Source organism: Gadus chalcogrammus, chromosome 20 (assembly GCF_026213295.1).
Source record: "Gadus chalcogrammus isolate NIFS_2021 chromosome 20, NIFS_Gcha_1.0, whole genome shotgun sequence".
In the NCBI taxonomy this organism is placed as follows: Eukaryota; Metazoa; Chordata; class Actinopteri; order Gadiformes; family Gadidae; genus Gadus; species Gadus chalcogrammus.
The window spans coordinates 6,752,049-6,896,227 of NC_079431.1; the positions used below are offsets into that span (position 1 = coordinate 6,752,049).

Here is a 144,179-nt window from a genome sequence, read left to right on the forward strand (position 1 = left end):
CCGTGTCAAAGAGAACAGTTGTCACTCCCGAAATGTCCTTTGAAGCGATCTGAGCTATCAGGTTGTGAGGGTTTGGCAGAAGCTTTTGCTTTTTCTAAAGAAAGGTTAGGTTAGTGAGTTGATGCTTTTTGAGAAACTATTCGAGGTACGGTTGAATGCTTCTCGTAATGTGCCGGAAAAACTCGTATAGATGCCATTGGTTGTTGCTAAGCAACCACTGTGGCGTCCTCCTTACATGAAGGTTGATGAACAGGAATGTTATAAAATGAATGTCTTGCTGTTGGATTGAGTTTAGAAACACATTCAAATTAGCAGTGTAACCTCCTTGTTATGTTTCCTAGATATGTAGCATAGAACGCACCACAGGCCGCGTCATTGTGAGCTAGTCTAGCTAGTCGGTAGTCGGCCTGAAACCTTCACATATCGGCCGCAAGCAGCTCTGGTCCACCATGAATAAGACACTTGCTTTTTATCCACCATTCGCTCAAAGAGTTGCCTTGTGCGTCCGTCCGCTCCTTACCGGCTGCTCTCTCGACGACTGAGGGACGAGGACGGGGGGGAAATCTCTGTAATGGCTCTCTGCCTTTGACCTGAGCCGTAGTCTCCCCGGCTTCACACAGAGACCGCCTTGTTACAAAACCCTCATCCCCCTCCGGCTAAGATGCTTTCTGTCTTGTTCTTTTGGCACGCTCAATACTCAATCCCGTCTTTTTTCTCTCCATCCCAAATGGAAACCATCTTTTGCATGAAAAACGGAAGACAGTTGTGTAGTCATTTCTGTTTAAGGGATCAGATCTGGGAGCCAGCACGCAGACCCGAGGCTGAGTTACGGTTGAGTTAAGGCGTATAATCACAGTGGAGGAGACGTAGACTGGGCCAAAATGTGAGTCAGGTGATATCCCAAAAAAAAATCGTCTTGGTCCGTCCAAAAGTCTGCCAGTCTCACTGAAAATATCCTAGCGCTCAGCACCTTTCATACCATTCAATGGTAAAGGGTTAGACCTGATACTTTGTCAATGTGCTGTGGAGGGAAGGTGCTGATAGTAATTGCGATTGGCGATCGAGATTTTTTCTAGATTTCATCATCGATAGTCAATCTTTACAGCCGTTGGTGATTCAGCAACCGCTTAGCTGGTCATAAATTCATGCAGATTGTGTATTCATTCAAGTCAAGTCAAGTCAAGTCAAGTCAGTTGTATTTGTGTAGCCCTAAATCACAGTAACGGTCTCTAATGGCTCCACTGGCCATGTACTTATTAATATTAGTTATTCAAACGACATCATTCACTTTATGCCATCCTGTCACACACACACACACACACACACACACACACACACACACACACACACACACACACACACACACACACACACACACACACACACACACACACACACACACACACACACACAAACGCACTCTCACAAACACACAAACAAGCACGTAGGCACGCACGCAGACACACACACACACAAACAATCAAAGAAAAACCCAAACACATGTGTGCACTCACAATAGCACAGACGCAGGCACACACACACACACACACACACACACACACACACACACACACACACACACACACACACACGCACACACACACACACACACACACACACACACACACACACACACACACACACACACACACACACACACACACCCAAACTCATACCAATTCATAAATGCACCACCCAAAAACGCCACACAATACCAAGTCTCAAAAGATAATTGTTGTGCAATTACTTGTGTCTGTTATTATGCAATAATAACAGATAAAACGGATCTCTGACTTAGTTTCTTAGCAGAATGGGCAGTGTTGCCCAACTCCTGCTACGGCCGTGCACTGGTTTGTTGGGTGGAGGATGTATAAAAACATGTTGTTAGAAAACTATTACTGTTACCATTGTGGTCTCAATTAAAAGATAACCTCCTCAATAACAATGTGATGCAACGTTAATTTGTAACCTGGTTTTGACCCTTTGTCAAGTGTTTAGGGATATGCGGGTCCGAAACAATAAACCCATAATAATCGACAAAATATAGAACACAGGGGGACTTAACACAGTCTATAGTCTATGCTCCCTGGCTCCTACCAGTCATTTACACCACTGCCTAAGCGTAAAGCGGCCTCAAGTAGCTACACCAATGAATATGAGTTTCCTGTTCCATGACATCTGGAGCTATGCTGAGTCCATGCAATGTCAAGACCCTGCTATGTCTGGACCCTGCAAGGACTAGAGACTGTGCATTATCTAGACGCTACAAGGCCTAGACCATGCAATATCTTAGACCCTGCAAGGCCCCCTCAAGATCTACACCCTGCAATATCTAGACCCTGAAAGGCCTAGACACTCTAAGGACTTCATCCGCATATTTTGGCCCTCATGAGTTCCCCACACATACCTCGAATACTCTCAATACTCGATAACTGATGAGTATTTGCTGCATGTGTCATGTGTGAGACCATGACTCTTTCTTATGCTTCTCAACCAGTAACGGTTTCACATTGTTTGTCTGCGTGAGTGTGTGTGTGTGTGCGTGCGTTTGTGTGCATGCGTGCATGCGTGCGTGTGCGTGCATGCGTGTGTGCGTGTGTGTGTGTGTGTGTGTGTGTTTGTGCATGTGTGTGTGAATGTTTGCATGTGACTGTGTGTGTGTGTGTGTGCGTGTGTGTGAGTGTTTGTGTGTGCGCGTGTGTGTCGGTGTATGTGTATGGGTGTGTGTCTGTGTGACTAGGGAGAACGTTCGGAGAAGACCGGGTTTCTTTTACACACAGAGCTGTGATCTGTGGTGGTCAGACAGTTATTTTATGAAAGACAGAGAGGAAGACAGACAGACAGAAAGACAGACAAACAGACAGACAGGCAGGCAGGCAGATGTGGACAGATAGGCAAACAGAGGAATGGACTGGCAGACATGCTGAAAGAACAGCCATACAGAAAGACAGACTGGCAGAGACAGAGTCTGACAGAGAGACAGAGGTATCGAACCGCATATCATGTTTGTGGTATTAGGCGGTCCAAAATGAAGACAGCTTTTGTTTGCTCCAGCTGAACTGGCTCTGCCACTGGGCCCAGTGTCATTCTGCCTCCTGGTGCCAAAATACCAGCCCCTCCCTGGGTACATAGACAGAGCTCTCTCCCTCTCTCCTTCTCCTTCTCTCTCTCTCTCTCTCTCTCTCTCTCTCTCTCTCTCTCTCTCTCTCTCTCTCTCTCTCTCTCTCTCTCTCTCTCTCTCTCTCTCTCACTCTCTCTCTCAAGGATGATTGTGGACAAACACTTGGGGATCGAACCCAGATCCTTTCTTCTGGGAAAACCCGAACCACTTTACTATCCGGATAACACCGCTGCTAAAACGACCAAAAACCTTAAGCTTGAGGGACAATCAACCTGGACTCTGTTTTATCACGGTGGACTCATACATACCAGTCCGGATTAAAACTCTTTAGGATTTCAAATGTGACCGAACTTGCCTCAATACAATGTGGTCAGACAGAACCGTAGCCAGGATGTGTATGGAAGAAGCCTAGCCCTATGACTAATCTGAAATGCTGAGAGGGATCGCTGCTGTGGGAACAGAACAAAGAAAGGGTTCAACATCAGTCTGTGATGACACATCGATTAATACTTGGTGTTAGATGATACCAGTATAATTCCATTAGCAGATGGAAGCATCTAAAACTTGTATTTAAAGTTGGCTTGTGGAGGAAAAAACTATTTTTCTGTCCGAATCAGTCTTCAGAATCTCTGTATTAAACAAGATAAAATGTATTACGGTTTACTCATTTAGCGGATGCTTTTATCCAATGCAACTTACAAGTGAGTCTTAGACAGCTCAGAGCAAACAATCAATATTGCAGGAAAAAAAAAAGATTCCAAGTGCTGCACAACCTAGTGGATAAAAGACAACTTGGATAGAGTCCAGAGGGCGCAAACGCAAAGTTAGTATTATGGTTTCCTTGCATATATTAAATTGTATATTCAGTCTGACCTCTTCTGTTTAAAGTCAAATGTTAGCAGCTAAGCAGATACATTGTATCTCGGGGTTACGGGTCTGTTCAGGGAAGGCCTGACGCGTGTGTATTCGACCCCTCATAGAGAACAGCACCAGCAGCAACATGGTAGTAATACAGTAATACATCAATGTCAATATCGTAAGCCCTTGATCACAGCTCAAGGGGCTTCACGGCACCGCTATACATCCACTAACCAAAGCCCTCTAAAGGGCAAGAAAACCCCCTGATCAGTGAAAAGCCTTTGGCAGAAACACAGAGGAAGGATCCCTCATTTCAGGGATGGTTAGGGGTGTGATGGGTGCAGTAACGGACAGGCTTAGTAACATAACGACAAACGTAGAGGGGGGGGGGGGTCTTCTGATGAAGAAGTGCTTTTTAACAACAGTGCTATAGTGTGTTGTTGATGTGTTGGCTGATTGGCCAATGTCGGTGTCAGCTGGGCAGTCAGCTGGTTGTCAATTGGTAAACATGGGTTTGGATGGATCCGATAACAGGATCCCCGCAAAAATGTGACTGGTTTTCGTTGTCATTAAATGGGTGAATTACACACTTTGTTGTGTACCGTAGTAGTCTAGTGGAATTGTTCAACAAGACCCCGAGGTGATGTTGATAACGTCTGCGGTTGTTGATCTGTTGGGCTGCCCGCCTTTATCGGCTACCTCCCGACCCTTTGAACCTACTGAAATATATTCTTCCGTCCAAATCCTTCCAAAGGTCAGAAGAAAACGGTGTGATGACTCAATGTGTGTCTGGGGCTGGGTTTGTGTGTGTGTGTGTCTGTCTGTCTGTCTGTCTGCCTTTGGCGGTGATGTGTGTGTGTATGTGTATGTGTGTGTCTGTTTGCCTGTGGGGGCATTTGAGTGTGTGTGTGTTTGTGTGTGTGCGTGTCTGTCGGTCTGTGACGGCGTTGTGTGTGTGTGTGTGTGTGTTTAATTTAATCCAATAAATCTCTTTGTCCCATTCTTCCCCCGGTTTCTACAAAGCACTTTGTTAAAAATGACGGTTCTTGGGCTGAAAGGCTAATAAACCTGAAGTGATTGTAAACAAATCAATAGCACTGGCGAACCAGGGGCCTGGGCTGGAGGGGCCCGGGGCCCGGGGCCCAGAGACAGCCAGGCTCCATCTTATCTGAGGGGGGCCCCGGACTGGCCCTATGTACAGGAATCTCTTTCATGTGGCAGCGGCCAATGACTGGTTAGTGTTCAAACAAGACCATACAAATACAGCACACCATGCCATGCTACTTCATATCATAACGTAACATAGCATGACATCACTTCTTGAATACATTTTGGTTGGTGACAGTTGAAGAAACGAATAGGACTCAAAGCACCTTCGTTTTATGTTGGATACTATATCGTCGTTCATTTCCTTTTAGTCTGTTTATATGCTTGCAGAATGGTTCAAAATAAGGAAACCAAATGCATTGGTAAAAACAAATGGCATAACGAAGACTGTTTGTTGTCCGTGTGAACCGTGTGTGTTTCGGTATACCTGATGCGTGCCTTCAAACCGCTCAACTGATAACACGTACCTGACGTCTCTCAGCAACTCCCAGTACTTCTCATGGAATGTCACAAGCATCGTTAAACGCGCGCACTTTACCTTGATAAACCGCCTTAAAGGGCCATACCGGTCTGGTGGATCAAGCCAATGTAACCGTCTCTCCTGGCTCACAAAAAATCTGTTACCAATATAAACTGTCAAAATGACTTCCTCCTAACCGATTCTGCGGTGAATGCACCTAATGTAAACAGTAGGAATATCCCCCTTCGATCTTTGAGATAAGACATATTGTAAAGAACGGAAGTTCGTAGTTCATTATCTTTCTTCCAAAGGTCTTCATGCGAATCATGAATCAAGTGACTTTCTATTCCAACACTTGGCGTGTTGGAATAGAAAGGTATTCGATTTGGTTCATTTACCCTGACTCATGCACACATCCATACAGACACAAACACGGCCACACACACCGCACCCATATGCAAACACATACACACACACAAATACAAACACACACACACACACACGCAACAAAGTTCAAATACACCCAAAGAGGAAAGGAATACCCATAAAAAGTCAACGCGCTACGTGTTCCAAGGAACTCCGCACTGCCTGCAAACATTGATTCCAAATGAGGAGAGTGTATTGGGCGTCACCAGATCACACAGGTGCAACATGCACCTTGTTATCTCTGCATGGCTGCTGACAGGTGGAGATGCAACAGCCGCAACCACACACCAAAAATAGGGGTCTTTCACCTCTTATCCAATGAGAATACAGGATGAGGGGGTCGCCGGGGTTAACCGGGCCAACACACATTGACAGCACTGTCCGTCTGTTGCAGGTTGACTGGTTGTCCTGGTCAGTGAATTCCACTTTACGTTGAGGTCGGTGCAGAGGTGAAAGCCGAGAACGATTAAGGGCATTCTTATCTGGCTCCTATCGGGCCTAAAACAAGACCTGACGTAGCATAAAGATAAGTTAATAACACTCGTCCTTCAAGTTGGGGTTCAATGTTGTGCCTGCCGGGCTGTGCTTTGCTTTGGTTAGTAAATTAAGATAAACTATGCCCTATCATATAACATATTTTTGTTACGATAGGCATGCCTTACCTTTTTCTTTGTATTATTATAAAGGTTGTGTTTATTTATGATTCTTTTTTTTTTTTTTTTACAAATGCGTGACTAAAAAGAGTTTCCATTGCAAGGGGTTTCAGGCTTTTATCTGTTCAAATTTGTGATATAACTTAAATATCCATATCAAATGGAAAAACACAACACTCAAAACACACACAAACACACACACACACACACACACACACACACACACACACACACACACACACACACACACACACACACACACACACACACACACACACACACACACACACACGCTCACATGCAGACACACGCACACACAAACACCAACATACACACACAGACTTCCCAGTGTTTGAAACGTGATCACGTCAAATGAACCAGAGTTCAACGTGCCTTTCTGTGTTGACCCCTGACCTCAGAGTGTTGTTCCGGATGCCAGCACTGACTGACTGATTAACATGACAAAAGTTAGTGTGTTTGTGTGTGTGTATTTGTGTATTTGCCTCTAAATGAGTAAAATTACCAGTGGTTAGGGCTGAATTAAGGCATTGCACCTTGGAAAAGTGTGTGTGTGCCATGTGTTTGTGTCATTTGTGTGCAGGAAGGGTTTTTTTTTTTTTTGGGGTTTTGGTTTTTGTGTGTAATGTATACATTCCCTATGCTGACGCATATACTGCCTTACCTGTCATGACATGACACGTTATTTACATACATGTACTTACAGTAATATACGCATGCACAACTGTTATTCTGTATGTATGTATGTATGTATGTATGTATGTATGTATGTATGTATGTATGTATGTATGTATGTGTGTGTGTGTGTGTGTGTGTGTGTGTGTGTGTGTGTGTGTGTGTGTGTGTGTGTGTGTGTGTGTGTGTGTGTGTGTGTGTGTGTGTGTGCGTGTATGCATGTATGTATGTGTTTATATATGTATGTGTGTATGTTCGGGTTCCTATGTGTGTGTGTGTATGTGTCTGTGTATGTATGTATGCATTTTTGTATGTGGCAATGTGTGTATGTACAGCATACTTCCATACATACATTCACACATACAAACACAAATACATACATATGATATAATCCAACCTCTACTGGCCAGCAATGTCACGCTCCTTAACTGTAAATGTTCCCTACAACCAACCCATTTCGGTGACACTTTGACGGGATAAAACCTCAATGAACTATTCGGTGCAATCCTCTCGGGTGATGTGCAAACACATACATCAAGGCTTCTATATTGGCCAATGAATGTTCATTAATATTATAAACATTCTGGCATCAACAACCCGCACAGGAGGAGGAGGAGGAGGAGGAGGAGGAGGAGGAGGAAGAGGAGGAGGAGGAGGAGGAGGAGGAGGAGGAGGAGGAGGAGGAGGAGGAGGAGGAGGAGGAGGAGGAGGAGGAGGAGGAGGAGGAGGATGAGGAGGAAGAGGAGGAGGAGGAGGAGGAGGAGGAGGAGGAGGAGGAGGAGGAGGAGGAGGAGGAGGAAGGATCCTCATGCGATGAAAAATGTCCCCTGCAGAGACCCATAAGTCCTGCGGCCCTCCCATGTCCTCTCGTTTGCTACGGCCACAAATCTCCCCCCTCTCCCCCCCGGCCCCTTCCCCTCCTCACTGTGCAGTGTCACACTTTGGCCTTGACGGAGCACCTCGCTCTCCCATCTCATACGCACTCGCGCTGAATCATCTACGATCCGAGCTCCAATAACTCATAACTCCAGCCCCAGCACCCTCCACCCCTCCGCACCCCCAACATGGCTGCCAAGTGGCTGATGTTTTATATTTTTATGGCTCTTCGCAGGACTGCAGTAATGCTGACATCACCAAAGCCACTGCGTCCGTGTCAAGAAGAATAAGTAGTGCATCGCACAGGAAACTCCCGACATGTTCGGAAATAAAAGAGAGTTTGGACACGCAGTTCCCTATTTTGCCATGCCGTGTGCGGGACTTGTGCGTGTTGTGTTTCGCAATGCTTTTGTTGTGTTGAACGGGTGACCTTGCTGTCAATGAGAGGGTTTGTAATGCAGAGCGTAGAAAGTCGTCCGTTTCCTGATGGGGAAAATCTTGCTGGTGTTGGCGTGTTGACGTGTTTCAAGGTCTGGTTATCAGATGCATCTGTGCCTTTGTTCATGTGACTCTATCTACCTGCATACTGACGCACATGTTCCCATTGACTCACCTTTGATTCAAATCTCAAACTCTGTGATGAAAGAGCAGGGTCTCTGGGAGAAAAGGTAGACTGGGAGGAGAGCTTATTCCAGAACAGTGAGGTTTGAGCACTTTGGAATCACTGCCACTCTGAAGCATTGATAAAGTTGTCGTGAATAGTTATAAATGAGTTTAGTCTTTTGTGTGAGCTTATCTAAAGTGAGAACTATCTATTCCTCACTAAGCATTTTTAAATGACATGTTAAAACTGGATTGCTCAAGTCTGGAAGTTAGAAAGCAGTAGTGTGAGCTCATCTGAGGGGAGGAAAGATATAGTTCATACTTTGGATAAGCTTACACCACGTGATGACCCAATGCTTTCTAGCAACCTAAACTAATCGTGAATTGCAACGAATTGCAGCCAGTTGCATTAACTGTTTATACAGCATCATAAACACATTGTGAATAGTTTGTAAATAATCAACTTCTCTATTATTTATTAGTGAATTATAATAACATTCCTGTAGGAACAATGCTTTAAGAATGATGAATTCACAATATTCTCCAACTTTATTTATGCCTCAAAATTGCATTTTTTCTTTAGGGCTGACTAAGTTGGATTTTCGTTGTCTCTTGACAGGGTTGAGTGAACGGTTGGGAAATCTCCGGTCCAGATGCTGACAGCTGTTAGTGGCCGTAGTAGAGACACACGCTGGGTGGGAGGGTGGAGAGGAGATAGGAAGCACATGTTGTTGGACTCTCTGGAAGTGAGCTGTTTTCTCACACACACTTCTCCGGTTAAGACTGCAAAGTCAACATCCAAACCCATCTGGTGTGTTTGACCATAGTAGAAATAAAAGAAACGGTCGAGTGGTCAGCCCAAAATAACATATAAGTACTACTACGATTACTGTCCTGAGAAACGATTTTCACACATTTCACATTACTGAGCACTTCAATGGGAATGATTGATGATAATCAACCCTTCACAAAGGATTGATAGTGATCAGTCCTTCACACCAACATCTTTTCCCAGTGACCTCTGGGCCTTTCTTTCCGGGCAGGACAACTGCCTTTAAAATAGGTTCTGAATGAGCTTACTGTAGCAGAAACAGCAGCTTTGGCCAGCACGAGTCTGCCTCTCTGAGCAGAGGGTAGCTTGAAGTCCCTAAGGGCCAGGGGGGCCCGCGGGGGCCGACAAGACGTCAGTGTTAATAATCACACGTTTCCTGCGCCTTCAAGTGTGTCCCCCTTTTTGTTTCATTTACGAAATGTCCCCTTTCACTCCCTGACCTGCATGAAGAACATCTTTGTCTCACTCTAGTTGTTTTGAGACATCAAAGCTCCTCACAGTTCATCAAGAGTCCTTTAATCTTGTTCCGACTTGTTTACTGGAACGGATCTATACTGTAGAACACTTTTGAGCCATAAATCGATGTTTGTGCTGCAAGCAGCTAATTGATTTGATTAGACTCCTCAGAGAAAGCCACAAACTAGTTTTTCTGGATGTAAAAAAAAAAGGCCTGCCGACATAAATAGTTTAGTTTGTTGGAGAAATAACTTTATCCAAGAAGAAATCAATACTAAACATAATCATTGAACCATTAACAGTACCAGATTTGAATACAACTTTATATCTAACATAAAGTAAATGATATACCACCTAAAATAAACAATTGGCTCACTTAGTGAAAGCAAGGTTTTTATACAACCGCTTTTAATCAAAATCTTGGCCTCAATCCCGATCACAAACTTCCCAGTTTGTCAGCGTTCATTTAAGAGGGTATTTCAGAACAAAGACAAGACAAGACAGGAAAAGACAGCAGAGATAACAGCAGAGTCTGCTGTGGCTGTGCTGCAGGTCTGGGCGGGGGTTACCATACCTGACTCTGATGACACTCATCCAGCTGTGGAAGCCCAGCCCTGCGTCCCTACCCCCGATAAGCCCCGCCCACCACCATCACCCCCACCACCACTACCACCATCTGTTCCGGGGGTAGGGGGACCCGGCAGTCTGTTACCATGGTAACGCTGCCTCGATACCCCCCGGCCCCTCCTCCTCCCCCTCCTCCTCCTCCTCCTCCCGCCCTCTCTTGCTGCGGGCGTGGGGGAGGAGAGAGAGGGGGAGGGGTCCTTTTGTGAGCTCCACGTGGAGTGTGTAAGGACTGTAACCTGAGTGAGCTCCAGACCACCTCAAGGGGAGGGGGGGGGGGGGGGGGGGGGGGTAACGTGCTGGAAGCATCAGAAAAATACAATACTGAACCTTTGTTAATTAGCAAATAGATGTGATATTTGGAATAAAGGCGAGACAAATTGATTTGTATGTGGTCAATACTGGACAATTCTTATGTGGAGACACCACCCACACGCATGCACACACACACACACTCACGCAAACACACACACACACAAACACACACACACACACACACACACACACACACACACACACACACACACACACACACACACACACACACACACACACACACACACACACACACACACACACAACAACAACAACAACTGCCAGAACCACGACCATCCCGTCAGCTCAGTATCTCCCATCCTCTGTCAGTCGGCTGGTCGGTCTGTCTTCATGTCTTTCTATACATGTGACCTATTATGTCTGTCTGACTGCATATCTTTGTGTCTCTCTGTCTCGATGTCTGCTAATATATCTATGTGTCTGTCTGCCTGTCTATATATCTCTGTCTATCTGTCTAACAGTCTTCAAGTCTCCTCCAAGGTTTCCTCCCACTCCAGCTCTGCTTTTTCTCCTGTTCCCTGTCTATTAGTATCTAGTTTAGCTTATTCTGTGGTCTTTCCTTTGCTTCATTCACCAGTTCGTTTAGGGATTAATGTGATTAAAGGCATGCTGACCTGATATGTAGAGTGACAGAGACATGGACCGCTACACAACACAGATGGGACAGATTAGTGTTGCTGGCATTAAAACTCACAGATAGAAAAGAAGCCTTCCAATGTGGGTTCACTCCTGTGCTACAGGACCGGGGCATGTCCTTGGCTGCCAGCCTAATAGCCCCACAGGTGCAGCCAAAGGCTTCTAGCAACCACCCCCAGCTGGATCATGACTCAAAATCGGTGATATATATCTGTGATTTTTGGTGAGTTGCAGATTTGTTGGCAGGCGGGGGTACCCCGCAAGCGCATCGGGTAGAGCAGGTACTATTAAGGCTCAGTCCTGATCGCAGCGACCTGGGTGCGATTCCTGGTCCTCCGCTGCAGGTCATCCTCTCTATCTCCCATACCTTCCTAACTATCTCACTCTTTAATAAATCATAAAAATGCGACAAAAAAAACAAAAACAGAAGGATATAGATTTGTTTACAGGCAGGGGGGAGCAGGGTTGCGTAAACACAGCATTAACAAAGGAAACAAACAAGGAAGGGGGAAAGAATGGATTTCCTACTCCGAAGAAACGCATGGTCATTTTTCCGTGAATCATTTGGGAATGTCGCCAGTTGAACTTTGCACACAGTTCCCCCCCCCCCACCATGTGCACCTCATGCACACCCATGGACGTTGGCAGGGCGACCGCCGCAAGTATGCATGTTAAAGGATTATATGCTGTGCCCAAAGATGAGGAGGAGGAGGAGGAGGAAGAATTCGGTCGACTGACTCAAAGACCTGAAATACCTCTGCACTGTTTAGTGTTTACAGCTTGCAGGTGCGGGCATGCTGGGAAGACATTATAGAGACAACAGGGCTAGAGGGTCGCGGCTGCCAAGATGAACGCACTGATGAAGTCAGATTTCCAGACATTATTAAAGACATTGATCAATACAAGTATATGGGAAGTTGGAATGCATGTATCACTTGGGAAGCACACTGAATCCATATACTTGTTTGTTGCCTGGTAAAGGTCTCCTAAATGTGTATTTCAAACCTTTGAAGATGATAATAGATATGATTATGTATGGCTACATATCTTCATTACTGTTTAATACAAAAGAGCAGAGGGTACTGGCTTGGATCTCCAACTTCAACCTTCCACCCGTAGCATGCATCCTTCAACAGGAAGCTAGCCTAACCCCTACTCCTTAGTGTGCCGTACGTATCTGAATTCACCGCAGGCCACGTTGCAGAAAAGACAGCTAAGTAACAGTTTATAGTACAATGCCTTGTGTCTACGTGTGACATGATCCGCATTTCGCCCACTTCCTCGAATCTCCAACAGAAACAACCGTCTCAAAGGGACTTGTTGCACAAGCATTCCGCCACAAACCAGTTGCACCACTGCTTTGTGCGATCTGTGAACTTGTGTGTGTGTGTGTGTATGTACGAGCGTGTGCGGCCGAGAGGAAGGAAATCTTAATGCGGGGGTGATTCATTATGGCTCTCTTCTGTTGAATGGAATCCCTTCCTGTCCCTAGATATGCAGCCTGTCCCAGCCCTGAAACACACCAGGGCTGTCTTTAGGAGCCAAATCACACCTCTGTCCCAGATGACAGCACAGAGGTACATCCTGGGTCCCTCCAGTGGTGCTTGAGTTGAGTGTTCTGCATTTTGATTCAGAGCGCAGTCCAGCAAAGGGCCGACATCTTCATAATCTGAGGATTGATGAGTCACACAAATGAACATTTCTAGGGAACGCCATCGACTCATCTTTAATAATAGAACCCAAAGATGTAGCAGGAGGGACAAAAGCGGACCATCGATCTCCCTGAGAGGCGCACAGACCTACGGCGCCAGCTCGATGCAGAAGCATGACTTGACCATGAGGTTCAAACCCCACTCCTGGCCAGAGGTTCAACGATGACTGCATTGATGTGTGAATTGAATGCCATGGGACCTACCTTAGGACGGAGAACAGGGTTAAGAAATAAATTAATTAGGTGAGAGAGAGTGAGAGATGGAGGGAGAGAGAGAGAGAGAGAGAGAGAGAGAGAGAGAGAGAGAGAGAGAGAGAGAGAGAGAGAGAGAGAGGTGAGGGAGAGAAGTGATGGAGGGAGGGAGAGAGAGAGAGAGACATCTGGTCTTTCACCTCTGGAAATAATAACAGTGTCAACCAGAGGGAGGAGAGGAGCTCTCTACCATATGGCACTTTGTTGACTCATCAATAAAAAGAAAACGAACTGACACACAGTCCTCCATTCACACAGATACAGACATCCAGACAAAAACACATCTTAAAGTAATCCAGACGAACACATCATACAGTCTTACACACACATCACATTCCTTTAAACAAACATAGAGTTTAACACACACACACACACCAAGTCACACAGTCTCACACACACACACACACACACACACACACACACACACACACACACATACACACACACACACACACACACACACACACACACACACACACACACACACACACACACACACACACACACACACACACACACACACACACAAACACAGGCAGGAAACTAGTGCTACTCTTCACGATTGAGAATACATGTCTACTCAAGATTAAATTCAGACACAAGTCCTTTTTGTTTAAGGCAGATGGACAGTGGACATTGGGGAACCCAGTTTCTTTCTGTGGGGAGTCAAACATCATCGCCCATATTGCGCAGCCCACAAAGTAAAAGGGAATAGTAAAGGCTGTATCCAACAGAAGTCGAATGACATTTTTCTAACATCTTTCATGAGGCGTCTGCATAATAGTGGCGGCTGGGCGGGACATAGCGTTGCAAAGAGTGTGTGTGTGTGTGTGTGGGGGGGGGGGGGGTGTCCTGGGGGCTAGCAGAGCTTCGCCTGGATATTTGAATCTTTTAAAAATCAAAGCTGTCAATCACCATGCTATGATTTACAGTTGACAATACTCAACTGTTTGTTGGAAAACCGGGGCAGGAATCTGGGATTATTATGTAACACAGCCGTATACCTGATGCAGGCACAAATAAATGTTTGGGCACAAATATAGGAAAAATACCTTAGGGGATTGTAATTTTATATTTACCCAATTCATATATTATGGTATTATAGAAATTCCAAAATAGGCAGCGCCGTTTGGAAGGGTCAAGTGCAAACTGTTGTTGGCATTCAAACATCATGGTGTGCGATCTTGTTCTCTAAAGAACGACAACACAGGCTGTCAATCAAGGCTGTAATGGATGACATATAAAGAATAGGATAGTGTAGCTGGCTATAGTGTTTGACTCCCAGACGAAACAAAAGGTAGCGGGGTTCGATCCCCATCGTCCACACCCTACCGGCAGCATAAAGCAAGATGCCCTCGCCCCTACCTTCTCCTTTTATTCCCTTTATCTGAAATCACAAGCGTCTCCTCAAATGACAAGTCATGCTCAGTAGACACAATGACGAGAACAGTACTAGAAGTTCTGTTGTCCTGCTTCTGGGTCACGGTGATGGGCTGAAGGAGGGTGGGGGCGGTTGGAGGTGGCGCTCAATGTGTGTGAGACACGGAATGTGAATAACTGGTACACCCCTGAATGGGACCATACTTGGGGTTTGGTGGGGGGGGGGGGGGGGGGTTGTGCAGCCCGCCATCACCCTCCTCCCTCCCTGACCCCTCACCGTAAGATGGGGGGGGGTAATGGTCATTGTGCATTCCTCACTTCCAGACCTCATGCTTTGCAGCAGAAGCCGATATTGCACAATAACTGTTGGGCTGGTGCCAGGGGGAGGCATTCTCTGAGAGCCCTGGTCAGAGAGCAGCAGAATGTACTAGAATAGAATGTATTTATAAACAACAACAGCAAGGTTCTGCGGCCTGGAAGTTTGTCCTTTGTCTCAGTGGCCCAACAAACAGTCATAGGAATAATAGTTTTGAGGGATATAAATGCTATTTAGATTAACCCGAACTACGTTGGTATGTAGTTTGGCCTCCTATTATTTGTGTTAGACCTTATACTGTACAATAAAGGTTAAAGTTCCCTGAGGAAGAAGCTGCATAGGCCAGCACAGGAGTTATTAAAGGGGGGGTATTTACATGAACCCTGCTGAGATTTCAACTCCCACCTTTGATTAAGTGTGGTGGTGCTTAATGTCTCGCTGCACATGCTAACGGTAAGACATTTCCCATGTAAAGACAAATAGACCATTAAATTGATGCTGGGACCTTGCTGTTAAGGAGGGCAACTGTTCTACTATTGAGTGTGGCCATTCATCACGGCCACACCGGACTGTCTTTCTAGTTCACGGGAGAGAAAGGGGGGTCGGGGAGTAAATCACGCACTTAACAAGACAGCCTCATGTCCTCCTTATGTATTTAAATTGACCTGGTCTGAGTTTGATTTTGAGTCGCAACTCGACCAGACTACTCGTTGACACAACTATCATACGAACAGCAGATGATGGAAAGTAGTATAGACCTACTTTAGATGAAATACAATCATTTAGAAGTAAGTCATATATTGAGACACTTATTGGAATAATCATATATATATATATATAAATAAATAAAAACAAATACATGCAAATATTATATAGGTATAAATAATATAAATATACATTTCTGATTCATGTGTTTTAATTCAATAGGCCTACAACCTAGCTAAACTAATATTGCTGTAAACGTTATGTTGCTTATATTGGGTAACTTCTTGTTGTTTTCAGATGGGATTATATATATGGCTGACTTTCTACAGGACGCTACAGCAGGCCTTTTGGTCCCACCACTGTAAGCGAGATAAGAGTGACAGAGGAAAGGCAGACACTTTTGCCCACACCGCTGATGCCAAATAAAGTGTGAGCAACAGCAAATCCAAGTCAGATAACCCCAGCTTCCGAACTCCTTCCCTCTGCAGGAAGACACGAGATATAAAACTGCCCCTTTAACTGGCAACTGTTGTTTTCCACATAACGACATTGAACTTAGACTGCCAATATGATGATGGGATCTGTTAAAGTATAATTATGAGGACTTTATTGATCAAACCTACTAAAACAACCAAATGCGTGTAAAAAAAATAGTGTCGCTTAGGCTTTCTCGAAATTGACCGTTTATTTTTATTATTCTTCCTCTCACGTTTTTTTTTTTTTTTTTTAATCGAAGAGGTTTAAATGCCCTTCATCCAGTCAACACGTCATTCTCATTCATTTCCCGCTGGAGCCAAACTATTATCACACTATGGCTATGATAACTATTAATGTTCTGGGACCGGGTTCACTTACGACAAACTCTACTGTGTAAAAGGAAAATAAATCCTTGAAATCCGGTGAACTGAGCAGGATTGCATCAGGAATGTTTTGGCTTTTCGTTTTCCCCCTCCTTTGCGCAGATAGGGGGTGGGGATCCCGAGCAAAACGGGGAGGAGGAGAAAAAGGGGGAACAGACCGGTGGGGAGCCTACTCTTTGTCTCACCCGCAGTACACACGGAGACTCCCAACCGATCGCACACACGCAGGACGCGCTAACCGCATGGCGCAGACAACACTGGAGATATAAAGCTATAATAAATCCTAGGAAAACTTCAGGGCTGGAAAAGGGAGACCCTCTAAACAGCTGGGGTGGACGGAGAATCCACGTTATTTTTTAAGGTAAGTCTCCTTACTAGCAGACAAAGCCTGCTAGACGCCGACCAGCATCCAGCAGGAGACGGCGCTAGCCTGTGCTAACTTCACCGGGATGAGTTGATATGTAAACTATCCGCTATAGGTGCACTGTGCATCTGTGCTAAAAAAAAGAAGCCATTTATGTTACCGGGTTTGAGTCGAATGATTAAGTGTTTTAAACCACGTACGCATGATGGGTGAAGCCCGGGATAGGGCAGTGTTTGCGCGCACCGGAGAGATTGCTGTGCTAATCCTTGCTCGTTTTATCGTTAAACCAACGATTTTCCAAGCCTCATTAGATCATAAAAAGGCTTAAAATGTATGTCGTTAATCGTGTCTAGACTGTCTAGGATTTACACTACGAATGCGTGCAGTGCTTGTTAAATATTGTCGGTTCCCCCACAATGTCCCGCTGCAGCAGTTTCGTCTATAGACGTGGACACTGGACACGCACCCGTGTGCCCGGGGAAGCTGCGTATAGTTGTATCTACTTGTATTGATGTTTTTACATAGAAAAACGCCGGCCAAGTTTCGTTTGAATCGTTATTTAATCATTATTGAAACGTTACGATCCACGGGGAGCCGACTGTTTGTTGCTCTTCCCTCGGTGGCTTCATCAGGACAACAGTTGGAAGCGTGTGCGTGGAGGAGCGCGCATCCCCCAATCAGCGACCCTGCTTGTTGTCCCGCCGCCCCGCTAATTGGATACCATCGGTGTGTGTTTGGGAATGTTGGGCTTGGATTTGGGCTTTGGGTTCCCCTACAACGGGAATTGTAACACCAAACCCTATGCCAAGGGACTATTTCAAAGGACGTCGCATGTCGCCTATATTGGCCGTTGACGGGGTTTTACGCGCCACCATTCTGTTTGTTCTTAAAATAATCACAAGTGTAAAGAACCGTGGAGGCAAGCGTCGGGACCATGGAGTTATAAGCCTAACTCCTGGTGTGGGTCGAGACTGCTACCCCGTCCATGGGCCTCACGTACAGTCTATAGATGAAGGATAAGTACTCTCCCAGATGTGGAGGTGCGGGTGTTGGGGGAGGGACACGAGATGTTGGGGCTCTTCGTGACTGCTGAAACTGGATGCCAACCTTTCATCTTGTTTTGCTGTGCTTCACTGGCTTCTTGGAAACACTCGGGGGGCCTTCTTCAAAAGATGATAGAACCGCAATCTGAATATTTTTTGTTAAGACATGGCGCTAGTTTCCATTTTAAACAACTAATTTGACTGTATTGAGTGCAACTAATACGCTTTGCGTCTTACGTTAAAGTCAGTTTGCACACGTATAGCCTGCGTATGTAACAATTTGTAACCTCTTAACACTGGGTGAAATGTCACTTTTGGCTGCATTCTTGCTTGAAGCAATCTTTGGCAATTAACCTACATTATGAAGACCTGGTTCGCACTTTCTGTCTGATAGAGAACCCGTGGTCGGGATGTTAATCTCAACGATTTAAACGGCTCCGTACATAATTTGAAGTTCTTATGTTCAAGGAACGCTTCCCAGAAGGCTGTCTTAAAGCCGTCTACGATGGGGCATGCAACTCTCTGCAATCAGACATTGGGGTTCAGTGTTGTGACAGATTCCGGAGCACTGATATAAAAGGACCCCGTTTCAGCTTCCCCTGGGCTTGTATAGGCCTAGCACATGGCTGATAAAGGTCAACCCTACTCAGTGAATTAGGCCGTGAATGCATGGGAATCTGTCTTTTTCCTTTTTACCTGCTCCTTCACCAACCCACACCATTATGCACAAAAACGCAGTCTCCTTCGTGCATTTTAATGAAGCTGTGCATTATAACACGAGGGTGCCTCATGTTTTTGGTCCAAAGCCATGCTGGCCCCCTTCTCTCCTGCATTCACTATCCCCATTAATCACAGTCTGCACAGCTTAGCCTCCATGTGGGTGCTGAGTATCCACCTCGGTAATTAGGAAAGTGATTTTCAATGTGGCGGCAATCAAATCGCTGTGAGTGCATTAAAGCTAATTGCTGCGGTTCTCTGATGGGTGATGTGGTTTCTATAGGCGGTATAGAAATGCTCTGCTTTGTCCCCCGTTGTCTTCAAGAGGACCCTCGATTCCTGTATTATGCTTGTTCTCTATGAATCGGATCACGTTTTATAGTAGCCCTGTGTAGCCTATAGGCCCCTTTGGCCTATAGTGTACCCCCTATATAGGGTAGGGGGTTGGGGTGCTCTAACTTTGTAGATGCAAATAAAACCGTAATAGTAGAGCGATTGGGTGAAACCTTGTCTCTTTATGACGTCTTATTTTATGTGACATGCGTGTTGTGTGTTATTCTTGAGTTATGTGTAGATATGTTTCAGTCTGGTGTGGTGAGTGCAGGAGGCCTAGATGTGTGTTTGAAGGGTGCAGAGTTTGGAGGAGGATTTTCCATGAAATTTTTGGGGGCCCCCCTTCAAAAGACAACCGTACCGCAATCTGAAGAGATTTTTGGAATGAGACCTGTTTATATTCAACTTAAATCATTTGACTCAACATTATGGGTTTGGCCTGAGGGCTATACCAAGCCATGGCAGAGCCCACGCTTTATGCTTTTTTTTTTTTTTCACTTTTCTACGTTTATAAAGTCTTTGAAATCAGCCATCTGACTTTTATTATAAAATTGTCTGTGATTTGAGGAAACGTGAGAATGTGAGGTTTATACTCGGACCCGTGTATCTCTGCACAAGGTCACTGGTGTCGTACACTGCTTAAACCCTCCACACGTTGGGCTAATTTACAATGAGTTAAAATATACACTATTCCCACCATTTGTGGGAAAATATGACATTTAGTAAGTTGGGTGTTGGCATATGTTGCAGAATCCTTTTTTTCCCCTCGGGGGTTAGACGCAACATCTGGTTCTTGCAGGAACACTGGCTTATTTACTTCAACACCACACTCACGATGACCGTGCATTCCTTAACAGCGTGACTACCCCTCTGCCTCTGCGTGTTGAAGCAGGATCTGGTTGAATATTGTCTGACAAATTCTTGTGCGCTTGCCAGCTTGTACTATTCCTGAAGTATACTACACTCAACATGATTGACGCCTGAAACGTCCCGCTATGGCGAATGAGCCAATGTCGCCACCTAGTGGACAAGAGTGCACATTACAACACGGGAGATTTGAAGAGGCCCGTTTTCCTTGTGAACACACATTTGATGAAGTGTTTTATCAAATGTCTAGTGTAACGTGGGCATTCTGGATACGGAAATGTGTGTATCTCTGATAAAGATGATTATTTTTGGAATTTACGCCTTTTTGGAAGATAAACATTGCGGTGTCTGTAGTGGCTTCTGTATTTCGAAATTACATAATAAGATAGTTTTTGCACTTGTTTTTGCTTTATATTTGTATTGTATTGAATTTAGTTTCGTAAACTGAGTGTTTAAAGTGTATCATAGTATAGCTAGCTTGTGTTAATACACTCAGTTTACTAGATAAATGCGATTAAACAACTAAATACAATACAAATATCAATTTAGCAACGCTAATAAATGTAATTTGTAAAATAAGTGTTATTATGTTTAATGTTATTTCGTCTCGTGGTGCTCAATGAATGAGAGCGAAGGTTCATGAACCTTCCAACGTCATCGTTTGACGCGATCGTCCATTGCCCGGCAACGTTCGCCTATGCTTGAATAATTTTGTCAATATGTCACTCATGTCTCTCTCTCCCTCCCGATTGGCTGCAGCTCCTGAGAGGCCCCTCCCCCGCGGCCCGGCGGCACCATGAGCTGGAGTTTCCTGACGCGTCTGCTCGACGAGATCTCCAACCACTCGACGTTCGTCGGCAAGATCTGGCTCACGCTGCTGATCGTGTTCCGCATCGTGCTGACGGCGGTGGGCGGCGAGTCCATCTACTACGACGAGCAGAGCAAGTTTGTGTGCAACACGCAGCAGCCCGGCTGCGAGAACGTCTGCTACGACGCCTTCGCGCCCCTCTCCCACATTCGCTTCTGGGTGTTCCAGGTGATCATGATCACCACACCCACCATCCTGTACCTGGGCTTCGCCATGCACAAGATCGCCCGCATGGACGACTCGGAGTACCAGCCGCGGCCGCGCAAGCGCATGCCGGTGGTGAGTCGGGGCGCCAACCGCGACTACGAGGAGGCGGAGGACAACGGCGAGGAGGACCCCATGATCCTGGAGGAGATCGAGCTGGAGAAGGACGCCGGCGGCGACAAGGCGCCGGAGAAGCCGTGCCGCAAGCACGACGGGCGCCGGCGCATCAAGCGCGACGGGCTCATGAAGGTGTACGTCTTCCAGCTGATGGCGCGCGCCACCTTCGAGGCGGCCTTCCTGTTCGGCCAGTACGTCCTGTACGGCCTGGAGGTGGCGCCGTCGTACGTGTGCACGCGCTCGCCCTGCCCGCACACGGTGGACTGCTTCGTGTCGCGGCCCACCGAGAAGACCATCTTCCTGCTGATCATGTACGGCGTCAGCGCCCTGTGCCTGCTCTTCACGGCGCTGGAGATCCTGCACCTGGGCGTCAGCGGCATGCGCGACTGCCTGTGCGGCGCCCGCTCGCCGCCGGCCACCCCGCGCCACGCGGCCCTCGCCGCCGAGAGGGCCGCGGCGGCCATGTGTCGCCAGCCCTCGGCCCCGCCCCCCGGCTACCACTCGATGCTGAAGAAGGTCCCCGTGGGGAAGCTCGTGTTCCGGGACAACCTGGCGGACTCGGGCCGCGAGTCGTTCGGCGACGAGGCGTCGTCCCGGGAGCTGGAGCGGCTGCGGCGGCACCTGAAGCTGGCCCAGCAGCACCTGGACCTGGCCTACCAGCACGAGGAGTGCAGCCCGCCGCGGAGCAGCAGCCCCGAGTCCAACGGCACGGCGGTGGAGCAGAACCGCCTCAACTTCGCCCAGGAGAAGGAGGGCGGCGCCTGCGAGAAAGGTGAGCGAAACCTTTAGGATTTATTTTGTATTTATAAGACGCTGCTTTTTCTCGTTGGTTATTGGTCTCGTTGGTTGTTTCTTGGGGCATGAGTTAAGAAGACTAATGGCGCCTTGACTCATGACCACCTGAGTCAAGCTACTGTAAAAGCACTCACACATAGTAGATAGAGGAATTGAAAAGGGATAAAAAAGAGAACTTGCTACTTTCTTCTCACAGCCGGCGGTGCTCTGATTTCATTGTGCTGCTCCCATACTTGTATGATTGTGCAGGCCACTCATACATCTTTGAATCTCGCCAGGGCTCTTTTCACGGTTCAGCTCAGCTGCTGTGCCCTAGGAATAAGAACCATAATCGCCCAAATCGAAATAGCCCGTTTTGTGTGCTTTCCCGATTCCTCGTGTGTCACTCTACTGCACTCATGGCTAACTCCTCCATGCTTTAGTCTGTTCTTTCTCTACGGCGCAACACGGCCATTGCACACACTGAAATGAATAATAATTACTACAAATAAATATTACTACATAGAAAGAATGGATTGCACCATGATTTGCCTTTCTCATGTTTTAAATGATGGTTCTCTCACTCTCTTCTCCAGGCTCGCGGGCTTAGATCTCCCATGTCCTCCTGGGCCTGTTGGTCCTGGATACGCACCAGGGAATACGTTGGAAACACAAGGGAAAACTGTCTGGAGAAGTTGGGCTTAGGAATCCGGACGCACTCGCAAGGCGACATGGAAAGTCTTGTGCTGTCCCACGACCCCCCCCCCCCCCCCCCCCCCCCCCCATATACCCCCCGCCCTCCCCGTATCCACGGGCGTCCCCCCGGGTAGTCGGTGGGGACCCCCAGCCCAACCGGCGATGCTCTGCAACGCACAGACACGGCACCAGGAACCTCCTACGCCCAAGGGAGGACTCGGGGGCGCACCATCAACATCTCAGGCTTGCCTTATTCCCCCCCACACTGATGTTTACACCTCACCTCTTTCCCTTTTTTTTCCTTCTCAAAATGAAACCAGTTTGACTGAAGGGCGTCGATAACGGGTCCGCCGGGTGAGGTGCAGCTTGTGAAACAATAAAACTGGAAGTCTTGTTGACGAGATGCCAGCTTGAACCGGTACTGGAAGTTCTTAGTTTTTCTTTTTCTTTTTTTTTAGACCTAAACGAAAGAGAAATCCATGCAAAGCTTTCCTTTTTTGTTGTTGTTTCTCTAGTGCTTTGTAGTTTGGCCTATATATATTTACTAGTAGTGACTGAGGAAAGACATGCTTTTATTTTATACCATCTTTTTAATGTTTTTGTACGGTACTTTAATTTTGGCACTACACCAGTGTTTTGAAGTTTATCTTGTAAACTGGAAGGTGATTGTGGTGCCTTTGTCCAAAGTAACAAAAAATACCTGGGTAATGCTTGAAATGCGTGTAAAAAAAAAAAAAGTCTGTTTTGTACTGTTTAAAAAAAACGAGCCTTCTTTGATACTTTTTGAAGCTATTTTTCTATGTTTTTGTATTCTGACATCTTTCCTGAAGCAACTGTTGCGGATTGTGCTATTGCTTTGAGAACGCTGCTCTTCTTCGATTCGACGTCTTAAATCTTTCCAAGAAGCGATCAAAGCTGTTTCCGGAAAATGATAACATAACGGTTCAGTGCAAATATCTCGCCTTGAGGTGACTAAATTGTCTTTTCTTGAGTTCTTTCTACTCTACGTTAGGCCAGTGTTGATGAACTAAAGTTTGTAGTTCATGATAGCATTACATTTCAACAGAAGTCTTTGCCGGTTGGCCGCATTAAAGACCTGCACACTGCAAGACATCCATGTTCTTTTAAGTTATTTAGATTTGGGTGATGGGGCAGAGCAAGGCCCCATGTCAGACGGTTGAGTGACGTGTCCGTTGAGTGTATTCTCCGAACAAGGAAGCTGGGGGTTTTGGTTAGAAAGATAAAACTTCCGTTCAGTTCCATGAGAGGCCAAATGCCGCCAAATGCCTTTGTTGGCGACCAAAGCTGCCACCGTTTTTTGTATTCTGAATCATCTCGTTATTTTTTTCAAACTTGCTTTTTTGGTACCCTTTTTTATACCTGTTTGTATTGATAGTATTTTACTGGTTAGTTTTTAAAATAAACTTTTTACACCAAAACTTCTTGCCTCTTGTGTCTTCAATGTTGTTTTTTGCTCTACATGTTGGGATAGAGCTCGCAGTACATCAACTTGAAGGGGTCATCTTTTCAGCGGTTCTGGTGCTGTGAAAACCTGCACCTGCATTTCTGTCGACGACATTTAAAATATACTTTTTTAATATGTATTGATTTTCTAGAGTCTCGAGGGCCAGCTATCTAACGATCCCCTAGATTGTTATGGTTTACAGTCACAGGCAAAGTTACATGAGACCTCGGTATGCTACAATTGACGGGCACCCTGCAGTCTCTTGGCGGCCCTGGCTTCAGGTGAAATTAGAGGAGCAGCTGGTCCATGGTCAGATCTCCTGTCTCCCACAAGATAGCCCCCATCCTGATGCAGAACGGACCCCCTCCCCCCAATGGCTGTTCTGCATTAAAGCTCCACTGCAGCCAGCTCTTGACAGTTTGGGAGCCAGACCTTTGTCCAGGCCAATATGTAGATACTAGCCATACCTAGAGCAAACCAGCCATACATGTAGATACTAGCCATACCTGCAGCATACAAGCCATATGTGTAGATACTAGCTATAACTGCAGAATACTAGCCCTATGTGCACATCACTCAACTGCTATCCCTAATAATCAAAGCATAAAATGAACTCCCTTTTTAGATTTTGTGATGTTTACATTTTTTCTTTGAAGGCCAAATTGTTCAAAACACCTTGATTATAAATGTTTTGAATCCCATGTTCTCACTTCAAACAATAGTTTTATGATTCTGAATAGAATAACCATTATGAAAATAATAGCACTCAGACTTAAGTCCCAGATGGACTAACTGACAATGAGAACTTTATCTTAAACCGGATGGAGGCCATCTGTCAGCTCCGTTAAACAAGCTGCTGTGAGGAGAGACAAACCTCACCAAATAGTCAATGAAATGCGAAGGAACGTTTAAGAAGATGTTTGAGGCTTTGTAAACACAAACATGGCTTGCTTGAGTTTCAAGTAAACAATTTATCTCATTTTCTGATGTATTTTTGTTTACCCACAAAAATCTAATCTCTGATGATTCTCCTGATTGTCTACAGTATTCATTTAATAAATTGTCCTTATTTGGAGCACTGGGCCTTTTACTCCGAACAAACCTAATAAAAACAAGCTTTGTTCCAACTGCTCTTTGTGTTTATTCTTTGTCCAGCACATCTTTTAAGAACTAAAAAACAAGCATACTATGATATGAAGCACCGGATGCCAATTTAAACCTGAACTATGGCTATCTTTTCTACTGCAGCTGTTAATTCCAAAATGTACCTTTAAATCATTTGGTTGTGGTGCACTTGTTGCCTGTTGACTGAAAGGATAGCTACAACTCGAGCCACTATAAGTGTTTCGATATGAGTCGAAAGGCTGTTTCCTATCAAGTATGCAAATGTATATCTCTCTTCTCCTCTCTGTCTAACGCAGCAGGAAACCAACAAAAAGTAACTTGTGTGTTGTTGAAAGCTGTGCCTGCCTGGGAGTATTGTAAAGATTACTGCCTCTCTTCAAGCTTTGAAGCACAAGCCACAGCCACTTACATGACTCATAAACCGTTTAACCAACTGAAACGTTTCATTATCATTATTTAAATTGATTGTGAATATCTTTTATTGTTATAAATAATTAATCACTTTTGTAAATTGTTGTAGGCCTATTATAAATGTATTGCCGATTCGGAGAGCGTTTGAATCTGTGTGCGTTTGTCGCCCCCTCGCGGTCGTACTCTACGGTATAATTTATACGTGGACATCACACACGAGAACCATATCGTTTACGGATGGATGTAGGTAGGAAGGTTTAGGTTTAGGTTTTTGACATAGCTAGATTCACAAATGCATTTTTTTCAACAAGGAACTCTCTGAAGCCAATCAGATGCCTCCCTCTTTTTCAGCCAATCACATGACTGCAGTTCCGACCTCTGAGTCCAGACTCCGAGCCTCCCGGTTCCCTCGGCCAAATATCAATGGGAATAACATGTATTTTTGTTTAATGATCGTACATAACAATCTCTAGGTGGCGACGAAGTAAAAGCTGCGTCACGTTTTGAACTACACACTTTTTCCATCTAGTTTCGACTGGGTTTTGGAATTATCGGTGCCGTTAAAGTAGTAAACGGCACCGACAATGTAAAAACCCAGTCACTGCAGTCAGGTGATTGGCTGAAAACGAGGTTTTCAGCCAATCAGTTACAGTTTGCACATTTATTATAATAGTAATAATTATAACTAAAAGGGATATTTTTTTCTGTGCTAGGGGGGGCAACCAATGGCCGCTAGGGGGGGCACGGCCCACAAATGCCCCACTTTGCCATCTTATATCATACGGAGGGGAGCATCGAACGCGGGACCGCCATCTTGGAGTGGTGATCCGAGTGTAATCCGTTTGACAGGAGCAATGAACGGTCAGCTCATTTTATTAATCACACAACCTCACTGAATACCACTGATTTCCACGCGTTTTTTTGTCATACGTGTAGATGATAAAGGACACATGGTTTGGCGTGTTTTGTTATTCATAGTTGGATTAACAGTAATAGAATATTATTATGCTATAAGTGACCAGACGTCCGAGATCAAAATTGGGAACATAATCCCAGAGAAGGGGGAAAAAACCGGTCAGCTATTTTTAAGTTGAAGAAACAATATATGATTAGGTTATCTATACATATATATCCTACATAAACAATGTATGAATACATTAGATATCTATATATCTTACCTTATAGCCTACTGTATCTCTGACTGTTGCTGCAGCAGCAGAGTTTATTCTGTCTTGACACTTTGTATTGATATTTTGTTTTTACTTTTATTAACAACATTCTTTCCTTAAATTATTCAATGTTTACAGTGATTGTTTTATATGTATTTTTTATGTATGTCGCTTTGGAATAAAGCGTCTGCCAAGTAATTAAACGTATATAAACACCTGAAAGTTTTTATATCAGCTAAAACAACCAATCTGTTTCACTGGATTCAGATAAAACCAAATTCCGCCTTACCCAACAATGTTAGTATTTGAATATTGTTACTTGAATGACTCCATTTATATCATGGTTACAATTATACTGTGAAGAAAGTATTGTCTTATACTTTGCCTAAAATTAGAATGCGTCATGATACAAATCTGCTGATGGAATGTTTATTTGTGGATGGATGGATAGAATGGACTGGGGTTTGCAGGTGGGAATTGATACAGGAAAATGATCAGACCAGAACGAGTGAAATTCAAAATACAATAAAAAGCAGCCAGGGTAAATGCAGACTGACCATTTACAGTGTTTCAAAAATAAGAGAATAAAATACAAAATAATTACCATGGAAAATAAATCTATCGCATTAGGCCTGATTATCATGAATTAGGAGTGAAATTCAAAATACAATAAAAAGCAATCAGGGTAAATGCAGACCGACCAATGTAGTGTATGCAAGGCAATGTGAATGTAAAAAATATCAATATATGTGTGGGATTAAAACCCTGAAAGAGGACTGTTTTGCATAGCTTATTTTTCGTGCTTCCTTTCTGAAGTTCAAGAGAGGCGAGTTTGGCAATGTGGTGCAGCCTTATCTTATGAAACACAGACACAACCAATGATAACAAGTCAGAATGGTGGTTGTCGATGCCAATCTGTGTTCCCCAAGCAGAAATACATCCTCGGTTCCAATCTTTCCTCTGACTTTATGCTGCTCCCTGGCTCCCCATCCCCACTTCAAGATGGCAGCCGCATTTCTCGCGTCTCAGCAGACAATGCTGCGTCTATGTATAGGATGTCTATGGCCGGCACTGCTTGAATTACCAAGTATTCTTCATTAGACAGTTTAACAGCAGTGCACTTTTTAACTGGACCCAAAATAAAAAATATATAATGTATTTTAGAGAAGGGAAAATACAAGATCATGAAAGTGATAACGGAGGAGATATAATCAGAAGAAAGCGGAGAGGCTGTGCTCGTCTGTCAGGTCGCTATATGGGCGCTGTCCGTGGTGCTGAAGTATTAGTGCACCGTTCTATGTTGTATAGGGGCTTCGCCTTATACGACATAGAACCCAATAGCTATCGCTATTGGGTTTTCCCGAGGCGCGAGCCGTAGCACTGAAAAAATTGTAATCCTCGCCCAGCAACAGCGTGGGCCTCAATCACGGACGTGAAAAAGAAAAGTTATTTTCTGAATTGGACTGTGGGTAACCTTTCCTGGATCAAATAAGTGAATGGAGCAGCACGAAGACAGTCTATGAGCGGGATGGTCCCCTTTCATCAATAGACAATTACCTCTCCTCCAACCCCGAGGCTATATCCTTCATGCACACATACACCTTTCGCACAGAGCCGCCAGTGCACTTCTGAATGGTACAGCAGGTCCCCGTATTCAGCTTCACTTCAGAAAGTGTGAAATTCTCTGTGGTCGAGTCCTCGTGCTCAAATTTTGTTGACCGTTTTCACAACAGTGTTCATCACTTCGCCAAGATGGTCTTGGCACAGAGTGCTTCTTGGTGGATGATGCAGTGCATTTTAACAGCCTCACCTCCACTCTCCCTCACCTTGGGGCACACCATAGGGGCCATTCCTTTGTTTTTTCCTGTCATAGCTGGAGCCCCATCCGTCGTAAATCCATACAGCTTGACCCATTCAAGTCCAATCTTGCCTCTTTCAGCCCAGTAGCTCCACCTAGTGTTACAACTAAGAAATGCAATATCGCAAAGCCAAGTTTCATGTGTCTGAGCCCCGCTGCTCTCAGCTCTGAGCCCTCAGCTCTGAGCTCTCAGAGCCCTCAGCTCTGAGCTCTCAGCCCTGAGCTCTCCGCTCTGAGCCCTCAGCCCTCAGCTCTCAGCTCTGAGCTCTCAGCTCTGAGCCCTCAGCTCTCAGCTCTGAGCCCTCAGCTCTCAGCTCTGAGCCCTCAGCTCTCAGCTCTGAGCCCTCAGCTCTGAGCTCTCAGCCCTCAGCTCTCCGCTCTGAGCCCTCAGCTCTGAGCTCTCCGCTCTGAGCCCTCAGCTCTCAGCTCTGAGCTCTCAGCTCTGAGCCCTCAGCTCTGAGCCCTCAGCTCTGAGCCCTCAGCTCTGAGCTCTCAGCCCTCAGCTCTCCGCTCTGAGCCCTCAGCTCTGAGCTCTCAGCCCTCAGCTCTCAGCTCTGAGCTCTCAGCTCTGAGCTCTCCGCTCTGAGCCCTCAGCTCTCAGCTCTGAGCCCTCAGCTCTCAGCTCTGAGCTCTCAGCTCTGAGCCCTCAGCTCTCCGCTCTGAGCCCTCAGCTCTCCGCTCTGAGCTCTCAGCTCTGAGCCCTCAGCTCTGAGCCCTCAGCTCTCAGCTCTGAGCTCTCAGCTCTGAGCCCTCAGCCCTCAGCTCTGTGCCCTCAGCTCTGAGCTCTCAGCCCCGAGCTCTCAGCTCTGAGCTCTAAGTGATTATGAGTTCTGAGCCATGGTCTTTGAGCTCTGAGTGATCATGAGTCTTAGCCTCCCAGCCCTGAGCTCTGAGCCCTAAGCTTCCTTTTCCCTTATGGATTTGTTGCACAATTGCTGCAACAAACACCGACTGCATTCCCTCCTTCCCTGAAGGGGAAGCTAATATCTGAATGAAAACACAAAAAATACACCCGTAAAGACTATGTGAAGGACTGTGTGAATTGTATGATGGCTATCTGCGTCGCCACTAAGATAATCATCCTTAACGACGTATCTCGCTTTCAAGCCACTGTTATTAGTGTTCATTATCTGTCATACGTAAACCCAGGTTCAAGCCAAGCAAGAGTAATCAAGATGTTATTTGATGCTGAAAGAATGGGGCCAGAAATTTGAGAGCATTACATGCTGACAGAATCACCCGTCGAGACAGGGATAATAGACATCACTTGGGACATTACATAAACTGTTGCCGACGCAGTCAACAACAGCAACAGTTAGATGTTTTTTTTCCCATCAATACATAATAACTAATATGATCCTTCTCATAGTGGAGACCACACTCATTTTGTACTCATTATGTGCAAATGCATACGCTCATTCTATTCCAACTTTTGTTTTGACATTGACTTGCCATTATATACAAGGGCATCAGTATACATATCAGTACCATGCAACCCATCTTTTAAGTGAATTTCATCAATTTACAACAACATTGATATGCACTATTATAATAATAATATATATAATATATATATAAAAACAAAGCGTGTGTGTGTGTGTGTGTGTGTGTGTGTGTGTGTGTGTGTGTGTGTGTGTGTGTGTGTGTGTGTGTGTGTGTGTGTGTATGTGTGTTTGCGCTTCAACAGGATCGTCTTGAAAGTTTAGTTATGATCATTTTCATTGCTCATTGACTCCAAGGCCATTGAGGTATTTAAATAAAACTACTCCATAAAATATTCCTCTTAAAATAAACCGTAACCTTATCCCAGTATTGGCAAACTAACTTGCTGGAGGGAGAAAAAATGGTTAATCTGGTTTTGAGCTCTCTCTGTGACCGTTTACATTTGAATAAATTATACATTATTACATGTGGGCCTAAAGGAACTGGGGACCGAAAAGTGCACGGCCCAGTTGGTTTCTCCTCATAGTAAAAAGAGGGCGTTTCCTCTGCGTGACGTAGGGCGCTCTCGTAACGGGAACCCTATAAATTGGGTTTTTGAGTTGAGACCAAACACCAACAGCAGCACAAGAGCAGGGAAGTGGTCATTATCAGGCAATGAGCGGGGGTTTCGGCATGACGACCATCCACACCAGTCGCTACGGGTCCTCCCCGGGAGACTGGAAACGGGATCTCTTCGCCCAGACGGATTACTCTTGTCGTCATTTTGCGAAACCTTTTTTATACTGACCTTTACTTTTAAAGAGTATCCCAATTCTTTCGTGTGTTTTTTTTTGGACATTAGCATCGTTTTTGTTTCGGTTTTAGTGAGTTGTTTCTGATGTGAGTGGTCTGTCTAAGAAGGTGTGTCGATCCATGATGCGTTTTTTATAAGTGAAGTTTGGGATTTGTATCGTTCGGAGATGAAGAACATTGTAGGATTGAGGAACCCCCTCTTGTTGATTCTCGCCAGATTATTCTTGTTTTGGACTTTGGTTGAGGCGCAGGTAGGGATTTGAACCGATCAATGTCCACTTTTGGTGTTCAGAAAACTTGGGCTTTAACTCATCTCCACAAAGCAACAAATTCACGCATTGTAAAGCATTGTATCCGTACTCATTCATATTGTTTACATTGCATGGTTATTACATATATCTATCATTATCATTAGGCAACCTCCTTTAACAGCAACTCTAGGGGGCAGACCTGCATCGGGTAACACATTCAGGGGATATGAACACGTTAGACCTATTCGAAGTACGAAGTTCAAGCACGTCCATTATTTTCTTGAACCCAATTTAACTAATACAAAATCCATCTCGCTCCAACATACCACTGACTGATTTGCATACAAATAATGGAATAACAGTCGCATGGAATCACACAATCCTTGTCCAAATGGAAAGCCTATAGCCTAAGTTCGATAATATGATACATTCTGAAAATGCCTGCAGGTTACAATCTGTTAATGTAAGAAATTACGATTTAGAGAATTATCAGCCACGTGCTTTTCACAAATACGTTATTCAAGGGAACTAATCAATGCAATTAAATAAACTGGGTAAAAATGATGTTTGATTCTGATCAATGATTAGTAATCCAACCATGTTCCTGTTCCAATTCATATTGTGGAATTCATTTCCTTCAGATCACATTATAACAATAAATAATATATGCATTAGTCATTTGCTATTAAGAGCTCTGCAGATCTCACACACCAATATGAGTATGATTTGGAAGTCAATGTTCTATGAATAGGGTTAGGGTTACTCTATTTTTTATATTTGCATCTATTTGCCTCTGGCACAAATATGTTTGAATGCCTAAGTAAAAATAAATATGTAAGGGATTGTTGAAGAGGTGAGATCATTCTATTTGAGGCATAAAGAAGAAAATAAAAAATAGGTTTATTGTTACACAACTGCTGAGTGACTAGTCCCTGTCTCTCAAAGTCAGAGCACAGTTGCTGAAAGTGATGCAAGGGTGGCGACATGGTAACGTGCTTGCAGCGACTGGTGCATTATAGCTGCAGGAGACTTCCCAGAAATATACAACACAATGACAAAAGTGGTTGTCCGCATCATCCACTTATCCCTACTAAAACACAAAGCACAGAAATAAAATACCCAGAATTCATGGCTGTGACATTTTTCTTTTTATACCGCAATTTTCGTTAATTTATTTTTTTACCTCTCATCCATTTCCTACTAAACATCATCATTCCTGTATATTTTTGTGCATAACAGCTATTCCCGTGATATTCCCAGTCCTGGCCAGAAGCCGTTTGGCAGTAGCTGATTCCCCACATGAAAGGGCCACTGAATGGACCCATTAAATCCGTCATGTTTGCGTATTTCATGCGTCTGTGTGTGTGTGTGTGTGTGTGTGTTTGTCAGTGATATGAAAATAGGCTTTTGGCATGGATGAGGTTGAATAGAGCTCTGCATGGTCACAGACATGAGAAGAAAAACAGCAAATAATTATAGAAATAGATTGAATGAATTCCATCTGAACATCAATTGTCTGGCTAGTCTATTATGATGACTCATACTCCTAGAACCATGTTGACCTTGCCCCTTCTTAACACACGTCTCACAAGTGCTTCATAACGGCAGTGTGTGTGTGTGCGTGCGTGTGTGTGAGACAATGGATAAACTCACTAGTGTGTAGAGAGAGTGGATTGCAGTCATCGCTGGAAGTGGTGCTGTTAAAGGGGGGTATGAGATGAGATATCAGGTTCCAACACCGTTTTGTCTTGTGAGTCATCCGCTGGTGAGCTGGGGAGTCGATCGGCACTGAACTGAGTTAGAAAACACCATGGGCATTTACACCCATACCGGCTACTTAGAGCTATTCGGCATTCTGTCCAGCTTTCGAAAGTTGCTTGTGCAGCACTTTTGAAGCGATCGAATTCAGATCCTATGCTTTGATTCTCCTGTGACTCACTCGTAAGCCACTTGTAGAAAAGCATCTTCAGAATGTCTGAATGACTATGCATACATTTGCATAATTCCCTGTTGTATAGTCGTGTGCATGCAAACACGCACGCACACTCACACACACACACACACACACACACACACACACACACACACACACACACACACACACACACACACACACACACACACACACACACACACACACACACACACACACACACACACACACACACACACACACACACACACACACACACACACACACCATCCAAACAGGCTTGTGTATGGAAAAATAATTCGGAGAGGACCCCTCCAGCTAAGTCAAGGTCTACACATGCCACTCCACCCACAGAAGCCTCGTGGGAGGCTCACATATAGAATAAGAGGACATGCCGAACATAAGAATCGATAGAATCAAAACCATATCACTTCCTTTAGCATCTGTTTTATAGGGAGAATTAAATATGTTCTTGAACATAAACTTGCGTTGACTGTTGGATTTTATTCGGAAGGCTTTTTTTTTAAACAGATACTTATTCTTATATGATACAGATAGGCATTTAATGTGGATTAGTAAAAGTAAAAAGTAAAAACAAGCCTCAATCAGCTTAATTATAGAATAATATGAATACTTTGATTAATTTACATTAAAATGAGAACTGATCTTACCAAGGTCAAATTAAATCATTACAGTAACACTTAAGTTCGTTGTATTCACTTTAAAGCGTCTGCTGATAACCATAAAGCACACAAACAGGAAATAACATTGGGACGCAGGAGGATGTGTACAAATAGTGTACACAGCTGTGTAGAAATGACAGAGGGGACACTGATCCCTCCATTCCGTCTTTCCTTAGTAAACACTGTATAGCACACTTTGTAGGTAACAAATAAGGCAGGGTATTGGGACCCAATTATTTACTGACCATCTATCAGTGTGGCATGTCGTGGTTGCATAAAAAAGCATTGTAAGTGTAACATGTCTTCCCTTGAAAGCTAATTAGCAAAGAACCCATTTGTGCCGACAATCTCCATTAGGTGACTATGACAATGAAAACGCTATGCATCATGGGATCTAGTGTGGACATAAGTGAAATTCTTTCTAGAGCATTATGGGAATAAAGTAGTGCAATATAGGACTAAAGGTGCCCATTTACATTCACATTTATATCGCACAACAAGCGTTGACGGTAAAAATCTCTGAAATGTCCTGTAGATGAAAGGGCATAAAAAAAAACCTTTATAAATAATTAGTTGTCAGTGCATGTTGTGTTACCAGGCCCCTTGCGGGAAGGTGCCGTCACGCTCCAGGCAATTCATAAGAGATGGTAATTTCCCAATTAGCATCTGGGGGGCCTGAGGACTAAGCAACGAAGCAGGTAATATCAACCCTCAAGGATACTGCTTACTTAGGCCCCGTCCACACAGAGCCGAAACGGGTGAAAACTTCCGGTTTCGTTTTATGCGGTTCAGGAATATCTCCGTAAAGACGGGAGTCATTGCGAAACCGCACCAAGCTGTAGAAACGCTGTACTAAATATTCAAGGCGCTGGTTCTCCACAGAAAAAAGAGGAGCGCATCAAGCTTGCGCGCATACAGCCTGCGCGCTGTTACTGTATACAAACATTCAGTCATGAGGAGATTCAACCTTTTAAATTGTGCAGAAATACTTTTTAATGTACAGTTAGTAATTCAATTTAACAAGCAGCTTTATTCAAAGCTACAAAAATAATACAAATAAAATACTAAATAAAAAATTAAACGCAACTCTGACGTCCCCCAGCTGGTGGGGGGTTAATGACGTCATCGTTTGCGTTTCAGGCGTCCACAAGAATCCTAACACGAAACCGCATAGGTCCGGATATATTTGAAACCACCTCCGAGGGTGGTTTCAGAAATATGCGGTTTCGGGCACCGGATTTGCAGGCTCCGTCTGGACGGTCGGCTGAAACGCACAAGCGGTTTTCACCAAAAAAAAACGCCTTCGTGTGGGCGGGGCCTTAGACTATTTACTTTGAAGGCGGGTAGTCTGAATGGTTTTCGAAACCATTATTTGGTCAATATATGTGGGAGGGGAATTATTAGGGCTTTTCCCTTGTTTGTCTCTTTCCTGTTGAGGTATATAAGTTAAGCAGCCTAATCTTTGGAAGAACGTGAAGTTAAAGGAAAATACGCGACGGGGCGACAGGATCCCATTCAAAGTGAACGTATAGACGCGTATCGGGCAAATTTTCCGCGAGAGAAAACCGGCGACAAGTTTTGATTTGTCGCGCCACACTTTCGCCGTGCACAAGCGAGCGCGTTCACGGGGATTTGTGACGCGACAAATTCGCTTGAGTTGAAATATTTGAACTTTGGCACGAATTTCGCGTGATGACAGCCAATCAGCGTTCAACAGCGTGGCCACTGAGTCACATGTGTAACGTAACAGCCAATCAGCGTTCAACCGTCAAACTCAGTGCAGTGCAGTCCGGGGTGAACTGCAGCATGGAGGAGAAAGTGAATGTTGCAGTTTGCGACTCCCAGAGCTCTATATATAATATAATAGTATATAATATAATATTTGTATGCATAATATCACGGCCAAAAGCTCTGTGCGCCTCCGGATGGCCGCGGGGAGCTCTCATAGGGATTGGGCTTCTCGGGGTTTGTTTACCGGCGTTGCTATGTTTCCGGTCTTGTGTGTTCCAACGGTTTATTAGGTAGGTAGGCCTATCTAATACATCTCTGTCTATTCAATACTTCATTCACTGCCTCTTCCGTGGTCATTACAATATTATGAATATACTGCGTCGGGTCCTCCGACGACTCTCCCTCTTCCACAAAAGGTAAAGACATGCAATGGTGGTTATCTTGTTGTGGCGCGACAAATTCGACAAAACTTGCACAGCGACAGATTATGATGTGTGGCGCGACCAAACTTGGGCGACAACGCGAACGGGCTAAAAATTTTCGCGTTTGGTGTGAACACACAGTGAGGCAGATTTTCTTCTAGTATCAGGCTTTATTTTGGGAGAAGCTGCAGGCTACAGGAAGACAATACCATTCGATTTTGTACACATCATCCGTCCAATTAGTGCTTTATTGAGAAATCGATGAGTTGTTTTAATGGATTACTTTTGAATGTTGGCCACAACAACGCCAAACTTGGGTTAACTTGTTTGGATGGCTGAAGCAACACACATCAAATAAGAGTTTGATTGGCACTTGATTGATTGTGAACATTAAACATTTGTACTGGCAAGCTTGTCAGGGCTTGACGATCAGTTCAAGATTTGAATAAATTCAAATCTTGAATAAACAAAATGATCTTTGAGGAAGATCAATTAGGATTGTCAGTTAGGATGTGCAGACAGAAAAACTGTCGTTCTAGATTGTAGATTTCGGTTTGGTTGTTCTTGCTGTTGTTCTGTTTTGGCACTAAAATAAATGCTCCCACACCACATGAGGAAACAAAAAGTATTGGAATGGCTGAGGTCTGTTGAATAAATAAAAGATCTGAGACAGATTCAGACATTCTGGCTCAGGTTTAGGCTGAAAACAACAAATGCAAAGGTCATAGAGGTATATCTCTACAACAAGAAAGGCTATCATATTTAATCTCGGTACCATAGAAAGGATAAAATGTGTGGGAGTGTTGCGCAATTTAAATAATCATGGGGATTCTGATGGGTCAGAGTGGATACGGCTGGAACACAGCATGGTTACATTTCCGCCTGAACTATGTCATGGTCTGGAGTGCAGAAGACCAGTGATGTATCAGCTGGCACCCATATAGGTCTTTAATGCCTTCGTACAACATCGGATGAGAACCTGGGTCAAGATTTGATGCCAAATAAGTGAAAAGACAGAGAGGATTTAGTAGAGGGAGGTTTAGGCAGAGGCTTCAAATAAATTCAACACATCCAATGCAAACCAATACAAATAGTAAACGTGAAAGAAAGTATATGAGATAGTAACAGGTGAAAACCCGTTGTTTAATTGTGATGTTTGGCCCTTTGAACGAGAGGCCGATGGCCTCTTGTTCGGGGAGGTTTGGTCAGAGATATGGTCTAGACCAGGGGTGCCCAACCAGTCGATCGCGGTCTACCAGTAGATCGCCGACAGATCCCAAGTCGATCGCGAGGGGTGAAGAAAAAAAAAAAAAAAAAGTTTTTTTTTTTTTTTTTTTTTTTTTAATAAAATTAAATTTGCGCGGGACATATACGTGCGGTAGCGCATGTGCTGTTAACAGCAGTTGAAAGCCGTCAACAGTAGTTACACACTCCTAAACGTTGGCATGGCTGAGGGGAAACAAGCTAAGACCTACCATTTTCACCCTGAGTGGGAGGAAGATTATTGATTATCGTTGAGAAGGTGCCGTGCGCAGACGGAATGAAACCCCCACTGAAGTCCGTAGGTTCACGATACAACCCCCCCCCCGTCAACAATTGTTCTCTACCCCCCCCCCCCCCCCCCCCCCCGCTTGAAGGTAGGTTTGCTGGTAGATCTCGGGAGGTTGGCTACTTGAAAAGTAGATCTTGGGTCAAAAAAGGTTGGGCACCCCTGGTCTAGACAGTTGGAATCAGTTTTGTCTCAGCTTTCAACGGGGCCATATTAAACTTATGTTAGTTCTAGTCATAAATATCAGGTTTTTTTATGAGCAGACAATGGGTGTGAGTGGATATCACAAGACAGTCGGCCCTCAGGGTTCTAATGTGGGGCTACGCCCTCGCCTCTGCTCCACTGCTCCACTGTGCATTTAATCATATAATTTAATAATCTTTAATAGTGAAAACAATTATTTACTTAAATGTAGCTTATATATATATATGTATTTGTTGAGTGTATTTTGTCTATTTAGCATGTGGGTGATATGCCAGTGATGTATACTCTGTCCATATAGCCTAGCGACATCGAGTCATAGAAAAGCATAGGCTTAATGCTTTTTTTTGGGCAACTGGAGCTTCAGCCTCTCTTTCTCTCTTTCTCAAACACACACACGCACGCACGCATGCGCACACGCACGCGCACGCACACGCACACGCACACGCACACACACACACACACACTCAAAACTTGTTATACAAGAAGGGGTGGAAGGAACAAAAATGTCAGATGGGGCAGCTAAAGCTTCACTGTCTCCAGAGGGCAGACATGAACAAGGAATGACAGAGAGAGAGTGATTTTGTTGTATTTCTTTATTGGTACATTAATATTATTAAATGAGACGTGTCCAAATTAAATTAAACTCTGTTGGCGGTAACAAGTTACTGGTACTTTATTATTCCTCTCCCCAGGGAAGGCTGGCGCTACCAATGCGAGTTTGTAGTGGTCTTCCAGGGAGAATGTACCATTTTGCTTGAGGGGGGGGTGACTACTTAAAATATGCAGTATAACATTTAGAAATCTGAACTTGTTTATTATGGAAATATCGTTGCCACAAGTTTGAGTTGAAATTTGAAGCGTTAAGTATTTAAGGATTTCTGTAATTGTATTTTTCCCGCAGTAGGCGTACTTACAGAAAATGTCGAGTGTAATTTTTGGATTGCCTGATTTGATGTCAAAAGTATACTTCATTATGTTTTTAACAATGCAACACTCTTGCTATTGTGTGCAGTGGGTGCCATTTCTCTTTTTTGTCGGGGCTCCTTACATAACAGTGGGTGCCCCTAACATTTGGCCTTCAGGAGCTGCCAAGTATAAAACCGAATACGGAGCCTGTATTCGACATTGTTATGATTCAACTGCCGGTATAATATTCAAATATATATTAATACTAGACTCAATGTCTCGTCTTTATTATTGGACGTGCACTTCAGGGTTCTCCAGGCCACCTATAATCTCCTGAGCGGCCACCACACAGCAGAAAAACTGGTCAGCCGTCTTGAGAGGGCTCTTCCACTGCTGGAGGTGCAGGAGAAGAAACGCCTTCAACAGACGTCTCCTTCTCTTCCCGCTGCCTAGGTGGAGTCTGACGGCGGCCTGTCAGCGCAGGAGCAGATGTACATCCTGTACGATGTGAAGCTGCAGTGCCACCTGAATCTCTCCAACCGGGAGCCCACAAACACAGGTACGCCCGCTGGACCCCACAAACCAGGCCAGGGCAACATGCACACAGGCAGGCAGGCACACACACACACACATGCAGGCAGGCTCGCACTCAAGCACACACACCCACATGCACGGAAACACACAGTATATCTTGCAGGCAGAATAGGAAATTGTCAAGCTCATGTTTGCACTGATGTCGTTCTATTACTAACAAATTACTGGAGACAAGAAACCTCATTTAAATTCAAATCATCTTCTCATGAAAATCCTTATCGACAAAGAAATGACAATGACAATGAAAAACAACTTACAAGCACATATAGCAAGTAAACTCCCCGATGAAAAACTGCAGCTAATTTCTAAAAGAGTTGATAGCAAAGTGTCCAAGGAGAAAATGTATGCTGAAAATTGCTATTACTACAAAAAATGGATCGTCAAATATTTATTTATCATTCCAATAGCAATAGTTATTTTGTGTTGTGGAGGAGAGAATTGACGTATCCTGAACCAGACCATGTCTGCTACACTCCCACATTCCTTTTCTCGCTCCATCTGTCTTATTGTTTCCCCCTGATGGTTTCTCTCCCTCTCATTATCTCCTTCTTTTGAATCCCATGCATATCTCTCTCGCTTTTCCTCTTTTTATATATTTCTCATTTTCTTTATCTTTTTGAATTACCCATCTTTCCATTTCCTTCTTTACGAGTCCCTCTTCTCTGACTGCGACCCACTCTCATTAGGTCATGTACTCTCTAAAGTTAGTTTTTTTTACTTTTGGATCCACATTACTTGGATTTCTGAGCATGTGCTGCCACCCAAACCCTAAAATTATGGCTCTGATGTGCTCTGCATTCTATACAAAAATATATTTACTTTTCGAAAAATAAATCTGCATGGGATTGTTGGGATTGTTGATAAAATTGATAAACAAATTGAACAATGGCTGTGCCTTAATTCATATGATAATGTGTAAGGGACATCTGTTTTTTGTATGGAAGATAAGAGCTACTTTTTTTTTCAGCACTGTTTCACCATCTGCCACAGTGCATTCATCACCAATACACGTCATCCATTTCTGACATTAACATGCTGAGCACTGAAATATGTGTTGTTGATTCATGGATATACATCCGCTGCATTGACTACCTCTATCGCAGCACTGTTTGTTTCAATAAAAATAGCTTTCTTTTGAGAGTCATTGCCCTAGTAGTACTTTGATGATCCATATTAATTTATTCACTGAATGCATTTGTTTACAGTGAGCCAATAAGATGAATAGAGTCGTTCCATAAGGGATCTCCCAGGGGCAGGGGCAGTTGTAAAACACAATCATACATCTATACCTAAAGCTAAGGGAACCAAGGCGTTTTTTTGTTTCGGCCAATATTGTTGCGTGAGCTGGGGATCTTGTCTGCGTGCGTAAAGGTTTCAAATGAACACTGTGTGGACCGGCATCTGTAGTGCTACACTTAACGCTACATTAAAATCCCCATCTGAAAGCTTCACACGCTCACGCAAATTTGATTTCATTGTTAGAATATCTCCATAGAGAGAAGGAAACAAGGTGCAACTTCATTTTAACGTAGTAGGACTGCTGAATCCTTGATTAGGTATAGCCTCACTGTTACAGTTAGCGGGTGGCAGGCAGGCAGGCAGGTAGGACCCAATAGCGGACAGTTCAATAAAAGGATAATTTATTAACGCAAAAGGCAAGGAACACGGGTGATGCGGGTAACACTGGGAACAACGGGAACACACAGGACACAACTCACCACAAACAAAAATGATCCGACAAGGAACAAAGGAAAGACAAGGGCTTAAACACAGGGCACGCAACGAGTAACAGCTGGAACACATTAGGGGAGGGAGCAGTAGTCACACAGGAGGGAAACTTGACAGGACATGGGGAGAAACTAGCTTGGCTCCGCCCGCCTAAGTACTTCCGCTCAATTTGAATTTCCCTTCAGTACTAGGTCTGGACCTGCTGTATGTAATTTGGTTTTCTTGTGCCGCCACAGCGGCCACCAATCAGCGAACAGAGGGCGTGTCTGAGAACAATGACGATGAAGTCGTACGCCTGTTTGAGTTGTTGTTGTAGGTCGGTAGTTGATTTACAATGTGCAATTTTTCCCTGATAAATGAAATTCGACGAACAAAACCTGCAGCTGTCGTTGACGGACATTTTCGTGCAGACGCGCAAGGTGTTTGGTTTGTGTACAACCTGCGCGTGATTCCCGGCGCATGACATACGTCACAACCAAACGTTAGCGATTGGTTATGGCAGATCCAGAGTGGCACTGGGCAGATCCAATCATTTTAGACTTCAACAGACACCCGCCTTCAAGTGAGTTAACGTTTGTCAAATGATTAGGTCCAGACTCTCTGTACAAATTAAATGAAATGAAGTGAAGTACGAGAGTCTGGTAGAACCAGGCTAGGGAGAAACAAGACAGAGATAAAAAAGTAAAACAGGAAACACACCAAAACAAGGAAACAGACAGACACTCACTCAGAGTGAGGTGAAGCTGTTGCTTCACCTTGAAGTCTCAAAGGCTTTGTCCAAAAGAGATAAAAAGTCATTACAGAAACGTAAGGCAGCCATTTTCTATCCTTCCACTTTGGATCGTTTTACACTGGAGGAAAATATTGGCTTGGACTAGGGGTTTACAAAGGACCAAACAGTGGGGGTAAAGGCGGTTGTGTTGCTTGTTTCAGATGATTGGTGTCCTCCAGGCTGGGATGGCCTCATCTGTTGGCCCCAGGGCTCTCCAGGGTTAATCACCAGGGTCCCATGCCCCTCCTACATCTATGACTTCAACCATAAAGGTGTGTAGCCTGCTCAGGGTGGGACACGGAAGAAATGCATGGGTCAAGAGATATTGTTCCTGTTCCCTTGGAAAAAGAAAGGATTCCATCAGTCTCTCCCAAACTTGGGTTTTTTAGGGTAAATTATATCATGAGAAATGATATTGCTGACAGATAGGGAGATGATAGGGAAATGCATATATATATTGAAGAATTCGGGTTGGCAATCGATTTTCCAGACGTAAAAATAGTTCAAGTAAGCTGAGAACAACTGATTCAAAAACGTTCCCCCATCATTATTTCCAAAAAATGGTGAAACAATAGTTATATTATATATAGCATTATAATATATAATATATGTTATATTTATATCATCCAGCTCAATTTACACTGTTCCATACTTTGAAGGGTAGGGAAGAGTTCTCAAAGGAGGCAGGCCTGTGAGGGTCGACAGGTATGCCTGCTGTTGAGAGGCCTGAGAGCTAATGGCACCAGCGGCTGTGTTTTATGGGTGCAGGCAGTGCGTACAGAAAGTGTGACGTCAACGGCTCCTGGGTGTTTGTGGAGAGCTTGAACAGAACGTGGGCCAACTACACAGAATGCCTGCACTTCCTGCAGCCGCGCAATGAGAAGGGCAAGGTGAGGGTCCCACGCACACACACCTTTTAAAAAAACTGTTTTATGTGTCAACACTAGAAATATATTATTGCCCAGTGAAAGCTGACGTTTTTGTGTTTATCCTTTGTGGACAACAGGACAAAAAAAGTGTCCTATTTTTCGTATTTCTTTGGCGTTCTCTAAGGTTCAGTATCCTTATGTTGTCTCCATCACATCATAAGGATAATAATTACCCATGCTGTTTATGAAACCCCTCTCAATCATACCGATACAACATATTGGACTTATAAACTATCTGAGAACTAGATCCTACGATCTAGCCCTATTTTTTCATGGTCTGTCCGTTTCCTTGTTTTGTTTTTGTGTGTTTCCTGTTTTACTTTGGTATCTCTGTCTTGTTTCTTCCCATGTCCTGTCAAGTTTCCCTCCTGTGTGATTACTGCTCCCTCCCCTAATGTGTTTCAGCTGTTCCTCGTTGCGTGCCCTGTGTTTGGTATTTAAGCCCTTGTCTTTTCTTTGTTCCTCGTCGGATCGTTGTGGTTTGTGGTGAGTTGTGTCCTGTGTGTTACCTGTGTTCTCGGTGTTCCTTGCCTTTTTGCGTTCGTCATCTGTGTTCTCGGTGTTCCTTGACTTTTTGCGTTAATAAATTACTCCTTTACCTCAACATATTTCCTGGTCAAATAAAATCTTAAAGATATATGAAGTGACCAGCCAAGATGTGATGCATAGCAACATCGCTAATGAGTGAACATGTGCCTAGTCCTTTCAGTGTGTCAGCATGACATTAATGGGGATACATTGAAAAAAGATACCCTCTTATGTATCAAGGTTACATAAATTAGCATGTCCTCCAGTCTAGGAACTTGAATTTGCATTCACGGTTCGGTATTAATGGGTTCGATAAGTTGTGTGTGTGTGTGTGTGTGTGTTTATTAATATCTCCTTATCTTCCCAGTAGAAGAGGAGGAAATCTTTCTGTGTGTGGGATTTCTATAGGGTCCGTGCACATCATCAGGGGCCTTGAAACACTTGGGTTCTCCTCTGACTCATAATGCTCGGAACTGTGTACCCCCCCCCCCCAGGAGAACTTCTTCAGGCGGCTGTACGTGATGTACACCGTGGGCTACGCCGTCTCCTTCAGCTCCCTCCTGGTAGCCATCTTCATTATCGCATACTTCAGGTGAAGCAACATGCACTGGGTCTTTGCACAAACATTTATGTTGTTGTGATGGTTAGTGTTTCTACAATGCCGAATAAGAAGTAACTGAGGCCGTGGTTAAAAAAAGGTGGAATTGTATTCTACATCATATAACCTTCTAGGGCCATACCGGTCCAGGGGATCGAACCCATCTGTCTCTTCACATTTGCTGCGCGAGTGTGTGCTAACGCTCCCTGCTCTTCGGCAGAATAGGTGCGACAAAGTCATTCAAATAAATTCTTTAGGTGGAGACAGTGGAGACGGTTCAGACGGTTTGATTACCAAGACCGTGACCATGAACCACAAACCACAAACAACAAATGTGATTTTCATTTGTGTTACAACATCTCCTCCCACCTCATCATTTACAGACACTGTTTTCGAAGGACACCCGCAGGGAATTCAGATAAAGGATGTAGAGGGCTAGTCTGTAGGATTTATTACATATTGTAACCAGCTGAATTAATACATTTATAGGATCATACGCCTATTAAAACGTAATTGTGAATACTATATTACATTTCTGCTAAGCCCATTCTGCTAGATGCCAGTCAATTGTACACGCTGTCAATTGTTTAATTAGCCTGGCGACATCCACTTGAATAACCTTTTAAACAGTCACATTAAATGAAGCAATGGCACAAATGGTGCATGTTGGGTAAACAACTAGCCGGGCTTATAGCACATTTTCATTTAATAATCTTTCCCTTTATGAAACTCATTCAGAAGTTATTTGCATTGGAAGAGGTTGGCTTTGGGAGCAGTGCTGGCCAGGGACAATGGCATATTTATATAGCGCATTTCCATGTACAAAAAACATCACAGTAAAAAACATTTAAAAGCAAGCACCTAAAATGTGTTTTGGGGTGATGTCTTGGATCAGTTGAGAGGCCTCGATTGATGTGATCTCTGACGAGGGAAAGTGAGCAGGCAGGCAGTGTGTCACATCTCGCCCCCTTCGTTGATTGTCATCACTCCAAGCATCCCAGCATTTTCCAAGCGATATCCACCGTTCCTGATTTCTGATTCCTGCCTGTTGACTCCCAACTGCGCCTTTGCCTTCTCCCTGCCGGAATGTTTGCCTGATCTACGTCTTATAACCCGTGTACCGACCCATTTGGCCTTTCCTTCTCCCTGCCGGATTGTTTGCCTGATCTATGTCTGATAACCCGTATACCGACCCAATGCGGCTTTGCATTCTCCCTGACGAGTTGTTTGCCTGATCTGCTGGTTTCCCGTGTACCGAACAATCCTCTAGTAAAGACCATTCTCTATACACAGACTTTTGCCTCCTGAATCGTGCTTTTCAGTCCTTTATCTCCTGCTGCTCACCCAGCCGTTACACAGTGGTGTTATGGATGTGTTTCAGTGTGCTGCAATTGGTGGAGTAATTTGTTGGATATTCCAAATGGTGGTCCTTTTTTCTCAGGCCACCCCTGTGGTAAATATGGGATCCCCCCACACACAAACCATTGGTAAAACAAATTCAATTTCAGGTTGGTATTCATAGTATGGTTGAGGTAATGAATACATCGATGAGTGTCTCAGCCGCAGAGGAAGAGTCCTACCTGAAACGTTTTTCAGAAGTGGGGTGGGGGGGGGTGGGGGTGGGGGGGGTTCAGGCTGCTGAATAAGCACTTCTTCAGTTGAGTTTTAAAAAATTGGTTTTGCACGTGCACAAAGGGGTCACCGCGGGTGGAGGGGGAGTGCAATACGACCAATTCCATACCCAACCTTTAAGTATTATCTTAACTTATTTATTCTTAACGTACGGGGGAGGGGGTATCAGGGTTGGGTCCAGGTTTTTTTAAGGATAAGGGTGATGATTGGGTTGATCAGCCAGTGGATGAGGAGGAGTTGATTACACTGGTGATGAGTGGGGTGCGACAGGCCTTGACTAGGGTGGAGCACCAGGGGTCCAGTCAATATGCCTGTGAGCAATCAGAAAAGTCAGTGGGGTAGATGGAAGACAACCAGGCGTGGGTGTGTACAGAGAGTCCTCTTTTCTTACTGAGGCATTCAAGTTGTCGACCTTGTGCTTTTCATCAGTTATAGGGAGCAGAGGGACTGAAAAGACATGCCTTGGTTTGTACTAAGGGGAGAATGGAGTTGTTTGTTGCAGTGCCACACATTTTTGCCCAAAAAATTCACATTTCCCGGGGTCGAAAGTCATCAGTGGTGTTTTTTGACACTTGGTAGTTGAAGTTATCTCAAAGAAAGTGTGTGATGCTGTTTAAAATTCACAGTGCAGGTTTAAGTTTGCAAGAATTTTTTATGTTTATGAACATGTAAGAATAAAGGAAATAGTAATAAATGCCCCTTTAATTCTGTTGACTAGAATAATGCTTGTTTAGCGGGTACTTCTTACTTACATGTTGTATTAATGGAAGTTGGTATCAGAGGATGCAATATATATTCGACCACTCACAATTAATTAAATAACATAATGTAATCCTCTCAAAAGGCAAATAAAAAATTCTTGTGTGTGAACTTGTGTGATGCAAACCAACGAATGATAAAGGTTGACGTGTGGTGCTCAAAAAACTGTCCTTTGAAGCTGCTTTTTGAATCAAAGAGAACTGCTTGGGTTCCTCCACAGTACAATGAAATAGGCAAAACGCATTCTGAGTTCTCGCTGATGACGTAGAAGCCGGGTGATTCTGTCATCTCCCAGGATAACAAACGTAGGGGTACCTCAGGGGCGCATTAGCTCACCTGTATTGTTCAAACTCCTCATGGCAGACTGCAGCTCCTCGGTACCAAACCAGCCTCTGTTAAAAAACTCAAATGACTCCACCTTATTGACTAAGTTGAAAAATACTGACGATCCCAAGCTGTATCAGAGAAATGTTGATTGGTTTGTGGAATGGTATCGCAAGAATGCCCTTATTATTAATTCAGTGAAGACAGAGGAAATTATCTTCGGTAAGCCCCCAACCTGCCCACTCCTCAAAGTGAAAATACGCAATGTGGACAGTAATCAAGTCACTGCATATAAATACTTAAGTGTCATGATAGATGAGAACCTCTCTTGGACCCCTCACATAGATTTTCTTGGTAAAAGGATACAGCAGCGCATTAACTTCCTCCGCAGACTAAAATCGTTTGGGGCTAGTAGCCAAATTACGTTCTACGTTTTAATTCTGTAATTCAGAGCATCATGCTCTACTGTAGTAGCACTGCCTGGTAGAGCAACCTCAAAGTGAGAAATAAAAGTAAACTGTATAATCAGATTAAAGTTTGCTCTAAAATCATTGGACGTCCTGTAGCTCAGGCCTTTCAAGAGGCCAATAACAACAGCATGATGAGGCTGGCCCCAAATATTTCCTCTGACTGCATACATGTCTTGAACAATGAATATCAGCTCTTGCCTTCAAATAGGCGTTTCAGAGTCCATCGATTCAACCAAAATAGGCTTAAAAATTATTTTGTACATCAGTCCATCCTATTACTGAACAAACTAAGATTAAATTCCAGAGCATTTATGATTCCATAGGTATTAGTCTTCGTATGTCTTTGTGTGTCTTGTTAAATTGCCTTACCTGCCATTTGTATTTTGTGTGCTCTGTGGGCTGTTCCATGTCATGTGTCATGTGTCTGTACTTGTGTTTTCCCGGTCTTTTGCGTAATCTGTCATTTGCCCCTTCCCAGGGACGCAGAATGAATTTCAGTGCCCTTCTGACAAATAAAGTAGTATTGTATCGTGATTGTGTCATTAACCATGGAACCTTGAGCGGCACTTTTGAAGTTTTCACTTTTGAAGTTCAGGGGGTTTGCTTTCCCTGTTCTATATTCATCCGCCCATCTATCCTTCTATTGGTCAGTCCGCCCACCGATTCATAGGTCGCTCCATATATTCATCCATCCCTTCCTCGTTCATCGAACCACTCGTCTCTCTTTCCATCATTCCAACTCTTTCAGGCTGTAAATCATCTCAATAGGGTAACGATTTCGATGCGTAAGTGTGGTCCAAATGTTAAGTAGCATTCCATTTGTTGAGGAGTAGAATCTATTTCTGTATTATCTAGAATCCATCTTTCGTCTATCCATGTATACGACCATCCGCCTGTCCTCGGTTATCCATGTATCCATCCATCCATTGCTAATACCTCTGCTAAATTTTGGCGGTGTAACGGCTGGATAAGCAACGGGAGATAAAGGACTCAAAAGCACGACTCAGGAGGCAGAAGTCTGTGTAGAGAGACCGGTCTTTACTAGAGGATGGTTCTTTACACGGGTAATCAGTCGCAGGGAAACAGGAAAACAATCCGGCAGGCAGAAGGCAAAGGCTTAGTGGGTTGGTACACGGGTAAGCAGATGTAGATCAGGCAAACAATCCGGCAGGGAGAAGGCAAAGGCGTTGTTGGGAGTCAACTGGCTGGAATCTGAAAAACCAGGAACCGTGAATAGCTCCATGAAAATGCTTGGACGCTTGACAGAGAACAAAGACGAACTGGCACACAGGGAGGGAAAACCACTGACTAAATACACTAGGAGGGAAAATAAATTGCAAACGATTAAGGTGAAGGAGGACAATCAGGGAAAAAGAAGGACAGGGAGTGAAAACAATCAACGGAGGGGGCGGGATGTGACAGGCGGTAGGCGTTTATTCTCACGCAAACCCGAATGTAGACGAGGTCAGTTGAGTGTGCCAGCATCTCAGCTAGAGAGAACTGTTATACAACAAGTCACACGTCTTAAAGCTAGAAGGCTGAAAGTACAACTGTATTGAGCTGTAGATGAAACGGGTGTCTCTTCTCCTTATCGCTCGCTTCCCAAGGCATTTGAATGCCCACTCCACAGCTGTGCTAAATGATAATCTACAGACTGAACTGCAACGCAAACAAGCTTGTCGACTCTGCACTTTTTATTGTAAATCTTTTGGAAACTGCCCCAGCTTTTTCTATGTCTCACTAGTCGCACTAGTCGTGAAGTGCTCTAAAGAGGGGGATATAATCAATCATCATGTGTGTTTTGTTACACTCTCTCGCGTACGCCACCACCGTCTGAAGGCGTCTCCACTGCACCAGGAACTACATCCATGTGCACCTCTTCATCTCCTTCATGCTGAGGGCGGTCAGCATCTTTGTGAAGGACAAGGTGGACTACGCCTGGGCCGGCCTGCAGGACTTTGACTCTCTGCTCATGGACAACATCAAGCCAGTCACCATTGCGCCGCTGGATAACTCCCAGTATGTGAGTACTGCTGTGTTTGAGCCTCTTCTCATCCCTCCATCTGTGAACTCCACCTCTCAGCCGAAAGGTTACCTGGTTCGAGGCCCAATGTCCTCTCCTTAGTGACACAAATCTGGGTTGATTGTAAGTCGCTTTGGATGGCAGCGCCCACTATAAAGAGGGGGTTCCCGATATCAGTTTGAAAACCACTATGATAAATACGCTTTATCACTTGTGCACTCGCTCACTCGCTGAAATTGGCTCATCCGTCTTGGTCATGTATTGTTTTCTTGTTCTCCTAACATTCCTATAGCCCTTCTTATCGGCCTATTGCGTTCTGTGTTGTTCGCAAAAACAAACACACAGGCACACACGCACACACAGTTGAACAGCAGAATTTCGACGATTCTGTTCGGGAACTGGGTCTGGTTCAGAAGCAACGGATAATGGAATGTCCATTATTATGGACGGTGTGCGTCTGTGTGTGTTGTATTGAGTTGTGTTGGGGTTGGAACCTTGCAGTTCTGATATTGCAGCACCAAAGTTGGCCACTCTGCAGAAAGCCTGTTGAATCTGCTCTGTAGCGTTAATATAGCATACATGATTCATCGCTTGATACAGGCTGGGGATGATGCTAAACAAGCAGGTTATTAGAGGTGCTAAAATCTAGGAATATGAAGTTGTAGAGAGAGAGAGAGCGAGCAGAAAAACGGTGGAAGAGATCAAATTTTAAAACTAAACCACCAAGAAAAGTCCCCTACCTCTCTTTGCCATCTCTATGCTACGTTTCCCTGCCAATAAGAAGTGTTGCATTGAAACTAAGAATTCCCTGAACCGGACTTCCGGTTATGGCGTTGAGCTAAACAGTCACACTTCGTGAGTCTCTGACATGTGAATCATAAAACAGACCCTTTTAAGTCCTGAATGGCAGCTAAGGCGGGGAAAGCAAACCAAAAATGGAAGAAAACAAAAATTTGTGTGATGAAAGCGCAACAAGCAAAGGGGAAAGTCATGTATGAAAACAGGCAGGTGAATTTTTTTTCTGACTTCTCAGCTGAAGTGCAACGCCAGAGAAAAGCCTATGACGCAGTGAACCAGAGACTCCGCTCGGAGGGTATCCAGTACGGCTTGCAGTTCCCCGCTAAGCTCCGCATCACTCACGGTGGAAAGAACTATACATTTCTGTCTCCTCAAGATGTACATGGCTTCCTCCGGAAAAATATCAGGGGTGGCCATCCAGAAGAGGTTGAATAAGTGTCATATGTCATATATGTCTGGGCTTCCCCCCCCCCCCCCCCCCCCCCCATACGGAGGAGTGTGCCATATGGTAAATATAGTGCGTATTTACAGATGTTAAAGTGCTGCATGTACTGAAACGTTTGATTAGCTTTCGAGGGTAGACTTTACTTCAATAATGGCTGAAATTCCTCCTCTCCTGAGTTGTGAGCATGGACGCTCAGATTATTTCATCATTAGACTGCACATGCAAATATAACATACTTTGGGGGTTAATTTTGACATTATATACTCTAATATGATTTGTTAATTAGTGCAGTGCATAGTTGGCTATTTGTTTCTTCCATCTACATTTAAATTGTCTCGAGCAACAATATTAAGAGACAGAAACATAAGCTATTATTTACACCTAGTTTGTGCTAAACTATAGAGTCATTATTATTAATCTGAGTCAACCTGAGCGAACCAACATTTACAATTTTAGTTCCATAAGAAATCCTGTATATACAAAGGGTCTTTAATTGACATAGACTTATAGTCAGAGATAAAGTGTAAACTAGTTACATTTATTTCCGTTTGCTCCTCTTTGCAGAATCAACAAAAGCCAAGGAAGTTGGTGTAATAATTTAGTTTTGACTGTAGGATAGAAGGCAGAAGGTTGATGTCATGGTTGTTAACTGTGGCAAAATGTTATATGTTGCTGTTGCTTTTTTGTGTGTTTGTTTTTTTTACGGCTTTCTCTCAATTTGTCTTATCGTTTTTTTGACCTGTTTTTCAACCTCGGTGCTACAACCACTCGGATACAGGGTGGTCCCTTTTCACAGATTTCTTTATAAAAGGTTACATGGCTAGCAATCAGCTATTTAAAATATCCTCTTGGAATGTCAGAGGCCTGGGTAGATTGGTCAAGTTATGACAAGGCTTAAACACTTGGGTTCTAAAATTGTACTCCTACAGGAGACGCATTTAACTTCAGGTGACGTTATCAGGTTAAGGAGAAGGTGGCAAGGTCTGTTCTGGGGTTGCCATCGTAATTCACAAGTCAATTCCATTTCAGGTCAATAGCACCACTGTAGACCCTCTTTTGTCAACATCTTATTTTAGTAAATATCTATGGCCCTAATAAAGATGAGCCGCAATTTTATAATAATATTTTCCTAACACTTGCCTCACTTCGAGGGGATATTATGATGGGTGGGGATTTCAACTGTGCGTTAAATCCAGATTTTGATCGTAATGGTAACCAGGACTCCTCCCACAATCAATCGAGGAAAATATTCCTTAACATCATGGAAGAGTTGGGTCTTTGCGATGTTTGGAGGGAGCGTAACCCAGACAAGAGAGAATTTTCATTCGTTATTCGACTACGCATAAGACATTCTCAAGATTGGATTTTTTCCTGTTCTCTAAAACTTTAGTGGGCGGCCCAGATTAGTGCAGCAATGTTCTGGTTCTCAGACAATTCCACAATACCCTGGGTCACAATAGAAAGGGCCAATACATCTCCTCTCCCACTAAAGCTCTATCTGTACTATAATACATTGAAAAACCTGCTTAAAGACACTCATAACCCATTTGTCAAGAATACTAATAAGAGTCTGGTATATAATTCAATCTTACTTTAAAATAGAACCAGCTATATCATGCTTTACACCGATTTGGGGAAACTGCAGATTTTCAAAAATGACCTTTGCTTTAAATTTTGGGCGGAGAGAGGGATTAGTAAAGTTATGGATACGTATAATGACAACGTTCTGCTTTATAGCTTTGATGATTTGAAAACAATTTATAATATCCCCGGAAAACATTTTTTCAAATACCTACAAATTAGGAGTTATATTTTAACAGCACTCAAACAGTCTCCCCTAAGACCACTTTTGTCTAGTCTCGAAAAGGCTGTTCTTGACCATCTTAAATGATGTGGACAGGTCTCCTTGATATACAAGATCCTTGTGAATGAGTCTAAAGAATCATCAGATAAAAGTAGACTGGCCTGGTCTAGAGGTTTGGATGTAGAGATTGCTGAGGACGAATGGGAGAGAGTTTGCCTTGATGTACAAACCCAGACTATTAACACCAGATATAAACTATTACAATTTTAATGGATCATGCGTACAAGTCTGAACAAAAAAATTGTTATTCTTTGCTCCCTACTGGCTAAACACAGCATAGCAGTCGCATGGAAAAGCACGGAGACTTGGAAAAACAGTGAGTCATTGGCTCAAAAGTCTCTCCAACTGTTTTTGAAAAATTGACACATGCCTCCAAAGGGAAAATTAGGGACAATTTATGGGATTCCTTGAAAGCCACCAAGACAGGGGTTTGCTTGATGTTTAGATTGCCATTTCTGATGCCAGTGCAGTATTTCCGAACAAAACTTCTGTATAGAAAAAATGCAGGTTGTAATTACTTATATATCTTATTTTTTCTTCTTCTTATTATTATTATTTGCTTGTACTTTATTTTTTCATAAATAATTTGTCTGTGTGTTGTAAGATTTGAAAACTCAATAACTATATTTCTCAAAATAAATAAAACGAACTCCCTGAACCAATTAATGATGAGATGCCCTGATTCTTCAGAAATTACCCAGGACCGGGTAAATTGGCTCGTGCAGATGCATGAACAGTCAAAGAGAGACAGGTCCTCTCAAGGCACATTTCGCTCACTAATAGCTAACAGATGGCTATGACATTCCTCATGAATTACAATTTATTCATTCAGGAGGATTGAATCCACGGTATGAGACAGTCTTAAAATTAAAACTATTTTACCATTTAGTATCGTATTTTTCTAGGCGCTGGTATCCTGGTGTTTCTTACACTTTCCGACAGTTTAATCAAATGTTTTATACATTTATGACTTTGTATTATAATGGTGTGCCCTAGTGGAATGGGATGTGATGATTTGTGTCCGTGTGAGATTGTTTGATTTTGCCAACAGGTGACCAACCTAGTTTCCCGCCTGGGGATTAACAAAGTGTGTTTATTTTATTTTTTCAGAGAGAGAGAGAGAGAGAGAGAGAGAGAGAGAGAGAGAGAGAGAGAGAGAGAGAGAGAGAGAGAGAGAGAGAGAGAGAGAGAGAGAGAGAGAGAGAGAGAGAGAGAGAGAGAGAGAGAGAGAGAGAGAGAGAGAGAGAGAGAGAGAGAGAGAGAGAGAGAGAGAGAGAGAGAGAGAGAGAGAGAGAGAGAGAGAGAGAGAGAGAGAGAGAGAGAGAGAGAGAGAGAGAGAGAGAGAGAGAGAGCGCGAGCTCTCCCTCCCTCCTTGGTACAAACAACAATATCTGAATCTGTTTAAACCTATATCTGTGTTTGGGGGCCTCAGCCTGTAGAATACAAATGAACTGTGAACAAGTGGGATCACCTGAAGAACGTCCCTATGGTATGCATACCGTGCACAAAGATATGTACTTTGTATGGGTAGCTGCGGTATGTACAAAAAGAAAAAGTATGCAGCTGTCGTCTTTCATGCCTTCAGCCATTGGCTCCTCTAACAAATGTACCTGGAGTGCTCTTTGATGTTATTCTTCACATTATTGCCAAAACTTTTGTGCATTTCTTTATGACCTTGCTGCACTGGGCTCCCCCAGACCAATTAAGCAGGAGGGTGATGTTGAAAGATGGTTTATTGTCGAGTTTGAAGAGAATGTTACTGAGAAGGTGATCCACGTTGAGATCTCCTGAGAGTGTGTGGACTTGGCTGGTTTAACCTGCACATTGATTACTCAATGTACAACAGGTGTGCAGCCTCACCCAGCCCCTGAGTCGGCACACACACACACACACACACACACACACACACACACACACACACACACACACACACACACACACACACACACACACACACACACACACACACACACACACACACACACACACACACACCACATTATCTATGTGTTATTTGCTTTGTATGGCATAGTACTACTCTGACTTAGCCTGGTTCTACCAGACTCTCGTACTTCACTTCATTTCATTTCATTTGTACAGAGAGTCTGGACCTAATCAATTGACAAACGTTAACTCACTTGAAGGCGGGTGTCTGTTGAAGTTTAAAATGATTGGATCTGCCCAGTGCCACTCTGGATCTGCCATAACCAATCGCTAACGTTTGGTTGTGACGTATGTCATGCGCCGGGAATCACGCGCAGGTTGTACACAAACCAAACACCTTGCGCGTCTGCACGAAAATGTCCGTCAACGACAGCTGCAGGTTTTGTTCGTCGAATTTAATTTAGCAGGGAAAAATTGCACATTGTAAATCAACTACCGACCTACAACAACAACTCAAACTGGCGTACGACTTTATCGTCATTGTTCTCAGACACGCCCTCTGTTCGCTGATTGGTGGCCGCTGTGTCGGCACCAGAAAACCAAATTACATACAGCAGGTCCAGACCTAGTACTGAAGGGAAATTCAAATTGAGCGGAAGTACTTAGGCGGGCGGAGCCAGGCTAACTCTGACTACTTTTGTAAAACAAACTACACCTGGGGGACATTCAAGTTTTGAATTTAATCATTGAATCCTAGATTCTTGCAGAGAAGAAGAAAGACCAACCAAGCTGTTCCTTTGCCCCGGCCTGGGTTTCAGCACAGCAGGTGTCCTCACTGGGTTTGTGTGATTGTTTCCCTCTCAGATCGGATGTAAGATCACGGTGCTGCTCTTCATCTACTTCCTGGCCACCAACTACTACTGGATCCTGGTGGAGGGGCTGTACCTCCACAGCCTCATCTTCATGGCCTTCCTGTCCGACTCCAAGTACCTGTGGAGGCTGACACTCATCGGATGGGGTACGAAACCCACCACGACAATGTGATTCAATACTCGATACTAACTATGAAACAACAGATCACATGCTAACACCTGATGATAACTTTCATTCATACGCCATTCACAAGCAGACAGTCAATTATTGAATTATGATTATTTTCTTTAAAAGAATTATGAATAAATACACATAATACAATAGTGAATATCACCATTCTCTATATGATCCAAAACTACCTAAAGGTACCCTTACTTGCTCCTTGTTTAGGGAATCTTGCTCTAGAATGCCCACAGGTAAGGCACCTTTAAAGCTGCGAGTAAACTCTGCGACTCAACCACGTAATGCATAGGAAATACTTTGTTGTGTTTCCTGGAGTTGAATTGTTCAGCATGTCCCCAGTGGCAAGGTGGTCGGCTGTGTTTAGGACATCATGAACCAGATTCCACTGTTTCTGAACTGTTTCGACCTTTGAAGCTATTGCTTCAAAGGTCTTGGATTCAACCACTCCGTTTCCAAGCGCTCACAGCACATTGCACTGGTGAAAGCCCTTCCAGGGAGTCAGAGCTGATTTAAATCAAGCAAAGAATATGAGGCTTACGGTGACCATTCTGGATTATTATTAAAGGTGGCATATTATACCACTGGGTATGAGTGCGATTAGCCGCTACAAGCCGTTTAGAAAATCTGCCTCTTCTGACATCACAAGTGGGCGTGTCCACCTAGATGTGTGCTGGATAGATCATTCTACCAGCCTACCCAGTGGACTGTAGCAAACCTTTAGGGTGTAGCAACATCACTTGTTAATGCGTGGCCCGCATGCAGAGGATAGACCAGCTGCTGCCCTGGGTGAAAGCTCTGCTCAAATGGGGTGGAATTAGATTTGCCCGCAACGCCGGTTCATTCATGTGGCAATACAAGAAGTGTGTGCACACATGCACAAGTGTAGAACAGACTTCTGGGTTGCTGCTTCCGGAGCAAAGTCAAGTTCATGTATCTTACACTCAGGGTCAAGCTTAAGTCACATCAAGTGACCATGACATGCTTGTATTGAGGCGTTCTCAGCTTTGAGACATGACCGTAACAATACAATGACGTGACTATGATTCATAACGAGGCAGAGGATGCAGGTTGAAGTGAGGCTGATCATGGATCCTTTGCTATATTCTCATTGGGGGATAAACTTGTTTTTCAGTTGTTTTTTTGCAAATTATTTTTTTGTTATAATGCAAGCATGAAGTCAAAACATGCTGGCATGATGGCTCTTAACACACACTCACACTCATCACTCAAATGGTTAGAAGACTGGACCAATTATATTAGCTGCCCATCTCCCTGGTTAGGCATCTAATTATGCAACCCAATGGAAAGCCTTTCTTACTCCTCTCTTTAAGAGATCAGTCCTGTACCTCTGCTTTTTAAATAATAGCTAGTTGCATGGCTTTTCTGACAGGGAGAAAATGAATCAGCTGTAATTTGAAAAATAATTGTGAGATTTGTTTACACAATTCTTGAGAAGTAATACGCTTTTATTCAGAGACATCCAAAGGGGGAGCCACTTCAAAAAAATCATATTATATTCTACATCCTGTTCGATTTTTCATACTGCTTGATACCAAATGTTTCCATTTTATAATAAACACAATAACCATGGAGGAGTGGGAATACATCCAAACTAATGATGTTAGAAAGACTAGAAATACATTTAGGGAACTCAATGTTGGCTTGTTGTGTGTTCCCAGGTGTTCCCGCTGTGTTTGTGGCAGCATGGGCGGTCGTCAGAGCAACCCTGGCCGACACCAGGTGGGATGTAGCGACACTTTGTTTCTATGGTAGAGCGGGCCATCAGCGGCTGGTAACTTCACTACACTGCCAGGTCCTCAGTCCAGCTCTCATCTTCTTTGGACTGAGTCCCAGTCTTGATTAACGCAATAATTTGGAATACGATAATCCACGGATTCAATTACTCCACTACGTCGTATAGCGCCGGAAATATAACCCTCTGAAATGGTAGGCAACGCATAATCTGCTGTGGGAGACTGTCTGTCTGTCTCCCATGAGGCCTTGGCTTCTGAAACACAGGGCTGAGATCGATTTTTATTATAAGCCAAGCAACTTTATTTAGACGGTGCCATTTTTGTTTTCACACTAATTGTGTTTTTATTTGCGGGTCAATGGTCAATATTCGTTGACACTGGGGGTAAAAATGATGGATTACAGCCGTAAACAGGTGAGAATAAAGTGTGTAAAATTATAAACCCGAATCCCATTGGCTGCAATCTTCACACATGCAGTTTGTTTGTACTGGTTTGTAATGAAACCTGAAGAGCTTTTGGTCTTCAGCAGGGTTAATTTCTTATTTCTCAATACACGTCACTTCTAAAGTGGCATGTGTTATTTTTTTTTAAACACCTCTTCAGTCAAAAATTTTTAATGGGTGTTTTTAACAGTTATATCCTTGTTAGTACTTCACAACAAATCTCTATAACATGTTCTGTAAGTGGGGTGTCTAATTTTAAATGACTCCGCATTCTTCATTCTCAGACTAGTTTATGCATTTCAACACTGAAGTTGTACTAGGTTATATGTAGAGCAGCCAATCATCATCATCCCTGCTCATTTAGCTCAAGCTTCATCAAAGATTAATTCCCTATTATATATTCCACAATCAGAGTGTGGGCGAGATGTACCCAATTAAATTATGTCAGGGAAGTTCTATTTTTGCAATGCCAAGAGAGTAAATTACTTGATAAGTTGTTGTGTTTATTTCCTTTCATATGACCTGACACATCCGCACCAGATACAGACATACACAAGTGTTTCCAGGAAGGTGCATTGTATACACTTGCAGAACAAATAGTCTCTATGTGAATGTCTCATACCGAGCAATACTTTGTGTGACCCCGGTTTGCCAACGCAAGCTACATGCTAGTCCTTTGGGAAGGACGCGCAATTGCACGTATTTGAGACTCCAATGTCTTGTATTCCACATGAACTGGGTGAAAGCGGTTCAGGTAGGCGACAGTGGCGTCAGCTAGCTTGTTGACACCGCATTGTACACTACAAAGCTTAGTTTCTGATTTTGAAGTTGCTGAAATATTTACAAAGTTACCAAAGTTCAACTACATCTTTGTGAACTGCTTTTTCTGTTCTGTATCTAAGCAATGCGTTTTTCGATTCCAGTGCTTACAGGGACTAATTCAAAGAATAGAAGGCTTTTCTCCCCCTGCATCGTGACATAGCGGTTGAATGGATTATTGTGAGATGGGATCAGTCCTGTACCGTTTTTAGTAATGGCTAGGTACATGTCCATTCTGACAGGTAGCCAATTACACAGCTGTCATCCGAAAATAATATGAAAAAATGTTTCTACTCAATTCTTGATAATTCTGGCAGGCAAGTAATTTGCTTTTATTCAGAGACATCCAGAGTGGGACTTCAAAAATTCATATTCGACATCCTATTCAAGCTGCTAGTTTATTCATGCAACTTTATACCAACTGTGTTACTTTTATACAGACATAATAACATTTGTTTACCTGTATCCACATTCCTCTATGGTAATTGTCATTTTCACTGTGGGGGTGATTCAGGTAGAGGTAGCTGACTTGTCTACACGCAGTGTACACCACAGCGCACAATCTGGGCTGCTTTTTGTCTGATTTCAAGTAGCCAAAATATTGGCAAAAGACCAAAATAATTATATTACTTGCCTACTTTTATACAGACATAACATTTGTTTACCTGTATCCAATTTCCTCTATGGTAATTGTCATTTTCACTATGGGGTGATTCAGGTAGAGGTAGCTGACTTGTCTACACGCAGTGTACACCACAGCGCACACCACAGCGCACAATCTGGGCTGCTTTTTGTCTGATTTCAAGTAGCCAAAATATTGGCAAAAGACCAAAGTTAAACTGCATCTTTTGTTAACCACCTTTTCTGTCCAGTATCTATGGGATGCGTTTTTTGTTTTTGTTTTGTTTTTCCCAGTGCTTACAGGGATTGGTTCGAGGGATAGCTGGCTTTTCTCTCCCTGCATCGTGACATAGCAGTTTCCCGGGCACTGAGACCTCAACGCTGCTGGCTCGTAGGATGGGTTAAATGCAGGGAATGAATTTCGCCATGGGAGTAATAAAGTATATAATGTTTTATCAAAACACCAAACAAGACTATTTGGCATTAAGCCTTGGTATTGAAATGTAGTGGTCTATGAACTATCATTATACTATTGGCATTCAGCCTTGTTATTGATATAGTAGTGGTCTGGCTATGAACTATCGTTATACTATTGGCATTCAGCCTTGTTATTGATATTGAAGTGGTCTACGAACTATCATTATACAATGGCATTCAGCATGGGTTATTGATATTGAAGTGGTCTATGAACTAATATTATAATTTTGTAATTCAAGATCATGAATATGGAATATTCAACAGCACCAATCAACATATTTCTAACTTAACAAATTCAATGGATGAATTTAAATATTAGCGGAGGATTCAATTATTTATGCTTGTAACCCTTTAACTTATTGCTGCTTTGAGAGTGTTCGGAAATCAACCCGGTGTGAAAGATGTCTTAATGAGATGGGCGGGGGAGGGGAGGAGGTCGGAGGCAATACACTGAAGGAGGTCAGCGGGGATAGGGCTGAGAGGGAAGGGGGCTTGGTGGTGGGAGATGACCACGGATAGCACCTCATTGGGAGAACGCGGTGAGAAGGAAATGAGAGCAGCAGGAGGAGGCTGTAAAAAACGGTGGTGTCAGCAGAGTGGGGGGAATGAGGAGCGTATATCATCGATCTTTCTTTTCCAAAATACCAATCAGCAATCCTGCTGTTAGGCGACAGGACAGAGGGGGTCCAAAGTGGAGCACAAAGTAGATGATCTGTCTCGGTATTCACTCCACCACCTACTCCTTAATAACCTGTCTGTGTTTTTACTGTCGAACCCCCACCTACTCCTTAATTACCCAATCTCTGTATAAACTGTCTTACTCCTACCTGCTCCTTAATGAACCGTCAGTCTTCCCGTCAGTGTGAGTCGTTCTGCTAATGGCATTTGAGATATGCTTTAATAAGCTGGTGTATCTGACAAAAAACAAAGCAAATTCTCTCTTGGTCATCACGTGCGTGGGCTTCTGCTTCATTAATGGCTGTTCGTGACAACAGTGCCATTTCTGAATTAATCAAAATAATTGGCAGACCTCAAGGGAGCAAATCCTCCATGTCAACACCTCCAGGCTAGAGGACTGCTTCTTAATCTACTCCAAAAGTTCATGAACCTCCCAAATGTTTGAGAGGAAGATTTGGGGAAGATTTGGGGAACTTGATGCAGGGGTGCGATGGCTTTTAAGCTTTCGTTTCTTTATCCGATAACAACTTTGCTTGTAAACACACCGAGTGAGGACATGCTTTGACATGCATTCACAATTGATTAGCCCTCGTTATGGCTTACGCCGAGGCGAGGGCATTGTAAGCCATGAGCTAGTTGAAATGTGACACATTGACACGCAGTTAAAATATTTTGGCTATTTTTTATATAAGGAAGAGCCATAAGCAGATATTTACATAAATAACTCAACAATTAGCATTTCAATCCGTAACATTTCAACTAGCTCTTAGTTTAAAATGGCATAGCTGCTGATTGAAAGCGACTGCAATATTGTTATCAATAAATCACATCCTATAACTATAGAATATAGAAAGATATATTCTACAAATAGAAACTGCTGGCTTTCCATACCTCTTTGTTTACAAGAATCTTACTATCCACACTCCCAAAACCAACCAGCCAGCAGAAGATACATTAGTTGCGTCGAAAAGTTGGACAGCCAGATAAAGTGGACAGAACACTGTTTCTCTGAAAGTCTCCTACTTACTAACCGGGAGGGACTTGATCGTACACATATTGCATCTTTAATTGTATATTATTGCAATCTCTAAATACACACACACACACACACACACACACACACACACACACACACACACACACACACACACACACACACAATCTCTTGCATTAAAATGCTAAAGCTTGATATTTAATTTCAGCAATCATCTAGTGTAACTCGTACCACCGTTAAGCCATTCTTAACAGCTTATCTCGCAGTCAGATGCTGCTCCCAGGGAATGCTGATTTCCAGCTATGTGCCAATGCTAGTGTAGGGAAGAACAAGATTGAGCTTTCAGCGACCTGCTTGGTAAACATACAGGCTGGGAGAGCATCCTCAAAATCAATCATTTTAGGGTTGCAGATCTGAGTTTGTGAAATATACAACACAATTGTTTGGCTATACGGAGCAGTATTGCTATTATAACTGTGCTCCTGCGAAGTTGCAGGGTTGGTGCCATTCACAAGGCAATAAGTTATTTACTGGAATGTTAGATATACAAAAGAAATGATACAGCTTGACATGATGTTTAACAACATTCACAACTTGACCACAACTTCACAACAGAGTGCTCTCGCTCTCTTTCTCACTCTCGCTTTTTCTCTCTATCTGCCATTTTCACCCCCTATAGAAATGTATCTATCCACTCTCCTTGATGCGATCACCTCTGGGTTGACAGAGGTTAAGCAGACGTGCGGGAGAGAAATGTATTCGAGGCCAAGCCTGATGCTGTTCTCCTATGAGACTTAGCACTAGTGCCTCTCAGGGGAAAATTAGTTTGCTATAGGAACCTTCTACAGGGAAGGGAATTGTCTTGACCCAGCAGTCCCTTCTGAAGGGACAAAGCCACTAATAGGGGCCGAAGAAAAATATATAAGAGGGAGAGAAGAATATAGTCATCAGGATGGGAGGAGAATAGGCAGCGTAGGGACATTTGAATTGTATTTAGTTGCATGTGGTCGTACTTATTTCTTCAAAGTGTAAAAAAATAAAAAGGTAAATTCTAGACTTACAATTTCCGAAAATAATTTGGTACCTTTATAAGTTATGTTCTTGACGGCCTATCGTAAACCTCATTCTGGGTTACCCGAAACGATGGGATGTCAGAATATTATTAAAAGGATAAAGAGACCTTTTTATTTCGTATGCTTGTTTTTAAGCTTCCCTATCTCTATTTCGGGATATTTTGACTGCAGATTTTTCCAGCTATGTGACTGTTGGCAAGATGCTTCACAATAATAATTATCTGTGTCCTGAATTCATTAAATCTTTTCAAACCGTATTTCATAAAATTATCTTAATTATTTCCTGTCTTTTTATGTAATTATCAGTCTTCTCTGAAATGGGGTTGGGCGTGAATAACATGGTGCCGGATAACAAGATGACCATTCACCTTTTTATACTGGCCAGATAACCCCAACCAGTTCACTTATACTAGCTGATTAGCCCCAACCAGTTCCCCCCATACTGGCCCAATTACCCCAGCTAGTTCACCTTATACTGGCCTAATAACCCTAACCAGTACCCCCATACTGGCCAGATAAACCCAACCAGTTCACCCTATACTGCCTGAATAGCCCCAACCAGTTCCCCCCATACTGGCCCAATAACCCAGACTAGTTAACTTATACTGGCCCAATAACCCAGACTAGTTAACTTATACTGGCCCAATAACCCCAGCTAGTTCACCTTATACTGACCCATTAACCTCAACTCCTTTTTATATCGGCCAAATAACCCCAACCATTTCACCTTATACTGGCCCCAATTACCCCAACCAGTTCACCTCATACTGTCAACTATTAACCTTGTGTCTTAGGCCCAATCCAATTTATACCCCTTACCCCTTCCCCTTACCCCTCCCCCTTTGTTTTGAAGGGGTAAGGGGAAGGGGTAAGGGGTAGAAATGGGATTGGGCCTTAGTATTGTGGCTCCATCAGCCTCAAAACTAACTCTGTGGCTGCAGCAAGGCAGCCCCCACAGTAACGTAGGAGTGTGGCCTGACGGGTGGTGACTAGTGGAGGGCAGCTCCAACACATTCCCTCATGTTAGCCACAGTCCTGATCGAGTGATTTGGGGACAGCGACGAAACCACTACCTTTCGGCTGGCACTGGCTCTCAAAAAGCCCTAACGACCACACACTACTCTGCCCCACTGTTATTTATACGTCTCATAATAACATCGTACATCTCCTGCAACACATATAGAGAGCAGTTACGTTAGCAAAGACTCATTCGGACAAACATGAGCGCGGTTTGCCGCCACAAACGGGTGGCGCCAGATTCCTTCTCAGCGGCAGCGGTACCGGTAACGAAGCGTAGTGGCTTTTCCTGCCCCACCCACAGCAGGTTCTCTGGCCATCATAAGGTCGCTTGGTCCATCCCCGTTTTCCTCCTAGCTAGGTGTCGAGCTGAGCCAGACCCCTGATCCCTAATGGAGACTGATGAGCTGGCTGGCGGTTGCCTTGCATGGTTGACACCGCTGGTTGTGGTGTGAATTTGCATACGCATGGGTGAATATGAGGCAGTAATTGTAGAGTGTAATGATTGTGCACTGGTCTGAAGTGCTGTATAAATTGAGTGAGTGCACTAACCATTTACCCTCACAGTTCAGCCACTTTGAGGTCTGCATATTAATCCTATGCTTTAAAATTGCTCCACTTGCTGTTGAATGGGATGGCAGAGCAGCTTTGCCGTTGGGGTAGACAATTATTCTGTAATAATACACTTTTCCCTCCCCTTTGTCTCTGCAGGTGCTGGGAACAGAGTGCCGGCAACATTAAATGGATATATGAGGTCCCCATCTTGACGGCAATTGGGGTACAATATTAATTTGTGTGTGTGTGTGTGGGGGGGGGGGGGGGGGGGGGGGGGGGGGGGGGGGGGGGGGGGAGGAGGAGAAGAGAACTGGCTACCTTCATCCAAAAGGGTGGACAATTGCTTGTGTAGGGCGATCATAACAAACTATGGCCGCTTGTTGTTTTTGAATGGTTATTATTTCTCCTTGTTCAGGATGTGGATGGTTGTGGAGGATATTTCCTGCTTTGATCCACTGCAGATGGAGCCTGTGTGTTTCAGATCCTCTCATCATCTTCGTTAACACACCTTAACCACTGATTTTGGTGTGTGTGTGTGTGTGTGTGTGTGTGTGTGTGTGTGTGTGTGTGTGTGTGTGTGTGTGTGTGTGTGTGTGTGTGTGTGTGTGTGTGTGTGTGTGTGTGTGTGTGTGTGTGTGTGTGTGTGTGTGGTTTTTTGAGAGATCATTAAAATGTAGTTGCAAGTATTATTTTTCCATGGGCGGTCACCATTGGAACCGTAAGCATCACAGGTGTTTTAAGCCTCCAAGAGAACCCATTGGACCGGTGTCATGTAACTAATTGGCAGCCTCTTCGGTCTATGATGGGCGAGCGGGTTTTGATGAAAGCCATAGAAATTGAAGAAAAACAAGACTTTCTCACAAAAGCACATTGAAAATAAGACATGATGTACTTTCTTTATCCCAGATGGGAGGGGGTGCCTTTGTAAAGCAGTCTTAGTGATCTTTGATGGGTACTCCTGCCCCTCCTGCCGCCTTACCTTTTGATCTAGGTTGTGAACAAATTATATCTCTATCAAAGAGGAAAGGTGATTCTTCTGTGGCCCTTTTGAGAAGAATAAGACGTGTACCTTGCTAAGATGTGTGCTCTTAATATTAGTAGTTAGTAATTTTTGGACACTTTTTTCCAATTGTACTTTTATGTAATTGAATGGATGGTCAAACTCAATGTTTGAGCGTCTTGCTCAAGGACGCCTACATGTAGGTAGGCTGTGGATATTTGGGGATCGAAACCAGTAGCTTTGGGCAGCCTGGCCCAAACCACACCACACTTTGCTGCTCCCCTTAAAGGTGTCTTATCTAATATATTTGTTTAACTTTTCTGACATTTTGGTGGATGGATCTTTGGAGGGCAGCATATATCGATTCTTTCTCCGTGGCAGCTTTGTGGTTTGTGTGTGAGGGCACTTCCAACCATGTGGTTGATATCAATTGGACTAGACCAACTGAAACGGAAAATACATTTAAAAGGCAGTTTTCAGTTAAAGCAGCTTGTCTTAAGTTGTTAACGTTTTGCGCATAATTGTAGGGGCAGAAAAAGGAGCGAGGAAGTTTAAGTGTCCTAATCTCTATTCAATTATATGTGCAGAGCAAAAGCTCCCCACTTTGATTTAGCAGTGTTTGTGGTGGCTGGTTTCTTTGCTATGAGTACTTGAAGATGCAAAATATATAGTTGCAGTTTAGTCTCAATTAGCCGGCTTTTGCATATATTAATAATTGTATTAATGAATACGATTATAATGTATTATACAATTATTATACGGTAATCAGATGACGGTCTATAGAAATAATACGATGCATGGCGTAGAGTCGGTGTGGGGAACCAGTAATTGGACCACCCCCCTTGTGAACAGGGACGTGGTTCATCCTAGTGCTTTGGGTCGGCACCATCGGGGAACCCTTCACCCAACTGCCCTCTGTTGTCTTTCAGCTGAACTTCCTGCTGTTTGTGAACATTGTGCGCGTGCTGGCCACCAAGATCCGGGAAACCAACGCTGGAAGGTATGACACCAGGAAACAGTATAGGTAAGCAGGACTTACTCGGTCAGGTCCACTCGCATCACGCCTGTGTATCATTTGAAACTAGCCCTTTGGTTGATTTATTAGTACATAAAGAAGCTGAATTAATTTTCCCCTGAGCTGTATCTGAGCAGGAATGAGCGCCAAATCAGTTTCCACTGGTAGGTGAAGGCTGTGTGCCTCGGTGCTCGGACGCTTTTAACCAAAGGTACTCATTTTTCAGAAGAAAGAGAAACAACCATGTATATTGCTGTTGGTACAGTAAGGATGTTCATAGAACAAGTGCGAAGCACTTGCTAGGTTGACCTATTCACCGTATTTAAAAAAGATGGGTACGGTAAGATGCCACACGATGCTAAGTACTATTTTTAAGCGCCAGCACAAACAAACATACAATACGGAAAAAAAAAAAGAGGGAGGTTTTCCGGAGATTAAGGGAGGATGGGGGTATGAGTTTGCAGAGTCGAAGTGAACTAATATATGATAAAACCTATTTATTTTCTGTCCAAAGGGAGTATAATTGAAGTCACTTTATCACTAAACACTCAAGACTTTCTGCCAATTTCCTGTTGGGTTGGATGCCAAGACAGAAAAAGATAAGGACCCTAACTGCTAACTATTAGCGGAGGCGAGCTATAATGTTTGAATCATGTTCCGAACAAGAGAGGAAAACTATAGCCTCCCTGAGGGCAAGATAGCTTTTTGCTCCAGAGAAGAAACATTTTAGATACAAGACTCAATTTCCTGCACTGGTGAATTTTTCTGCATGTGAATCACAAACTAATGACCAAACCTCAGAGCCAACAACTGCCTATTAAAATGTGCCACTGCTTTTTTTTTACAGGGGCTGTAATGGAAATGAGTGCTGTGACTGTTTTTTGACTTCTTTGATGCTCTTTTAATGTTGCATATACATTGGTGAAGCAACCATGTAATGTTCAAATAAATAAACTAAACTAGACAAAAAAATAAACTGCATACATTACACAACTGTACTGCATTAGTGGGCATCGCTCATTATTTCTCACTGCTACTGTGGTACTAGCAATCCTGCCTCATTCACATTCAAAAAGATGAAAGCAAGAGTACACAATCGTTTTCAATACACAGTGATCCACCCTCTCCACCTATTCGAAGAATAGAGCCAGAGCACAAGACCTGATATGGTTACTGATACACTACCAATAAAAAGTTTAAAAGCCCCTAACAAACACCCACATTAAATAACATGGACTTTCAACAATATTGTTATCACAGTAGCAATAATGTCACACCTGTATCACCAAATCACAAAGAAGATTAAATTATTCATATTCTGAATGGTGAAAAACACTAGAAGTGCCTGAAAGGTTATGACGGTAATTTACAGAGAAATAGAAAGTTGGACATTTCAAGCAGAGGGGGCAGTTTGTTATTTCAGATTCAGTACTTAAAGGTGCTGTACCTTTTAATTTGCGTTTAACCCGTTTGAACACCAAGGCAATCTCCATCTTCGGAGAATCCATCTTGACTGTCAATCCCATTAGTGCACACGGTGCTTCGTCCCCGGCAGTATTACAGACGTTATCATGGAGAGGAGGCGGACCAAGAGCCAAGGGAGTTTTTTTTTGGTTGTTAATAGGGGTCTAACGACTTTGATTGTAATTCAGAAATCAATCAAAAATGTTCAGGTGGGATCATGCCCCTAGCCAGCCAGGGTTTTTCAATCCCTGGCCACAGCCCTGTTAGCGATATGAACTGCAGAATTCTAAAGGAGTTCTTGACTCTGCACGTCATTGATGGTGGCCAGCTGTTGCCACCTCCTCCACACCCATGCGTCTACATATCGTCTACAGTTGAATCTTGAGCATTATGTAATGCTGCTTAATTCTTCTGATGCACGATCACTACTCAAACACAAGGAATTACATGGAATTGTGCACTCATGCTCGACCTTGGGGGTACAGCAATGATTCAATCTTCCTTGGCGAACCTTTCCCAAAGGGATGTGAGGTGAGCCCCCACTCCGTTCAGCATTTAACGTGGCTGTCACTCCATTCTGTGACTGATTCTTCACATTAATATAATATAATTGCCCTTTTTCTTATTTTTCTGTCGTAAAGGCAGCGTCGGTGTCTCTGCTATAGACCTCTGAAGAATAAGTCCTGCATCCGAGGCTCTGCCACTATCGGTCAAATGTCGATGGGAAATAACATTGGGTTTTTGAATCGAACATAACAAACTCTGTGGGTGGCGAAGAAGTAAAAGTTCAAAATGTGAGCAGCTTTTACTTCTTCGCCACTTACAGAGTTTGTTATGTACGATCATTCAGAAAAACCCATATTCTTTCCCATAGACATTTGACCGATGGAACCAGGAGACCTCGAAGGCCGGACTTATTCTTCAGAGGTCTATTAATGTTACATAGTCGATCCTTTGTCAATCACAGTTGTAGAAGAAACATTTAAGCTTGCCTTGTAAAACATAAACAAATCGCAGACAATTTTGGCAGGGTAAATTCAAAGTATTTCTGGGTTGTTATTGTGTCTTTCTGTTTTGAACCATTTGCATGCAAAAGGAATAATTGGACGATAATGGTGAATCACAGAACAAGAATAACAGTTGTTGCTGTATTGATTGACGACAGCTTGGGTTAAGGAATGAATCTTTTTAAATGTGCATGTACATTTATGTTGCAACCGCGTCATTATCCTATAAAGTTAAAGGTCAAATAAACAATCTAATTGAAACAAAATAAGACCTTTGGAGCAAGGCACTGATATATTTTTTTCTTTGCCAACCCTTTTCCAAAAGGAACGTGAGATTTGAATCTGTTCAGTGAGTTAACAACTCTGAACGATTCACTCTGTGAACGACTCGCTCTTTGAACGACTCACTCTGCTTAGGCACCTCTGCTACTGATGTCACTTAGTTGAATCCCATCCTTTGTCACGCTTCAAGAAAAATACACCTACAAGCAATTAGTCTTGCTGGGCCCGAGTCCACCGAAAGCCTTTGGTGTCTTTCCACTGATGTGTTCTATGGATAGACTGTCAATTGATCTTCAGAAAGACTTTTGTTGGTGTGTGGAAGGATTTAAACGATCCAGTCTTCTGGTCTAGTCAATTGCATCCAGCCAAAAGTCAATATTAAGAACTCTAAAGCTTAAAATGTGATTGTTTTAAATATTGGAAATGTATTAAACAAATGTTATAGCAAGGGCCAACGGTTCTCTTATAATATTGTGTTGAATAACATATTCTATAACGGAGAGGATATTACCGGTATTTGTGATTGATTGTTTCCGTTAATGAGCTGACCCAGCTGGTCTTTGAGAAAGAAAAAGTGAGTTTTCTGCTGTTGTTACTTTGTGTTTGCCTCTATTCTAAGTCCCCTGGCATTTTACTATTCACACACAAATATAGCCCTTAATCACAGTTACCGTCTCAAAGGGCTTCACCCACATACACACAAAAACATGCAGGCCTACACACAAACACAGGCAGACATACGCACGTGCATACAAATACGTGGACATACACAAACACACACACACGCCCACAAGCACACGTGTTTCATGGTCTGTCTTTCTCCCTCGCTGTTTAATCCAAAAGAAGATGGCTGTGATCATGATGCTTTACAATGACCCGCTGCCGCTCGGAAAAACATTGGCGTTGGCACATATGACAACAGCAGGTTGGCGGTCAGTGTCTAACCTAATTTATCTTATTCAACCATTTTTGTAAATTTGTTGAAATGCTCATGACGTACACACATTTGGTGTATGCGGCTGTCAGATTACAGGCTTCGTTGCGCGTTATAGTGTTTCACCGGTTAGGCTGACCTAGTGCTAAAGAGGCGGTCACTCTCTTTTGGGGCAGGGCCTATGGAGAGAGGCTTTTGGTTGGGAATTTTTCCTTTGGATACTTTCAATATCAAGCTATCCTCGGCTGGTTTCCCCAGATTACCTTCCCTACTTTAAATAGGTCACCATTTCACCCCGCCGATTTGTAGACTGTATACCACTCAGACGCTTGGTGACAGGTGGCAGCCCAGACGTAGCCAACCCATTTGGGTGTAAGGTTTGCCATTTTATTAAAAAAAAAACAGCCATTAGGTGTATTTTATTGAAGAAATGGTTGAAGGCAATTTCTGCACAACATGGTTTCAGCAATTTTGGGTGTCTGAGGCAAGCGTTCGACGCTCTTGTAGGTGAGTTTTTCTGCTCCACACATGAAAGCAGCCCCAGGGCCCCCTGAGATTGAGGAGGCAGAGGTAGAGATGAAGGCTGGTGAGCCACGGGTCATGGCAGAGCCAGTGAAGAGACTATGAAACACAAAATAGCCTCCAGTTACATTTACATATTGATCGTTTATTTCACCTGCATGCATGTGGCATTAAGCTTCAATGACCAGGTGCAAGTTGCTACTCTACGCTTCAATTGATGCATTGAAATAGCCCAAGTTTGACTTTTATTTTTATTGTTTTTTTACATAAGCCCTAAGGTGCAGACATGTTTATTAAAAGAGATGGTGTCTGTGAAGTAATGGTGTGAATCTGTAATATTGTTTGTAGAGCAATGGCAGACATTTGTTATTGTTATGAAGGCAAATCTACAAGCTGTGTGGGATGGTGAATAATGGTGTCCCGGATCCTCTGATTCTAGCAGCCTGTCTCAAAAATAGAATTGGTTTTTAGATTCCTTCAGAAATGTTGTGTCTCAATTCCTACCCTCGCATTGATCCTACCAGAGACCTAACCTTAAGCCCTTTGTCAAGTTACCTCCTGCGGTATTTAGAAGCTACAGGCATTTTTTGTACAGTTTACTGAACATTTCCAATAGTACACATGGCATCTATTAGGAATAGGAAATAATAAAAAAGATTCAGCCAGAACACCTAGGAAAAAAACACTGACCATCATTGCCCCTGATCTGATGTTATGAATGTTTTTAAAAATTCATTGGGTTTTTGAAAGTGAAATTTGAGATAAGATGAGCCAAGAGAGTGCATAGATATGAGAAATGTGTGAACCGTGAGAATGAGAAAAATATTCATTCTGAGATCATGTCAAGCCAGCACAAAGGGTTAAAGTTAATTATTCATTGTTGATATAAGAAATAATCCTGCCTGGGTGTAGTATTTGGATGCTTTGTAAATACATACAAATTACATTGGCAGTGGAAAAGTCAGTTGCAATTGGACAATGAGTCTTGAGCCCTGTGTGAGACAGAGAGTGTCGGAGAGGAATGTGTGCTTACATTCCTGAAAGGAGCAGGAGAGTGTGTAAACCTCCCAATATTACTCTGTATTTTCATCTTTCTGTCCTGCCAATAGCTCAACGGAGATGCATCACTGACTAATTCATTAGCCCACAAAAGCATCTGCTCATTATCCAGCGTAATCTATTCTTGATTGATCATTTATTTATTCATGATTATGTTTCTGTGTGTGTGCGTGTGATTAAATAGTAAATGGACTGCATATGTATAGCGCTTTACTAACCAGTGTCCAATTAAAGCGCTTTACAATTAAGGGCCAACATTCATCCGTTCATGGTGTCAGCCCTGCAAGGCAACAGCCAGCTCGTCGGGAGCAGCTGGGTTTTGGTGTCTTGCTCAGCGACAGGACACCTCTCAACTTTTTTCCGAAGGGGCTCGAACTAGCCAGTCCACCCGCTTACCCGACCCGAGCCACTGCCGCCCTGTCTGTGTGTGGCGCACACAGTTTATTCAAATGTTTTCCGAGGTGCTCATCTAACCGTTATGTTCATGATTGGAAGACGTTCAAAAGTGAGATGAAAGCTTCTCTCATAGCGACGTGCGTTGGGACCGTGGGATATTGGAAATGCTCGACCCATGGGGAAAGGGTGATTGCCAAATACGGCCACAGCGCCTATAAAGTTACATAGTTGGAAAGCAATATTAGAATAGAATAGAATCTTTATTTGTCATTGGGTTAAATAGTGTATTTTCAAAACGAAATTAAGGTGCAGATCTTGTTGAGTGCTTTTTTTTTAAAATTTAAAAGAATAAATAGAATACAGTACGAAATATTAATAAATGTATAACAACAATAACCCCAATAACCCCTCCCCCTGCCTTCCACTTAAGGCACGTTTAAGTGTCCGACACCCTCCCCTCCCTCCCAGACAACAACCCTCCCGCCAACATATGTCTGAATAGCAGCAGGTCCAGGAAGGTAAGCATAATGAGGAATGTCCAGAGGTAGTGCTGATCGTTCATTTAGTTATTTATGTATTGCACAGGGGTCATTGTTTGTTTAGTGTACTTATGGCCCCGGGGAAGAAGCTGTTGGTTAGTCTGGTGGTGCGTGATTTCATTGACCTGTATCGCCTGCCAGAGGGAAGCAGATCGAACAGGTGGTGAGCAGGGTGCGCAGCGTCTTTTAGAATGGATCTGGTCCTGTTTCGGCAGCGGGAGCTGGCCAGCTCTTCCAGGGAGGGCAGTGGGCAGCCTGTGATCTTCTGAGCTGTGCCTATGACCCTCTGAAGTGCCGTCCTGTCTGCCGCCGAACTCCCAGCATACCATGCAGTGATGCAGTAAGTGAGCACACTTTCAATGGTTGACCGGTAGAAGTTCAACCACCAGCAGCTTTTGTTCAAGATGGCTTTTTATGAGAATTCTCAGAAAGTGTAGGCGCTGCTGGGCCTTCTTCTTTATTGCTGTTGTGTTTGTAGACCAAGAAAGCTCCTGAGAGATGTATGTTCCCAGGAACTTGCAGGATGGAACCCTCTCCACGCAATCCCCGTTGATGTGCAGAGGGGCATGGGCTGGGCTGTGTCGTCTGGAGTCTATGATGATTTCCTTAGTTTTGGATGTGTTTAGTTGGACGTAATTTGCTGAACCCCATGCTGACAGCTGCTGGACCTCATCTCTATATGCCGTCTCGTCGCCCCCAGAGATCAGTCCGACCACAGTGGTGTCGCCAGAAAAATTTATAATGAGGTTGGAGGCGGGAGGGGGAGCAGTCAGATGTGTATAGAGTATACATAAGTGGGCTCAGCACGCAGCCTTGGGGGGAGCCAGTGCTGAGTGTGAGGGGGGAGGAGTGATGGGGGCAGAGTCTCACTTGTTATGGTCTGTTGGAAAGGAAGTCCTTTTATCCAAGCGCAGGTGGAGGCAGGGAGGTGTAGGCCCAGTAGTTTATTGATCAGAATGTCCGGGATTATTGTATTGAAGGCTGAGCTGTAATCTATGAAGAGCAGTCTTGCATAGGTGCCTGGGTGTTCGAGGTGGCTCAGCGTAGAGTGGAGGGTGATGGCGATGGCGTCCTTAGTAGAGCGGTTAGCCCTATAAGCAAACTGGTGGGGATCAAATGATGCTGGGAGGCAGGCCGGCCTTGATGTGCTTGGCAACCAGCCTCTCCAGGCATTTCATCACCACTGACGTGAGTGCCTGATGGGCCTGAGGTCATTTTCGCTTTTGCCAGACCGTTCTAGCATATGGCATACTTTCTGTGTCGATGACTCAAAAACTTCATTGGGGAAATGGGCTAGAACAATAATAAGGCCAAAAGAATATTTCAGATCGTATGATCTTGCCCTGCTGCAATCACACAAAATAATACTTGTGCTGTCCACGGCCAAATGTTCTCTGGGGGAATGGGAGTTTGGTGTTGTTCCAGCAGATCCTTCAGCTAGAAAGTAACCTGTGTAACAATGCCAGCACCCAGTCTGCAAAGTCAAGCACAAAGCCTTTGTACCACGGAAACCACAACATTAGCATCACTTTGTATGCTTTACAAACTGTCGTATCGAAAAACAGTGATCGCGAGCAAGATTATTAGTTTGTTGTAAAAGCCTGATGTCGGCTGGCTATGCGTGAATAAAGAATACAAACAAAGATGTTTCTAGAAAATACGGCATTTGTCCCATAAGGCATGCCCTAGATCAGGGGTCACCAACCTTTTTTGAACCTGAGAGCTACTTCATGGGTACTGAGTCATACGAAGGGCACCCAGTTTGATACACTCTTCTGAAATAACAAATTTGCTCAGTTTGCCTTTAGTTATATATTATTATTAATGACACTCATCTATGTGAAGACGCTGATCATGTTAATGATTTCTCACAATAATTATCAACAATGACTTAAAAAAGTTGGGAAAGAGTTGTTCAAGAATGAGTTGTGCTATTTTAAGAACAGGCCTGCGGGCGCCTCATATGGTCCTTGCGGGCGCCCAGGTGCCCTATGTTATAGCACTGTTATAGCACACATAGCACTATGTTGGTGAACCCCTTTCCTAGAAAATAATAATTGCAGGTTAGGTTTGGTGCTAACATTATTTTTTTTCGACTGCATAATCAATTTCACAGTATATTGTACTGATCTTTAAAGCTACGACCCACTGGGGTGCCCCGAGATGGGTTTTCAAACAGACACAATTAAAGTTTCTTAGGCAGGCAATTAGGGCAGGGTGAAAGGGCAGTAATTATGTAATGTTATCGCGTAGCTCTGCTGTTTTTAACCTTTTGCATGCGATCCAAAGGAATAGTCAGATGATAACAGTGAATCACACAACAAGCAGAAAGTTGTTGTGACGCCTTGGGCATTAGTGGGCTCTTCAGCGACCGATCTTAATTAATTCCTTTTATGTTGGAACCCAGACAGGGTGCTGAACTAACATAATTCATAATGCATCAGTTGATCCAAGACGCTGTCAGCCGTGTCATCGTTTTGTTGAACTTCCAGTCGGGTTTTTGGTATTTGTTTTTAGCTTGACGTGGTTGGTTGTGCAAGTGCTCCTGGGAGCGATGGAATTGTTAGCCTCTCCTGTTCCACCGTTTACCGGGCCTGATTGGCTAAAGTGTGAAGGTAATACCAGAAGACTATGTGTTTACTGCCTTTGGAGATCCATGATACTGAACAAACACTCTGTCAGTGATGGCTGTCAGACTATAGAGCTATTCAAAACTTGTTCAAACAAATAAATGTTGCTTCCAGCACCTTCGCATGTGTGTTTATGTCTGGGTGTTTGTCTTGTTGAAAGGGCGTCATATTGTGTTTGTGTGTGTGTCTTGTTTTTTGGTCTTGTTGGGCGTTTGTCTTGTTGGTCTGTGTGTGTGTGTGCGTGTGTCTTGTTGGTTTGTGTGTGTGTATTTGTGTCAGTGTGTAGATGTATCTAATGTGTGTGTGTGTGTGTGTGTGTGTGTGTGTGTGTGTGTGTGTGTGTGTGTGTGTGTGTGTGTGTGTGTGTGTGTGTGTGTGTGTGTGTGTGTGTGTGTGTGTGTGTGTGTGTGTGTGTGTCTCCACAGGAAACTGGCCAAGTCCACTCTGGTGCTGGTGTTGGTGTTCGGGGTCCACTACATCATCTTCGTGGGATTACCGCAGACGACTAAAGGGCCAAGCTGGGAGGTCCGCATGTACTTTGAGCTGTTCTTCAACTCCTTCCAGGTATACTCACACTAGGCAATAGGAAAGGTCCATTAACCATTTACTTTCACCATAATGAAGGTATTCTTGCAGTTCTTAAGGCCCTTGAACACAAGTATCCCCTTAATAATGGGGCATAGTGGGCAGGGCTGTCGTGTAGTGAAGGGTGTGCGTCATGCACTGAAGTGTGATGGGGGTGTTTTTTGTGCGTATGACGTGTACTAAAGTGTGTATCGTGCAGTGAAGGGGGTGTGTCATGTAGCCTGTGAGTCCTCAGATAGACCCTTGGTGAACGTTGGTTCCTACTGCGTGCAACGGTAAGGTATGTGGTGGTAACAAGTACAAAATCGAGCCACACTGGGTGTGGAACAGGGGCCTAATTCCCACCCTGGTTAGGATACCTCATTACATTCAAGCCGGACAGTATGCTCGGCTTTCCTATGCTCAAATTAAATTGTACAGGGAATAGCATACATAATGATTTTAATGTGATGGGATCAAGTCCACTTAATATACCAGACAACCTAGTACGTGCACACACACACACACACACACACACACACACACACACACACACACACACACACACACACACACACACACACACACACACACACACACACACACACACACACACACACACACACACACACATCCCCCCCCCCCCCCCCCTGATGGCAGCCATGGGTTATCTCTGAGTATAATTGTAATATCCAATTGCAGGTGCAGTGAGGAGTGCTGGGGACTGATCACGATAAATTTAGCTCTGCCTTTGTCTCCTATAGTCTAGCCCTCCAGACCGATCATTAAGGGACTTCTTCAAAATCAATTTAGAGTGAATTTAGACTGGTGTGGTTGAAGGTTAACATTGATAATGAAAACAAACAAAGCTGGACCGCCGACCCAAGAGACTTCCCCTTTTGGGCGGGTCATGGGGGGCACGTCATTTCTAATAGGCCTCTGACAGGGGTCTTTTTCCTCTAGACACACACACACACACACACACACACACACACACACACACACACACACACACACACACACACACACACACACACACACACACACACACACACACACACACACACACACAGACATACACAGAGAAACTCACGCAGACAACGACACACACACACACACACACACACACACACACACACACACACACACACACACACACACACACACAGTTTAATACTTAATTGGATCATAACAAGTGGGGAGGTACAAATGATCCAAACATTAATGGAAGCATTGCTGGACTAAGCAGGTTTGATCAAGCAGAGAATGCCTTATGCTAAACAACTATTTTCATCATGGATAGACATTGCATCTTCTTCTCCAGGTTGCTAAACTGCCTATTGTGGCAAAGATGGAGCAGTACTTTGAAAGTCTTCTTGCATTTGGTTTGGTCAGTCCACAGCTTCCAAAAATAAGAATAATTAATGTGCAATTAAAACCTAGATTTGTGATACTGTTAGCCAGTGGTTGATATTTTAAAAGCTTGGTGTTGAAGCAAAGGTCACACACACACAACCACACACACACACGACATTAAATCTAAGCATTTTCAAAATAAAGAAAATAACTCGACTAGTAAACCAGCTTTAAAAACAATTTACAATGAAACTGTATTAAACAAAACAAATGCTAGACCGTGAAAAACAACCATGTCTGTGTGCACGCGCATGTAATAATTATAAATGTTTTTCCCTACTGATTAATTGCATAGACTAGCTTTGTTTTCTCATTCGTCATTCCTCCGCTCAACAGATGAGCAGAGGAATGCTAAGAATGTTGTCCAGTGCGTGAGTACTGGGAGTTGGATGGTAGATTACCCCCTACTCCGTCCAATATAGCGCCACCATCTGCTGCTCAAACGGCCGGGGCCCGGCGGGGCCCCCAGCCTTCAGCCAGGGCCCCACCTGGGGGCCAGATCAAAAGCCTCAGCCAGCTCTACAGCTGGTCCAGTGGAGCAGGGGCCCGTCGGCCCATAGCCCGCATTAGAGATACGCCATTAACGAGTGCCCAGTCACAAACTGTTAACAAAAGACATTTGTGAAATTGAAACAAACAAGCTTTTTGTGGGGACCGCGTAGTGAATGTTCACACACACTAGCATCGACAGAGGTGGACGTGGCATTGAAACATTTTGAAAATACTTACAATTCTGGAGCTTCAAAAAAAGGCTACTTTCACAAAACCCGGATGAAAAGAATGATCTAGCTCTTAGTTAAACTCCGAACCATCAAACCTGTAATGCCCTGATTATTATGGACTGCCTTTGGCCTGGATACACACATGGACGAGGATAACATTTATTGATGGCAGTGGAATGTCATTCGTTCGTGCTGCTTTGATTAGGCTACTGAAACACGATTTTCTCCTTCTTCCTTCTTCCCTCTAGCACATACACCAACTAGAAATCCATACATTTACACCAGGGGAGCCCAACCTTTTTTGACCCAAGATCTACTTTTCAAGTAGCCAACCTCCCGAGATCTACCAGCAAACTTACCTTCAAGCGGGGGGGGGGGGGGGGGGGGCTTCTCAACGATAATCAATAATCTTCCTCCCACTCAGGGTGAAAATGGTAGGTCTTAGCTCGTCTCCCCTCAGCCATGCCAACGTTTAGGAGTGTGTAACTACTGTTGACGGCTTTCAACTGCTGTTAACAGCGCATGCGCTACCGCGCGTATATGTCCCGCGCAAATTTTATTTTATTAAAAAAATAAATAAAACAATTTTTTTTGTCGACTGTCGGCGATCTACTGGTAGACCGCGATCGACTGGTTGGGCACCCCTGATTTACACTATGCACAAAATGTAATTTTGTGCATGGTCATCAAAAAAAACATGCAACTCGACTTTCAGGGACGTATCTGACTGGCACATGTTCTCTCCTTCTCTCTCACACTCCGGCACACTCAACCTCAGTCAACTCTCAGCCTGTGGAGAGCCATTAGCTCGCACTGCTCTCATCTTCCCATTCATTTGTGCAGATTGAAAAGTCAGAAGCGTTATCTCTTGGCCCCCCCCCCCGCTATCTATTGAGGCCAGATTGAGCAGGAGGAACGGCTTCACTATTGGGACCTAAAGGAAATATTTCCCTATTTATAATAACACAATACTATCATTCATATGCTTTTTAATTGGCAAAGCTCCTTTTCACAACATATTCCTACGTGAAGGTTGTTCAGTAACGTTGGTTCTGTTTTTCTGCTGGTTTTCTCCCAGGGCTTTTTTGTATCCATAATATACTGCTACTGCAACGGAGAGGTAAGTGCAGAATCGACCGATGAAATATATAAAGGGTATTTCAAGGTTAACGTTTCACATTAAACCCTCGGACCTAGACTTGTCAATGTTCACCGCCGATCCCGCTTCTGTTCAAATGTATTCATTGGCTCGCCCTTTTTTTCATCAGTGTTCATCTGCTTTATACTTTTTATACCTTCTGAGTATCAAACATACTTTTAAGCTAAAATCATACGACATAGCATAGAATTCCCTTCGGCAATTCCCTTGCAACGATGTGGACATCCCCCCCATACAATCCTTTTTCGACCAATCAGACGCTCCCTTACCCCCGCCCACTCCCCCTGCCGCCAGGTGCAGACGGAGGTGCGGAAGACGTGGACGCGCTGGAACCTGGCGCTGGACTGGAAGGTGCCGGTGGCGTGCGGGCCCTGCCGCTACGGCTCGGTGCTGACGGGCCTCAACAACAACAACCACAGCACCAGCAGCCAGTCGCACCTGCCGCTGGGCCACCACGCCGCCACGCGCTCCACCACGCTGGTGTCCAGCCGCGTGTACCGCAGCTCGGCACCGCCCGCCCCCAGCGTCGCGCACGCCGCGCTGCCCGGCTACGTGGCGAGCGGCTCGGACGGCGACAGCCCCCAGCCGTCGGTGCGCGACGACGCCGAGGCGGAGGCGGAGGCGGGAGACGGAGACAGCGGGCCCAAGCGTCTGGAGGACATCTCGCTGAAGGAGGCGCTGCCCGTGCTGGACAGCAGCGCCACTGCCGAGGACGAGGAGGAGGAGACCCTGTGAGTGAGACCGCCTGGAGAGGGGGGGGGGGGGGGGGGGTGGGGGGTGAGGGGGCTCAGGCCTCCACTCGCCACTCCATGTCAACAGGGTGCTCCGAGGGAGGTCCGCGGACCAAGCGTTTCCCCGCTTTGTACATCCGAACAATGCATGGCCAAGGAGTGATTGCATCGTTTATGAGTGAGAGTGGTGAGTCGCGGGTTGCAGCTCTGCAGGGGGGTCGTTTATTTGAAAGTTACTGGACGGAGCCACGGGCCGCGTGGCCGCAGCAGTGGGGCCCCTTCGATGGCGCACTTAAGGCGCCGTTTAGCAGCCCCGGTGCGAGAGGGACGACGAAACGCTTGATGGTGTAGGACTCGGGTAGCCTGGCTCCGCCCGCCTAAGTACTTCCGCTCAATTTGAATTTCCCTTCAGTACTAGGTCTGGACCTGCTGTATGTAATTTGGTTTTCTGGTGCCGCCACAGCGGCCCCCAATCAGCGAACAGAGGGCGTGTCTGAGAACAATGACGATAAAGTCGTACGCCAGTTTGAGTTGTTGTTGTAGGTCGGTAGTTGATTTACAATGTGCAATTTTTCCCTGATAAATTAAATTCGACGAACAAAACCTGCAGCTGTCGTTGACGGACATTTTCGTGCAGACGCGCAAGGTGTTTGGTTTGTGTACAACCTGCGCGTGATTCCCGGCGCATGACATACGTCACAACCAAACGTTAGCGATTGGTTATGGCAGATCCAGAGTGGCACTGGGCAGATCCAATCATTTTAAACTTCAACAGACACCCGCCTTCAAGTGAGTTAACGTTTGTCAATTGATTAGGTCCAGACTCTCTGTACAAATGAAATGAAATGAAGTGAAGTACGAGAGTCTGGAAGAACCAGGCTAGGACTCGGGTAGGAAACTCATGAAACCCAAGGTGTTGGAGTACGGACATGTCACGTCAACGGTCATTTCAAAGGCCAGTTGGTCGCCGGATAAGAATAGAATGTTCTGGAAAAGATCCCAAGAAATGGGAACTGCCTCATCCATGTGTCCACTCATTTATTGAATCACTGTGATATAGGTGTATATTTGTATATATGTATGTAACGCATGCGAGCTCCTTGTCCTGTCTTGCTGTATGCTTGGTGATGTGTTCGGTGCTGAATGTGTGCACGTGCTGCACACATCATTCTTTTACTAATTTAAAAAAATCGATGCTTGATTGTTTTTTCAATTGTTATTTTATTGACAAATTGTGCTTTCATCCCTTTCCTCACTTGATGTATGTTGTTTACATCGGCAGTATTTGTGGCTCAAAGTCTTGAAAAAAATTGCATAATTTTTGTATAATGTATTTTTGTATAATGACATGTTTACAATGCAGCAGTATAATGACATGTTTACAATGCAGCAACTGGAAACTGTGAAAAATGTACATAAATGGCGCTTCAAAACATGTACTGTGAGGTTTAAAGCACACACAAACGCACACACACAAACACCACATCACACCACAACACACGCGCGCGCGCACAAACACACAAACACGCAAACCAGAATGGAGGAGTGTACACAAACCAACATACTTGGATGTTATCGCTTGTACCATTTTTGACAATCACTGATTGACCCGATGTCTTTAATCCACAGGGCTTAGGCCCAGTATTTTATGTTCATCAGGGGGTCCAGATGCACAACGCAGCTCACTGAATAAAGGGTTAAGATGATATCCAACTATTTGTGTCACATCAGCTTTTTCTACAGGTTATCGAGAGATCGAGAGATCGAGCCAATTTTTTTGTTCCTGAAGCGTCATCAATCCCCCTCTTCTTAGCTCTAAAATATCGATTCCTCTTCATCACACTTAGTGTCACTCTCTTTATTTATTATTGACTTGATTATACTAAATAAAGACATGTCACCCTCACTTTCGCTTGTTTCCCCTTTGCTCCTTTATCTGTTCCTCTCTCTCAAATAATAAGAAATTGAAACCCAAAGCCTTTAACAGTCTCTCTCTCTCTCTCTCTCTCGCTCTCACAACACGTTCAGGGTTTCACATTGCTTAAATTTGTAATAAAACTCTTGTGTATCTACAAAATGTTCAATGCTGTACATAAAACTACCCGCCACATATGACCTTTACAGGCACTTACAAGCCTCAGCCTTTGCTCTTGCTCTGAAGAGGCTGATTATGCATCATGATCTTTGCAAGGAAAGGGACATGTGTGTGTATATATATATATATATAAATATATATAATATATAATAAATATATATAATATATATTTATCGATGTGTATCTGTGGGAGATATTTTTAGAAGCCTAAAGGATAGCATCATGATGTCGGAAACGGATATCTTTGTTATAAATAATTTATAGCTGAATGTATTGATGTATCGTTGCCATGGTGCGTGGCCTGGCATTGTCAACGGTAACCGGTAGGGGCGTACGTACCCCTCGTTCCACTGACTTTCTCACACTTGTTTTTCTTGTTTGCAAATAAAAACAAACTAAACCATATTTTAGGTCCTGTATTTGTTTTTTGTGCTCAAATATTTTGAATTATGAATGATTTTAGTCAATACTCCCACATGTGGCTGAAAGCATGTAGTGACTAATGCTACTGATGTATTTTGGGTTGTGGAAGGCTAATATTTGCATCCATCCTCCCTCACGCATGCATGCCCACCCATCCACTTACCCATATCACTCACCCAGTCTCTCTCTCTCTCTCTCTCTCTCTCTCTCTCTCTCTCTCTCTCTCTCTCTCTCTCTCTCTCTCTCTCTCTCTCTCTCTCTCTCTCTCTCTCTCTCTCTCTCTCTCTCTCTCTCATGAGTGAGAGCAGGCAGAGTTGTCGTCCCTCAGCGGGAGATCGTTTTATTGTCTTTTAGAAGGAGAACAAGAATGCTCAAACTATAACAAAGGTTCTCCAAGAGTCGTCTCTTGGTGGGTTCTTGATATGATCACCACTCGCTCTGGATCTCTGTGGTCCGTTCACTCCTGGTTTCCTTCTAACTACAACACAAAGCAGGCACATAAGTACAAACACTCCCTGATTGGCCTGAGTGCTGACACCTGCTCGCAATCAGGTCCAATCCCCCCAGGTGCGCTCCCATCCTGCCCATACTCCCCCTGCAGGCCAGACGTCGCACGTCCCCCCACACCCTCCATCTCGTTCGTTCTCTCACTCTCTCTCTCTCTTTCTCTCTCCGCTCTCTCTCTCTCCGCTCTCATTCTCTTTCTCTCTCTCTCTCTCTCTCTCTCTCTCTCTCTCTCTCTCTCTCTCTCTCTCACCCCTCTCATTCTCTCTCTCTCTCTCTCTCTCTCTCTCTCTCTCTCTCTCTCTCTCTCTCTCTCTCTCTCCATACAACGCCACACCAACGCTGCTGAGACTTAGCCCAGGGATCCATCTCGGCCCACTGTGTAGCATGATTATGAACCTCTTCCTCCAGAAGTCTGGGTTTTAACGGCTGGAAAGAGGCCACTTTTGGTTGTTTTGAGCTTGATTAATGAATAATATTGGCAGGGGATAACTGGTGGCACAGTTCCCTGTCACTCTAGTCTCTACCCAGGATGTCATTAGTTAAAGCTCCACTATGTTCCTTTCAGTTTCAGCCTTTAATCAAAATGGAGGGGAATTACTAAATGTCAGGAGAATTAAAGCAACTCATCCCCGTCTCATCACCCTACGGATTGAAGCTCTCTCATTGCCAACCGCTGGCGGGAAATAACAGAGAGAAGACGTGGCATCTAAAACAAATACTTTCAAATTATTTAGTAGAGTGCAAAACAAATTTTGTTTCATTAGTAACAGTGGTAACACTTTACAATTAGAATTAATTAACTTTCCTTTTATTGCCATAGAAGGCATTCACTTAAAGTTAATTAACAGCTAACTAATAGTCTAGTACTGATTTACTCATTCTTGTTTCCAAACTGTGTTTATGTGAACTAAGGTAATCATGTTCATGTGATCTAATGTATTCATTTATACATATTATTATGTATACACTATCCCTAACCAAACCCCTGTGCTAATGCTATACAATAATACTTAATACTGAATTAACCTGTGTTAATGAATTGTTCTTAATGAATAGACACTGCTCTGCCCAAGGCTCTTTGAGACATAACTCAGGTAGCAGATTGTGTTTGTATGCTTTTCCCCAGTTGGAGATGGTGCTTGAGATGTTTACTTGCTGCCAGTCTAGATTGGGTACAAATTGTGTTACTGTTGAACCTTGTTTGTGACAGGAAAGTTTGCGAATCAAAACACGCATCTAAGTTGAAGATAGAATAGTGGTTAATTTTTTCTATTCACAGGCGCTACCTGTGAATAGAAATATACCACTCACACCTGGTGGTATATTATGCTACATTTAAATAACATTCTATTTCGAATTTCTTAGAATCACTATTTCAAATTTCGACCGAAAATGGTTCAGTTCATTTATGCAAATGAAATAATCTAAAACTGGAAAGTTTAAAAAAGTTTTTCTCAATCAATGATATCATTATTATTCATGTGCTATCGCCATTTCTGGATGTGCTAATGAGGCTCTATCTGCCCTCCACCTCTCAGCCTTATTTCATTGGCTTCCCTGTTCATTCTCTTCCTCTGCTATTAAAGGCACATCTTCTGCCTTACGTTTCTTCCTAATATCCTTTCCATATTCATCAGTGGTAATAAATGCGGTTTGGCAGGAAAACATTATTGAATATTAAAAAATATTTTCAGAAGATGATTCTGATTTGTTTTTAAACACACACAGCAATGCACACAAACACACGCACACGCACACTCACACACGCACACACACGCATGCACACACGCACGCACGCACGCACACACGCACGCACGCACACACACACACACACACACACAATAGTATAGTTATATGGTATTAGTTGAGAACTTCTACTTTGAGAGACAATAATTGTGGTATTTGAGCATCACTGCATGGTCAAATAACAGGCTACATTTTAGATATCTGAAAGTGGAATTCTATCCAACGGTTTAACAACATGCCGGCACGGCTTTTAATACTGCATTACGATGATCAGTAGGCTTACTTTACCTCAAGCATGGCTGGGGAAAAAAATGGCTGATAACACAGTCCTGAAAATTCACCCTCTCTTCACATACACGTTGGGAGATTCATGTGAAGGTTTCCATGTAAAAGTTGAGACTGTGATTCAACTAATTATTCGCCAGAGATTGCACCAGCAACTGTCAAAGCTTGATTTTGCCCTGAGGTTTGTGAAGATGATGGTGTGCGTGTTAAAGGAAATCATCTTGAATTGGATTGGGTAGAAACGAATGCAACCTTGGTGGCTTTCAAATCTCAAAAAGCACGTTCAAACAACATGAGGGGAAGATAATTCCCTTCGTGTTGGACACGTCAAAGATGATGTTACAATTGTGTGCGGGTGCTGCATCTAAAGACAATAGAGTCTGTATTGATGCTGGGACTTTTTGGGTAATTGGGTATTTGTCAGCAACAGACAATTGATAGCTAAATAGATGACAATTTAACAGCAGAGGAGTTTGTAGTGCAGGCAGAAAAACACACACACACACACACACACACACACACACACACACACACACACACACACACACACACACACACACACACACACACACACACACACACACACACACACACGCACAAACACATACCCCACACCGACCAGATCGTCTCTGTACACATCTCCATTAGAGGCTGAGTGCTAATGAAAATATATTGATTTTTATATTAATTCAAGACTATAAGCGAGGCTAAGGAGGAATCATGAGGAAAGCAAGTTTCTTTTAATTATCCCCCAATTTTGCAGACTAATCTTTTAATAGGACGAAAACACTTAAACACACATGGTAGGTTAACTGCTGAAATACAAACCAGTATATTAGAATACTTAATATGGAGTCAACCGTATTTGATGGTGTTCTCAGCAAACAACACAACTGAGAAATGAAGGAATAAAGCTGGATTCACAGCTAACATCTCAGAGAGCAACATCAGAAAGTGGTCATGAAATTCAATCGCAGAACACCTGACCATTCCTCATTGTTTGACCCTGTTTCACAGTTTGGCTGTGACGGGCCGGCCATTCATGATTTTTCAGTTACAATCCAGACAATGAATAGGCTACCGGAGTACCGAAGATGGTACGCTACCAAAGTCAGAGATACCTAAAATAAATAAGCTATCGAAGCTAAGGCTCTGGGGTCTCATTTATAAAACTGTGCGTGGAATCGTTACTAAAAATGTGCGTACGCCCAGAAGCCAAGTTTTGCGTGCGCCAAAAAATATTCAGATTTATAAAACCCTGCGTACGCACACCGTACGCAATGTTTGCTTTATAAATCACAGAGTGCCTTCAAGTGTGCGCAGCTGAATCAGCTTGACGTTCCGCCCTGTACACGCACCTTTTTAACCATAAATGGTCAATGCAAATTACCTCATGAATTCGATCTGCATATAAAAAAGACTCAGATGCAAGTATTATGTCTTGTCGGAAACAATGGCAGAAGTACTGAGAAAAGCAAAAAAGCGAGTGGAGACACTTGTGGGTGAGATGGAGGCCCGAAAAAGGTAGTTTTGTTCGGCGGTCACGGGATTGGGATCGCCAACAACAAAAAGCAAGAGTGGCAACATGTTGCTGCAGCAGTGAACTCTGTCAGTAGCACGGTGCGCACAGTCCCAGAATTAAAAAAGAAGTGGTCTGACATAGAGTTACATATTTGTATGTAGCCTACCAATAAATTGTTATGATCCCTAAATACCCTCTCCCTCCGAATCCTGCATTTTCATTGTTCGCCAGAAGTGCCATATAGTGCAGCATTACCACGGCGCAGACCTCTGTATTTATAGGGTTAGGGTAATAAGACTGACCGAGAACACCTTGGATAATCAGTTTGTAATCACCCACTAAAAATTTCTTGAACATAACCCCTTTTTAATGCGTGATTTGTCATGAAAAGCATCAAGAGTAACGGACAACGTTTGTGATGAGGAGTGTGGCTTGGTTTTCCACACTTGGGATTTAATTGACATTTGATTATGTGTTTACAGTGTCCCATAAAAATATTATGTTATTGACACATGTTGGACAGATGCTTTATTCCATGCAGTCGCGCCGTCAGTGGACAGTAGGCTATGGAGTGACGGGATTAAATATATTTTATGTTTCTGGAGTAATAACTGAGAAATAACGCAGTTGACTTAAATTATTCTGATTAGGATTTAACGCATGATACGGGTTGAAATTAAATTTATGAAGGGCGATGATAAAACATAATCGTGCTTCTCACTCTACAATTCTTCGGTCTGACTTCAGTTCACCACCACACCATCAGTGTCTCCAATTCTCCTTTTCCTCCAAACCATGCGTACGCATGAGTCAGAGTTTGCTTTGGGCTGCGCACATTTTCCCGTCAAGTTGGTTTTTTATAGATCACAACCGTGGCGTGGAAAGTCACGTACGCCAATTTCAGCCCCTTTTTGTGCGTACGCAACGGTTATAAATGAGACGCCATTTGAATATTCCTATAGGTTATCATTATGAATAACTTAACTACACACACCTCACGCTATGCTTGATGTGTGAGTTACATTACTAAATTAAATAAAACATTGAACAATTTATATTTTTTATTCATTCCTTCATTGCTTCATGTTTTTACTTTGTCATACTCACTCTTGTTTCAGATATGTCACTTCCTGTCCTCTTTTCCAACCTGTCCACCCTTGCCCTGATTGGTTTCACCTGTCCCTCTTCATGATCCCCTTCCCAGTGTATTTCGTAGACATCCTCATAGACGGAGCATCGAACGCTACTGCCCACTGGCGCTGATGAGACGCGGGCCGCCATCTTGGATTTGTGGTCCGCTCCACTCAGTGTAATCCAATGAACTGTCAGTGCATTTAATTAATCATACCTCACTGAATACCACTGATTTTCACGCGTTTTTTTGTCATACGTGTAGCTATGATAAAGGACACATGGTTGGGCGTGTTTTATTATTCATAGTTGGCTTGACAGTAGGCCTAATAGAACATTATTATATGCTATAAGTGACCAGACGTCCGAGATCAAAACTGGGAACATAATCCCCGGGAAGAGGAAAAAAAACGGTCTGCTATTTTTAAATTGAAGATTCAATACATGATTAGGCTATATTGTGTATATATCTATACATATATATCCTACATAAACAATGTATGAATACATTAGATATCTATCTTACCTTATAGACTGTATCTCTGACAGTTGCTGCAGCAGCAGTTTATTCAGTCTTGACACTTTGTAGGTTGATATTTTGTTTTTACTTTTATTAACAACATTCTTTCCTTAAACAATTATGTTTACAGTGATTGTTTTATATGTATTTTTCATGTATGTCGCTTTGGAATAAAGCGTCTGCCAAATACTTAAACAATATTATATAAACACCTATACTTCCTTCGTCAGCTGAGGAAATTTGGGGTTAGTCAGGCAGGCATGACCCATTTTTATCGTGCAGCCATCGAAAGCGTGCTCACCTTCTCCATCCTGGTCTGGGTAGTGCCGCCAGGCAGGACGAACAACAGCTTGAGAGGGTAGTACGCAGGGCCTCTAAAATCATTGGCTGTAGTCTGCCTACCATAGACTCGCACTATGACACCAGAATTTCCAGGAAAGCTAGAAAGATCATCTCTGACCCCTCTCATCCAGCACACCACTTATTCACACTCTTACCATTAGGGAAGAGGTACAGAAGCATCACAAGTAAAACATCACGCTTTAGGGATAGTATCTATCTACAAGCTATACGCCACTTGAACATGCACTAAGCACTTTACGGTCTTTATGGTCCACCTCACTTTGCTCTTTTTTCACTACTGTACTGTACTTTATTGCTGCAATTCTTTGCGAACCATGCATTGTGTGTTTTTTATGTGTGTTAAATGTTCTACTCCTTGTTATTTATGCACCGTTTTTGGCTTTTTGTCTTGTTATGTTGTGTTGTTATTGTTGCTGTGTGATACATGTGACCATACCAAAAGACATTCCTATCAACTGTATTTTCTATATTGTTGAAATGGCTATAATAAACTTGATACCTGAAAGTTTTTATATCAGCTAAAACCATCAATCTGTTTCACTGGATTCAGAATAAAACGAAATTCTGTCCTACCGAACAATGTTAGTATTTGAATATTGTTACTGGAATGACTCCATTTATATCATGGTTACAATTATACTGTTAAGAAAGTATTGTCTTATACTTTGCCTAAAATAGAAGGCGTCATGATACAAATCTGCTGATGGAATGTTTATTTGTGGATGGATGGATAGAATGGACTGGGGTTTGCAGGTGGGAATTGATACAGGAAAATGATCAGACCAGTACGAGTGAAATTCAAAATACAATAAAAAGCAGCCAGGGTAAATGCAGACTGACCCTTTGCAGTGTTTCAAAAATAAGAGAATAAAATACAAAATAATTACCATGGAAAATAAATCTATCGCATTAGGCCTGATTATCGTGAATTAGGAGTGAAATTCAATGTGAATGTAAAAAATATCAATATCTGTGAGGGATTAAAACCCTGAAAGAGGACTGTTTTGCATAGCTTACTTTTCGTGCTTCCTTCCTGAAGTTCAAATGAAGCGAGTTCTGCAATGTGGTGCAGCCTTATCTTATGAAACACAGACACAACCAATGATAACAAGTCCGAATGGTGGTTGTCGATGCCAAACTGTGTTGTTCCAATCTCCCCTCTGACTTCATGCTGCTCCCTGCCTCCCCATCCACACTTCAAGATGGCGGCCGCATTCCTCACGTCTCAGCAGCCAATGCTGCGATGTATAGGATGTCTATGGGCTAGTCAGCCTCTGGTTGGCTTTCAATCAGCTCTGCTTATTGAGACGGTTGAGTTCAGGATTCAGGATTCTTCAGAACGGAACCATTTTAATCAAGGACGAGTCATCAACAGAGGGCATTGCACAATGCACACCAAAAGTAAACGGCATAAGCGCACTTTATTTATTTTCCCCCATCCTCACTTTCCAAGCTGTAGAATATATTTTGGTTACAGTTGGGAACCAACTTCTGGCTCCGAACCAAACATTTGATTGAAACGCACCGTGCCGTTCAAAATAAGGCGAGCAAACTGGGGAGAAACCAGTTACGTTTTGGTGGACGAGGGCTATGAGCACAATCTTCCCTGTATAACATTTGGCTGGACATTTGTGTAAGGTTTAAGCAACAAAACAAATCAATCCACACAACAAAATACATTAAGCTACACTTTGTAGCTTTCTGGAGCCGTACATCTCATTAAAACATATCTGAACCAGCAAGTTTCTCTCAAGGATGTGTGGTCGATGGCCAGTCCAATCAGCCAGGTGAGGCTGATGAGCCGTCAATCAAACACACCTGCCCAATAATGAGGCAATCTATCCCAGGAAGGCTTCCCTATGAATTATTTTATTCATCTCCGCTTTAGAGATTCTCTGAGGACCGGGAGGGCCGGGGTTTCACCATGGGGTCCAAAAGGGTCTTCTTCCATGCAATCAGAACTGATGATAGGCTGAGGGAGGGGGAAAGATTAAGAAAAAAGCAAAGATGATGAAAAAAGATGAAGGAATAATTCAAAAAGCTTTTTGTACGAGAGCACACAGTTCTATATGCAACCTTGTGTTACTAGGATTTAAAAGCATTGGCCGGCTTCTTCTGCCTTCTCTGGTTGTCCTTGTAATCATGTCCTACACACACACACACACACACACACACACACACACACACACACACACACACACACACACACACACACACGCACACACACACACACACACACACACACACACACACACACACACACACACACACACACACTCTGTGTCTCTCTCTGTCGGGCGGTCTCGCCCACTCCTGCTGTGCGTGTTTGTATGTGTTTGTGTGTGTGTCTCTCTCTCTTTCACATGTCTCTTTCTCTCGTTCTACCTTTATCTTGTCACTCAAAGGTACTTAGCACTTCTCTCTCTTCTCCATTCAATTCAAAGCTCTTCATGTGTATTTACAATGCCAAAGCACTTTCCCTCTGACACTCCTACACACACAGGTTCAATTTGTATGTTTTTAAAAAAACAAATCATACGCAGAACAGCTGGTTCAGGGATGATCAGTGAGCTATGTTTGTAGTCCATAGGATATAGGATATATGTTTTCTTTGTTCTCATTCAAATTAAAATCATGTAGGCCTTGTCCTCATGAACACTGTTGTGTGTTCATGGAGAAATAAATCGTCACTGTAGTGCATGATAGGATGTCGGCAGTGCCCAACAGCCCCTGATTGACAGGCCAAATGCAGCGCGAGAATTGATAAAATACCCGAAAATTGACAATAGTCTTGTTAGCACCCTTGGTGTCAGAACCACATAGAGCTGATGCAACTCTGAATAAGCTTCTCCGCAGCTCTTCCAAATGAATCCTTATTCTTCTTCTGAAAGCTTACTGCTTACTGCTTACTTACTGCTGCGAAGGGCTGCTGATAAAGTGAACTTTGCAGCAGGCAGTAACAAAGAGTGTGAGAGGGATTTGAGATTGTGAAATAAGATCCTGTTATTGGCTCACTCAGAGGAAGTTGACAGTGTGCAAGGTGGGAGAATTGGGGGTCCTCTGAACAGCAACCCTGAGAACAGGCATGGGAATGCAATCCGAAAAACTATTCATGCACAGTTGCTGGAGAGAAACATAAGAAGAAAGCAAAAGAACCAGCATCATTTGGTGCATTGGTTCAAGAGACCTTCATATAATCGAGGATAGGGTGTGTCCCCCAGCCTAAAGGTTCTTGGTTCAATACCTGACAAAAAGGTGCAACCCACTTACCGCCCCGCCCTCTCATTGGTTGAACATCAACTGGTACCTGGGTGAGAAAGGCACTCAGACCTGTCCATCTGAGGTGTGTCTATCGTTTATCTGGAAGAAAGGCCACGTTGCCAACCCCTAAATTGCTTCCAGAGATGACTGTGTGTGTCCAGTTGATTCCTAGAGCTACTGTGTGTGTGTGTGTGTGTGTGTGTGTGTGTGTGTGTGTGTGTGTGTTCCCTTAAGTGTTCAGAATAACTTTTCTGCTGTTTAATTCACAACACACAACACACACACAAACTACTGACACACGCACGCACGCACGCACGCACGCACGCACGCACGCACGCACGCACGCACGCACGCACGCACGCACGCACGCACGCACGCACGCACGCACGCACGCACGCACGCACGCACGCACGCACGCACACAAACAATCCTCTATTATGCGCTTCCCTTTACCTCTCCTCATTTATCAGCTGAGTTGTTCAGCCAAGCTTCCGCATAACAATGTGTCCACCCCACCTGGGTTCAAAGAGGCTACCTTCAGGTTGTGCTGAAGGCCACACATGGACAATATGGCCACCGGGCCTTTGAGGGAGGAGGAAGTCTGCATTCAGACTGATAAGGTCATGACCGTGTTTGCCATTGATGGTTCAGAACGCCTCACTGGTTGTCGTCTTGTGTCGTTCTCTTTAAACATTGTGGCAGACGCCAGGGAGGAGTGAGGGGAGTGGTAGGTCTGGCAACCTGCTGGCTCCACCCCCAAGCCATATATGGGCTTCCTCCCTCTGACGAGGCAAGCCTGGGGCTCGTTAGGCAGGGGCAGAGTGGTAGATATGGCGACACTTCCATTGAACTCCGTTGTAGCGCCTACTTCCGGGGTATGGAGCCTCGAATAGTTCCAAACAACCATTTTACGGCGTAGGAGATCATCCATTTCCATTGCTGGCCGTCGAGTAACTTCTGAGGTAAATTGATTAAATAGCTTCCTCTTTTGAATTGTCAACTGTCTATATTGTATCAGAGGCCCTTTATGATGCATATACTGACATTTATTTGTATATGCACAGGGTAATTATATATATTTTTATCTTGGTAGACGACCGATTGCCTGCTGGTTTGTGAGCTCGACTTCGCCATGTGAAGGTATCTACCCCAACAATTACGAAGTTCAGTAGTGAATCTAACTTTTATTTACTTAGTTATGTTGGATTACTAGGATCATTTAGGTTGATTTAAGGACGGGTTTTATGATGCGTTAGCTAGTAGAAATAAGTGTTTGTTTAATTATATCCTGGAAAGGGTGATGTTCAGCACATGAAGCCCTAGATGCCGCCGCTTCAACAATGCTGATTAGGATGGGCGGTGAATTTAACCTGTATGGCTTTTTCGTTTTAACTTCTTGTTGACTGAATTGTTTCTCTTTCTTGGTGCCAAATTTATTCTTTTTTGTTTTACAAGAGCCCTCTCTGCTCTCCTTCTCATTAATTTTTCCTTTTCTAGTTGCCTTATTAGGTCCTCCACAGTCGCCCCATCGGTCCCTGGCAGTCTGGTTCCTGGAGCAGCTGGCCCTGGATCACCTGCCCCTGAATCACCTGCCCCTGGCAAAGTGGCCTCTTGATTGCTCTGTGTCTCCTGTCATGCCCTTTTCATCGCTCTTGAAGTCCACCTCAATTTCTCCCTCAATCTCTGTAATAATTACAAGGTAATGTTGCTGTTATATGTATTTTGCCTTTGCATTTGCAACTACTGTCATCTCCAATGTCAGAAAATTAATTAAAGCGAATCATTTCTGTAATGTGAATTAAATCATCTGCCACAATCAGAAACCAATAAAATGGAGCTACCGGCAATTGTTAATTGGGTAACAATGTGTCGATTATCTACATTGTGTGCAAATCCTCAGAGAATCCCTGACCTCTGGTTGTTTTTTAAACTGAATGTACAAATATGAATTATGTAATCTCATTAGGAGTGTAGTCTATCCTTGAATAACATGAAATGGGGAATATTGTTGGCTGCATGGATCATGCCGAAGTTTAATTTGGTGAAATATGTGTGGTCCGTTGCACTTGGTTCTGGAGGCACCCTCACAGAAGGGGGTTTCCTCCTCTTCGGCTTAGGGCGATGAATGAAAACTGTTGGGACTGCATCGGGCCTCAGCTTCAACATCCCTTCTCTATTTGTAGCAGTGAATTGGTCATCTTCAAAGTGTATCTTATAGGTAGGCTTGTAAGATCAGTTTCCATTGCACTTCAAATAACATTAAAGTCATAATTCTCAACATTATTATGCCCTATGAAATGCTATCAAGTGATGTGAACATTACTTACATTACATAGTTTTTGACGGTTGCTGACCCCTGTCACATACACGTTGACGGCTGACCACTGCCATCCATTTCTTCCTGCGCTCTTGGTCCTTGGGGAAGCCATACATGTGGTAACCCTTCTCGGACCGATTGGAGCATCCAAACGCTGCACAGCCAACCATGGTATGACCATTGATCTAAACCAATTTTGAATTTGCTCAGGGCTATTATAAGTATTGTAATGGCATAAAGTATAGTATAATTGCAACGTTATGTTAATGGTTTGCCCCAAGTATATTATATAGTGTTCCCTGCTGTGTCCATTGTTGAATCTGTTCACACAATCACACTCACTTGTTCTTGTAACACTAATTGTTTAATAAAAAAAACTATTTCATTCATCCAAGCGTAATGAGTTATTCTTTAATATATTTGATACTTTGTGTGGCTCATATCTTAAAATGATCATGGTTAAACATCTTGATTACTTTGATTTCAATACAGATGTAGGGTAAAAGTTAAGGTTAAGCCAGTATGCTAACACGAACGTGAAGCTTTCCCTCAAACTTAAAAACGTATCTAAGTAATACTCAAGAGATAGCTTTCAGTTGTCCCCCAACCACTGAATGTAAAACTGACATTTACAAATATGCAATAATGCCATAACAGTCAGACAAATACTTGTATGTTTTTTTCATTCATATTTACCATTCAATATTGAAATCTCTGCTGTCGTCCCATAGAATAACATTGACTGCGTGGCGTGTTTGGAACTATTGAGGCTTACATGAACCACGTGACAACCACGTGACCACCCTGTCGGCGAGATCATAGCGTGTCGCAACTCTCTCTCTATAGCTCTGGGCAGGGGTGCTTGGGCTTAAGAGGGCGAGCAAACGGTCGTGAAAGAAAAGGAAGTCAAGGGGAGCAGGCTACCACAAGCCTGAGTTACGCCCCGTGCCCGCTACATGCGTCCGTCGACTGATCCCCATTGACTTTCAATGGGGACGGACGCGCAATGCATTGTGGATCCGTCCGTTCCGTTGGAGCCGTCGGCTCAGTCATGGCTCAGTCAAAAAGTTGAAAAATGTTCAACTTTTTCGGCAGCGACGGATCCGTCATCCAATCAGATCGCGTCTGCAAATTTAAGCACTGTGACGCGACTCGGGCTCTGACGATACTGGAAAGCGGGAAAGCGGGTCATCTTGCATCGCAACAAGCAGGAAGTAGCGGGAAGAACCCGGCGAAGCGATTAGATTGGCTGACGGATGCCTCTGCAAAGACTACTCCGCCATCAGTCAGCCACGTCTTCCCACATCAGTCAACGGACGCATGTAGTGGGCACGGGGCGTAACCCTACATGCCCACTACCTCCGTCAGTCAACGGACGCGGGAAGGCGTGGCTGACTGATGGGGGAGTAGTCTTTGCAGAGGCATCCGTCAGCCAATCAAATCGCTTCGCCGGGTTCTTCCCGCTTCTTCCTGCTTGTTGCGAGGCAAGATTACCCGATTTCCTGCTTTCCAGTATCGTCAGAGCCCGAGTCGCAGTGCTTAAATTTGCATACGTGATCTGATTGGATGACGGATCCGTTGCTGCCGAAAAAGTTGAACATTTTTCAACTTCTTGACGTAGCCGAAGGCTCCAACGGACGGACGGATCCACAATGCATTGCGCGTCCGTCCCCATTCAAAGTCAATGGGGATCAGTCAACGGACGGAGATAGTGGGCCCGGGGCGTAAGAGTGGAACTTAGGCGATTGCTTGTGTACCGACCGGTTTGTATGAGGACCCTCCCGGCGAGTACTTTGGATTACCCTTTGTTTCACTCTGGTGATAATTAGTTTCCCTGTAAATAAACCCTCCATTTGAACTGTGGGGTGTTCCACAAAGCCGGTTTTATCACATAACCGGGTAAGTTAACCCAGGGTTTGCTGTAACCCTAGGTTTTCCGTTCCAAAAGGATCACGGTATGTTAGTTGCTATAGCAACATATGCTCTGAATCAAACCTGGTCGGACCAGGTTTTGCGCAGGTTAAGTTTGAAACATAACCCGGTTTTGGGTATTTCAACCGGCGTTCACCGCAGATTTCATGTGTTCACAATGGCATGCCCTTTTGATGAGAGAACTGCTGATATCAGAGCGCAAATTATACGTGCAATCCACCGGGAGCGATTGATAAGACCACGGCTCGACATCTTGGCATATTGGATGACTTTTTGCTGGAGTGGAGAGATATAGATTCTCGCGCAAATCTTTAATATATTTAAATAGCCTTACATAGCCAACACTACCAATCGAGGACCTGGCCTCAGTTCACTCCAGACTATTTGCGTAGCCCTCCGTTTTTTTCAAATGGTAGTTTTATCTAGGCTATAATGCTGGAGATGCTGAGCACATCACAGTCGTTTCAGATGACCCATCCAAGATTTGTATCGGCCTCCTATCATACTAAGAGCAATATTGTCTGAGTACTATGCCGAGAGGCATTTACAACATAAAGTATAAAATAGTCCTAACGGACTTGCATCCACTGGAGAATGTTCGATCGTAGCCGGCGGCTTCATTACAAGCACTGATCCATCTTGATCTGTGAAGTTGATGAATTGTCACTTTTAGGTTTTCTACCCAGTTACCAAAAAAGAAACATTTGGAATAGTATGCGCTGTGGCAAGCACACGGTTTGCATGTGTTACTTCGAAGGCAAAAAAAATCTAAAATACAAGAAAACACAAAAACCTACATTCAACTAGTTTGGGGTATGGCCCATGACTCTCTGAGGTGGTAGGTACCTCCAGGTACCCCCTCCATGCCAGGGCGCCCTGAATTTATGTTTATTAACAGCTCCTCCACCGGGGTCAAGACAATTTGAGGGCCAGATCCAGTCTGCCGACTGTCGGCCTTTTCACGATTGGCTTAAAAAAATGGCTTATTTAAATTTATACCAATACGATGGTGGGAAAAGCTTACCAGTTTGTATGTTTTTTATACTTCATTTTTATACTTGATCCTCTGACCGCTTGGAAGCAATCGGAGTACATATTGTTTTAGAAGAAAGGGGTTATGTGGTAGGATCTTTAAGAATGCTTAACTGGGATATTTATATATTCATGGCTCAAATATTAAGGATCATGCTTTTGACGTGTAACTAACGCATTTACGCGGTCAGCGATCCGCTGCCAGGCTTTGGTTCTCCGGGTTGCAGAGGCTTTAGCGTTCCCTTTTCTTGTGATAATGTCCTTCTCCTCGTCATAGCTCCCCAGGAGAACCTGAAGTTCCATTTCATTGAAATAAGCGGCCCGTTTCGCCATATCGATCAGGGTTTCCATGATCCATACATCACGTCTTTTTAAGTTTGGCGTGGACGCGCACAACCCTGTGTTAACCAACCCCGAGTTGATTGAACTAATGCATAACCGCTGCTGTGGAACCGAAAACTCTGGGTTGGTCGGCACAGGGTCAATCAACCTAGAGTTCAGCGTTAACTCAGTGTTTGTTAAACCTCCGTTCGTGGAACACCCCTCTGCTCTCTTGTGTGTTGTGTCGGTTTGTCTACTCAACTTGGTAGCGTGGAAACCCCACACCCACTGGCCCGCTACAACATGTTACGGTATTTCAAGCTTAAACATCAATTGTTTTGTTGCTTGTTATTGTCAAGCCTCCCACGTGGTCGTCAGACAAACAAGAGTCTTGTTTAATTGCTTTAGTTGAAACACTACGTTTAATGTACTTAACTCAACAAAAAAAAAATGCCATGCAAAAAATTATATATTTTGTTCACTACCTATTATGTTAATATTTTTTAGAACAAACCAGTCACTTCAAAATATTGCCTCATTGCTGTTTAATCTAGAAGTGAAGCTAAACGCTATTAAAATAACATTGTATTCCCGTAGGTCCAACCAAATATTTTTGGGCTAAAGTAGGAAAAAAATCCATAGAAGGATTTATGGGATAATTTGTCACACTTTATTTCTCATTAATATTAGTAAAATGGATATATGAATATAAATGAATACATTTCTATCTCTGTCTTGGATGAGCTAACTGAGGCACTGGTCTTTGGCGGTGTTTGTCACTTGTGGGGTTGAGAGTCGGGGGCTTTGTTGGCCCCACTGGGTGGTCCTGTGGTGGCCCCACTGGGTGGTCCTGTGGTGGCCCCACTGGGTGGTCCTGTGTTGGCCCCACCGGGGATCCTGAAGATCTGATACCCAGCAGACTGAATAGCTTTAGCACCATCAGGTCCACAATCTCCTCCTCCTCGGATGGCTGGAGAGAGAGAGCGAGAGTGAGGGTGAGAGGGCGAGAGAGTTGTTAGAGATTACTCGCTCAATATGGAAAGACATGTTCATTAAACATATATTTGGCTTATTGATGATACATTTTAATTTCCTTTCCGATGCTGATATAAAAGGTAAATGGTATAGTATTCACTACCACTATCGAGGCAAGTAGTATAATTCCTCTAATCGAGTCTGACATTATTCCTCAATGAAAATGTACTTGAAAATAAAAGCTACCATTGTTTCACTAACCAATACCCCACTACAATTAGTTTTTCTCGATTGTATACAAACAAAAAATGGAACTATGCACACAATTCTGAAAACTTGAAGCTCATGTTTCAAATACAAGACTCCAGACTGCTAAACTCTAAGCACAATTCCACTGTTTTCACATTTTTGCTAAACTCTAAGCACAAATCTATTTAGCACACTTAGTTCACCTGGATCACACTGGCCTTCAAAAACAACTAATTACCAATAAGTCAGGTGAAGGTGAGAAGTGAGTTAGTGAGAAGACTTCTCACCTGTTCAAACTCAACTGGCAAAACACTTCAATTATGTGTCAGAGCATAAAAGAGGGCTCGGTGAGCTCTGCTGTGTTGTAGATATGGTCATTTGGGCTGATCAGGATTGGAGGTGGGATACAAACTGATTTACATGTAGATCTGTTTCACCTCATTTATATTTTTATTTTTTATTTTTTGTTGGCCTACGAAAAAGCTTTTTATGCAGTCAGTCCAGTACTGTATTGCATAAATATATATATTTGTTTATTACCTTTATGTACTTGTAATTGCACTGATATCATCATTACATCCCCGAAAGACAGTCTTAACATTTTCTTACTGTAGTGTTTTTCATTTTACTTATCAGTGCAATTACTGTACTGTAATTTACCAAAATAGGTAACATTGGTGTTGCAGCATCAACTATAGGTGTACAGTATGACTCTGGGAAACTGGGAATGTGAGTTTAGCCAATAGGAGCTCATTGGATAGACAAATATGCATTGTATCGTATTCTGATACAATTGTGTCAATGCAATATTTATGATATATTCACAGTATTGTATTACAATATGGCAACAGTTTTTATACTATATGTACCACCTAATTGCAACTTTAAAAAATAAGGCTATTTCTAAACAATTTTATACATTGGAATATGTATCATGGCCTCATAAAGCCAAAACATACTGTATGTAATTAGTATTTTGATGTTTTTCTAATTTTTTGGAATGGATCACACCAGTGTTTAATTTATGCTCTCTAAGAGATATTCATTTGATAGCTGTGTTTACTGTTTGGTGGAAAAAAAATCTGTTTTGGGAAGAATTTCTGTAGTTTTCACAAAACGATTAACTCTTCTCAGGTTTGTGTTTAGAGTTTTGAGAAATTGAGCTATAGTTTCAGAAAACGTGTTTAAAAAATTGAGAAAAACTAATCTTGTTTTTATGCATCTCCCCACTTAGTAATTAGAATGATTTATATTCTACGAAGAGCTCCTGAGGGCCTGAGTAGGCCACCTTGTGATGCTCTCTCTCATAGCTGAAGGCCATCAGGATGACTGAGATGAAGAGGTTCAGGACCATGTAGGTCATGAACACGGTAGAGGTCCCGATGAACAGAGAGCCCAGACAGGGACTGTGGTCCAACACCTTGGAGAAAAGTGCAGCACACAGTTACACCAAAAACATCTACAATCCATTATATTAATAACACGCTTGTTGACAAATGCGTTTGTATTTTGTGTTAATAATAAATTATGAACAATCAAGCTTACTCGACATTGGATATAAAATGATACTAGCAGTAGTACTAATGTAGGAAAATATGAATAAGATGTAAACAAACCAACCTCTTTGTAGTTAAAGATGCCCAGCTGCAAACTGATCAAGGTTGACACGCTGTCCCACAGAGTCATATAAGAGGAAAGCTGCCAGCCAAACAACAGGTTGCCCTGGAAACCACATCAAGATAAATTAGAGAGAGTGACAGCGACAGCGCGCGAGAGAGAAAAACAAATATCTGTGAGGTTAGGTAGTGGTAGCAGTTCTAATTTAGTGCTAAGGACAGTAAGGTATTCTGAATGACTGTAAGTAAGTGCTAATGTCTGTAAGAAAGTGTTGATACTGTTGTTAGGTAGAGTTACTGACTGTAAAGCAGTGGTAGTGTCTGTAAGGTAGCGTTAAAGACTGAAAGGTAGCGGTGAAAACTGTAACGTAGCGGTAATGACTCACGCAGACGGAGTAGGCGACGATCATGATGGTCATGACGATCAGGAAGCCGGAGATGTCGCCCCAGGCGCGGTGCAGCGTGGCCGCGATCATGTGCAGCTTGGGGTTGAGACGCAGCAGGTGCCACAGCTTGATGGTGGCCAGCAGCACCACGAAGGCTATCAGGTAGCCCAGGGCCGCGTCCGCCGTGGCTGTCTCGTGGAAGTTGGCGAAGCTATTCACACAGTGATTACGCCGCAGTGGTGACCCCACGGCATAGGAGAACATGGGATGTGGGTTTACAATATGATGGATGCTTCTCGTTCACTTCTCTACTCATTTTCTCTATAGCGCCTGACAGTAAGTTCGGATACATGTGATTAAGGGGCAGGGAGGGGCTAGGCGTATTGCTACAGGAGGCCTACAGATATTCAACGGACATTGGGGGTTTGAAACAAGCTTTTTGGCTGAGAGTAAAATACCCTAACCTAGATTGTGCTTTAACAAGCTGTTAAAGAACAAATACGTCCGATTTGAAAGAATGTATGGAAAAACGGAATTGAACACGATGTTCCATGATTTCTTATATTTTTTATGGTGCTTTGCTCCGTTGCTGAGTCATTTTCCAACTCAGTAAGGCTGAGGATAATTGGTAACTCGAGCACAGACAGGCTAAATTAACGATTATGCACTTTGCACAGAGACTTGGAAGCTAAGGTCCACCTCATTGCAGTGGAGAGATCTTTAAAAAAAAAAAAAAAAAGAAACTTAATTCCTAATCACCAGTGAGCTAATTGTCAGTTAGGTCTCTATGATGTGTGACTTCTGTCACACTGTTCCGGCGCTGTCCCTCTGAATTAAAAGTCCAATTGTCGACCCTTGAAACACCCCCACATCATGGGCCAAAAAGCGTTTTCTTTCACGGTTCGAATAGGGAGGAACAATGGGACGAAAAGTCGACTTGAATTTTGGCATCGCAGTTGATAAACAGGACCATTACATGACTGTTTTCCTTTTGCCTTTGTCTGCACTTTTTTGTGCTCAGGTTAATAAAAAGGCTCTTAGGGTGATTTCGCTTCCCCGCAGCTATAAAAATCGTAAACTACCCTATTTTGTGAGAATGATTGGTTGCTACAATAACCCTCATCATTTCCACTCTGTTAAGTTGAACCGTGAACCAAACTGACACAGAACATTCTGTGGGGCAAACTTTTTACTTTTAAACTTTATCCTTATCCCCTAGTTTGTTAAACTACATGTTTGTGGTCTTTTCGGATTACAAAGCTCGAGCCATCTCCAGCTTTCACGCTACACAGTTAGTACAGTGCAGAGTGCACAGAAGCAGAAGTGAGCCTCACAGCTGCTTGTGGTGGTGGTAGTAGTCCATGTCGCGGTTCCCCACCAGCGTCCTGAAGATGAACATGGAGAGGGCGGCCCAGCTCAGCAGGATGATACAGAGCTCCAGCAGGTTCCACTTGCACCGGAAGTACGCTCCTCTCTGCGCCTTCATCCTCTTACCCTGCCAGGGGTGCCAGGAAGGAGAGAGGGAGTAGAGGTTGAAGGGAAATGAGGACCACAGGAGAGAGGGGGGGGGGGGGGGGGTGAGGGGAGAGGAGGAGGAGATGAAGGGGAGGAGGAGGAGATGAAGGGAAGAAGAGGATGAGGAGGAGGAGAAAATGACAGGAGAGGGGGAAGAGATGAGGGGAGAGGAGGAGAAGAAGGGAAAGGAGGAGGAGATGAAGGTAAGACGACGATGAGGAGGAGTAGGAGGTGGAAGCAGAAGTTGTTAAAATTGTTATCGTGGCTACTTTTGAGACCATCCAGATTATAAAGTGGCCTTTAGCAGTGAATATGAGTCTGGCCTTGGTTGAACATCACTTTATCTCTAATGTGTCCAGACTTTATAAAACTCAAATAAAAAGCTAAAGAAAACCGACAATTAGAGGGACGCCCTTGCTTTCTACGTTCTTGAAGAATCTTTCTGGAAGTAAGGCAAAAGCACATTCTCCGGAGGCCCTTTGATATCATGATGAAGGTACGCCGACGCTGTGAAGGAACGCTAATGCCACGGAGTGTGTGGATGTAAGGAGCTCTGTCAGGGGAGCGAGTTTTGTTGCTGGCTGCGTCAGAGATAGGGTGCAGCTTCTTGGACACTGGGAATAATGCAACAAATTTTGTCGCACTTCAAATTCATGTCACTCATCACACATCATACTCAAATATGGACTTAAATTTTCAATGTTGTTGTGAGAATTTGAGGGGATCAGGGGGTTCACATAAACATCAAGATGGAAGGAAGGAAGGAAGTAGAGGACTACTCTAGCTTATCTGTAGGTTAATGTAGTCGAAGATGAACAGGGAGTAGAGGACTACTCTACAGTAGTTTAGCTGTAAGTAAATGTAGTAGAAGATGAACAGGAAGTAGAGGACTACTCTAGCTTACCTGTAGGTACATGTAGTAGAAGATGAACAGGAAGTAGAGGACTACTCTAGCTTACCTGTAGGTACATGTAGTAGAAGATGAACAGGAAGTAGAGGACTACTCTAGCTTACCTGTAGGTACATGTAGTAGAAGATGAACAGGAAGTAGAGGACTACTCTAGCTTACCTGTAGGTACATGTAGTAGAAGATGAACAGGAAGTAGAGGACTACTCTAGCTTACCTGTAGGTACATGTAGTAGAAGATGAACAGGAAGTAGAGGACTACTCTAGCTTACCTGTAGGTACATGTATTAGAAGATGAACAGGAAGTAGAGGACTACTCTAGCTTACCTGTAGGTACATGTAGTAGAAGATGAACAGGAAGTAGAGGACTACTCTAGCTTACCTGTAGGTACATGTAGTAGAAGATGAACAGGAAGTAGAGGACTACTCTAGCTTACCTGTAGGTACATGTAGTAGAAGATGAACAGGAAGTAGAAGACTTCAATGGTCATGATGAAGAACTGAAGGCCCCCGGGGGATTGGTACAGGCGGAGGTTCTGCAGATCACTGCGGAACTCAAACACCCCTAGAGGAAGAAAACAACAGCTGGTCACAGGCTTATTCAAATGAGAACCAAACCTTTTGTTCCTGACAAACCCAGTCAACAGATGTCAAGCGTTTGCTCTGGTGTTTAGTTAAAGAAGTCTATTATGCATAGAACTCAAAAAAACAACCCGAGGCCTGACTCTCTGGTCTCACCTATCGCTGTGGTCTCCAGGATTAGAGTGACGATGCAGAAGAGGTTCACGTTGGCGTTGTACACGGTAAACTCCACGAACACCGCCCTTGTGTACGTGTCCATCCAGGTGTTGCTGTACAGGTACTCAAGAACCCTGTTGACAAACACCAAAAGTGAAGTACATTTTATTTATTCATCACGGCTAAAGTCTCAAGGGGCTTCAAAGCCACATCTCGCAACCTCTTCATAAGCCTAATGATGAAATGAAGGGAAATACCAATTCGTGGTTGCTGTTTTTGCTTCCAGTTTCCGGCTTATTAATGAGCAACTACTTTGGCCCCGCACATCATTTAATTTTGAAACATGGAAAGAAACACGTGTCCTTAGCAACCTTCAGTTATTTTTCAAAGGACCCTGTAGAGAGAAAGCTTTGAGTTTGTTGAAACAGAACATCACTACGCAGTCCTTTCCTTTCCTTTCCCCCCCACCTATAAGCAGTGTTCTATCTTCGTGAGCAGGCAGGGAGCCTTCTTCATGCGACACCCCGTTAAATCTTCAAAGTCTACGGTAGTTAGGATCTTATCCCACTGGCCAGTGTACCTGCTGGCATTGATTCGGTCTGGTCCAAGGTCCGCCGCGAAGCCCCCTGCCCGATAAAAGGCAGATTTTCCCCAGATAGTGTTGCTCCGGAGTTGCTCCTGGTTCTGGTATGTCCAGGCAGTGGCCTGGGTGTTAGGGGAAATGACCCACCAGTTAGATAGACCTGCTACACAAAGGGCTGTCAGGCAGTTGGTGTGTGAGTGTGCGTGCAGAACAAGATTGGAGGGCATGATAATGCAGTGGTGATGATGTTTGACTCCCAACCTGGAAGTTACTTGGTTCAATCTCCATTGCCCTCATCACAAACCAACTAGATACTGCAGAACGTTAGTAAAATGGATTAAAGATGTACCCATCTGTGCCTGACACAACTGCAGAAGATTTATGTTGTTTTCTTTCTGTAAGGCGGGAATATACTCTGGCCTTTCCGTGTTTCTGCACATTTCTCATATTCTCTTGTGTGATCTTGCTCCTTGTTCTCTTATCTCATTCAGGGGTTTGTTGGCAAATGTGCATTCAGTGAGCCCCCCCCCCCCCCCCCCCACACCTGGCCGTCAGTCGCGTTGTCCCCCGCCGCCCTCTCCCTCCAGCCGGGGTGGTAGGAGCCCATGGCCTCCGCGTCCCAGGAGTACGGAGCGTGGCAGTCCCCCACCAGCCGGTCCATGGGGCGCGCCGCGTGGCAGGCGCTCTGGCTGACACGCACCTGCCGGATCCGAGCGGAGCCCACCAGCTTGGAGTTGCCGTCGGTGATGAAGCCTGGGACACGAGGAGCGCGGAGACAATGCATTCAAAGAAGATTAGTCACAATAGCGGTGGAGTCGAGAGTCCAGCCCCGCTGCTCCGCCAAGTTTTTTCTCGTCTTATTCTTCGTTTATAATGATGATCGCTTTCCAATATATGCATATCTTTTTTAACATGGTTAGTTATAGTTTTTTTCTTCTATTAACCTCGTATTACTCTACTTGTGGCTCACTGGTACTCGTTTGTACTGTTTAGGAAGCCTGAAATTCAAGCATTTCATTGGTTGCTGTTTGATTCATGCAGTTATGAATACATTTTACTAACATACTATCCAACGTTTTTTTGTGACTTTTTACCAGAGTGGCGTCCGAAGAGGTTGTTGAGGAGGGTTCCACTGGCCCAGGAGAAGACCTTGCTGTAGTTCATGCTGCTAGAGGTGTCTTTGCTGAAGCTCCTGCGGATGTGCTTACTGAGGTAGAACGCGTTGGGGTCTCTCTGACTGTACGCCACCAGCAGCAACATCCACATGAAGCCCACGTAGGCTGGGGGATCAAAAACACTAACAGTACTGCACCAAGCTAGTAATTATGCCATCGCATACACACATGGCTTGTCAAAACCCCCCATGCTTCACATATTGTGTGTGTGTGTATGTGTGGGTCTCGGTGTGTGTGTGTGTGTGTGTGTGTGTGTGTGTGTGTGTGTGTGTGTGTGTGTGTGTGTGTGTGTGTGTGTGTGTGTGTGTGTGTCTGGGCGTGTGTGTGCGTGTGTGTGTGAGTCACTGCCTCATATCTGAGGCAGCGTTACAAGGAGCAATTCATCTAGCAGGCACATTTCCTGCTTTCATAAATACAAAAGAATCCAAGAAAATATTAATGGAACTTTACCATAAGACCAAGGGCTTTTCCTTTCATCAATACCTTTCAATACTATTCCTATTCCGGCCCCCATAGATCACGCTGTGCATTGTGAAACAGACGAAGGACCCACACATAAATGTTTTATGATCCACATACTGAGGATCTCCTTGATGAGAGCGAAAGCTTTCTGCTCCTTGACTCGGTTCCTCCTCATCTGCTCCATGTCCACCGGGGGAGGGGGCCGGTAGAGCTGGCTGTCCCTGCAGATGGGTTGCCCGAGCTGGGCCTCTACCGGCCGAGAGACCCCGGGGTGTCCGGAACGTGGGTGTTTGTTGGTTCATTATGATGTAGATGTTAAGAGAGGGGGAGATGGGAAGAGGGGAAATGAAAGGGATGGAGAGAGAATGATATTGAATTGTGAGCAAGAGGGAGCGATAATAACAATGTATATATGTTTACTCTTCATGCAAACAGAGAGAGAGAGCGAGAGAGCGAGAGCGAGAGAGAGAGAGAGAGAGGAGAAATAATTTGATATATTGTCTATCATGAAAAACGTGATTATTCACACCAATGAGAAACAAGACTACCCACATTCAAACTAAATGGAAATACTTACTTTGTTTTGACCATTCATTCAATCAGAAGAAGCTTTTAACCAAAGTGTTGTGGGCCTGAATCCCCCTTGAAATCCTTAACAACTATATGAAGTCCTTGTCATCAATGGGACCCATGCGTTTTGCTCGCTGCTTTTGCATTGCTGAGTGATAAATATAATTGCCCACTTGCCTCTGAGGCTTAGAGCTACAGATTGTATGGTTTCTTTGCAACCACTTTAGGTTGCAACCCACTGCCTACTGCTAGGTCTCAATAAAAGGGCAGTGCAGTGCTTCTCCCATTTGACATCCTGCTGAAGAACTCTTTGTGATCTACACCATGCATAATAATAATAATAATAATAAATAAAATGTATATAGCGCTTACTATGGTACTCTAAGACGCTTCAAAATTTTAAGATGCATAGTAGTCAACAGTAGTCAGTAATGAGCAGGGAGCTGTGTGTGTGTGTGTGTGTGTGTGTGTGTGTGTGTGTGTGTGTGTGTGTGTGTGTGTGTGTGTGTGTGTGTGTGTGTGTGTGTTTGCATGCAAGCTTGTGCGTCGGTCAACATTTATGATAATCACTTCTTTCATAAACTAATTTATTATTCCACTATGTATTGATGGAAATGTACCTGAATTGGTTGGTTTGTGAAACTGCACGTTTTTGTGGTCTTCCTCGTCCAACTTCTTAAATACGAGTGCAAAGAAGATGGCAAGCCCCAGCACCTGTCATCAGACACACAACATATATATGAGAGAGAGAGAGAGAGAGAGAGAGAGAGAGAGAGAGAGAGAGAGAGAGAGAGAGAGAGAGAGAGAGAGAGAGAGAGAGAGAGGGTGTCTTGTTAGAGATCTATCTATAAAGAGAGACAGGGGTCCATGGAGGGAAAGAGCGTGGGATAACAATAGGATATCTGCCTTTCGTTGCCTGAAGGGAAACTTTTCTTATTTACACACATCCTCTCAACCCTATGTGTGGATGTACTGTGAGCAGGGGCGGAGTGGGACACTAATAGCCACCGGGAGAATCCTCCCCGGTCCGGCCCTCCCTCCCCCCGCCAACAACGTTTTTTTTTTTTTTTTTTTCAGTAATAAAAAAAAATCGGTAAAAATTAATGATATAATTATAATTAAGAAAATAAAAATGTGTAAAATAGGCCACAGTTCTGCTCTGTGCGGAAGAGAATTGGCACTCCGAGAATTGGCGCACTTCCTTACAAGACCGGTAACCATAGCAACGCCGGTAAACAAAAGCAAGCAACCACGAACTTGCTCGCCTTCTCTGTCTGACGGGTCTTTAGGGTCATGCCATTAGACGTGGGGCCGCTCATATATCCCCCTACATTTCCGAAAATGGACTTGCCCTGCAAGCTATTTATTGGATAAACGCATTTCCCAATCCCAGGAGTCTTTGCTCCATTCTACGTCAATTCAAGAACCAACAAATCAAAGTAAACTGTAGTTCGTATTATTTATTTATGGCTATGAAAGTTCTGTAACGCCTAAATAATGAAGAATTAAATGAAGTAAAAAGAAATAAGATAAAAAAAAAAACATGAATGAGACATAGAGAGTAAGCAAGTGGTATAAATATTGGTTGGATGTTCCCGAGACATATATTGTTTATTTCGGGGTTTTTCACGGCGTCTCGACGGGGAATAAATTATGCTCAGGGCCGGCTTGCAGACGCTCCTCGGCCGCTCACAACTGTGGGCCGGTGCAACTGACTTCGCAGGCCGCTACACAATTGCGGGCCGGTCCACCTGACCTCGCTGGCCGGCCGGCCGACCGGGAAATCTCCCGATCGTCCCGACGGCCACTCCGCCTCTGACTGTGAGGGAGACAATCCTTTGGAACACAGCCCCTGTTTTCTGCATAATGAAAGGCTTTATGAAACATAATTGTACCAAATTGTACAAAACCTCATGAATCGTTCATCCATCCATATATCGATCCATACAGCCATACAAACAAAAACAAGCAAGGATGTGCATGTGCTTCTGAGATAGAATAACTGGATGTTGTTTTTCTATAGGGACATGTTTACTTTACTTATTGTTTCTTTTTCATGTCCTTTGTGTATGGTGTCCTTGAGTGCAGAGAAAGGCGCCTTCAAAATAAATGTATTATCATTGTTTCTATTATTATTCCCTCCCCCGCATCACCTTGAGCGGCTGGATGACGAGGAGGCTCTCGAAGAAGGACACGGCCATGGAGATGAGCCAGCTGATGGATAGCTGCTTGCCGAACTTCAGGCCGTACAGCATGGTGAAGAAGCCCGCCACCACGCTGGTGGCCAGCACCAGGAGCCAGCCCAGGAACACAAACCACCACGGGAGACCACCTCCTCGGCGGCCCCCGCAGCAGCTCCTCTTCCCCTTCCCCTTCCCCACCTCGGGGCGGAGGGGGTCGGGCCTGCGAGGTGGTACGAGTGGATCACTTTAGGCTTCTTTCCTCTGGTGGGGGTCCACAGAGGGACAGTCAGACTGGAGGACGTTGGACACTTTTCAATGGCATTCCCATATCTACATTTAAAGTGAGAGTAGGCGATTTGGAGGAGCCGGCAAGTGTAAGCACAGTTTTGAGGGTGTCCACCTGTAAAACGCCTACCCCTTCCTTTAGGCCACCCTCCGAAGCCACTCCCCCAAAACACATGACGGTTGCCGATTGGACGACCTTCAATTCATTAGGGCCGAATGAAATGATTGGACGACTTATTACAGGTCTGCGGCAGCCCCAGATAACTCTTAACTCTTAAACATAACTCTTAAACAAATTTTGAGGTGGTCTGCTTTAAACGGGGCTGTCCGTGTGAGCCAACGGTCCTCACCTCTGGGTCAACTTGTCCAGTTTTCCGTCCTGGACCTTGGCCATCTGGTCTCGTAGGAGTTCTTTAATGGTGTGGATGTGCTCCAGGGCCCGACGGTGGGCGTTCTGCTCGGGGTAGTGGGACGGGTCCAGCTGCCCTAGCCTCTGCTCCATGTAGCCTATCTGTCTGTGCAGGTGCAGGGTCTTAGCCCGGTGGATCTGCGCGCTCTCGTTGGTAATGGTCTGTGGTGGTACGCCATCGCCGCTGCCGCCCGCTGGGGAAGAATTTATTTTTCACTTATTTTGTTTAACTTCTACATTGATATTTGTGTGTCAGTATATATATTTATATATATGTATTTCTATCCATCGACCCATCTATCTCTATAGGTCCCTTCATTCCGCCATCCGTTCTTCAGTCTATCCAACCATATCTTTCTATCCATCCATACCCATCTATCTATCCATCCATCCATCTCTCTATCTATTGACCTTTCTCTATCTATCTATCTATCTATCTATCTATCTATCTATCTATCTATCTATCTATCTATCTATCTATCTATCTATCTGTCTGTCTGTCTGTCTGTCTGTCTGTCTGTCTGTCTGTCTGTCTGTCTGTCTGTCTGTCTGTCTGTCTGTCTGTCTGTCTGTCTGTCTGTCTGTCTGTCTGTCTGTCTGTCTGTCTGTCTGTCTGTCTGTCTGTCTGTCTGTCTGTCTGTCTGTCTGTCTGTCTGTCTGTCTGTCTGTCTGTCTGTCTGTCTGTCTGTCGATCTCTATCTATCCATCGATCTACCCATCTCTAGCTATCTATCCATATATCTATCCATATCTATTTGTCCATCCATCTAGCTATCCACATCTATTTAGCTATCTAGACGTATCATTATATCTCCCTGTTTATATATATCTCTCGGACATCTCTATGCTACCAGGCAAGGCCGGTTGGTGGATTGTGTTCAGGGAACAAAGGGACGCCCCACCTTGTATGGGCGGATCTATTTCAAGGTGCTGAGAGTCTTTGGTGCCATTCCTGTCTGCACCCTTTTCCAAATGCTCTCGGACGATGGCCTCCACCACAGAGAGTACGGCATTGACATCCTCTCTCCCTGCCGACTCAAGCTCCTCCTCGGACACAGGGGAACTGCTCTTCAGGGTCTTGGATAACGAACATGCTGTCTTTTTGATGCCCTGTGGAGGCAGATGGGTGTTATCACACTATGTGTAAAGATATGAGATACGAACACACTTTAAGGTTCCCACAAGGGAAATCAAGGTACCACATTTTTAGGGAGAACGGACAGAAGTGGATTAAAAAAGGATAGTGAATTTGAAAATAATAGAGAAATACAATGAGCTTTCATAGATAGATTCTGAGATTCATCCTTGGATTCTTTGTGGAGATGCTTTCAGTAATAGAAACATAATTGCTTTTCATTGTTGGAAATCGGACATCATCCTCTACGATCACTCACCAGGAAATGAAACACTTTCAAACTCTAATAAGGCCAACCCCAAAAGGGTGTGTAAAGTTTGCAGCCACCCTGAGGCGGAGCTCTAACTCTACCTTGACAGCAGCCTCCAATTTGCGATCACAGGCTTCAGCCGGTTGAGGCCGTGAGGTGTAGTGGTCCTGTGTTAGTGTTGACTTGGGGCCCCGGGTGTCCGGTTTGGCCTTAGGCTGTTTGAGGCTCATCTTTCTCTCCCTGGGGCAAGTGTAGCGGAAGATGCTGACGATGACAATGTTGACAGGAAACACCATGAGGGAACTCTGCATCCCAATCATGAACTGCTGCCAGGTGAACTCAATGGTACCTAGAGGGAGGGAGGGAGAGAGAGAGAGAGAGAGAGAGGGGGAGAGGGAGAGGGAGAGGGATAGAGAGAGTTCATGTTTGTGTGGGTTTGTTAATGAGTGATAATAATTGTCCAAACATTTGTCTTTGGCTTCAACGGTGTTGGTTAAAACACATCCCAAAAAATCACAATGTGTACGATGGTTCCAGTGTGTACGATGGTTCCAGTGTGAAAAGTGTACGATGGTTCCAGTGTGAACAGTGGGTATGATGGTTCCAGTGTGTACGATGGTTCCAGTGTGAACAGTGTACGATGGTTCCAGTGTGAACAGTGGGTATGATGGTTCCAGTGTGAACAGTGGGTACGATGGTTCCAGTGTGAACAGTGTGTACGATGGTTCCAGTGTGAACAGTGGGTACGATGGTTCCAGTGTGAACAGTGGGTATGATGGTTCCAGTGTGAACAGTGGGTACGATGGTTCCAGTGTGAACAGTGTGTACGATGGTTCCAGTGTGAACAGTGGGTACGATGGTTCCAGTGTGAACAGTGGGTATGATGGTTCCAGTGTGAACAGTGGGTACGATGGTTCCAGTGTGAACAGTGGGTACGATGGTTCCAGTGTGAACAGTGGGTATGATGGTTCCAGTGTGAAAGTGTGTACAATGTATGTGTCTGTGTGTGTGTCTGTGTGTGGGTTATGTCCTTGCACGGCACGATATAAGTGTGTGTTTATGTGCGTGCTTGCGTGCGTGGTTGTGTGACTTGTGTGCGAGACCACACATAGCCTGAGGTGAGCTTGTGTGTGCTGGTCCGTGCGGCCCACCTATATCCATGACCTGCTCCGAAGGGTCCTGGGGTACCCCGTAGAACAAGATGCTGGTGAGCATGGTGCACATCAGCAGGGAGAAGCAGCAGGAGACCCTCTGCACGCGGGTGAACGGGCTGCTGGCGGGCCGGCTCAACACCGAGAACCAGAGGTGGCCGTCGCTGAAGCCTGAGAACGTCTTGCTGTAGAACAGATTACTGGAGGGGGGGGGGGGGGAATAGCATTTATATAACGGAATAGAGATACCAAGTCAGTCAAGTGGCAATCCCAAAGATTTCCGAGGATTTTCCGGCAAATCGTCAATGGTCAGTTACGCAACCCTCTGTGGCGCACAAGGGAACACGAGGTTGATTGGGCCATATGGCCAACTGATGAAAGCCCTGACATTAAGTAAGGATGTTTTCAACATGAGCGTTAAGAAGTGTCATGTTCTTGACATGAGTGTTAAGTATAGGGTGTTGATTGCAAATCCCCCCCCCCACACCCCCCCCTTGCATTAGACCCCAAGTGGCGCGTTTCTAGTCACGTGTTTTCCACAACCCAGCAATTCTGCCTGAGAGGGTATGGCACCGCTAACACCTCACCGCTAACCCCTCACCTATATTTGGTTTTCTTTCTAATTCGTTACTATAACCTTTTGGCTCGACAATTCCCGTTCTCGCTGTAACCATTTAAGCTGATATATTTCTGTCCATTATGAAAGTCTATCTATATTGACGCATCAATTATATGTAAAGATAATTGATTTCACACTTTTTTTTTATAAAAGTGCATCCAAGATCTTTTAAAAAGACGCCACAGGGCTGAGTGGTTTTGAGTGCCTCCGACCCAACCATGAGAGAATCACAGTCTCTGATTGACAGAAGCAATTGGGGGCCAGTGTGCTCGTTTATCCAGCAGAAATGATTGGCTTGCAGATCTAATCACCCATGTTCACAAGGCAGCGACAGTGCAGAACTTAAAATAGAAAAAAATTGGAGACTGTAACGCATAACATAAAGGGTTTCAAATGCGCTTTCATACATATCAAGGGGAACTTGACTGATTCATTTTTCTTTCATGTTCAAATACTTGTAGTGTGTTTTAATGATTGATCAGAGTCCTGGTTATTGTCAGTCCCTGGTCTCTGGTCACCACCAAAAACTGTCTCAGTATAAAAATTGCTTTTATCTTCAATTGCAGTTCAAAATTAGTGCATTTGAAGTATCGCCTTTCAATTACTGCCATTGTCTCCTTTATCTGGCAGGATAAATTCTGGTGTGTATATGTGTGTGTGTGCGCGACCACACACATTTGGTTTCTGACCTCAGGAGTCTATCCGCTATCTCATACCTGAATCCCTTTAAGTCCATCTCCGTGGCAACAGGGAACACCATATCTAGGATGCAATCTCCCACATCTTCAGCGAGCCAGCAGTTACAAAGGAAATACCACTTCCGCTCTGTCTGCAGGTCCTTCACCACCACCTTGTTCACGTACCTGAGAGAGAAACACCCCCCGCATTAGTGGCAATCAGCAGGAGGCAGAATAGATCTTAATTAACACTTTTTAACCCTAAATGACATGTTTTCATTGCTTGAGTCGTTTTTTGAGTCGATTTATTTGAATGTGTTTTATCGGATGATTTTTATTTGTAGCTGTTAATTATTTAGCTTTTTAGATTTTTAAGGTTATTTAAAGCTGCACAAATTCCTGCATAAAATCAATGTTAAAACATATTAATGCTCATTAAGACAGAAACCTTCTGTTTTAAAGGTTCATAATCAATCCTCATATTTTTACATATCATATTATTTTTTCATATCATTTTTACCGTAAATCATCTTTATGCAGCAGTATATAAACCAAACCATCAGGTTGGCCATCAGTGGCTTTCGAAGAGAAGATAAGATGGTAGTAAAAACATGAAAATATGAAACATGTAAACAAGAGTGGAAGGCTCATTAATCACACAGATAGTTTTTTGCTGACCTCGCCAACATGGCTACTCTGCAAATTCACAACACATTTCATTTGCATTAATGTGTGCTAATTAGAAGTAAAAAGTCTAATTTAATCTCATGCGGGAATCAAAGTCTAAGATCTCGAAGATCTCCAAAGATTGTCAGTTAAGTCCATATCTAATGCTGAATGAGGTTAGCCAATTGGGATTGAGCCTATGGCCCACTGATGACAGCCCTTGCATTTGCATCTAAATGGCCAGCAGCACTCCGCCAACGCCAGAGAGGGGATATGCATTAACTCTTCCACTCACTTATGTGAGTCACAGTGTTTTTTTTGCCAAAGAGATCGAAACAGAGATCTTCTAAATTGCCACTTTAAAAGACACACTGGGATCAGAGACACAAGTCATGCCTTTTAGTCGGCCAAAAAAATAAAAAAAACTGTGTGCTACTACCGCACACCTAACCCATGACATAAAATACTGGACCGGGCCTTAACAGACCAGGGAGTTTCCTACCAGCCCGGGTCCGAGCCGGAGTTGTCGTGCCACAGCCTGATGCTCTGCAGGTGGCCCAGGGAGAAGGGTGTGGTCAGCAAGAACAGATCCGCCCCACCTCGTTCAAACACCGGCTTCCCCCTGGCGCTCAGGTGGTGGGGCTCGCTGTCTCCGTCCGAGCCCTCCATAGTTATGGTCACCTGGGACACAACACAAGAATAGAATCATAGATGGATTTATTGGAGATAGTACAGGTGCAAATATGCAAAATTACACAATTTGATATGCAGAATTAAACAAGGTGTGGAGGATGGTTATTATTAGATTAATCTGTGTTCGGAATTGCTTTTGAAATCTTTATTGTGCAGTGTTTTTGTTGTTTTACATGTAGAGCAAACTATATAACGGAAAAGTAATACATAGGATGTATATCTTAAAGGCCAATTATTAGCATAATATTGGCCTGCTACATGTGTAATATTCTGCTATATCCTAAATAATAACAAATGTAGTGTAGTGGTGAAAGTTGGTGCATTGGTGTGATTGAGATGGCTTTATAAAGTAGATGTTCTGCAGTGGAGGGCTCAATGTAGAATATGTCAGACGTTTTCCTCTCCAATAAAAGAGAAGAGAGTTGCTGTTTACATTATAAAAGACAGAAAAAATATATGTTGCATTTCCAATTGAACCATTCCAGCATTGCAGCATTTCCACTTGTTTGAATGGAGGAAAGGTCGGACATGGATGAGTAGAATTGATCCTACACGGTTTGATTTATGGGAGCTGGAGACCTCGGGAAGATGCCGGAATGATGCAATCAATCACTGAAGAGATCCAGAACCGTAACCCATGATCCTACCCACTAACATTATGCTCCCTTTCACAAAAACAGTTTTCTCGGAAATGAGTATGACTCGTCATGGATTTTTAAAAACCAGCCAATCACTCCGTGACCAAACGATGTTCAAAGGGTGATGACTGGCATTCTCTGGAGGATTCATTTGTGTCCATTGTCAGTGATCCACCGGAAAGAATATCGCATAATCAAGAGGATACTCATTCAGCCCGATCGTTTTTGACTAATCATCTCCCAATCGTTATATAAATGTTGCTATTTTATAGCAGGAACAATATTTGAAACACAAAATAACACAGCGCCTGTCCCAGCTCTCAACTTTAGTTTTTGATAGCATTGGACTTAATGGCATCTAGCCCAGTTTTGTTGTGGTTCTGCGTCGCAACATGTAGTTATATTTTAGATACATGTAGTTATATTTTAGATACATATAGTTATATTTTAGATACATGTAGTTATATTTTAGATACATGTCGTTATATTTTAGATAGAGGTGCAGGTGAGCTGTTGCTTCTGTCACTTCTCACTACACTGGTGACGTAGGGACCCACTGCGGTGACGTAGAGACCCACCGCGGTGACGTAGAGACCCACCGCGGTGACGTAGAGACCCACCGCGGTGACGTAGGGACCCACGGTGGCCGTTACCTGAGAGGAGGTGGCCGCTCCTCGCCGGTGTCCCGTGCTGACGCTCAGGAGGTAGCGGTAGTCCTCCAGGGGGTCGTTGTCCTCGAGAACCGTCACCTTCAGCTGAGGCCCATCCCAAAGCACAACCACAGGTTACACTTTGTGTGGGTGTGTGCGTGCGTGCGTGCGTTCGTTTGTGCTTGTGTGCGTGAAGTGTTTGTGTGTGTGTAAAGTGTGTGCTATAGTTAAGGTTAAAGTTTATTTATCATATGTACATTAGTCAACATCATTAATGGCCATGAAAGGCTTGGATTTGAGACACCCCTGACCGGTAACAAATAACAGTGTAGCGATAAAATACAGAGAAGAGATAACAACCTAAGATAAGAATGCAAAACAAAAAAATGTGTGTGGGCGCGTGATTGCATTTCTGTGTGTGTGTGTGTGTGTGTGTATTTGTGTGTGTGTGTGTGTGTGTGTGGGCGTGTGTTCGTGTGTGTGCGTGTCTGTGTGTCTGTGTGTTTTGTGTGTATAAAAATGGAAAACCCCCTTCTCCTTTCTACTTTGCAATCTACAGCCCAGTATCTTCCCCTGCTGCTCATGTCTCTACAGGTCACTTTCTGGTCCTGGTTCTTACTGTGATGGTTTGAAAGATAAGAAGAACCTATGCCGGTCAGACTCAGTTCATAGAGGGTATTTTTTCTCTGAGATAGTTTCACAAAGATAGTGCAGCACAAACTTTATTCGTACAACACTCTGTTCATACAATTTATTCTTTGATACAAACTATTTTTTGATTGGTATGGGTTTTTTGGTATTTAATAATTGAACCCTTATTTTTAGATATCACTAAGGAGCTGGTAGAGGTACCAAAGACATGGCCCCATTTTTAGGTTATGCTTCTCCAGACATTGTTTGAGCTCTATTAACATAGACCCACACCTAGTACTGAGGGATTGGTAGATGTTTTCCAGTGGCTAGATTTCCTATTACAGTTTTTCTCAGTCGCTTTGGTACATTTCTCAGATCAGAATTGAAATTCTGAAAACTACCTGTTCCATCTTCACATCATTGTCGTTTGTGCATATCAAAAAAAACAGTTTCTCATTTCTTTGAACAAGTTGCAAATGCTTTGGTACATTCATGCAAATGATTATGTACAATTCTTTGCTCTTTCCTACATTATCGATTGCTTATGTCATGTTGATCAAAATGTATTGTAATCAAATAGTCTCACCCTCACAACATTTAGGCATTAGTTCATTGCATAAGTCTTTACATGCGAAATGGTTGAACAAGTTGTCATAATATGTCAAGCATAATTCTATACATTTCCATTTGACTTTTTTTCTAAATCTGTCCTGAATTGGTAAATTGCTACCAGGTGAATCTTGACTTTCTCTAAAGAAGGGAAATGTGCGATGGGTTAGGTCAAGCAACGATCAACCGGTTTACTGGAATAGCTCAAAGGTGCATCTCTTTGGCAAGTATATATATAGCTGGAGCACAACAGAATGTTACATTGTCTGAGAATTTGTGGCCCAACAGACAGGAACGTCAGGAGGTGTAGGATGACTGCACTGTAATTCCTACAGCAATGCATGAACAGTTTACCCTAAGGAGATTTTCCTATGTTGACATTTCTAGCAATGACATGGTCTGTCAACAAATTACAGTACAAACAGTCAAAGCGTAAAAGTGAATCTTGTCCAGTCTCTTGCAATCAATCTCCCACCTACACTAAGGTGTAACTTACAATTTACAATAATTATCTTTAAAACTTAAGCCATGGTTTACATCAGAACATCCCTCCAGAGTACAGAGTACACTGTTATATTGACAACATGACTAAGCAATTTGACTGTCTTATCCGTACACAATGACACAAGGACGTGTCATTTTGAAGGCACTGACATGTTCATTGACACAGATATTTACTTTTGAGAAACAAACTAAGGATTTTGAGCAAGAGACTGGCTTTTGCATGGAATCCATGGTGTTTTGCTATTTGTACGAATTGTTTTGAGAAATGCCCTTACTGTTTTGCAAATTTCAATTCTGATCTGAGAAATGTACCAAAGCGACTGAGAAAAACTGCAACAGGCCATTATCAGACCGTTGAAACCTTTTACTGTCTATTTTCCTCACAAATGCAAATATATATTGCGTATCAGGTATTAGCCTGCGCTCCTCCACAACCCCATATGCATTTCAGGTGAGCCAGAGTGGGACCCCCGAAGACCACCCGGGTTTGGCAACCACAGCCCTAACCTCTAGTATCACAAACACACACACACACACACACACACACACACACACACACACACACACACACACACACACACACACACACACACACACACACACACACACACACACACACACCTTCACCGTATCCTGGAGGTCCTTCCGGCGTGCCCAGGTGACCACCAGTAGGTAGCCCAGGAACAGAGACCCCACGAAGCAGACCACCACGGGGTTCTGGGCGAAGGAGCTGAAGAGCTCTGCCACACGCGACATGTCGATGGTGTTGGGCATGACGAAGAGCGAGCTGGCGAAGTCCGTGGTGTGGTTGCAGAAACATTGAGTCTGCGACAACGTGGAGCCGGCTCCAAGCTGGGGAAAAGGGATTCGGTTTGAGGGGCGGAATGAGTTCATTTACATCAACTGAATCAGATGACAGCTGTGTTTGAGTTGTGTCAGAGAGTATGATCTGCTTTGCCTTGGACTGGACCTGGTTCATCATAAATCATTTCTCTCAAATGCTTTATTAACTGCTCTATTTTGCCGTTTAGTCACTGAGCGGATAGTTGTAGCCTAGGCGACTGACCATGAATAAAGGTACCATTTAGGAGCAGTTATTCTGCCCCCAATATATCAAACTTTATCTAGGCAGCATGCAAAACTGCAACACCAGGTGATAAACAAGTGGAAAAACACAGCGAGTAACCGAGAACCAAAAATAGATAAATAATGACTTCAGAGAATCACAGAGGTACATTCGTCAGCTACATTGAAACAGAAAAACAAACTACTCGATCAACTAAAGTGGAGCGTTTTAAGTTGTTGTGTTTAAAGATACCGTCACAGTGTGATGTACGCATTGGCGCCGGCTGTTCCTGAGGCGAGGTCCTTGGCAACACTCACCCGGCAACCACGGGTACTCCATTCCAACTTTGTCTTGTTCCAGAACTTGCAGCTGCTGGTGAAGACAGATATGTCTACGGTGGCGTCGATGGACTTGATCCCTGGGCCGACGACAGGCCTCAGGACCAGGAAGTACTCGCCATCGTTCCCCCCCAGCTCCTCTGGGTTCACCAACCACGTGTATCTCTCCTCTGTATAAACACACACACACACACACACACACACACACACACACACACACACACACACACACACACACACACACACACACACACACACACACACACACACACACACACACACACACACACACACACACGCACACACGTTTATGTAAACAAACACACACACACATATGGATGCTTACATATTATGCACATTATGCATTCACACATGCAAACATATACACATACCCACATACACACCATACCCAGCAATATTCATAAATTAATCTCTTTCTACATGCAATACAGACGTTCATATATCTGGTCAGCAGCGATGTGTACCTTGTGTGGTTCCCTCGTGGGGCATCTTGGTCATGAGAGAGTAGTTTGATGTGGTGGGGAAGACACCGTGGCCAAGGTATACATTGACAGGCAGCGGATCCACCGAGGGTAAAATCTATGAATGAACCATCGCTCTACTTTAGGGAAATTATGAATGTGCAATCACTTCATTGTGGGGAAACTATGATTGAGCCATCATTTCACTTTGTAGAAACTATGAAACCATGAATAAATCATCACATCACTGTGGGGAATCTTTACAGAAACAATACACATCACAAGATACAGTGGAAAATCTAACTACCACAGACCCAGAAAATAAGTACTTTGTTAATCACACACAGGATATTCGGTTTGTGGTCATGACTGCATTCATGTTATAATTTTTCATCATTATCATTATCATCCCCACTACCATCATCCCTATCATCAGCATTCATCTTCGTCATCTAGTTTTTACCAGAGAACACATGAGAGACGCCCACAGACCACACACACAGCACAACACCGGAGACAAACCCGTCATTACAACCAGACCTTGATCAGCAGTGTTTCCTCAGTTGCGGGGACGGACAGCACTACAGTGCTCTGATTAGCCAGTTCCAAAACGAACGAGCTTTCCTGCTGCGGCCCGACCGGTCTTGGCATGACAATCTGCGGGCCGACAGCAGACAATGCTATAGCCAGAGGGTATGGACAATAGGCCTGTCACCGGCCAACCCAGGGCTCATGTTTAACACGGTGTGTGTCCGGCTGCTACAGTAGCGCCTTGGTTGGATGGGGGTCGACGCCAGAGGTACTGACCTCCAGGTAGTCTGGCATGTCGCCCAGCAGTAGGGCGGAGCCGTCGGGCTCGCTTAAGGACATGGCGGAGACCATGCCGCTGATGTCGCCTTGTTTCTTCCAAGAAAACGGGTTTGACCACGTGTATCTCATCTGTGGTGAGAGAGAGAGAGAGAGAGAGAGAGAGAGAGAGAGAGAGAGAGAGAGAGAGAGAGAGAGAGAGAGAGAGAGAGAGAGAGAGAGAGAGAGAGAGAGAGAGAGAGAGAGAGAGAGAGAGAGAGAGGGAGAGAGGGAGAGAGGGAGAGGGAGAGAGGGAGAGGGGGAGAGAGGGAGAGAGGGAGAGAGGGAGAGAGGGAGAGGGAGTGGGAGAGGGAGAGAGGGAGAGGGAGTGGGAGAGGGAGAGAAACAAATCAAAACCAATTACGAAACCTCCATGTAACACTGTCGTAGAATGTACAGAGAAAGGTTTCACTAATTAGTGAATGTCTAGACACTTGTAGCCAAATCAACTACAAATACAGTGAGTTAAGATGCATCTCATTAAAGCTGCGCTAGGGATGATCCAAGAGTCAATAAAAGAGAGGACAGCAAAGATCGGAAAATAATTTATCTGCCGTTAAGATTTATTTCATTTGATCCACCAGTGATTGACAGGCAAGATGGATTCCCCACACCAATCATTGAAAAGATGCCCCGATAGTGCAGGGAGGGGATTCAAATGGATCGTTGGCTTACTCGCACGTCTACCACGGCCGAGGCTGAGAGGAGCTCAGTGATGACGGGTGGGAACGTAAACCGAGGAGAGTTTGGGTCTGGAGCAACTATAGGATCTGTGAGTCCTTTGCCTGGACTGACCCTGAGAAATGAAGAGAAATAATTAGATGGCTAGTTAGATATTTAGACATCTTTGTAATTTATTCTTTGATTGTTTTGCATGCGCAAATAATAAATCAACTTGTGGCGCTCCTTGCGGAATTGGTTAACAATCGCAACTTGATGGCGTTGCGCAAAGCATGTTGAGTGGAGCCCTGGGCTTACCTATTGACAAGCAGGCCAACGCCCGCTGCATGGACACTGACAGGCCCGGAATCAACCTGTTTGTCCCTCAGCAGGGCATTCTGTACCGTGTCCAGTGTGTCAAGAAGAACATCCAAAACCTCCTTCTGCAAAGAAAAGAACATTGGGTACTGGTTACAGCCGACAGCAGAGTGCAACGTCTTCAGGTCATGCGTCACATTCGTAGATTGGAAAAAGTGTGTGTATCTCATTTGATCTTGATTTGTATTTCATAGGATGAAATTAAAGTTCAACGTGTGTTTAATCAGTAGAAGGTAGGGGCACTTGCCTCAGAGGCGGAGTCAAGTATGTAGCTGATGATGTTCACAATAGAACCAGCTAATGACAGTGTCTCCACGTCATTGCCTTTGTCCCCAGAGAGCATGGATGAGCTCAGGCCCTGAGCCATTGAGGCCAGTTTTCTCTTGAATAGGGAAAATAAACAGAAAAGCCACAAGTCCTTTTAGCTCTGCTTTTGAGTTTGAATGGGAAAATCCTTCTTAATGAGCCACTTGTTGTTTCTAGCCTCTGACCCATCGAAACTCGTGCTTTGAATGAACTAAACCACATAATGTTGTTCTGAGAAACCCACATCTATTTATATAAGGAAGGTAAACATTGTCTGGTTTATTTGCCCGGCTAGAGGCCATTGCTATCATTCTAATTGTGTTGAATTGCCTGGGTATTATTCTGCTCAGGGGTGAAGAATAAATTGAAAGGGTCTGCTCTATTGAATCCTCGAACCAGTGTCCATTCTATTTACTAATTCAGCAGATGCTTTAACGACAGCGACCCAGAGTGAAACATTGACTTTTTTACATTGTCATTCGGCAGCAGGTAAAGAACCTCCCTTAGGAGAGCCTGATCCTGATCCTATGGACATCCGGGATCAATTCCCGTACCTTTTGGCTGGGGTTCAGACGGCCTTAACTATAGGCTACCCAGCGCCTATTCACCTTAAAGAACACTGTTGTGGAGGTTTTTGCTGGTATATTAACAAGGCCTTAACGAAGGGGTTGCTGCGAGTCTTTAAGGCAGTGTATCACCTTTGTCATTTATGCTGTGTGTGCTTGGAAGGAACATTCCTAGTTATGCTGCTCTCATTCTAATGAATTTTGGGGTATTTTATCCCCTGTCGACTTAACAGCAGCTTCTGAATGGGACAACAGTTTCTACACTGTTTTGATGTTTTTAAAAAATTAAAAGATACGATGGTAGCAACTAAAATATTGAGCGTAATTAGTATAACCTTGCGCATAATCTTGCGTACCAACAGAAAAAAGATTCCTGCCTGTGGATTAGCATAAACAAAAGGCACCTGCTGGACAAGGTTGAACTCTTCGCCCGGCGGTGTGATGGACCCCAGGACCTCAGCATTCAGCTTGTTCTTGTTCGTGGTGGCACATAGGGCTCTCGTGTTTGTCTGCTTTAGTAGCTGCAACATCTTCTCCCAAAGCTGCAGAGCCAAACCACAACTGTGAACCAAACGCTCAACTCATACCCGAACAGGTAGCTTCAAGGGTGTCAAACAAGCACAGCATTACACAGAAAAACTATACATTTCTTCACATAGAAACATCGTAAGCACTTGTTTCCCACCTTGTTTGGGTCTGCATCTTTGTTTGATTAAACAGGAGCTTTATGAGACCTTTCTAACTTTTAAAATGATGTTCATCAGCATTCTCCCGCAAATAATTTGTATATTAGCTGAATGTTGGGCAACACTGTGCCAAAGTATATTTAGGTCATCAGGTTCATCATTTAGAACCAACTTAGTACATCACGCATGGCTTCGTGCGTGTGTTCACGGGATCACCTTCATCCTGGGGCTCGCTTGGGATTTGTCCGTCTGTCGGCGGAGCTGTTTGGCCACGGACTGGATGAGCGTGGCCAGGGTCTCGATGGCCAGCAGACCCTGCTCCTCCAGGTCAGCCACGGCCCCGTCCCACACGGCCCGCAGGTCCCCCCCACTGGGACTGTCGGTTGGCTCTATAACCTGCTCACAGACACACGTTCCTGCGTCTGAGGCCCTTTGTCTCCCACCTCTCTGCGTTTACCAATGCAGTGTGTATCGCGTCGCCACAGAGCAGCGCCACGATAACCCATCAATGATACAATGAAATGACCAACCGGTTCACAGCATCTCCTTTGGTGCTTCTGTGAAAACGCATGGCTGCTCTGACGATGTTTAATCTAGCATTTTAGCCAAAGCCACTTACAGTGAATTCAATGCGTCAAATGTCCCACAAGGATTCAGCTTTTATTTATTTCAATTTCATAATTGTATTCAACGTCCACATGGGAATTCATGCGTGTTCTGCATCTCTGTATTCAGTCGGGTCAGATTTATATTATGAACAAAATTTATTCTGGAAAGGGAAACAAATATAACTATATATAATATAAAACTTGGGGGAGTGAGATGGATTAAACGTTGAAGCAATGAATGATGGGAGCTCCCACTGAATAGAATGTGAAGCCTTGTAGGCAGTGAGGTCATAGCCCTGCTCCATAATGTAACCTGTATCTGTAGAAGATAGTGACGCATTGAAAAATATCAGGAATTCACATACATATCAGTTGAATCAATGGTTTGACCGACCTCTGCTATCATGCTGATGCTACTTCCTTGTATGGTGGCGTCGATGGTCACCTTGTTTTCTGAATCTCTCAGTCCAGCCGGAAGGAACAGAGATTTGACTTCACTCTTGTCACCACAGTACAGATGGACACCTGCGAAGGGACAACGGTAAAACACACTACAGACAACATAACCGACAGTAGAACATGAGACTAAACAGGCACCCCCCAGCCAGGTAAAAACTTGCTTTAACCCAATGCCTAAACAAAAACTTCCCTTAACTTAGTACCTAAACTTAACCATCTCTAACCTAAAACCTAAACTTAACCATCTCTAATCTAATACCCAGAGTTAACTATCTGCAGCCCAATACCTCAACTTAACCCTCTCTAACTCAAGTGAACCATCTCTGACCCAAGTATCTAAAAAATCTCGGCTTCATTATCTCAATAATGTTGTTTAGTTCCTCCCCACTAGAACATCAAGTGTAGGGCAATTCATGAGCAAACTTGACTGGCTTATGGTTCCACAACCAAGAGATCTTAGAAATGATTGGGGTCTTGTGGCGTAGCTAAACTTGGTACTTTAAACAACTTGGCTAAAGGTCATGGTCAGGGGTTTGATCCCCACAGGCGCCATCATAGGCTGAGAATGTATGCACTAGTTTGGTATTATTACACGGTTTGGATGGTACGTCCAATTAAATATAGATGTAATTATTCTTATTAATACGATTTTTATGTTATCCACAAACACTGTAATTTTAAACGACTTACCCGTTGAGGTCTTAAATTGGTATTTGCAGTTCGGGCATTCTCTTTCACTATTGCAGCTGATCTTGAAACCCGTAAGAACAGTTCCTTTTGAAGGTGAGATTTCACATGATGGAGGTTTTGGAGTATCTTTATCCTTATCCTCATCATTATTATCATCATTATCATCCTTATCATCCTCATCCTGATCATCCCCATTATCCTGATCATTCTTATCCTTATCATCCTCATTATCCTGATCATCCTCATTATCCCCATTATCCTGATCATTCTTATCCTTATCAGCCTCATTATCCTGATCATCCTCATCATTCTTATCCTTATCATCCTTATCCTTATCATCCTTTTCCTTCTTATCCTTATCATCCTTATCATCCTTTTCCTTCTTATCCTTATCTTCCTTTTCATCCTTATCCTTATCATCCTTTTCCTTCTTATCCTTATCACCCTTATCCTTATCATCCTTATCCTTATCATCCTCATCCTTATCATCCTCATCCTTATCATCCTTATCCTTATCATCCTTATCATCCTTATCCTTATCATCCTTATCCTTGTCATCCTTATCCTTATCATCCTTTTCCTTCTTATCCTTATCACCCTTATCCTTATCACCCTTATCCTTATCATCCTCATCCTTATCATCCTCATCCTTATCATCCTTATCCTTATCATCCTTATCCTTATCATCCTTATCCTTGTCATCCTTTTCCTTCTTATCCTTATCATCCTTATCCTTATCATCCTTTTCCTTCTTATCCTTATCATCCTTTTTCTTATCCTCCTTTTCCTTCTTATCATCCTCATCATCACCATCATCATCATCCTTTTTCCTAAGGTTTGGAGCCCCCCTGGTTTTTCGAGATTTAGTAGTGGAAGTGCTGACAAGTCCGATAGTGTATGTTGCATATCCATCAACGTTTGTTCCTATAGTGTAAGAGAAAAAACGCATGTCATTTACAGTTGCAATAAATTAACAATAAATGAATATTTGAATTGGCTTGAATAACATTTAAAAAAAGTATGGTGTAAAACCAAAACAATAGAGATAGTCAACTTTGTACTACGATGAATATACATGTACCATAAATAGTAAACACTAATCATTTGTGATAAGATGTGTAGACGATCCGGCAACAAGAATAATAGGTTCTTTCACTCTAAAGACGTAAATGGAGTTGGATGCATTCACACTGGAATATGTGTATTTATCCGTAAGCCCGATGCAGTTCCTGAGAAAATGAGTCGCCGCCTGATAGGCGGATCTATCCATCATACATTCTTGACTCTCACTCGACATCATGGGTAGAGTAAAGCTAAATTCATAGTTGCCCTGATGAGGGGAGGATTGGAGACGCTGACGGGAGCTTTGTTGAAAGTCTCCTGTTGACAGTTACTGATACTGTTTGGTGCACCTCCACAACATTGTTTTTTTGGCTAACCATCGTTATCATGATCCATCCATTTGCACCTGGCTGTGTGTCAACATGCGCATCAGAAAGTCACTCTGCAGAGAGTGGGTTAGTAAAATGTGCCTTAACTAAATACAATCCAACTGAAACTCAGGAATCCCTATGCAGCATTGTTTTATACTGAAGATTGACACAATCTGCATCCATCTGTCTCTATATATGGCTATCAGCATAGATGTAGCACGCATACTCACCGTAGGCGACAACAGTGAGATTCCGACCACTAGCCAAGGCCTCTGCCAGTCTTTCCTTGCCCACAGTGTAATCTTTCCCACCCATCTTTGGGTCTTTCAGGGGCCTCTTGCCTGATGACTGGTAGCAACTCATTGACCCAACCTTTGAAAAGAGTAACTAGTTTCAACCAGGTGCTTTCATGGGCGATACAATGCTTTTTACGATACAACATACATCTTTTAAGGATATTTTTTATCAACTTGCCAAGCTGTCTTCGCTGTTGGGATCCTCAATGTTCCAGACCACAGTGGGGCAGTCTTCCCGACACTGCAGTGTGACCCTTACATCAGTGTCCACTTTGACTGTGTCACAACCACTATCACACCTGAGAGAGATGGTAAGGACCATCAAACCAAACAAAAAACACAATAAATATCATGTTTTGTGGCTCTCGCATCGGGTTAGATCTACTTATAGTGATGCATGATCAAGTTCAGGTTTTCGTTGTGTTGTACAACAGTAAAAAACATCCATATCATGCTACTTATGGCTTACATCTAATATTGAATAGTTGAATAGCCGCTGTAAGTAACAGATGGCCTACAACACGCAACAGATGGACGATCTGTTGCGTGTCTATTCGCAATAGATTGGTTCTCCAGTATCTACAGTTCTCCTGTTATAGTCCTTTGAACGACACATCAACCTCACTTCATGCAGATCCTCAGTCGTTCTCTTTAGTAGAGAATCGTGTACCTACCTAATGGAAAACTTCTTATGTTTAAACTTGAACCTGCGTTTAGAGTACATGGAACGTACCCTATTGTCGTGGAGGGGAATTTAGGTGGTGAAACAGTGATACACGTCGATCCAAAGTCCTTTGGGTTGCCTTCGTTGTCGTACACAAAAAGGTTGTATTCGTAATATTCAAACGGGTTCGGGAGGCAGTCCTTAGTCACCTCGTGGATCATGGTCGGCCACACATCTTGGCATCTACAGTGATCTGTGGAAAGAGGTCCAAGGTCTTAGATCATCCTGGCACTAGAACACCACTCAACACAACCAGCTATATTTGGACAGAGGGCAGAGGGCAAAATGGACACAAGATGTGAACGTCATTTATTCATCGCAGATGGGTAATTTGGAGGCAAGAGAGGGACAGGACACTAATAAGAGGCATTATGAAGAGATCACATTTTAAAATATGAATAAACTACAATATGACAAATAAAATTGCTTTTTACATAACATGAGATTTTGCCTCCCACTAATACTCTTTTTAATTAGGGGCTTAGGGTTGGAGGGTTTCTGCTCTGACCTGAGAAGTCTGAGAGAGTCTGAGATTCTGTGGCTGTGTTTAAGTATTTATAATCGGGTTCTCACCGCATTTCCACTCGTATTTGAGGATGTCGATGCTGGCCTCAGGGTAGCCATCCGTGCCGCTCAGTATGACTCCGTTGTGGCGGTTTGTCAGCGTGCTGTCGGGCGTGGCTGTGATCCTTAAACCCACCGATCGGACCACTCTAACACGGGCCTCTTTCTGGAAGTGAACCTTCAATATTAATACGTATGCTCTTTCCATTAAGTCCTTAAGGCCCTATGTATGACATGGTGCCAATTTTAAACAGTACACTTTGGTAACCATGATATTGAAAATATATAGTAATGTATAGCATATGTTTCGTTTAAAATGCACGATAACCATGATAAGACACATATACACATACATGTTATTTGTGTGAGAAAGGCATTTACCTTCCAAAAAGAAAAATGCATTATTAAAAATTATAATTTAATCATATTAGATATTAATGCAATTAAGATTGTCCATAATATCATCATATATAATATCATATACCATACAATATTCATACATGTATGAATATTGTATTAATATAAAATAATAAAACACTACTAAAAAGTATGAATAAACAGAGAAAAAAGGCAATAACCTTCCAGAAGCTTGAAATGCTGGTTTTTAACAGGGTGTTCATCTGATAGGCCATTAGGGAGGGTTGACCAATGGCATCACAGCCACAACAAACCACAAGCATTTCCACAGAGGACAGTCTGTTAGAAGCTCTAAGTCTGATATGGAAAGGGCCTGCAATGAAAAAATGATACTAACCATTCAACAGTGGTGAAAAGGAATAAAAACAGGTTTGAATTAGTCCTATGGGGAAAGGCAAGGGTGTTTAACTCCAAGAAGAAAAGTTTGGGGCTTCAACCAATAATCTCCTCGGTCTAAACTTTATCTAGAGCTACAACGATTCATCTTTTACATACAATGTTAATAATGTAGTTTTAACTTAGTTAAGTTTGAGTTTACTGTGAGTGTACATGTATATATTTCTATTGAATCAATATGATGAAAAGGGGTTGCTTTATTATGTAGTTTAACTACTACTTTTGGATAATTTGTTTGCGTACCTTGGAAAGGGTTTCTGATGCTATACAAGGCTGTTTTTCCGAGCATTTCCCTTCTTTGGGAGAAGGATCCGTTTAGTCCAGAGAGGAGAAAAACAAGCCTCACAAGACTTCCTTTTTGCAGTGAAACCCTGATGGAAACATCTGAGGACTGCAGACAGCTGCCATCTTCTGACACCACCGATGCAGATAGACCTGCTATGCTTTCCAACACGCACATCTGAACAAAAGATCAAAGAAAAATAATAAGAAAAGTTACTTTCTGAAGCCCAAAGCAAATACAGCATGAATTTTGCCTTATAGCTCAACACAAAAATTCAAAAAATATGTCACAGCGGTGATCTTGGGCTTAAACGTGTTGCTCCTTAAAATTAATCCTGGAGAAAGTAAAAGGTGATACTTTGCTCACTCTCTGAGATTCCCAACCTGTTGCCATGGAAATAGCTTCAAAGTACGATAGAAAAAGCCTACATATGCGACGCAACACATCACAGCAAACAGTCAACCCAACGTGTAATTAGATCAGGCGTTAATTGGCACATCGAAACCCTCTCTCTCTCTCACTCTGCAGAACATGGAAATGTTGGCTGATGATTCTCAGGTCTGGCTGTTTTGCCAGCTGCCATTCGCTTGAGATGCAAGTTAATGGCAGATTCTTCCAAATACACACACACACTCACACACACAAACACACACACACACACAATCAGACACACACACACACACACACACACACACACACACACACAAACACACACACACACACACACACACACACACACACACACACACACACACACACACACACACACACACACACACACACACACACGCACACACACGCACACGCACACAAACGCGCACACACACGCAAACACACACACACGTGTTGCAAAGTGCTTTGGTTGTTTTGAATGGAGCTAGATAAATGCAATAAATTACTGGTGGTTATATCATACAATGGCAGAAGCACAGCTGAACATTTGAATAATATCTTGAATTATATCCATCTGGTGTGGGTGGAGGAGGGAGGGCGTGGACATCCCAGTCTGCTTATTGATAACAATGACTTTGTTGACTGTCAAAGCCCTACCTGTTCCTTAATGAGCTCTTCCTTAATTATACAGTTTATCTTCTAATATGATCATTATAGGCTGCAGAATTCAAACAAAGAGACATCTAGCCCCAGGCCAAACCACCTCATTAACGGAAAAGATCCTGAATTCACGGTAAGAAGCTTTGAATATAAACATCTATATATATCTGGTTGAAGAAAATCTTGAATAAAAAAAGCTACTTCACCACAACCGTTGACCAAGTCATAACCCACAGGGCGATAGTGCGATAAGTATTTGTGTTGCATTAGTGCAGCATAACAATGGTATAGTAGTGCGTCACCTGCAGGTCCTGTGTCTGAGGGAGGCCGGGGCTGTTGCCAGAGGCGTGCAGGCTGAGGGGATGGCAGCCGAGCCCCAGAAGATCCAGGGCGGCTGAGCCCACCGCGAGGCTGGGGCAGACGTCCCCGACGGCAGCCTTGGAGCTGGCCAGCACACCCCCCCCAGGCCGGAGGAGGGTGTAGGTGATACCAGGGGTCCCTGCACAAACACAGACAACGTGGTGTGTAGTCGCTGTAGTGAACCCAGACAACAGCAGTATGTCCTGTATCCTGTATACCTTAACCCCAGCTGCTCTCTAATCTGTACTTCAAAAATATACCATTAATCCGTACATTTGACGATGTTTCTATGTGAAGCACTTTGAGTATGCCCTGTGTATGAAAAGTGCTACATAAATAAAGTTACCTTGCCTTGCCTACTTTAGGGTTAGGGTTAGGGGTTAGGGTTCGTGTTAGTGTTAGGTTAGAGTTAGGGATTAGGGTTACGGTCCGGGTTTTTCAAATTTGACAATTGAATAATTAATAAAGGAAAAATTCACAGAGAGAATAATAGATAATAGGTTGAATGGGTGAATGGAGGACACAACCCGTGTCTGCTCTTCGGCTTTCTTGCCTGATGCCCCGTTCATCCGGACCTCCAAGGGTCTCCCCAGTAGGGCCGTGCAGCCGTCTTCAGCCGATAACAAGTCACCCGAGTGACAGGTGAGGTCGCGGAGCTCCGTCCTGTGTCCTCCGATCACGACCACCGTCTGAGCGCTGACGTCATCCATCTCACCGCCACCGTTGCCGCCGGAACATTCCACCCTCAGCGTATATACCCCCGGCCGGACATATCGGTGCACAACATTGCTCTCCGACCTGTAGGGAAAGATCCCCCCCAACGGGTTGGTAACGGTCACTCCATTCATCCATTAACCGCAGGCTCTAACCTTCTAGGGGCTCACTCATAGTAGTCAAAGTTGCCCTGTACCGTACTCAAGTACGATTGCCCCCGCCCCCCATTGTGCCGCTGGCCTGTGCTCACACTAAGCAATCTCAACTGGGCTTGAGTACGGTTGTCTCTTGTACATACGTATGCGTTTGCACGTGTGGGCTCATTAGCATCTGTACCGTGGCCTGAGCACACCTCTCCGAAGTGTAATGAGGCCACAGAATTGAACTGTATCTGAGTACGGATGGTGTGCTCACACTAGACAAACGATTTAGACTTTAGGGGGAAAAACGTTCTTGGGCACGGTAAAGACGGCCTAGTGTGAGTGCGCCCTAAGGTGAGAAGTTCAAAGTAATGGCAAGGAAATGCTTGGGTTTTTCACGGTGCAAGCAAGTCAATATAAATTAGTAATGGGCAAAAAAAATCATACATTTAATTGTGTGAATGGGAGCATCATATGCAGAATAAATATGCATATAGATGAAATAGAATGTCTATACTGCATATTGTGAGAGGCACAGAGAAGGAGGCAGAGATCAAAGTCGTTCTAGGGTTTCAACCCTACTACTTAAACTGAACTATAAAAAAAGAACTAAGTAAAGAACTAAGAGACAGAATGGCATAGAGTGTGTGTGTGCGTGTGCGTGTGTGTGTGTGTGTGTGTGTGTGTGTGTGTGTGTGTGTGTGTGTGTGTGTGTGTGTGTGTGTGTGTGTGTGTGTGTGTGTGTGTGTGTGTGTGTGTGTGTGTTTGTATGTGTGTATGTGTTTGTGTGAGTGGGAGGATGTCTACCCGCTGTGTGTGTGTGCTAACTGCATCTCTTCTCTCACTTGGTCCTCTTCCCTGATGGGTAAACAAACAGCGGTCTAGTGGTTGTCCACAGTGGACCGCTTGTTTGTGCTTCGGTTCTTCAACAAAGAAACTGCTTCAGTTGTGTACCTCGTGTTCTATAGTTTTAATGTTGATCGTGCACATGAAGCAGGAGCCTACATTGCCTGACGACAATAACGCCGATGTAGACCGATAATACAAATTAACATTATTTAAATCAGACGTATATAGTTAGTTAGTTAGGCCTTTGTATTCCTTCTCCTGTGTAAGCCATCTCCTGTGCTCCTTCTCCAGGTGTTTTTGGGCCTCCCTCTGCTCCGTTTGCCTTGTGGGTTCCATGTTAGTGCCTGTTTGGTTATTGCTGTTTTGCCTTTTCTTAGTGTGTGACCTATCCAGCTCCACTTTCTCTTTATCAGCTGTATCTCTATTGGCTCTTGATTGGTGCGTTCCCACAGGTTGGTGTTACTGATACGGTTTCGCCAGAAGATCCTGAGGATGCGTCTAAGGCAGTGGTTGATGAAAGTCTGCAGTTTATTGGTGATGGTATTGGTGGTCTTCCAGGTTTCTGATCCATACAGCAGTAAAGATTTGACGTTGAAGATTTTGAGCTTAGTATTGAGTGAGATGTTTTTAGTTTTCCAGATATTATTTAATATGTTGAATGTTGTTCTTGCTTTCTCTATTCTTGACTTCACATCTTCCTCTGTCCCACCGTCCACAGCTATCACACTTCCCAGATATGTACATTTGATGACCTCTTCCAGTGTTTGGTCCCCGATGTTTATAGGACTCATGCTTTTGTTGTTTATCCGCATTGTTTTGGTTTTTGCTCTGTTTATTTTAAGCCCCAGTCCTGCTGCTGCTGCTGTTTCTAGCAGTTGGGATTTCTCTCGCATCTGCTGGTGGCTATGTGAGAGTAGTGCAATGCCATCTGCAAAGTCGAGGTCCTCTAGCTGTTCTGTCAGACTCCATTGGATGCCAGTATTTTTATTGTGGGTAGTTTGCTTCATGGTCCAGTCAATGCACAAGAGGAAAAAGGAAAGGGGAAAGCTGGCAGCCCTGTTTCACGGTGAGCACTGTGAATGTTTCTTGTGCCTGTCCCTGGTGGAGCACTTGGCATTGCATGTCCTGGTATGTGTTCTTGATGATGTTTCTGTATTTGGGGGGGATTCCGTAGTGTGCCATTAAATTCCATAGCCGCTTTCGTTCTACACTGTCAAATGCTTTTTCCAAGTAAATTAAATTGACGTAAACAGGTGTGTTCCATTCTCTCGATGATACTGAGGGTAGCAATTTGGTCACTGCTTGATCTTCCATTTCTGAAACCAGCTTGGTTCTCTCTCAGCTCATCGTCAACCCCCTTTCGCAGTCTCTCTAAAATGATGCGGCTGAGCACTTTGCCTGGCGTCGATAGCAACATGATTCCTCGGTAGTTATTGCAATCCCTGAGGTCTCCTTTCTTAGGAATGATTGCAATAAGCCCACCCTTCCAGTCTGCTGGTATATTTTCCTCATCCTCCCATATTTCCTTGATCAGCTGGTATAGCATGGTGGTTGAGGTTTCAACAGCATGTAGGGCCTCGGCTGGGATGTCATCGGGCCATGCTGCTTTGCCACGTCGTAGTGCCTTAATGGCCTTCCTTACCTCAGATCTTGTTGGGGGGGCAGAGTTGATGTTAAGCATGTGTGCTGCTGGTGGAAACTCTATTTCTTGGACAGGGGGTGGTCTATTGAGCAGCTCCCTGAAATGCTCTGTCCATCTTTGGTGTTGTTCTTCCTTGGTGGAAAGGAGTGTTTATCACGGATTTGTGTGTTCGTCTGTCTGAACTTTCCGGCCAGTTTCTTGGTGGTCATGTATAGGTCCTTGAGGTTGTTTTTTCCAGCTGCTTCCTGTGCTTCTTGTGCCAAGGCCTCGATGTAATTATTTTTATCACATTTAGCGCTCTTCTACACCTCCTTGTTTGCTAACTCGTAGTCTTTGTGGGCTGCTGCCTTTCTTGCTCGGGTTTTGCATTTGTTTAGTGTTTCCCTTTTTGCCCTCCTCTCTTCTATTCTTTTCAGTGTTTCTGTTGACAACCAGAGTTTGTGTTTTGTTGGTTTCCCCACCACTTCTAGGCATGTTTCCTTCCATATGTTTTTCAGGCTGTTCCATTCCTCTTCCACTGATTGTTGGAGATCTTGCAGGGCTTGAAACCTGTTCTGTAGGGTGGTTTTGGTGGTTTTGCAGCCAGTAAGTGGTGGTCTGTCCCGACGTCTGCCCCCCTCTTCACTCGTACATCCAGGAGAGAGTGCCTAAACTTCCTGTTTATACATACAGTATGTGGTCGATTTGGTTTTCGGTAGTGTGTTCAGGTGATATCCAGGTGGCTTTGTGGATGGGTTTATGGGGGAAAACAGTACCTCCTATAACCAGATTGTTGTCAGCACATACATCTGCAAATCTCTCCCCGTTTTCGTTCATGGTGCCAAGTCCATGCTTTCCCGTAGCCAGTTCGTATCCATTGTTGTTATTTCCCACCTTGGTTGTAGAAATTGTCCTTTAGTTCCTCATCTGTCACGGTCTGTCCGTCACGCCCCTTTCACCCTCGCAGCTGGGCTGCGTCAGGTGATTAGTGGAGCCTTTAAGTTGGCTGAACACTGTTCACCTGTTGCCAGATTGTCTTCGCTGTTAGGTTCATGCAAGTCTCTCCAGCAATTCGCCTGTCTCCTGTTCCCGGTTTCCCGATCCTGCCTGTCCTCGACTACGTTCCCCGCCTCGTCCTTCTGGATCCTCGTTCGCCTGTCTCCTGTCCCGGCTTCCCGACCCTGCCTGTCTCCGACTACGTTCCCCGTCTCGTCCTTCTGGATCCTCGTTCACCTGTCTCCTTTCCCGGCTTCCCGACCCTGCCTGTCCCCGACTACGTTCCCCGTCTCGTCCCTCTGGATCCTCGTTCGCCTGTCTTCTGTCCCGGTTTCCCGATTCTGCCTGTCCCCGACTACGTTCTCCGCCCCATCCCCGTTGATTTGCTTGACGAAGTAAAGATCGGAATATCATTGTATTTGCTTGTCTCTGAGTCGTGCTTTTGGGTTCTAATCTGCCAGTCTCCTCAGTAGAGCGTGACACTCATCAGTATTGTCGATGGGTGCATAGCACTGTGTGATTTGAAGGTTGATTCTTTTATGGGTGGTTTGGAATCTTGCAGTGATGATTCTTGAATGTATGGGCTCCCAGCTGACGAGGGCCCTCTGTGCTTCTTTGGAGAGCATAAATGCCACTCCCTCCGTGTGTGGTGCTTTTTCATCGGCGTGCCCAGAGTAGAGTATGGACTCACACCACTGACCAATTTGACTTCTCCTGACTGGAGCCATCTGGTTTCGCAGAGGCCGAGGATAGAAACCCTGTGTCTCCTCATCTCATCTGCGATGACTGTCGTCTTCCCTGCTGTGAACATGGTCCTGATGTTCCAGGTTGCGATGTTGGCAGGTTGCCTAGGGGATAGAAGATTCCGACGCACCCTCTCCATATGGTTTTCAGTATGCGTCTTCATTGTCTCTTTAGCTTGTATGCCCGAAGAGTCTTCATCTCCTAGGTTGTGGGGTTTCTTTTTCTTCATCAATGTTTCTGTAATCAATTGAATCCACTTCACGGGTGATTGGCCCATGAGTTTTATCATTTCCCTATTGGCCAGCTTGACCTGTTTCCACCTCTCACGACGGGGACGTTAGGGTTGGGTTTTGAGAGGTGAGACGTATATAGATATAATAATAATATAATAATATATAATAATATAATAATAATTTTTTTATGTGGTGTCGTTTTTGCTTATTGAGATGGTTTCGTATGTTTTGTCTCTTTTAGATATCATACCTGTCCTGTTCTTTCTGCTGCAACGTGCGAATATTTTCTCATTGTATATTTGATCTATTATTATTATTAGGGGTCCAAGCCAACAGGTTGGATCCCTATTGTTTTTGTAGTTATTATTATTATCTGGTTATCTTATCTCCTCTAATTTGACCCTTCCTAAACATTATCTTACCTTAACTGTAACCTTTCTTTCCTTACCTCTCCTGACCTTACCTTGACTGATAGCTCACCTTTGTGTTCTCTGTAATCGTGTGAAATGCCCGTCACCGGTCGCCAGCAGACAGGTGCTGTGATCTGGGAATAGTCGCCGCTTCCAAAACACTCTTATGTTGACACTTTCTGAGACCATGCCACGCTTGTTTACTGATAGTGTCAGTGCTGTGAGGAACGATAACCGCATGAAAGAATTAGCCCAGCGTTCTGGAGGCAGGCCAGCAAAATATATATATTACTAAAAAAATTATTAAGCTTTTATGTTGAGAAAGTAGCATTAAAGTAGTTTACAACGTTTACAAAGTAATTACCGCAACCAATCTCTGTCTATCAGGGAATAATAAAAAGGGTTTGTCCTGGGTACACGTTGTTAAATGCGTAGAGTGAGCGGTAGGCAAATAGGTGCTGACTGACCGTCGTCACAGTGGTATTGGACAGACAGATAGCTTCCATGGATAGGACAGGGTTCGCCCAGTAGAGACTGAACCACGCTGGCCCGACACACCTCGAGTCCGTCGCACTGTTCTAAGAGACACACGGAGAGGAAGAGACAGGTTACATTTGAATCCAAATTGACAGGCATATCAGCTGTTAATATTAATATGGTTAATGTTTCAACACTTTTGGGGGTTTGGGATATTTTGCCACATTCAACTTCTTTGTTAACTGGACTGTAACATAGCCAAGTTGGAAAGTTTGGAGTGGAAATAGGCCTACCAGTAGATATATTTATTGTCTGGATGAGGGGAAATTAAATAGAATGAGAGAAAAATCATTTCCATGTTTTTTTAAATGATTTCTCTTAATTTAAACCACCATCATCTTTGTTATAATTACCAGAATAATAATCAGTCAATCTTTATTTATTTTTATATAATCAGGTTATAATTATTTTTAAAAGACTAGGCTACCCCGCCAATTTCAACCAGCTTTGTACCATTACCATTAATATATGCAGACGATAAAAGTTTCCTCGACGCTGCCTGCAGCTAAATCCCTATAGTAGCAGGGGGAACTGCGGGCAGGCAGCATGAAGGGAAGTTAACCATTTTTAATTTGCATATACTAACCTCATGGTAATGATACAAAGCTGATTGACATCTGCAAATAAGTCCTAAAGCCAAGTCAGTTTTAAATGTCATCAGTTTTGGTTGGTGCCAGACATTAGTGCATTATAGTCAGTCCTCTATTCAACCGGGGAAGTCAATATTTACCTGTGTGTGTGTGTGTGTTTGTGTTCGAGCGTGTGTGTTCTCCTGGGTGTGACATGGCGTATTGAAGCGCATTGAGCTTCTTTAATAGGCTCTGATGTCAGGGCTATATTTTCATGGGGAAACCGGTGGCATATTTATGACCCATCCCCCGCTTAGGCAATCTGCTCTTTAAAGCTGAAAGGTTCAATGAATCAAATTGTTTTGCACAAAAAAGAAAGTCATGATGCTCACCTATTCAATCCACTACATATGGTTACTGGTTAATGACTGGTGGTTAAGACAGGACTGCGTACCTGCTAGTATATTTAAAACATCCACAGAGGCACACTGCTCAGACGTGGGCAATGTAAATGATGTCGTCGAGAGTGAGAGGGGTCGTCGACAGTAGTGAGGGTTCTCTCGACCATAAGAACCACCGTCGATGTTGATCACGTGACCCGACGGGCATGGCAGCTCTACGTCATGGCCTTCGCACGCTATGGCCCGAACCGACTCTGAAATAAAGGGAAACAATCCCCATTCATAAAGTCACGTTGGAAAGACAGCCTAATGATTCATAGCCACAGGGCACTAGTGAACTGCCAATAATGTAGTGTGGTCCAAAGGGCATACATTCACTGGGGCATTGACATATGGTGAAAACAATGTGTTCGAGATAGGGGCGCAAAAAAATACAAAAACCTCCAGTGATCGTCCCGGGGTTACACCACAGGGAAACTAAAAGTGGCTAACCATTGGTGTGCTAAATCTTCAGAGGCAATGGGTCGTAAAAAACCAAGATACCGACCATACTGGCAGACAAAGTTCAGCTCCTGGTGGCAGTCTGCGGTGGCCTTCCAGCGGAATAAAGAGTTTCCCTGGAGGTGCGCAGAGCACACCCCTGGCGGAACCCCATTCCCCCAGTCGGAATAAAGGAAATCCGAGCCGTCCAGCCAATGCAGGCTACCTGCTGGGTTAAACAGGGGGGGGGGGAACTTTCACTAGCTTTCTCTGGTGGAAGTCATTCATTCTGTAAAGAAGCTGACTGGTCTCTGCCCTCAGATTATACTGAGGCAAACAAACTCAGTGTCTAAGACTTTCCCAGTTACTAAATCAGAATTCACATTGGTGCCTCGCGGACTCTAATCAGACACAAACGAAATATATTCTGTATGTATAGACACAATTTTCCTGACATAAGTGATTTTATTGGTTCTTGCTTGGATAAAAGGCCTGTGAATGCAGTCAGTACTAGCAATGATGGAAGTGACTAAACCAAAAACAAACTTTTTATTTAAACTAAACCTACATGTCAAGACGGAGCCTGGAACCTGTGCACACGGCTTGTTTAAAGTTTAAATCCAGACATCTTGACCTTGGCTTTGACTAAAATAATTCAAAAGTAATAAGAGTAGGTAATAATAAGCATAGCATATGTTGAGATGTATTTTTGCAATGATTTGATGGATTTTAATTATAATCCCGACATAATTGTTGCATTTCTAAAAAGGTGAAGAATATTTCACCTCTAAAAAGGTGAAATATGAATACATAATCTGCTGAAAAATAATAAATATTGTATCACATTACATCATGTCAGAATAGGGTTTAGTAGGACACTATAATAATGCTTAATAATTAATACAGTTTAATAATGCTACATACTTTTGATAATGTTAACTGAAGGACTGTACATAATTTACCAAACATGCTAAGGGTAATCAAACATAATTCCTGTCTGCTTAATTTGTATGTATTTATTTTCGCTACCTGTCCGTTCCCTGGCGTTGCCGTGTGCAGGTGCATGCGGGGCCAGGCCCAGCCACCAGTCTCTCTCCGGGTCCAGCTGGGACCGGAGGAACGCCTCGGTCTCCTGGGTGCGGACGAAGGCCAGGTGTCCTCCGCCTTGCTCACACCACGCCTGGGCAGCCCAGAACGACCGCCTCGCTCCAACAAAGTCGTAGCAGGAGCCGTCAAAGGCCTTACGGGGTTCTGGGCAGACAGCAGACCCCAAACCTCTGTCAGCCCCGGAGGAAACTACACCACCAGAGAGGGTGGTCAGGAGAAGACACAGGAACCCCACCTCATTCATGTTCTAACCACAGTGGAACTTTTTCCACTAACTACAACAGTGGTTATTGTACCTCCAAACGATGAGTTTGTGCATCGAAAATAAGACAAAAAAAACAATTAGTTAAGCTTCAAGCTTCAAAAAACAATTAGTTAAGCAGCTTAACTCCCCAATGGAGAGTGGACTAAAATTACGCAGCCTGGAAGATGCTTCAGTTTATCGTTGCTGTGTCCGGGGACATAATATATGTGGAAACTGTGTCCCATGCTGGTTTTAAAGTGGGTCTGATGGCGTGAGCACCTGTTTAGACCAGGCCAAAGCCTGAATGCCCGATGTTAAATCCTTTACTTCTAAGTGCACCATCCCCTGTATGCAAACAGAGAGGCTGACAATAGCTTACAATACACACAGTGGTACAGCACAGGCTTATTCAGAAAGTGACTCTCTATGTGGGTTTCAGATGACTAAACCTTTTAGCTAGTTTATGCCTCTAAAATCTTGCAAAGAGGTATCACTCTAAAATCGAAATCACAAAGTCTCTCAAGAGGCAGTATTTCACTATCATTGGATGGATGGGGATGGCTGTGGCATTTCTAACAAATTACACCCAAATGTATACTTATGTTTTACATGAAGTGCAGTATGGCACCACACACTGATCGATTTGGCAAGAAGCATTCTATCTTGCTAGACTAACGTCTATCTCGTTAGATATTGTACATTGCATGAATACAGAACCATTTATTGTAAAAGGAGCGAATGTGAACCTTGTAGAACATATTTGGAAAAAAATGCAATTTGTTGTTAGCTTTTAACGTTGATGTGAATTGAATGAATTCAACTGTCTAAAATATATTGCAGTCATTATGGGTAATTTGAGGAAACACTCAGATTAAACCCCCTCCAGGGCAAGGAAACACAGCAGAGTCAACTTCCACTAGAAGTCCAACATTGAAACAAAAATGAATGAATAGAAAATGGGGGGAAAAAACAATGTCAAGGAAATTGCAACATATATTCAATCAAAAAATACAAGAACATGCGGAATGTTGTTTACAATAAACACATAAGACCAGAGATAAATATTCATACAGTTTGCCCAACTCTCTGTAATAGAGAATGCACAGCAGGGGATGGTAAATTGCCTTGCCCAACTCTCTGTAGAGAATGCACAGAAGGGAATGGTAAATTGCCTTCACCTTGAACCAACGTGTGCAGCGAATGTAAAGTGTGAATGCAGAAGTTGTTCCCTACAGCATATCCGAGTTGCGGTTAATGGCTGGAGTCACGCAGGTCTGCTGCCACGGAGCACTAGCCCAAATAAGAGGCCAGGCACCCCCCCCACTGGTATAACAAGATTAGCATTACGACTTGCAAACGTCAATGCTGAATTCGGATTTATTGCTCAGAGCAATTTTGTTTGGCTGTTGACTGGTCGCAGTCAGACTGACCCCCGTGTGCAAAAAAAAAGAACAAAGACGTCACACGCAGCAGGCACAGAAGTTATTGAGGCCATGTCAAGTCAGAGGTTTAATTTATAAATTAATCTGAGGTTGTTCCGTTGAGTAATTGAGTGAAAGTAATTTGTAATGCGAGTATAATTCCTTGGTTATCTCCTAGATTTTGAGCCTTGCATCCCATATTGGGTAAGTTGTCCGAAGCTCTCTGACCTATTCATGTTCCCACTCTGAGACTCCCTAGTACTCTGCAGCAGAGCTATTTAGATGTCTCTACCCTGCAGGAAATTGGAATTGCTTTTTTAGGAATTATGCCAAATGGAATGTTGATCGTTGTTCTCTGACTCGTGTTGTTGACTGCTGCCGCCTGACTTTGCCGGGCCATTCTTGGAAAAAAAAGATTATTTCTTTATCTGGTCAAATAAATAAAGGTATTTTCTTTAGTTTTTCAAATACAAATGCAACGGTAAATGCAAAATAATAGCGCCACGCAGCTCAAGGAAGAAGAAGGTCATTACCAATGACAACATAATCAAGTGGACCATATGTTTTTCCTACTAAGGGTTATAGGTGTAAGGTTTAACCCAATTTCAATCGAAGTATCAAGTGTTAAAACACAACAAAATATGGGCCCTATCTTGCATCCGGCGCAATTGACTTTCTACACTGACGCATGTGTCGTTGCTAGTTTGCAACTGGCGCAGAGCGTTCTTTTCCCTCCACCGCCACAAGGCGGTAAATTAGGGAATGATCTTGCGCCCCAAGGGGCGGTTCGGCGAAAGGAGGAGGCGTGTTCTGGCGCAAACGTTCCCTGGTGCTGTTTTGCAGTTTCAGAAAACAATTGCCCACAAACCAGGAAATACCGTGTTTAAAGTCAGTGGCGCGTTGTTCAGATGCTATTTTAAGGGCGCATGCATAATGTTGCTTGTGCACCTCGCGTATACACTTTGCTTCTCTCATCTACCTAGCCACACATTCTTGGTAAATTATTTGGGAAAGAACAGCAGCGGTAATAAGTTGTAGGCCTACTTTTAAATCAATGCATCTGCAAACACCGTACAGCAAACACATCTTTTCTTAACACAGATATTGTGCATAAACCCATAACTTTTAGGATTGATGAGTATTTGATCGTGCGAAAACATTGTTTTACCGCAAGTGAGTGTTAAAAAGAATGAATGAATGCGGGTGCGCGTGTGTGTATGTGTAAAATAATGAATGAATGCGGGTGCGCGTGTGTGCGTCCATCAGTTTAAACACACGCAACCTAAACAAGTAACACATAATACAGTCCATGGCAATGTATATTAACGGGGGGACACATGCATATTAGGAACACAAGTCGATAAAGATAATGCATACAATACTGGCAAGAAACAATGTTTGTTAATGTATTGCGTGCATCATTAAATAGAACCACAGTTACCACATATCATACGTGTGTTAAGTTTTCTTATTTATTATATTATTATACAAAGAAGATGCATTCAATTGTAGCCTAGGCTACTACGAGAAAATAACTTATAGCTTACCACCAATTCGAGGTCATCCACGAAGATAACAGATATCAGATATTATATCAGATCTTAAACCAGGGACTGGCGGGCCGCATGCGGCCCGCCAGTTCCCCTTTGAATCATAGAATTCAAAGGCAAACCCATGCGTCTAGTTTGCTTAGAAGCGATATCAGTCACTAAAGATATCCACTTAAGTCGCCACTACAACTACTACAACTGCTTGATGGGTTTGAGTTCATTGACTTGTTGCACTTAATGTTGGGCCACGGTTTTTCAGTTTTTTGACTTCATTGAATGATGATGTATGTGAGCCCTTTGCACTGATAAAAATACTGACCATTCATGTGGCTGTTTGAGCATGGAAAACATGAAATTAATGTATGTTGGTTCAATTAACATACCGTACATAGGTTATGATTCTGGATGATTTTTTAGGTAGTGGCCATCGTCAAAATGCACCAGAACACAGGAAATCATCTACCAAATTCAAAATTATGTAGCTTCTCTCAGCTCACGTATAGTTGAAGTGTGCAGTCATGTGCCCCTCCGATGGTTATGATAAAAAATGTGGCCCTCTTTACCATGAAAGTTGCCCATCCCTGGAGTAGCATCATCATCACTGCCAGCTGACATCAAACGCCTTGCTAGAGAAAAACAGTTCCAGCCATCACATTAGGTGAGTCTAGAAATGCAGCAAACATGAGGCTTAGTAACACAGCAGTTATAGACTTTTTTTGTCTTTTTTTTCATCTTTAGTTATGTGTTCATAATGGTACGGCCCTCTGAGGACTTTGGAAAAATTGAAATGGCCCTTGATGTGAAAAAGGTTCCCCACCCCTGTCTTAAACGATCAATGGCGCTGTGATTCTGATCTCCATGAGGCACTTTATAACATTCCCGCCTCACATGTGATCACAGCACCACCTTAAGGCTTAAGTTGTGTACAGCAAGTGTTTGGTTCTGTATTACGTAGTTCTAAAACAACAATTTATACATGGTTATATTATTATATATTCCCTATTCCACTTTAAAATCATATTCTTAATATTTATATATTAAATGTAGCTAAATTAACTAAATTAACCATTTTTTCCATTGCCTGCAGAAGAGGCATGCGGTCATGTGGTTGGCGGTCATACACACTACATCCTCAAGCCGAAAAAAAACCTTCTGTAGGGTTTAGAAATGGCGAGTATACGACTTCAAATTGTTTATGGTTGGTGTACCTGTTCCAGACCAAAACAGCCCGATGGAAATGAACATTATCCCAGACAACAACAAACCTGGGCTGCTCTGAACTGTCCTGTTCAACTGCATCATGAAGTGAATCTAGAAGTGGGATGATATGTTGGGTATTGTAGGGATCTATTTTTTCATGATGGTGCAGTTACCCTCGAAGGCTTATGGTGGCACACAATGATATATTTCCCCCGCGCTGCCCCGGGACGTGCACAATTGCCCTTTTTGTAGCTGGCTGATAGGTGTTCAGTTTTGTAAGTAAATGTTTTGAGGTGTGTATTTAAGTATTGTCAATTACCCAATTTGTTTAGTATTTTGAATAGATGTGTTTCACCAATGACATACTGAGATGTCATTTTTGAACTAAGTGTCTTATGTTTGAAATAGTGTGTAGTGAAGTGTGCAGGAGCAAGTGTGTTGCAGAAAGGAGCAAGTATGTTGCAGAATAGCAACTAAAGTGCAAAGCGGCGCTTTTGTTTAAGGAATGGTTACATGTGTTTAAGGTATAGTTACAAAAACTTCAAGTTGTGTTACTTTGGTCTAAGCATGTGTCTATAGTGTTCAAGCAATTGAAAAAAACTAAAAAACAAACATAAACACGTTGTCGATAAATAAGCAGGATAAAACTTTATTGCACAACAAAAAGCGCCATCCTGGAACAAATATAATTCACATGTTTATTTTACATAAATATGCTTACAGCCTCTGTTATACCATGAATATATATACAAACAGACAAATATTATACTACATTGTCATCAACACTTGGTGGAAATTGAGAGATACTACTTTCTGTGTTTTTGCATGTGTTTGTTTGTGTTTGTGTGTGTGTAAGTCACACATAAAACGTTTCTAACTAACTTGACACTGTTGGAAAACAGTCCATGCAAAGCCTAGAGACAGAATTGGTGTATATAGCTTTATCTAGAGATTACCTATGTGATCCATGTTTTATACAAACAGGAGGTAAAGCACCCATTATTCATTCATACAGTTACAGTTTAAACAATCATAAATGGTACACCCATCAGTTGGGAAGCCATTATGTGCCCTAAGAGTATTGTGTATATGCATTGAAAGAATTCAATTAGATTGAAGTTCAATTAGATTGAAGTTTAAGAATAAAGCGGAAAAAAGCAAATGTGGGGACGTTAACTTTATTCTATCATCTAAAAGGTTTGATAGGTAATACAAATGGAGAGGTGAAATCTTCATCGCAGAGCTTATTGCTTACATTTTTTTCGCACTACTTTATGGATTTATATGGGCGTGACCTCATCCTGTAAGTTGGCATGGGAAGCACAGGCCAATCTTAAATGTCTCTCAGGAAAGTTGCCATAGTCTAAATAAGCATCTAGAAGTAAAAATTCTCTCGTAAAAAACAAAAATACATTGTGGCTCATTTGGAGTGATAGCATCAACCGATTAGACTATTTTCTATTTGTCGATTTGTGACCTCACATGTCTAGTGTGACCCTTAACTTTGAAAAAGA

General features: G+C 43.7%; 4 protein-coding genes and 1 long non-coding RNA gene across 5 annotated transcripts in view; 3 read left to right on the plus strand and 2 right to left on the minus strand.

Moving 5' to 3' along the window:
- The first annotated feature begins 16,609 nt into the window (after window positions 1-16,609).
- On the plus strand, window positions 16,610-24,512 carry gjc4b (gap junction protein gamma 4b). The gene is made up of 3 exons (XM_056580184.1): window positions 16,610-17,266; window positions 20,989-22,190; window positions 22,789-24,512. The coding sequence occupies exons 2-3, from the start codon at window positions 21,026-21,028 to the stop codon at window positions 22,800-22,802; spliced, it is 1,179 nt and encodes a 392-aa protein (XP_056436159.1). The 5' UTR covers window positions 16,610-17,266; window positions 20,989-21,025; the 3' UTR covers window positions 22,803-24,512.
- Window positions 24,513-37,598: 13,086 nt separating this feature from the next.
- LOC130373634 (parathyroid hormone 2 receptor-like) lies at window positions 37,599-79,109 on the plus strand (the record flags this gene model as incomplete). The annotated part of the gene is made up of 13 exons (XM_056580258.1): window positions 37,599-37,610; window positions 39,290-39,389; window positions 42,086-42,196; window positions 42,693-42,814; window positions 43,876-43,973; window positions 49,004-49,187; window positions 55,043-55,196; window positions 56,914-56,974; window positions 63,822-63,888; window positions 65,595-65,689; window positions 74,939-75,077; window positions 78,294-78,335; window positions 78,669-79,109. Coding segments are annotated over 13 exons (1,626 nt in total), but the record flags the coding sequence as incomplete, so codon positions are not given.
- Window positions 79,110-91,825: 12,716 nt separating this feature from the next.
- On the plus strand, window positions 91,826-92,810 carry LOC130373865 (uncharacterized). Its single transcript, XR_008893549.1, has 3 exons — window positions 91,826-91,920; window positions 92,052-92,098; window positions 92,456-92,810. It is a non-coding gene; the product is annotated as an uncharacterized LOC130373865 (long non-coding RNA).
- Window positions 92,811-97,228: 4,418 nt separating this feature from the next.
- Window positions 97,229-118,752, minus strand: LOC130373728 (polycystic kidney disease protein 1-like 2). The gene is given in 23 exon segments (XM_056580351.1): window positions 97,229-97,530; window positions 99,073-99,204; window positions 99,405-99,506; window positions 99,787-99,997; window positions 101,121-101,281; window positions 102,646-102,773; window positions 102,947-103,080; window positions 103,527-103,651; window positions 104,074-104,282; window positions 104,624-104,809; window positions 105,284-105,387; window positions 106,320-106,450; window positions 107,890-108,139; window positions 108,555-108,807; window positions 109,516-109,723; window positions 110,100-110,347; window positions 111,150-111,349; window positions 112,485-112,631; window positions 113,614-113,792; window positions 115,096-115,197; window positions 117,460-117,690; window positions 118,222-118,412; window positions 118,728-118,752. Coding segments are annotated over 23 exon segments (3,903 nt in total). The 3' UTR covers window positions 97,229-97,284.
- A 24,518-nt stretch (window positions 118,753-143,270) lies between these two features.
- Window positions 143,271-144,179, minus strand: part of LOC130373441 (transmembrane protein 163-like) — a 42,243-nt gene continuing 41,334 nt past the window's right edge. The window contains exon 8 of the mRNA XM_056579938.1: window positions 143,271-144,179. This exon is cut by the window's right edge and continues 2,418 nt beyond it. The gene's annotated coding sequence lies outside the window, so the exon portion shown is untranslated.

What these genes read in the sequence shown, in the direction of transcription:
- gjc4b (XM_056580184.1), top strand. Translation starts at nt 21,026, where the DNA reads ATGAGCTGGAGTTTCCTGACGCGTCTGCTCGACGAGATCTCCAACCAC.